Genomic DNA, 139958 nt, shown 5'->3' with positions numbered 1-139958 from the left:
CGGCCGAGATCTGAGGATCCTGGTCCAAAGACAAGCCAAGGCAGGAAGGTGTAAAGATTTGTATCTCTAACTATTAAAGAGCCAGAAGTGGAGCTGTGACACAAGTGGTAGAGCACCAGCATTGAGCTAATAAGCTAAGGGATAATACCCAGGCTGAGTTCAAGCCCCAGTTCTGGCAAAAACAAAACAAAACACCACACTATAGGCCTGTGAAAGTTCGATTCATTTTGTGTGAGGAAGAGCTGAAAAAATCTTTGAGTCCCAAAGGGCCAAGTTTAAAGTACCTTCCTGAGGCCAGTCCTTCCCACACTCCTACTAATGGACACATGACCTGTGACGCAAGTCCTGCTCTTCAGATCAGGAGAGTCCTGGACCTCCCCTCCCCCAGGCCTCAGAACCTGCTGTGCTTGGCACATTTCTGGGCTTTATCTGCCTGGTGAGTTGCCATTGCCATTTACCTCACAGCCTTGCCTTTTTATCTGTTCTAATAGAAGTCTTCTTTTTCTTTTCCCAAGCAGATTGAGACAATTTTCACTTCTCTTGCTCCTTCTTCATACCTTCAGTAGATCCCTTACCCTATTACAGAAAACATTTTATCTGCTCCTTGCATGGTAAGACAAGGCTTATCATATATATATATATATATATATACATATATATATATACATATCTATATATACATAAATATACATAATTATACTGCTATTATTAAGGTGTTATGTGAAGGGGTCGCTATTTCATAAATCAGACAATGAGGCAAGGCTTATGCTACTCACATTCACATACATCTATTCCCTGAGGCTCAGCGGTTTCTAGACCCAGAGCCTGTACTCAGCACATGGGCTGAAAGGATGAATAACGTGGATACATCAGACAATAAGAGCTGGGCTATAATCCCAGCAGTCAGGAGGAGGAGGCAGGAGGATCTAGAGTTCCAGGTCAGAGTGGGGGAGGGAGAGAAGAAGAAAGAAAAGAGGAAGAAAATGGGGACAAGCTGAAGCCTTGCATAGGAGTTGGCAGCCACACACACACAAAAAAGTCCTTTGTCCATTTCTGGCTAACAAATCTAGTTTTCTAGCTCTCTAGTGCATGCATCTCCTGTGACTTCTGCTGGCCAATGAGAATAATCAGTTTAGAATAATGCATAATTCCTATCCATATTGAGGTGGTTTAGTAAAGAGATTTAAGGATTTTGTCCATTTACTGAGATCCTGGGCACATTACTCTCCCTGCACCTTAGCCACCTTCTCTGTAAGGTGGAGACAAAGTATCTCATAGTTTGTGTTACCATTGCTTAAGATAAAGTATGTAGGAAGTAGCGCTGTAGCTCAAGTGGTAGAGCGCTGGCCTTGAGCTGAAGAGCTGAGGGACAGCGCCCAGGACCAGAGTTCAAGCCCCACGACCGACAAAAAAAAAAAAAGTAGGAAAGATAAAGTATGTAAAACATTCTGGTTAGTACCTAACACATGAGCAAATGGGAAAGGGGTGTGTCTCAGTAGAAGAATGTGTACTCAGCATGCTCAAGACCCTAGAGAGGCCAGCACCAGAAAAACATGTTACACACTACTTTAAAAGTTTATATGTCTCAAGGCATATGCCTATACTAGGTTGTGTATGACTAATGCACTTTTTATTCTCAACAGAGGGTGCTTTGGGCTCCAAGAAATATTTGACAATATCTGCACACGGTTTGAGTAATTACCACTGGATGAAAGTGCCACTGGCATTTAACGTGTCACAGGGCACATCCTCAACCCTCAAAAAATTATCAGGGCTCAAAATGTCAATGGTACAAAGGTTGAGCCACTCAGATAGTAGCAAAGTATGCGGCATGTTTACATAGAATGCAGTCACAAGCTGTATTTATGCACATATTACGTGCTCACGATACACACATGTCCATGCTGTCCTCCGACACACCCCGTGTATCCTTACAGCATGTACCCAGAATAGCATTCTGTCTTGTACTTGCAATACCAGCTGTGGCTGTTACTGTTTTTCTGGTGCTGGAGACTGGATTCAGGGTCTTGTGCATGTTAGTGCTAAGGTACAGTCTGGGTGTTGATGCTCTGAGACAGGGCCTCTAGGTAGCGCAGAATCTTGAACCTGACTTCCTCCCCCCAGCCTCTAGAATGCTTATGGTCAGTATCTACGTGGTAACGGCCGTCTGGCAGAGTGGAAATAACGCCATCGCTTTCCAGACGCAGCCACTGCATCTCCACAACCACCAGATAACGATGCAGCGCCAGTTCACGACCGCGCAGGCGGAGATGAAGGTCGACTCCACAAGGGCAGACACCGTGTCTACTCGATTCGGCGCGGTACCCCAACAGTGTGCACCCCACGTCTAGGCGCTCAGTTGAACGTCGGTGGAACCGCGGGGACAGGGCGCCGACCTGTTCCGGGCACTGCGCTCTCGGCCAGGCCGTCGCCGTCCCTCAGCCGACTCCCCACGGGTGCTCCGAGGAGCACCTTGGCCCCGGCCTCGGCCTGGCCCCCCGGCCTCGGCCTGGCCCCCCGGCCTCGGCGTCCCGCTCGGGAAGCGGGCCGGGCACCACCACCACCCTCCCGTGTCGGAGCCGTAACTGCGGGAACAGCGCGGGACCCGCGAGCATTCCCGAGGCCTGGCGGGCTGAGGCCGCGGCCTCGCGGACAGGCGGAGGTTAATAATCCCAGCGCGGGCGCAAACCCACCGCTCGGCCCGCGGAGCCCCCGACTCGTCCTTTCCCGGCCGACCTCGCGGCGTCCCGGTCGGACGGCGCACGCGCGGCCCCGCCTGCTCCGCGCGCATGCGTGACCTCGCGGGTCAGCGACGGAGGCCGGGAGGCGGAAGTGGAGGTGGTTGTGGCTCCGCGAGCTGCGGGAAGGCTGCGGCTGCTGCTGCTGAGGCGGCGGCGGCGGCGGCGCTGAGGCGGTGGCGGCGCAGCCGGCCCCGGGCCGCTCGGCCTCTCGGCTCGCCTCCCAGCCTCACCTGAGCCCGCCGGGGCCCGCGCCGGCCAGCGCCCACCCTATGAGCGTGTCACTGGTAGTCATCCGCCTGGAGCTCGCGGAGCCCTCGCCCGTCCCTGCCGACTTCGGCTTCAGCGCCGCGGGTGAGTGCCGCTCCGCCGGCCCGCCCGGAGCCGCGGCCGGGGCCTCGCGGGCCGGGGCCTCGGGCCGGACCCGGACGGGCCTCGCGGGGGGGGGGTCGGGGGGGGCTGTGGCCTCAGACCGAGGTGGGAACGGGGTGGGGGCCAGGAGGCCCCGTCCGCGCCTCCGCGGCCTGGAGGACGTCCCGTCCGCCCAGCCCAGCCCACCGCCGGCCGTTGGCGCCCCGCGTGAGGGTCGGGCTGTGGGGCGGACCGCGCCGCCGGCGTCGCCCCCGTCCCTGTCCCCCCCTCGCACCGGCGCACGTCGGGGCGTCCCAGAACAATAATCGTAGTAGCAGTCGCGGGCATCACGCGCTGCCTCTACCCCGCGCCGACCTCCGTGGGGCAGTAGCTTTTTTCTTTCTTTTGTGTGTGTGTGTGTGCCAGGCTGGGGTTTGAACTCAGGGCCTAGGCGCCGTCCTTGAGCTTTTCCACTCAAGGCTGGCGTTCTACCTACCACTTGAGCCACAGCTCTGTTTCCGGCCTTCTGGGTGGTTAATTGAAGATGAGTCTTTGTAATCCTAGTTACTCAGGAGGCTGAGATCCAGGGATCGCGAGTCCATGCCTGCTCTGGTAGTTAAGTTCCTGCGACTCTTGTCTCTGAGCTTTGTCTGCCCAGCAAGGCTGGCTTGGAACCGCTGTCTTCCGACCCTGCCTCCTGAGTAGCTAAGATTACAAGGCATGAGCAACTGCTCTCCACCCCCGACAGTCCATTATCTTTAAAGATCGCTGCAGCATCTTGGGTGGGAGATGGATAGGGGAGTGTCTTGTATACTTCGGGAAACCCAGGCCTAGGCAAGAAGCTATTTGCCCAAGAGAGCTGGTAGGTTTGCTGAAACGGATTCTGATTCAGCTGGCTTGGGTCTGAGTAACACCAGCCAGGCAACTTCTCAGCAAGGAAAAGGGCTCATTTTCTTTTCCTTGGTCCTTCTGAAATTACCAAGAAATAACTAATTCAAGAGATATTTATGGGATGCACCACACCTGCTGGAGCTTTCCTTGTGTATAGAATTTGACATGGTCTCTGCTTTGCTGGACCAGCAGTTCAATGGGGAGGCAGGTGAATTAAGTACAGAGTAAGGGTAAGGTTGCACTATGCTGAAGTGTTGTGAAAGAAGGAGAAAGCGTCGAGGAAACTTAACGAGATCAGAGTGACTGGGGTGGGAATGGGTGCTGTTATGGACGCTTCTTTAAGTATGTGCACTTTGGAGCTGCAAATTAAGGCTAAACATGATTTTCTTTTTGTTTTTTCCTTTTTTGTGTGTGTCAGTCGTGAGGCTTGAACTCTGGGCTTGAGCGCTGTGCTGTCCCTATGCTCTTAAGCTCAAGATGAGCACTCTACCACTTGAGCTATAGCACCACTTCCAGTTTTCTAGTGGTTTATTGGAGATAAGAGTCTCACAGACTCTGCTGCCCCAGCTGGCTTTGAACCATGATCCTCAGATCTCAGCCTCCTGAGTAGCTAGGATGACAGGCGTGAGCCACTAGCGCCCAGCTAAACGTGATTTTCTTATGTGTTTGGCACTATGTTGCCTAGGCTGGTCACCACTGAGTATGAGTTCAGTGAGGTTTATGAGCATCTTTCAAGGGTTCCAAGGTTCCCCTCAGTTTTGAAAGTAAACTAAATTGACATCTACATGGGTCAGTTATAGAGTCATTCAACAAATTCTAGTGGTATCTGGAAGACACAAGCTAGTCTGTATTCTGACAGCTGTTATGATATGAAGGGTATTTTAGTCACGTCTGGATTCCTTTTTCGTTTTATGTGTTCCATTAATTTTAAACAAAGCCTGGCTGGCTTTGAACTGTGCTCAGATCTCAGACTAGCTTTACAGGTGTGAGCCACTAGTATCCAGGATGTTTAGGACTATGACTTGTAAAGGGTTTCTATTAACGAACAAACTACCTTAAGCTTAGATTTCACACCAGGGTCTCAGTTTCTCAGGTATTACCCATATGTTAGTTTACTCATAATCACTGTAGAAACTTTTTTTTTTTTTTGTCGGTCATGGGACTTGAACTCTGGGCCTGGGCACTATGCCTCAGCTCTTCAGCTCAAGACTAGCATTCTACCACTTAAGCCACAGCACCACTTCCAGTTCTCTGGTGGTAGAGTGGAGATAAGAATCTCATGGACTTTCCTGCCCAGGCTGGCTTTGAACTGTGATCCTCAGATCTCAGCCTTCCGAGTATCTGGGATTATAGGCGTGAGCCACTAGCTCCTGGCCACTGTAGAAAACTTTTAGATTCTTTTGGTCATATTGGAGTTTGAACTCAGGAATTTCATTTTTCAGGCAAGCTTCAGCCTGATTAATGTGAAAGCATATGATTTAACAGCCTGCATTTCTCAGTTTATTGTACTGACTGTTGATTGTTTGTTGAGAGTACTGTGTAAATCCCAGAGGTGTATCATTTATGAGGGTGAAGGGACCATCAGAGAGAAAAAGGAAACGCATCTATAGGTAAATTGAAAATGGAGAGGAACTTGTTTCATTATCGGTATTAATGATTCATGTGTTCTTTAGCTGGGGAAATGTCTGATGAAGAGATCAAAAAGAAGACATTGGCTTCAGCTGTAGCTTGTTTAGAAGGGAAGTCACCCGGGGAGAAAGCAGCTATCATTCATCAGCACCTTGGCCGTCGGGAAATGACAGATGTGATCATTGAAACCATGAAGGCAAACCCAGGTATGCCGTGGAAAACCCTGGATTCTTTGTTGTAATGTGACTTTATTTTGTTTTTGTTGTTGTTGTTGTTGTTGTTTGTTTTTTGTTTTTGTTGGTTGTGGGGTTTGAACTCTGGGTCTGGGCACTGTCCCTCCACTCTTCAGCTCAAGGCTAGTGCTCTACCACTTGAGCCATAGCACTACTTCTGGTTTTCTGGGGGTTTATTGGAGATAAGAATTTCACAGACTTTCCTGCCTGGGCTGGCTTTGAACTGCAATCCTCAGATCTCAGCCTCCTGAATAGCTAGGATTACAGGTGTGAGCCACCAGAGCCTGGCTTGTGAAATGGTTTTTTTTGTTTGTTTGTTTGTTTTTTGGCGGTCATGGGGCTTGAACTCTGAGCCTGGACCCTGTCCCCTCAGCTCTTCAGCTCAAGGCAAGTGCTCTACCACTTGAGCTACAGCGCCACTTCTGGTTTTCTGGTGGTTTATTGGAGATAGGACTCTCACAGTCTTTCCTGCCCATGCTGGCTTTGAACTGTGATCCTCAGATCTCAGCCTCCTGAGTAGCTAGGATTACAGGCGTGAGACACCAGCGCCCGGCTGTGAAATGTTTTATACATACTTGGTAAGGCCAAGATGTTGACCTCTAGCATACTTTTACCTTTCTCTACCTGTGTTCTTTATGTTAGGTTAATAAACCTAAAGCCAGGCATGGTGACTCAAGCCTGTAGACCCAATTACTTGGGAGGCTGAGCCTAGGAGTTCAAAGCCAGCCCTGGCAGCATAGCAAGACACTGTCTCAAAAATTAAGATGACCTGACCACTCATTGTCACGCCTGTAATCCTAACAGTTCAAGTGGCTGAAATCAAGTTTCTAAGCCAGCCTGCACAGAAAAGTCTGAGAGACTCTCTCAAGTTAGCAAGAAAGCTAGATTCGTGTTATAGTTCAAGTGGTAGAGTACCAGCCATGAGTGAAAAGGCCTTTTTACTAAAGTGAGAGTTCAAGCCCTTGAGTTAAACTCCTGGTACCAGCTCAATCACTCTATCAATAAAATGAAATAGAAATGGATCAGTAGGCCAGGTGCTGCTGGCTCATGCCTGTAATCCTAGCTTACTGAGGAAGCTAAGATTTGAGAATCATGGTTTAAAATCAGCTTGTGAGACTCTTATCTCCAATTAATCACAGTAAAATCCAAAAGTGGCACAGTGGCTTAAGTGGTAGAATGCTAGTCTTGGGAAAAATGAGCCCAGGGACAGCACCCAGGCCCAGAGTTCAAGCCCAAGCCCAGGAAAAAGAAAAATTGATTAGTCGTACCACACTGGATTTGCTGCTCTAGCTGGTGGTAGAGAACTTCTTTCCACTTAAGTCCAGCAGATCATGAAGTGCATCTTCTGCCAGCTCATTCCAGCTGAGGTGGAGGGAATGTGCTGCCTCTTGAGCAGTTGTGTGGGCAGAGCTTGTAGGTCTGGACTTTAATAGCCCTGTCCCACTTAGGAAATGTGATGGAAGATGCCTGCCTGTATTGTAGCACTGCTGGATGTAAGAGTTGACCTGGATATGGGATATGGGCTAAAGAAAACTTTAAAGTTGGGATACCATCAACATGGCTGTTCTTTGAATATTGTTTTTGATGTGGCATGTTACAGTTTTCCCATACTTTGTTCTGACTTGAACTCTTAACCTAATTAAAGTCCTTCAGCATGTTTCCAGCTATTTGTAATCTGTTGATTTTTGATTTGTGAAAGATGAGCTAAAAGATACAATGGAAGAAAAGTCTTCAGATGTATCTCCAACTGCACAGAGAAGCCGAGATCAAAGTAAAGAATGCTTAAATACAGCTCCTGATTCTCCATCCAAACAGCTTCCAGACCAGATTTCATTCTTCAGTGGAAATCCTTCCGTTGAAATAGTTCATGGTATTATGCACCTATACAAGACGAAGTAAGAAAAACTTTTTCTCCTTCTGGGTTGGTCTGTGTTGTTTGTGTTTTGCATTTGGGCAGAGAAACTCTCTTGGTCTTCTTGGTTGGGGGTGGGGTTGGGGGTGAGCAGGGAGCCGGGGATGGGTAGTTGGAGTTTCAGAGAGACAGTACTTTCATGGATTGTGTATTACAGAATTCTTAGATGTTTTACATTTCCTTGATCTTGTGAATGTGTCAAACCTTTCCCTTATAGAAGAAATGTGTAGATGTACTTAAGATAATGCCTAGGAAGTGTTCTCTAGGCAGGTAGGCATGGCAATGGTTAGTGAATTGAAGGGAAGAATGATAAAGCAAGGAAAGGAGATGATCCACAGCATCTTTGTAGCCTCAGGTTCCACCAAATCTTCACTAGAGTAAGGGAGGCCAGTTAACTAGTTGTATTTTGATTGTTTATTTTTATCCTTTTCTGGACACCCAAGGAAAGGAAGCATTTGGCTAGGTATTCTGCAAGCTAGGCTATCAGCTCCTTGGATAATTGGTAGCTGATGTTCAAAGGCTATCCTTGTCCTTGTCTGTTTGCCAGGTCCCTCCTGGGAAAACAGTGACTATTCAAGCAGCCATTTTGGCTCATAGCTCTCAAGTGAGCTTGCAGTATTTCAAAAGCAAGTTGCCTCGTGGAGGTGTGTCTAATCTGTTCTAACCCAGTAACAGTTGCTGTTACCTTTAGTCATATCCTCAAGGTTTAGAATTGTCTTACAGATTTAGATTTAGAGTCTCTTTGCTTCTAGACCTTTTAAGAGATGTCACTAGCTAGGGTTGTATTTCTAACTTACCCAACAAGAGATTATGATTCAAAAATTAAGAGAAGGGCTAGGAAGGTGGCTCAGTGGCAGAGCGCTTGCTTCGCATGCACGAGGCCCTGAGTTTGATTTCCTCAGCACCACATAAACAGACAAAGCCAGAAGTGGCGCTGTGGCCCAAGTGGTAGAGCGCTAGCCTTGAGCTGAAGAGCTGAGGGACAGCGCCCAGGCCCAGAGTTCAAGCCTCATGACCAACAAAAAAGAGGAAAAAAATTGTGAATTTGCTCGTGCAAATTCATTACCCCAACGAGCCTTTAACTAAAGACAGAAAATTCTTGTGGGGATGTATAATATGGAATATTTCAAAGCTTGCCTTAAAATCTAATGCAGGTATATGTAAGGGATTTTACATTCATTCATCTAGTTTAAGCTGTTCAAGTTGATTTGTGCGATATGACAAGTTTTTTTTTTCCTGTTATTGGGCATAAGAGTTGTCTGATTAGTGTTATCTGAACTAACCACGCCTCATCTATTGAAGACAGTCTAATTATTGTCTCATTAGTAAGATGACCTCCTTAAAAGAAGATGTGAGGCGCAGTGCCATGCTGTGTATTCTCACAGTCCCTGCTACAATGACCAGTCATGACCTTATGAAGTTTGTCGCCCCATTTAATGAAGTAATTGAACAAATGAAAATCATCAGAGACTCTACTCCAAATCAATATATGGTGCTGATAAAGTTTAGTGCACAGGTAAAAGTTAAGATCTTAAAAATCTCTTTGCCACAGAAACTGTTTATAAACTGTATGATATTAGCTATGTGTGATTGACATTTTGCACCTAAGGCTCTTGACATACAGATCTTCTAAGGGACTGTGCTGTAACTATATCTCCCAATTTGTGGAAGTACAGTTATAGGTCGTACCCGTGACTTTCCACGCAGCCGAGTAGGTATGGGTCCGGGGGCTAGTTTTCTCATCCAATGGTCTCTAGTGCAGTGAGGCAGTAGTTTCCAGACTTGGAGTTGATACCATCACATTATTTGCCATCACTCCTTCTTTCACAAGGTGCTCTTTGACACATTTAGAAAAATAAAATCCTTTCTGGGCAGGCACTGGTGGCTCGTGTCTGCAGTCTTAGCTATTCAAGAAGGCTAAGCTCTGAGGTTCACAGTTCCAGACCAGTCCTTGAGGGCAGACAAATCTGAGTTAACCAGCAGAAAGCTAGAAGTCAAATGTGGCTCAAGTGGTAGAACACCAGCCTTGAGCAAAAAAGCACCCAGGCCTTGAGCTGAGTTCAAGCCCCAGTACTGGCACAAAAATATCCTTAAAAAAAAAATTGTGATAGTAGAAGGAATTTTCTTTTTAACATTTCTTGGAGGGCTGGGAAGATGGCTCAGTGGTAGAGCGCTTGCCTTGCATGCATGAGGCCCTGGGTTCGATTCCTCAGCACCACATAAACAAAAGGAAAAAAGCCGGAAGTGGCGCTGTTGCTCAAGTGGTAGAACACTAGACTTGAGCTGAAGAGCTGAGGGACAGCGCCCAGGCCCAGAGTTCAGGCCCCACAACCGGACCAAAAAAAAAAAGATACATTTCTTGGAGTGTTAGGGATGCTTGACAGGTCAGATTGGAAATCAGTAGAATTAACAGCTAGAACCACTGGTAAATAGATGATGTTTTAGGTTTAGTTGTTTTGTTGTTATTTTTAAGTAATTGTTACTAAGGTGTTGTACCAGAGGGGTTACGATTGGATGTCAGGTAATGAATACATACATTTCTTTTTGTGGACAATGACACCCCTTCCTTTGCTTTCCCCTAGTTTCCCCCACCCATCCCTGCCTATAAGTTACATAGGTCATTTTCCACATAGTACATACTGAACAGTATGATTGTATTTACTCACCCTTCCTTCCTCGCTTTCTATATTCCCCCTAAAAAAAAAAAATCAAAAACACCATCACCACGACCAACAACAATAACAACAACAACAAAAAAAACATGTTGCACTGGTGGCTCATGCCTATAATCCTAGCTACACATAGGAGGCTGAGATCTGAGGATTGCCATTCAAAGCCAGCCTGGGCACAAATGTCCATGAGACTTATCTCTAATTAACCGCCAGAAAAACTAGAAGTTGCACTATGACTGAAAGTGGTTGTGTACTAACCTTGAGCAAAGAAGCTCAGGGACAGCACCCAGCTCCTGAGTTCAAGCCTCATGACCAATAAGGAAAAAGAACAATAACAAATAAAACATGTTGCCATGTTAATAAATATATATATATATATATATATATATATTTTTTTTTTTTTTTTTTTTGGTCGGTCGTGGGGCTTGAACTCTGGGCCTGGGCACTATCCCTCAGCTCTTCAGCTCAAGGCGAGCGCTCTACCACTTGAGCTACAGCGCCACTTCTGGTTTCCTGGTGGTTTATTGGAGATAGGAGTCTCACGGTCTCTCCTGCCTGGGCTGGCTTGGAACCGCGATCCTCAGATCTCAGCCTCCTGAGTAGCTAGGATTACAGGCGTGAGCCACCAGCGCCCGGCAATAAATATATTTTAAATGTTCAGAGAAGTTACACTTTTGCTTCTCTCCCCTAAGGATATCCTCCTTAAGTCTGTTTGTGTGTGAATGCCTAGAATCCTTGTTTTAGTTTTTGAAAGTGTCTGTGTGTTGTTGTAGACACTTTTTGATACTATCCATGCCATTTCATTTCCTAATTAGACTCCTCAGTCCTCCAGTGGGGTTTTACTTAACTCATTCTTATGAACATGTATGCTTATCGTATATAAGAATAAGATAAAGCCGGGCGCTGGTGGCTTTACCGTGAGACTCCTATCTCCAATAAACCACCAGAAAACCGGAAGTGGCGCTGTAGCTCAAGTGGTAGAGCGCTCGCCTTGAGCTGAAGAGCTGAGGGACAGCGCCCAGGCCCAGAGTTCAAGCCCCACGACTGACAAAAAAAAAGAAAAAAAAATAAGATAGTGGGATCAGGAGAAAATGAGGAAAGAGGTGACACTTTTCAAAAACAAATATACTCATTACCTGAATTAAACAACTGTAACCCCTCTGTACATCACCTTTACAGAAACAATTTTATTTTCATGTATTTATTTATTTATTTGTTGGGCACCAGTGGCTCATGCCTACAATCCTAGCTGCTTAGGAGGCTGAGATCTAAAGATCACGGTTCAAAGCCAGCCCAGGCAGGAAAAGTCTGTGAGACTCTTTATCTCCAATAAACCACCCAGAAAATCAGAAGTGCTGCTGTGGCTCAAGTGGTAAAGCACTAGTCTTAAGCTAAAGAGCTGAAGGATAGTGCCCAGGCCCAGAGTTCAAGCCCCATGACAAAAAAAAAAGTTTAAAAATAACAGTAATAATAAGCTTTGCCCGTGCTGGTGGCTCAAGCCTTTATTCCTAGCTACTCAGGAGGCTGAGATCTGAGAGTCACGGTTCAAAGCCAGGAAAGTCCACAAGACTCTTTATCTCCAATTAACCACCAGAAAACCAGAGTGGTAGAGTCTAGCTCAGGGACAGCACCTAGGCTCTGAAATAATAATAAGATAAACTTCAAGACTTGGAAGTTAACATTAGATACTATTCATATTATCCAAACAGCTGTCCTATCCTTAGGTTCATTTAGTGCTGGTCCTGGGGCTTGAATTCAGGGCCTATCCCTGAACTTCTTTTTTTTTCCCTGAAGCTGCTGCTCTACCTTTCTGGCTTTTTGCTGGTTAATTGAAGATAAAGAGTCTCACAGGACTGGAAATGTGGCTTAGTGGTGGAGTGCGTGCCTAGCATGCAGGAAGCCCTGGATTTGATTCCTTAGTACCACATACACAGAAAAAGGCAGCAGTGGCACCATGGCTCAAGTAGTAGAGTGCTAGCCTTGAGCAAAAAGAAGCTCAGGACAGTGCCTAGGCCAAGAGTTCAAGCCCCAGGACTGGCAAAAAGACAAAAAAGGTCTCACAGATGTTCCTGTCTGGGCTGGTTTCAAACCGGAATTCTTTAGATCTCAACTTCCTAAGTAGCTAGGATTATAGGCGTGAGCCACAGCCACCCATCCTATTGACTTTGAACACTGAATTTGTTCTTAAAATACAGCTTTGTCCAAAGTTATCTCTTCTCTCAACTCATTGGTGAACTGCCTTCCTGAGTTGGCCTTGGATAAGCAGTTCCATCTTGCCAGTCACTAAGTGGTTGTGTCTTTAGGGACATTGCTATTACCTTTCTAGCCAGCCACAGAACCTTCTGGGTGAAATGCAGTAGTGACTCAAAGCCTGCTTGCTCTCTTCTTCACTGATAGCTCCTGAGTTGATAGCATTGGCACCATCAGTGGACACATGGAGGAAATGAAAAGAAATTAGAATCAGATTGTATTTGTACCCTTTTTTTTCTATGCCCCAGATGTGCTCCTTTTTTGTACCCTTTTTTTTTTTTTTTTTTTGGTCGGTCATGGGGCTTGAACTTTGGGGCTGAGCACTGTCCCTCAGCTCTTCAGCTTAAAGCTAGTGCTCTACCACTTGAGCCACAGCGCTACCTCCTTTTTTTATTCTTTTTTTTTTTTGTACCCTTTTTTGAGAAGCTAAATATGTCTTTGACCCTGACATTAAAGGAGTCTAGATCGTAACTAATTTGTCTTTTTTTGAGTTCAGGCACAAGGAGAAAACAACTGTTCAGTTTAAGTTTTAGCTACATGTAATGTAAACATTAAAAGTTACTGACTTGTCCTGTACAGTTGGCTTCAAGCTTTTATTCTATTTTGACATGAGTTGAAGCCGGAACTATATGTGCTTTGTTCTCTTTCTAGAGTTGAGCATAGCGCCTAGCACATAGTAGGTGCTAAGAAAATATGCTGCAAGTGAGGCTACATTCTGATGCTGAGATTTTAAATTGGAAATCTCAGTTGTTTGTAGATGTTGTCTTTTTTTTTTAAGTACATTTGTGCTGAGTATGATGGTGCATGCCTATAATCCTAGAACTGGACTTAGAGGCAAGCCTCTAACTACATAGCAAGACCATGTCTTAAAACATAAATATAGGGGCTGGGAAGGTGGCTCAGTGGTAGAGTGCTTGCCTTGCATGCATGATGCTCTGGGTTCGATTCCTAAGCACCACATAAGCAGAAAAAGCCAGAAGTGGCACTGTGGCTCAAGTGGTAGAGCGCTAGCCTTGAGCTGAAGAGCTGAGGGACAGCGCCCAGGAACAGTGTTCAAGCTCCATGACCGACAAAATATATATATAGAGAGAGAAAGACAGCGAGACAGCGACAGTGCATGTGCACCCGGCACCAGTGACTCACACATGTATCCTAGATACTTAGTAGGCTGAGATCTGAGAATCACAGTTCAGAGTCAGCCCAGGCAGAAAAGTCCATGAGACTTTAATGACCAGAAAATGCGAAGTGGCATTATGGCTCAAGTGGTAGAGCACTAGCCTTGAGCCGAAGAGCTGAAGGACAGTGCCCAGGCCCAGAGTTCAAGCCCAATGACTGACCAAAAATAAAGACCAGGTGCCAGTGGCTCACATCTGTAATCCTAGCTACTCAGGAGGCTGTTACCTGAGGATTGTGGTTCAGAACAAGCCTAAGCAGAAAAGTCCATGAGACTCTATTTTTTGCTGGTCCTGGAGCTTGAACTCAGGGCCTGGGCACTGTCCTTGAGCCTCTCTGTGCTCAAGGCTAGCACTCTACTACTTGAACCACAGTGCCACTTCTGGCTTTTTCTGTGTACGTGGTATTGAAGAATTGAACCCAGAGCTTCATGCATGCTAGGCAAGCACTCTACCACTAAGCCACATTCCCAGCCCCTCCATGAGCTTCTTACCTCCAATTAACTACCAAAAAGCTCTAAAACTGTGACTCAAGTGGCAGAGTACTAGTGTTGAGCAAAGAAGTTCAAGGATAGCACACAGGCCCCAAGTTCAAGCTCCAGGACACACACACACACACACAAACACATACACACTACCTTTATTTACTGCAGATCAACAACTTCCAAGAAAATGATTTTTCAGGTGTTGAGTAGGTTTGGTCTCTTGCCTTTCTCTTCTCGTGATGATGCTTGGTCACTTGGTAAACATTTCCAGAGCTCTGCTCCAGAGGGGTTTTCCTTTCCTTGCATTGTAGCCAGCGCCTGCTGGTGCTGCAGGCCTGAAGTGCTGATCTGAGCCTGACTTGCAGGTTGGTTTCCTTGGCATGTCAATCCAGTGGCATCTCAGTGAAAAGCCATTGCTCTGTAGGTTGCTTCTTCTTATTATTTTAAAAAATGTGTATTCCAGCAACCTGCTTTACATAGCCCTGTACTATAACCGGTGCATGGGTTATTTCCTTCAGGCAACACCTCTCCACCCCTCACCTGCAGAACTGCTCATCCTTCCTCAGAGGTTTAACATAGCTCACTTGGTCATGTTAAGAGTATATAAATAACTAAATCCATGTGGAATTACCTCACTGGATACTCAAGAAGCTTACAGTGGCTGAGACTCAGAACCCTGTGAGAGTGGCCAATCAGGACTCCCTGCTTGGCTCAGCCTGGAATGTCTTGGTAGAGGATGGCAGTACAGTGGTCTCTTTGAAAATCCTCAGTCACCCCAAGCAGCTTGTTCCCATTGATAGGGCTTGTCCATGTGAGAGTGATGCAGACAAGCTGTGGCTTTGCTGCAGAAGCTGAGTTTAAAACTGAAACCATCTGTCTGTAGCTTTCTAAGTCCTTGCTTATAAATGGGCATTTGTCTTTGCAGGTGTACCTGCAGTGCTTCGTGTCTTAAAGGTTGGTTGTCTGGTTGTCTTAGATCTCTTGACCTTCACTGTGAGTTTTGCTTCTGATACTAGTCTCTCCTGAGGGGATCCTCACCCAGTTCCCCTATATTACTACTCCCACTTGGATTAGTGAAGAGGAGTTGGTTTTTCATCCCATACCAGTCCTTTGGTTTCTTTTTTTTTTTTTTTTTTAACACAAATGCTGACATTTTTATAAAATAAATTCTCTCCATACAAATCATTTGTGATTTGAGTCCAGGCTTTGCAGAAGTATTTTCTCATCTGTAAGTGATGACTGGATGGGAAAAAGGATCAAGATAAATGTACATGGCTGGTAGACTAGTAACATTGTGCTAGCTGCCTACGTGTGGCACTCCTGTACCTTCTGGCAGTTCGTGGCTCAGGAAACAGTCAGGACATAGAATATCGACCTTCAGAGTTCAGTCAGTTTACCAGCTTGCTGCAGGACATATTACTTCTAGTGATTGCTTTTTCTTCTAAGTATAGATTTCTTAAATGGATGAGAAGAATAGCAGAGGTCATGCATCTTAAATATAAAGCATATTTTCGGTATATCTGTCTTAATTTTTCCCTTTTCCCCATTTGTATATACAGGCTGATGCAGACAGTTTTTATATGGCATGTAATGGCCGCCAGTTCAACTCCATAGAAGATGACGTTTGCCAGCTGGTCTATGTGGAAAGAGCCGAAGTGCTGAAATCTGAAGACGTAAGTACAAGGATGCCTGTGATGGGTTATAAATGTAGACTATGGGTACAACATTGGATGCTGAGATAGCGTAAAAAGGTCCAGAAAGGAATACCATAGAGATAGAAAGTAGGTGTATAGTTGTTACCAGGGAGCTAGAAGAAAGCAAGAAGGGACAGTAATTTGCTAACAAGTAGAAGTTTTCTTTTTCCTTTTTTCTCAGTTCCAGGGCTTAAACTCAGGTCCTGGACACTGTCCTGAGCTTTTGTGCTAAAGGCTAACTCGCTACCACTTAAGCCAAGGCTCTACTTCTGGCTTTTTTGATGAATAATTGGATATAAGAGTCTTACAGAAGCCGGGCGCTGGTGGCTCACGCCTGTAATCCTAGCTACTCAGGAGGCTGAGATCTGAGGATCGTGGTTCAAAGCCAGCCCGGGCAGGAGAGACCGTGAGACTCCTATCTCCAATAAACCACCAGGAAACCAGAAGTGGCGCTGTAGCTCAAGTGGTAGAGCGCTCGCCTTGAGCTGAAGAGCTTAGGGACAGCGCCCAGGCACAGAGTTCAAGCCCCACGACCAACCAAAAAAAAAGTCTTACAGACTTTTCTCCCGGGTTGACTCCAAACTGTGATCCTCAGATCTCAGCCTCCTGAGTAGCTAGGTTTATAGGTGTGAGCTACCTGTTCTCGCCTACCTTTTTTTTTTTTTTTAAATTAGCTCACATGAGTTATACGTAGGGGGATATTGTTACATTTCCACATGCTTCCAATCAATCTTACTCTATTACTGTGTCACCCCTCCCTCACCCCGCACCAAATTTGGTTTTACTCACCATTGTTCCTCTCAGTTGCTGTGTGGCACACCCAGCAAGGATTCAATAAGAATGTGCTAAATGCACAAAGAAATAACATCAGCAGTCTGGGAAGGTGGCTTAGTGGTAGAATACTTGCCTTGCATGCATGAGGCCCTGGGTTTGATTCCTCAGCACCACATAAACAGAAAAAGCTGGAAGTGGCGCTGTGGCTCAAGTGGTAGAGCGCTAGCCTTGAGCTGAAGAGCTGAGGGACAGCGCCCAGACCCAGAGTTCAGGCCCCATGACTGGCCAAAAAAAAAAAAAGAAAGAAAAAGAAATGACGTCAGCATTGTCAGTCCTGGGACACTAAACAGACTGTGTTGAGATATTGTTTACTGTGGATAGCCATCCCCACTCCTTGCACTTCTCCTTTCATTCCTTTGGCTTCTGTCATCGTCATAGACATTGCAGGTCAGAGCTGGGGTCGGCCCCACTCTAGGTTGGTAAGTTAAGTCTGCTGTGGCCAAAGCGCCTTCCTAGGGTGAAGAAGCTGCCGTGCACAGCCGGCACATCCCCTGTGTTCCCAGGGCCCAGTATAGCGAGTGAGTGGAAATGGCACTCCGCATTGCCCATTCAGTCTGTCTGCCCAGAGTAGACAGTGTGAAAATGCCTTGTTGGGAGTCACAAGAGAGATGGCTAAGGGGCGAGGGGGAGTGGGGTTTATGTAAGATGTCTCCCTGCAGGGCGCCAGCCTCCCTGTGATGGACCTGACCGAGCTCCCCAAGTGCACGGTGTGTCTGGAGCGCATGGATGAGTCTGTGAACGGCATCCTCACCACGCTCTGTAACCACAGCTTTCACAGCCAGTGCCTGCAGCGCTGGGACGACACCACGTGAGTGCAGCGCTGCCCCCACATAGCCAGCCTCGTGCCCTTTTGAACAAGTGAACCACCTCACATGTTCCACTCCACAAACCTGGCCCCAGAAGAGCAGAGGCTCCTCCTTCTCTCCTGTCCTCCCTTCACAAGCAGGTCTGCGTTCTTACACTAGTGGAGGTGCTGACTGGATCCTTATGGACTTCTTAAGGCAGCATCACACTTGTTATTTCCTCCCAAGAGCAAAGCCTGGGCTTTGATGCCTTGGGTGGAGTGGCCAGGGACACTGGCAGTCAACAGGTATGAGGCACACAACTACATGTTCTTCTTATAGCATACAAGTGGCCTTTATTGTAGAAGTCAGTGCTGCAAAGAACTGCATTGGCACCTGTACTTTGTATTCTTCCTACTTCAAGTTAGATTATACCTTCATAACATGCACTGTGAGACATAGTTCAAAAGGTGTATTAGTAGCCGGGCACCGGTGGCTCACACCTGTAATCCTAGCTACTCAGGAGGAGGCTGACATGTGAGGATCACAGTTCAAAGCCAGCCCAGGCAGGAAATTCCATGAGACTCTTATCTCCAATAAACCACCAGAAAAACTGGAAGTGGCACTGTGGCTCAAGTGGTAGAGTGCTTGCCTTGAGCTGAAGAGCTGAGGGACAGAGCCCAGGCCCAGAGTTCAAGCCCCACAATCTACAAAAAAAAAGGAGTATAAGTGCTGGCCCTTGCGGCTTCCATGTACAGAGAGAAAAATAGATAGATGCCCAATTAAGTGTGACATCACACCCTTCATAGTGTGCAGCCTTATAATCTAAGATGTGGTACCTAAACCGCCAGTGCCACAGAGAAGTGGTATTGCAAGGATGGTGGGAGTTGGATGAGGAGCAAGGGAAGGCCATTGCGGGAGGGCATGCATGGGAAGGAAAAGGATTCTATTCTCAAGTCCAGAAGTGAGGAGGAGTGGAAGTCCACAGAAACCACAATACAGAGAAGACAGAATTGGAGTATTTTTGGCAAGGGAGGCAGGAGCCATTTCATAAACTGCTAACTATATTCTAATCAACCCATGAGATGGCCTATAATAAACTATTGTATGCTACAAATAAGTTTGTTTTGCCTTTTACATTCTCACCACCAGATTTAAATTCCAGAAAGATCATTCTGGCACGGATCTAATCTGAATTCAATTTCAAAATTAGTTTTGTTTTCTTATCTAGCCTTCCCAGGCACCACACACACAGAAGGAATGACACAGAGCTGGTTTCCACCTTTGACGCACAGAACTGCTCACCACTGACCAGCTGCCATTCCTGTTAACCCTTCCAGCTTGTCTTTGGTTTCTCCTGCCCACTAGTTTGGGTATTGAGAATGGAACCCAGGGCCTCACACATGCTAAGCAGTTATTCCACCACTGAGCCACACCCCCGGCCCTTCTGTCTTCGTTTTGATGCTTGAAGAGACAATCTGGATCCTCCAGCTTTGTCTCAGGAGAACGAAGTGAGAACTTAGTGTTCCTGCATGTTTCCTTTTCTCATCTTCTTGACTCAGCTGGGAAACAAGCCAATACTAGTTATACCTTGAGGGTTTTTTGTTTTTTTTTTTCTGTGTGTCAATTCAGTCAGCCTTTTTTCTTTTGGTCTGAGTCAGAAAGACTTTGTGTCATGTTGGTCTGTTGGCCAAAAAATATTCATGACCAGCCTTCAGTACTACTTTGTCTTAACTAAGAAAAGGATTATAAACCCAGCACCAGTGATTCATGCCTGTAATGCCAGTCCCAAGAGACTGAGATCTGAGGATTGCAGTTCAAAGCCTGCCCAGGCAGGAAAATCCATGAGACTTATGTCCAATTAACCACCCAAAAACCAAGATGGCTCAAAGGGTAGAATTTTGGCCTTGAGTGAAAAAGCTAAGAGTTAATGCCCAGGTTCTGTGTTCAAGCCCAATACTGGCACCAAAAGATTTCATTATCAAAACTTAAAAAACTCCAAGCTCTGGTGTCTTGTAGGCAATGTTCATGGCTAGGCAAGATGTTGTGAACATTTCACGAAGCTTTATTGTTGTCTTTGTTTTTTAATTGTTTATTTTATCAGTACTGGGGCTTGAACTCAGGGCCTGGGCACTGTCCCTCAGCTGTTTTTGCTTAAGACTAGTGCTCTGCCATATTCAACCACAGCTCCACTCCCAGTTTTCTGGTGGTTGATTGGAGATAAGAGTCTTAGGAGGGGAGGGGAGGATTGGCTGGGGGGGGGGGGCAGGGGGAGGATGGGAAGGGAGAACAAAGGAGGAGGCTACAATGCTTGATAAGAAATGTACTCATTATCTTGCCCATGGAATTGTAACCCCTCTGTTCAGTATTTCACAAAAAAAAAAAAGAGTCTTAGGGCTGGATGCTGGTGGCTCATACCTGTAATTCTAGCTACTCATGAGTCAGAGATCTGAGGATTATGGTTTGAAGACAGCTGGGCAAGAAAGTCTGAGTTTTTTGGGGTTTTTTTTGGGGGGTCCAGTCGTGGGGCCTGAATTCTAGGCCTGGGCGCTGTCCCTCAGCTCTTCAGCTCAAGGCTAGCGCTCTACCACTTGAGCCACAAAGCCACTTCTGGCTTTTTTCTTTTTTGTTTATGTGGTGCTGAGGAATCAAACCCAGGGCCTCATGCATGCAAGGCAAGCACTCTGCCACTGCGCCACCTTCCCAGCCCCCCGTAAGACTCTTATCTCCAATAAACCATCAGAAAAACCAGAAGTGGTGCTGTGGCTCAGTGGTAGAGTGCTTGCCTTGAGCTGAAAACCTGAGGGACAGCGCCCAGGCCCAGAGTTCAAACCCTAGGACTGGCATAAAAAAGAGTCTTACAGGACTGGGAATGTGGCTTAGTGGTAGAGTGCTTGTCTATCATATATGAAGCCTTGGGTTCGATTCCTCTGTCACATAAACATAAAAAGCCAGAAGTGGTGCTGTGGCTCAAATGTTAGAGTGCTATTCTTTAGCAAAAGAAGGTCAGGGACAGTACCCAGGCCCTGAGTTTAAGCCCTAGGACAGGCCAAAAAAAGTCTCACAGACTTTACTGCCTGGGCTGGCTTTAAACCGAGATTCTCAGATTTCAACATCCTGAGTAACTAGGATTACAGGCACAAGCCATCAGTGCCCAACTCATATCCATCTTTTTTTTTTGGTCCGTCGTGGGGCTTGAACTCTGGGCTTAGGTGCTGTCCCTGCGCTCTTCAGCTCACAGGGAGTGCTCTACCACTTGAGCCACAGCGCCACTTCCGGTTTTATTGTGGTTTATTGAAGATAAGAGTCTCACCACTTTGTTGCCTGGGCTGGCTTTGAACTCTGTGATCCTCAGATCTCAGCCTCCTGAGTAGCTAGGATTACGGGCTTGAGCCACTGTTGCCTGGCTTCATATCCATCTTTTAAGAGAAAAAAAAAGAAAGGTAACTTTACAGATTTTAGATCTCAGGAAATATAGAGAAAGGACAGGATACGTATTTAATCGTTTAAATGTTTTGGAAATGAGGACATAGGAGTCCTAGTGCTAGCTTGTAAACGTTCTGTTGTTTGTTCATTTAATGTCAGAATAGTAGGAAATGATGTGCGACAAATTAATTTTTTTCTTTTTCTCTGCCTTATCAGAATTTTGTGTTATTTCATTTGTTTGAAGTAGCTCACAAATGCATGTGATAACATGCCCTTAGCTATGATAAACATTAAGTAGGGCTGGGAAGGTGGCTCAGTGGTAGAATGCTTGCCTTGCATGCGTGAGGCCCTGGGTTCTATTCCTCAGCACCACGTAAGCAGAAAAGGCCGGAAGTGGAGCTGTGGCTCCAGTGGTAGAGCACTAGTCTTGAGCTGAAGAGCTGAGGGACAGCACACAGGCCCAGAGTTCAGGCCCATGACTGACCAAAAATACAAAAACAAAAACACACACAAAAAAAAGCATTAAGATAATAAAATAGGAAAAAAAATAAGAATAGTACATAAAAAAAAGAGACTTACCCATTTGTTAGGAAGTAGAAAGACTTGGAAAAAATTATATTAAGTAAGCCAGGCCCAAAGAAACATAGGTCCCATGGTTTCCCTTATTTGTAAAAACTAGTATATGTGTAGGACAAGTAAAATAGGTCACAAGCTATGTACATATGACCATATAAGATGATGTTAAGGAAAATGAACCCCAAGATAGGGACACGAATATTTTTTTTTCTTTCTTGCTATTGTGTTTCTAATGTATTTATAATGTACTATGTGATTTTTTTGTTTCTTTGTGTGTTCCTACCCCACAGCATAACCTCTGTTTTCACTGCATTTGATGTTGGTACCCTGCATCTTGTATATACACTTCTCTAATACAGGGAGGGGAAGGGAAAAAATAAAATGCTTAAATGGGAATACAGGTTGACCCATTGTAACTGAGATGTACAAGACACTATGTTGAAATCAAACTTTATGGGCTAGGAAGGTAGCTTGGTGGTAGAGTGCCTGCCTTGCATGCATGAGGCCTTGAGTTCAATTCCTCAGCACCACATAAGCAAAAAGAAAAAAGCTGGAAGTGGCACTGTGGCTCAAGTGGTAGAGCTCTAGCCTTGAGCTGAAGAACTGAGGGACAGCGCCCAGGCCCAGTGTTCTGGCCCCAGGACTGGACTCCAAAAAAAAAAAGAAAGAAAGAAAATGAACTTTACAGTAGGGGGAAGGGGGGAAGGTTTAGTTGTAGAGGTGGGAGAGAAGGGATGGGAGGGGAAAAACAAAGGAGGATGCAACAATGCTTGATAGGATATGTACTCATTACCTTGCTCATGTAACTGTAACCCCTCGGTACAGTATTTTTATAGTAAAAATCTTATAAAAAATTTTAAAAAAAAGGAGGCTTAAAGCCCTGTTTTGACTTTTGTACCATTATCTTTTGTTGTCCTGGTTAGGTGTCCTGTGTGCCGGTACTGTCAAACACCAGAACCTGTAGAAGAAAATAAGTGCTTTGAATGTGGTGTCCAGGAAGTAAGTAATGGGTGGCAGAGGGAATATGAACACAGCTGAGGATATTTTTCCTGGTTAATGTAGCTAAGATCTCTTTTGAGACTGGTTTATTTATTTATTTTTTGGTCTAGAGTAAGGCAAGGTACTGTGTATGCATACATAAATATATTACTCCACATAAACTCTGCCTTTATTTTCTTTTATCCTTTTAAAAGACTTGGGTGGGCTGGGAAAGTGGCTCAGTGGTAGAATGCTTGCACTGCATGCATGAGACCCTGGATTCAATTTCTCAGCACCTTCTAGAAAAGGCTAGAAGTGGTGCTGTGGCTGAAGAACTTAGGGACAGCGCCCAGACCCAGAGTTCAGGCCCCACGACTGACCCAAAAAAAAAAAAAAAAAGACGGGCTTTTATCAGTGATGTGTTTTTGGTTGGTTTTTTTTTTTTTTTTCTGTTTACTCAGAGCTCCTTAGAGACCAGACAGATTTCAGAGTTAAACATACGTTTTCAAAACTCCTATAGAAACAACTCTGAATTTCATTCCTAAGCCAAATGAGCAAGATCATATACTTCTATGTAACTAATTCAGATTTTACGTCCATGACAGAATCTTTGGATTTGCTTAATTTGTGGGCACATAGGATGTGGGCGATATGTGAGTCGACATGCATACAAGCACTTTGAGGAGACACAACACACATATGCCATGCAGCTCACCAACCACCGGGTATGGGACTATGCTGGCGGTAAGTGTTCTGTGGGAACTTTCCCTCTCAGTCTGACCTGTACCTCCCCAACAGTCCTTGCAAACTACAGTTCTCATGTTTCCCCTGGGGGTTCTACTTTCTAGGCATGGTCTGAATCATCTTTTAAGATGCTTTATACTTCTTTTCTTGCCTCTGCTCCTGAAAATTCATATGATTAGGGGTTGGAGGCATAGTTCAGCTCAGGTGGTAGAGTGTCAGTGAGCAAAAACATCAGATCAAGGGCTAGGAAGGTAGCTTAGCTGTAGAGTGTTTGCCTAGCATGAAGCCCTGGGTTCGATTCCTCACTACCACATACTCAGAAAAGCCAGAAGTGGAGCTGTGATTCAAGTGGTAGAGTGCTCACCTTGAGCAAAAGAAGGTCAGGGACAGTGCCCAGGCCCTGAGTTCAAGCCCCAAGACTGGCAAGAAATAAAACATCAGATTGAGTTGGAATCCTGGGGCTGGGAAGGTGGCTCAGTGGTAGAGTGCTTGTCTTGCATACAAGAGGCTCTGGGTTCCATTTCTTAGTACGACATAAGCAGAAAAAGCCAGAAGTGATGCTGTAACTCAAGTGATAGAGTGCTCACCTTGAACTCGAGCTGAGGGACAGTGTCTAGGCCCAGAGCTCAGGCCCCACAACCAAACCCAAAAAAAAAAAAAAATGTTGGAATCCTGGTCTCCAAGAACAACAAAAAAAAATAACTTCATATGAAGCTGGGCGCCGGTGGCTCACGCCTGTAATCCTAGCTATTCAGGAGGCTGAGATCTGAGGATCACGGTTCAAAGCCAGCCTGGGCAACAAAGTCCATGAGACTCTTATCTCCAATAAACCACTAGAAAACCGGAAGTGGCGCTGTGGCTGAAGCAGTAGAGCGCTCGCCTTGAGCTGAAGAGTGTAGGGACAGCACCCAAGCCCAGAGTTCAAGCCCCACAACCGACCAAAAACAGAACAAAAAAAATTTCATATGATTACCCCACTTTTAAAGAGCTATTACAAGGGGCTGGTAAAGTGGCTCAGTGGTAGAGCGCTTGCCTTCCATGTGTGAGGCTCTGGGTTCAATTCCTCAGCACCACATAAGCAAAAAGAAAAAAGCAGAAGTGGTGCTGTGGCTCAAGTGGTAGAGTGCTAGCCTTGAGCTGAAGAGCTGAGGGACAGCGCCCAGGTCCAGAGTTCAGGCCCACGACCAGACCCAAAAAAAAACCAAAAAGAACTATTTATTTAATTTAGATCTGTAAAAAGAGTTTCTCAGATTTCAGTGTTCTGGAGCCCTTTTTTTCCTTTGAAGAAGTCCAGTTTGGTTGACTTGTTCTTCTCCTTAGATAATTACGTCCACCGGCTTGTTGCAAGTAAAACAGATGGAAAGATAGTGCAGTATGAGTGTGAGGGCGACACCTGCCAGGAAGAGAAAATTGATGCCTTGCAGCTAGAGGTAAGATGACTCACAGCACTCCCTCAGTGCCTGTTGCTCCGCTTCTTACCTTCCAGACCAAAAGGTGGCTCCACTTCTGCTTTTCCATTGACCCTACGTGTCTGTCATTATTGGGAAAGATTAAAATATTTTTATTCCCGGGCTGGGAAGTTGGCTCAGTGGTAGAGCGCTTGCCTTGCATGCATGAGGCCCTGGGTTCGATTCCTCAGCACCACATAAGCAGAAAAAAAAAAAAAAAAGCTGGAAGTGGCGCTGTGGCTCAAGTGGTAGAGCGCTAGCCTTGAGCTGAAGAGCTGAGGGACAGCGCCCAGGCCTAGAGTTCAGGCCCCACGACCAGACCAAAATATTTTTATTCCCTTTTTCTTCTTTGAAGGTGTGTCTTATGTTCTCTGTGCCTTCTGTTTGATGTGAAGTTCCTAGGTGTCTCCAGTTCAGATTCCAAAGTTCCCATAAAGCGGAAAGTAGAATGCACTATTGGCAGCACCCTAGCAGCTGTGCAGGGCGGGTACACTCAGGGAACAGGAGGAGGACCTGGAAGTGTCTCTACTTCACCAGAAGCATTTTCATTCACATTGCTCTGGCATTTTCTAGATTTCTTGTGTGTGTGTGTGGGTGTGGGTGTGTGTGTGTGTGTGTGTGCGTGTGCGTGTCTGCATGTGTGTGTGTGTGTGTGCCCACATGTCAATCCTAGGGCTGCAACTCAAGAACTCAGAACCTGGGCATTGTCCCTAGCACTCACTTCTTGAGACACATTTGAGTCACACACTTTGAGACACAGCTCCACTTCTGGTTTTCTGGTGGTTCATTGGTGATGAGTCTCATAAACTTTCCTGCTCGGGCTGCCTGAGATCCTCAGATCTCAGCCTCCTGAGTAGCTAAGATTAGTTGTGAGCCACCAGTGCCCCAGCTGTCCCTGAGCATCAAGACTAAAACTCTACTTCTTGAGCCACAGATCTGCTTCTGACATTTTTGTAGTGTATTGGAGATAAGACTCTCCCAGAGTTCTCTGAGCTGTGGCTCAAGTAGTAGGGTGCTAACATTGAACAAAAATGATCAAAGACAGTGCCCAGAAACCCCAGGACTGGGGTTGACAGACAACCTTGAATGCAGCATATAGTCTAGTGGAATCTCCTAATTGTGCTTTCTCTGTAGCCTATCCACGCAACATGTTCAGGTTCCTTCTATCTTCTGGATGGCCTTTCCAAAATGGAGATATGATTTTACTGCTGCTTGGCCTTGGGTTCCCCTTGGACCACAGTCTCAGTGTACAGCCCACAGCTCTCCACAGGTCCCATCCCTGCCTAAATGCCCAGGCTATCAGTTACTTCTCCAGCACTGGAGACCCTAAATGTTCACAGCTCTGACTTGGTCCAAGTTCTCTGCAGTCAGATTGCTTTTCTCTCCTGTCAGAAGCCCTCTCAGCTCTCACCAGACCCTATGCTAGGTGCCACCTGTCCCCTCACCAGACAAATGTAGCAAGCATTTGTCAACATCCAGTGTGGGTCAGGCCTGAGAGACACAAAGTACAGCTAGTATCTGCACTTGAAGAAAGTTCCAGTGCCATCAGAGCCAAACCAACTCAGCCCATGACTGAGCCCCAGGGTCAGTGCTACTAACCTGAAGCATGGAGCAGCGGGAGCCAAATGGGCACTGGCCAGTTATATGTATGCTTAAAATGACGTAGTTTTTCTTGAAGTTAGCTGGGCCAGAATAAATTTGTTTTGTTTTGTTTTGTTTCATTTTTGCCAGTCCTGGGGCTTGAACTGAGGGCCTGGGCCCTGTCCCTGAACCTCTCTGTGCTGAGCCACAGCGCCACGTCCAGTTTTTCGTTTATGTGGTACTGAGGAATCAAACCCAGGGCTTCATGCATGTTAGATAAGCACTCTACTACTAAGCTACATTCCCAGCCCAAAAGCTGTTTTTGTTTTTTTGTTTGTCATTTGTGGGGCTTGAACTCAGGGCCTGGGCACTGTCCCAGAGGTCTTTTGCTCAAGACTAGCACTCTACCACTTTGAGCTACAGCCCCACTTTCTAGAATAAGTTTTTATACGATGAACAGTTCTTCCAACTAGATTGTCAACTCTTTGTCCCGGGCTGTGCCTGTTGATTGTCATGGTCACCAGGGGTAATATGCTGAGACACCCAGCCTGGTGGCCGTGGTCCGAGCAGAATAGGAAGATTGCCTGTGCTGTTAGACCAGTGTGAGCAATGTAGCAATACCCTGTCTTTAAGAAAATTCTGCTGTCACTTTTATTCTTCAGTAGATCATGAAAGGTCAGGTTTTAATTGGATTTCAGAGAGCGACAACATTGGCTGACATTTTGATGTTTATTCTGTGTTTCTTTCTAGTATTCATATTTATTAACAAGCCAGCTGGAATCTCAGCGAATCTACTGGGAAAACAAGATCGTTCGCATAGAGAAGGACACGGCCGAGGAAGTAAGTCTGGTTTGATGGCTACTGAGGCGCTGCATGGCCTGCCAGCCTGGTGACGGGTGGGGGAGCACAGGGAGAAAGGAATCTTTAGAATCTTCCCTTTATAGTCTTATCATTAGTAGAGAACTATTTCCCTCTAAAAAGAATTTAAAGGATTTAGTGTTTTGGGTGCCTTGGGACCTTAAGTGGTTCTGTAAGTTTCTGGCCTCAGTCAGATTTTCTAGTGCCTTGTGCTTTTCTGTTAAAAACATCCAAGTATGTAGATGAGGGTTTGTAATTTGAGTCGGCCAGTTGCTTTGCGGACTTGAGAACAGCTGCCTTGGGATCTAGAATGGGCTAGTGAGGCAGTCAGATGGTGCTGAGCCCTTCTGAGCTGAAGGCAATAAAATCAGACAGAGGCCGGGCGCTGGTGGCTCACACCTGTAATCCTAGCTACTCAGGCTAAGATCTGAGGATCACCGTTCAAAGCCAGCCTGGGCAGGAAAGCCCGTGAGACTCTTATCTCCAATAACTACCAGAAAACCGGAAGTGGCGCTGTGGCTCAAGCAGTAGAGTGCTCGCCTTGAGCTAAAGAGCTGAGGGATAGCACCCAAGCCCTGAGTTCAAGCCCCACAACCGACAAAAAAAAAAATCAGACAGAGATGTTGGCGTTTCACTGGTCTCAGGTGAATCGCTGGCCTGGGATAGTGGTTTTCACCAAAACATCTTGTAAGGAGATATGCTTACTTATGACCTGTAAAAAAGAAGAGTGGTTTTATGATTTTGGTGGAAACTCACATGGAGATCCCAGAGCTCTTCCTGCGTGATTTCCTCATCACCAGCAGATTCAAGGACCCTTGAAGGTTCCAGGAAAGTGCATTGAAAACTAGTGAGGTTCGTATAATTAGATTCCAGAGGGTCAGTCTGTGGACCTGCAGCTAATGTCTAGTTCAAAGACTCTCTTAGCTTTTTGTTGGTGGTGGTAGTGGTCGTGGGGCTTGAAAACCCTGGGCTTGGGCGCTATCCCTGTGCTCTTGAGCTCAAGGCGAGCACTCTACCTCTTGAGCCACAGCGCCACTTCCGGTTTTCTAGTGGTTTATTGGAGATCAGAGTCTCACAGACTTTTCTGCCCCAGCTGGCTTTGAACCTGATCCTCAGATCTCAGCCTCCTGAGTAGCTAAGATTACAGGCGTGAACCGCTGGCACCTGGCTCTCTTAGTGTTAAGTGAAGGCTTTAAATTTAACCAAATGATGACTTTAGTGACTTGGTGAGTTCCCACCATTACCTGGGCCCTATCCGTGAGAGAAGGAGGCTTACAAATAAATGAGTAAAATAATGTTTAACACCAGTAACAAAATGCTGTTTGGTTAGAACTTATGGAAGAGCCATCCAAGCAGGGGATGTGTCCTTGCAGAGGCACCTTGAGGACACTTGACTCTGCTCTGAAGCCAGCTTTGCTGGAGCGCACTCTGCTGGAGCGCACTCCGGAGGGACAGGACAGCCTGCGCTCAGCTGAGCTCCTTGGACTCGGGAGACAGAGCAGCTTTTGATAATAGTTTTACTTTGGGTATTGCTGTGACCACCTAAAGTGCTTCACACAGCCCCCTGAGGGTTCAGCCCAGGATTTTCTCCACCTATTAAGCTTCTTTAGGATTAATTCCATTCCCTAAGACATGCCAGCAAAAGTAAGTCAGGAATAGGGAATGGAAGCACTGTGGAAATCACTCATGGTTGCTTGTAGGAGGGACAAGTGGAGACCAGGGCAGCATCACAAGGAAGCTCACAGCACTTGAAAGGATGCTTTTGTTTTCTAGTAACAAATGTTATTTGTCCCCTAAGTTCATGGCTGCCTTTTGTCCTGAACCTTTTTTGTGTTGTTACTGACCATGGGGCTTGAACTTTCGGCCTGGGCACTATCCTGAGCTCTTTAGCTCAAGGCAAGAGCTCTACCACTTGAGCCACAGTGCCACTTCGGTTTTCAGGTGATTTGTTGGAAATAAGAGTCTCACAGACTTTCCTGCCCAGGCTGGCTTTGAACCTTGATCTTCAGATCTCAGCCTCCTGAGTAGCTAGGATTACAGGCGTGAGCCGCCAGCACCCATCTGTACTTTTGACCAGTGTCTATCCACAAGTTTCTCCAGCAGTGGATTCTGCAGGGGGACAATGACCTGGACCCTGGCTTTTATTAGCAGGTTCCTATTCATGGAGATTGACCAGGGTTCAAATTCTTGTGGACTTTACTTACAAACCAAACTGGAATTTGAGCAATTTTATGGTCCTTCCTTCTTTCCATCCCTTCCTTTATATTGGGGTTTGAAATCAAAGCTTTGTGCTAACTAGGCTGTCACCAAGAAGTCTCCCATGTTCTTCCAACTTAATGAAGTTGGCTATAAAAAACAATTACTTTTTTTTTAAGGCAGTGCTATTAGAAGCTGGGTAGGAAGGTTATATGAAAATGTTACAAAGGGGGCTGGGAAGGTGGCTCAGTGGTAGAGCGCTTGCCTTGCATGCCTGAGGCCCTGGGTTCGATTCCTCAGCACCACATAAGCAAAAAGAAAAAAGCCGGAAGTGGTGCTGTGGCTCAAGTGGTAGAGCGCTAGCCTTGAGCTGAAGAGCTGAGGGACAGCGCCCAGGCCCAGAGTTCAGGCCCCACGACCGGACCCAAAAAAAAAAAGAATAAGAAAATATTACAAAGAAGGATTAAAAGCATGTCCTTTTCTGACATGATGGATGTCACATGAACCACCGACAGGGTCTCTGTGGAGAGTTTCGATCTAGCCCAGAAGTCATGTCTTCTCTGTTATAGAGCTTTAGACTCCCACGTGCTGAGCAAGGTTTAGAACTTGGCTTTGACCCCAGACTTGATTTTGGGTGATCTTGACATGTGGTGTCACCTTTCTCTTAAGCCTAGTTTCTGTTCACAGTGGACGATAACATTGGCTTGTTAGGAGGGAGGAGCAAGACGCTGCCTATGACACACATAGTCAATAGCTGGGCCACAGGATTTTTATTTTTTTATTTTTTGTCATGGGGCTTGAACTCTGGGCCTGGGCGCTGTCCCTGAGCTCTTCAACTCAAGGTGATCTCTCTACCACTTGAGCCACAGCACCACTTCCAGCTTTCAAGTGGTTTATTGGAGATAAGAGTCTCACAGACTTTCCAGCCCAGGCTGGCTTTGAACAATGATCCTCAGATCTCAACCTCCTGAGTAGCTAGAATTACAGGCCTGAACCACCAGCATTGGGCCATAGGATTTAAGACATCAGTCAGTCACTTCCTGCTGTCATTACCTCCTGGTGACTCACCTGCCTGTTTCCCTCCCCACCTTGCCTCCCAGTGCCTAGACAGTGGATGTGAGGCAGTTCCTACAATTGCCAACCTTCACCCTGAGACAGTCCACAATCCCCTAGTTAGACTCCAGCATGCTCTTAGCTAGGATCACTGCTAACGCATCATTAATCCCAAATTTTGTCATTTTCCTAACTTTTTTTTTTTTTTTTTTTTTGATAGCTCATGGGGCTTGAACTCGGCTTGGGCGCTGTCCCTAAGCTCTTTAGCTCAAGGCAAACTCTACTGCTTGAGCTACAATGCCACTTTTCTGAGTGGTTTATTGGAGATAAGAGTCTCAGAGCTGGCGCTGGTGGCTCACACCTGTAATCCTAGCTAATCAGGAGGCTGAGATCTGAGGATTGAGACTCTTTTTTTGGGGGGAGGGGGAGGTCTGGTCGTGGGGCAAGCGCTCTACCACTTGAGCAACAGCGCCACTTCCGGCTTTTTTCTTTTTGCTTATGTGGTGCTGAGGAATCGAACCCAGGGCCTCATGCATGCAAGGCAAGCGCTCTACCACTGAGCCATCTTCCCAGCCCGGATTGAGACTCTTATTTCCAATAAACCACTAGAAAACCGGAAGTGGCGCTGTGGCTCAAGTGGTAGAGTGCTCGCCTTGATCTGAAGAGCGCAGGGACAGCACTCAAGCCCAGAGTTCAAGCCCCACAGCCGACCAAAAAAAAAAAAAGAGTCTCAAAGACTTTCCTGTCCGGGCTGGCTTTGAACCGTGATCCTCAGATCTCAGCCTCCTGAGTAGCTAGGATTAAAAGCATGAGCCACCGGCACCTGGCTTCATTTTCCTGAGCTTTATGCATTAGTTCCTTCGATACATTACCTTTATTTTTTTTTTTTTTTTTTTTTTTTTTTTTTATTGTAAAGCTACTATACAGAGGGTCACAGTTACATGAGTGAGGTTATGAGTACACTTCCTCTTGAACATTGTTACCCCCCTCCATTGTTTTCCCCCTACCATCCCCTCCCTCCCTCCCTTCCCCGAGGTTCTTTTTTTTTTTTTTTTTTTTGATTGTGATTAAATGATTACATAATTTCAAAGTCACAAGTTCATTCTAACTTCCCTGGAGCAAATTGTCTACCACAGTCTGTAATATATAACAGTGTTCACATGTTATATACCATATTTGTGATCAGCAGCATGAGGATATTTAGTAGTGGTTCAACCAGATGAGCGGGAGTTCTTTGTTTCTTAAGTCCTGTTAGTTTTGTCGTATCACTAACCTTTTGGATTTAGCATCCACTTATGAGGGAGACCATGTACCGTTTGTCTCTTCGTTCTTGGCTTACCTCGCTCAACATGATTCCTTCTAGCTCCATCCATTTCCCTGCAAATGCCATTATTTTGTCATTTCTAATGGCTGCATAATATTCCATTGTGTATAGATACCACAATTTTTGGATCCATTCATCTGTGGTGGGGCACCTAGGTTGTTTCCATATCCTAGCTATTGCGAACAGTGCTGCAATAAACATGGAGGTGCACGTGTCCTTGTATATTGGTTCCTGTTGTTCAGGGTAAATGCCTAGAAGTGGTATGACTGGGTCGTAAGGGAGGTCAATCTTTAGCTTTCTAAGGACCCTCCAGACTGCTTTCCAAAGTGGTTGTATAAGTGTACATTCCCACCAGCAGTGTAATAGGGTTCCTCTTTCTCCACATCCCCTCCAGCATTTGTCGTTGGCTGATTTGTGGATGTGGGACATTCTGACTGGGGTAAGGTGGTATCTCAGGGTTGTCTTTATTTGCATTTCCTTCACCACCAGGGATGATGAACATTTCCTCATGTGTTTCTTTGCCATTTTTATTTCTTCATTTGAGAAGTCCCTCTTTAGTTCCCTTGCCCATTTAGTAATTGGTTTGTTAGGTTTGGGAGGGATTAGTTTCTTGAGTTCCCTGTATATACAGGATGTTAACCCCTTGTCTGATATATTGCTGGTAAATATTTTTTCCCAATTAGTTGGTTGTCTTTCTAGCTTAGTTGCGATAGATTTAGCTGTGCAGAAGCTTTTTATTTTAAGGTAGTCCCATTTGTCGAGTCTCTCTCCAACTTGTTGTGACCCTGGGACTCTGTTCAGGAAGTTCCTTCCTGTGCCTATTAGTTCAAGTGTCTCTCCTACTCTGTCCTGCAGTAGTTTCAGAGATTCAGGTTTAATGTTAAGGTCTTTAATCCATTTTGAGTTGATGTTGGTGCATGGTGATAGGCTGGGGTCCACTTTTAGTTTTCTGCATGTGGCTGCCCAGTTTTCCCAGCACCAGCGGTTGAAGAGGCTGTGTTTCTTCCATTGTATGTCTTTGGCTCCTTTGTCGAATATCAGCTGGCTGTAGGCCTGTGGATTTATATCTGGATCTTCTATTCTGTTCCATTGGTCTTCGGGTCTGTTTTTGTGCCAGTACCATGCTGTCTTTGTGATTATAGCTCTGTAGTAGAGTTTGAAGTTCGGCATGGATAGCCCTCCCATATTGTCTTTATCCCCTAGAATTGTTTTGGCTATTCTAGGTCTTTTGTTGTTCCATATAAATTTTTGGACTGTTTTCTGTATTTCAGTGATGTACGTCATTGGGATTTTAATAGGAATTGCATTGAATTTGTATATTAATTTTGGAAGTATCACCATCTTTACTATATTAAGTCGGCCTATCCAGGAGCATGGGAGGTCTTTCCATTTCCTAGTGTCTTCTGCAATTTCTTTCTTTAACTTTTTATAGTTCTCATTAAATAGTTCTTTTACATCTTTGGTTAGGTTAATTCCTAAATATTTTATTTTTTGGGAGGTTATTGTGAATGGGGTTGCTCCCTTTATTTCCCTCTCTTCCTGTGCGTTATCAGTGTATAGGAAGGCAACTGATTTTTGTGGGTTTATTTTGTATCCTGCTATTTTGCCGAAGTGACTTATGATTTCTAAAAGTTTGGGGATGGAGTTTTTGGGATCGTGGAGGTATAGTATCATGTCGTCTGCAAAAAGGGATAGTTTCACTTCTTCTTTCCCTATGCGGATCCCTTTAATGTCTTTTTCTTGCCTTATTGCCCTGGCTAAGGGTTCTAGGACTATGTTGAAGAGGAGTGGAGACAGTGGACATCCTTGCCTTGTTCCTGTTTTTAGGAGGATTGGTTGTAGCTTTTCCCCATTAAGTATAATATTGGCTATTGGTCTGTCATAAATGGCTTTTATTGTTTTTAGAAATGTTCCTTCTATTCCTATTTTCTCCAGAGCTTTTAGCATGAATGAATGTTGAATTTTATCAAAGGCCTTTTCTGCATCTGTGGCGATAATCATGTGATTCTTGACCTTGGCTCTGTTGATATGCTGGATTACATTTATTGACTTACGTATGTTAAACCATCCCTGTGTCTCTGGGATGAAGCCTACCTGATCATAGTGTATTATTTTTTTTATGTGTTTCTGGATTCTGTTAGCTAGAATCTTGTTAAGGATCTTTGCATCTGTGTTCATCAAGGAGATTGGCCTGTAATTCTCCTTTTTGGTTGGGTCTTTGCCTGGTTTGGGGATGAGTGTGATATTGGCTTCGTAGAATGAGTTTGGGATAGCTCCCTCCTTCTCTGTTTCTCTGAAGAGCTTGAGGAGTATGGGTATTAGTTCTTCTTTAAAGGTCTTATAGAATTCTGCTGTGAATCCATCTGGTCCTGGGCTTTTTTTTTGTTGGAAGACTTTTGATAGCTTCCTGTATCTCATTATAGGATATTGGCTTATTTAATTGGTTAACTTCTTCTTTGCTCAGTTTGGGTAACTTGTATTTCTCTAAAAATGCATCCATTTCCGCCAGATTTTCTTCCTTTAGAGAGTATAGCTTTTGAAAGTAGTCTGTTAGAATTGTTTGGATATCTTGGGTACGTGTTGTGATGTTTCCCGTGGCATCCCTAATCCTATTAATATGGGTTTCCTCTCTTCTTTTTTTAATTAATCTTGCCAACGGGCCATCAATTTTGTTTATTTTTTCAAAGAACCAGCTTTTTGTTTGGTTTATTTTGGTTATGGTTTTCTGATTTTCTAATTGGTTAATCTCTGCTCTCAATTTGGTTATCTGGCTTCGTCTAGTAGCTTTAGGTCCCATTTTTTCTTGTTTTTCTAGCTGTTTTAGTTGCAACATGAGATTATTTACTTGGTCTGTCTCCATTCTCTTGATGTGGGCACTGAGGGCAATAAATTTGCCCCTCAGGACTGCTTTTGCTGTGTCCCACAAGTTTCTTTGTGAGGTGTTTTCATTTTCATTGAGTTCTAGGAAATGCTTTATTTCTTCTCTGATCTCTTCTGTTACCCAGGCCTTGTTAAGGAGTGTGCTGTTCAATTTCCATGTATTAGAGAAATTTCTGCGGTATGCTTTGTTATTGAGAGCTAGCTTGATTCCACTGTGGTCAGATAGGATACAGGGGATTATGTCGATCCCTTTGTATTTGCTTAAGTTCCTTGAATGAACTATGATATGGTCTATTTTGGAGAAAGTTCCATGAGCTGCTGAGAAGAATGTGTACTGTGTTGTTTTAGGGTGAAATACTCGGTAGATGTCAGTTAATTCCGCTTGAAGTATGGCCTCACTTAATTCGGTAGCTTCTTTGCCAATCCTCTGGTTGGTAGACCTGTCCTTTGGCGAGAGTGGCGTGTTAAAGTCTCCTAGTATTATCGTATTGGGATCTATTTTATTCTGTAAGTTTGAGAGCATTTGTTTAACATATCTGGGTGCACCGATATTTGGGGCATATAAGTTGATGATGGTTATATCCTCCTCTTGGATTGTTCCCTTTATTAATATGTAATGTCCGTCCTTGTCTTTCTGTACTGATTTTAATGAAAAGTTTATTTTGTCAGATATCAGGATAGCTACACCTGCTTTCTTATTGGGGGAATTTGATTGGTAGATCCTTTTCCACCCCTTCACTCTGAGTTTGTTTGTATGTTTGGCTGAGAGGTGGGTCTCCTGAAGGCAACAGATGGATGGGTCTTGTTTTCTGATCCAGTCCTCAGTTCGTTTTCTTTTAATTGGCGAATTCAGCCCATTTATATTAAGAGAAAGTATAGAGAGATGCATTGTTGTCCCTGCCATTCCGTTTTCCTAAGTTTTTCTTCTTTCCTTTCCTCCTGTGCTTGCTCAGTTAGACTTTGAGTAATGCCTGTTTGGGGCAGGTCCCAGTTCCTGGTTGCTTTCTTCAGGTTGTGTCCCCCCTCTTAGAATTCTTTGTAATGCTGGCTTAATGTTTATGTATTCATTTAGTTTTTCTTTGCTATTAAAAGTTTTCAGTTCTCCATCGAATGTGAATGCTAGCTTTGCCGGGTATATCAGTCTGGGTTGGCAGTTATTGGCTCTCAGGGCTCGTATGGTGCTTTCCCAGGCTTTTCTTGCATTCATTGTTTGTGTGGAGAGATCTGCAGTGATTCTAATTTTTTTCCCGTTGTAGTATAGCTCCTTCTTCATTTTTGCTGCATGCAGGATTGTTTCCTTATTATTCAGATCCATCATTGTTACTATTATGTGCCTAGAAGTGTTTCTCCTGGGATCTTGCTTGTTGGGTGTTCGATAAGCTTTTGTGATGTAGTTAAGATGGTCGTTTTTGAGGTGGGGAAAATTTTCATTGACTATCTTGTTAAATAGGTGTTGCATTCCCTTGCTCTGGAATTCCTCACCTTCGTCCACTCCGATTATGCGAAGGTTAAATTTTTTAGCATTATCTGCTTGCTCTTGAATTTCCCTTTGGTTTAATTTGAGTGATTTTTCCATATCTGTCACTTTTTGGTCCAGTTGGTGTATTCTGTCTTCTGTATCTGACACTCTACCTTCCATTTCATTCACTCTGTTGACCGTGGCTTCTATTGTGGTTTGCATGATGGAAATGGATCCCTTTATGGATTCAATGTTGGTTCTCAGAGTACTGATCTCACCTCTCAATGAGGTGATATCAGTATGCATTACCTCTAATTTGGCGTTTATCTCACTTCTTACTGAGGTTTGTGCAGCTTCTATTTTTGCATCCAATTTTTGTTTGATATCCTGTATATCTTTTGATAGTTCATCCTTGTGCTCTTTCAATTTCTGATCCATTTCTCGCTTTATTTCTTGAGTCATTGCCTCCAGCAACCCTTGGATGTAGTTTTTGTCTTCCATTCCTGCTTTGCTCCCACTGGGGCTCTCCCCTGCGTGGCTGCTGGCTTTTGAGGTGAGCTTGCTGTCCTGGGTAGTGGTAAACCTTGTGATTTTTCTCTGTGATTTTCGCATGGGGGTTCAGGAGACTGCTCTTCAATCTTGTTTTGGTGTGTCTGTCTTTGCTTGGTTGCTGATTCTCTATTGGTAGAGAGAGTCTGTGTCTGATCTGGATTCTGTTGGGAGCCTATTTCCAGCTGCTATTCACTTAGGATTCTCAGCTCTCTGCTGTAGCAATTCCCGCCTTTGGAAGGGTTGAGCAGCCTAGACTGCTTGTGTTTGCTCCTGCGGGTGCTCTTGGGAAGATCAGATGCTCTGGATGCACTCTCCCAAATACTGGAGTCTGCTATGGGCTCCTGATGTGTTTTTGTTTGTTTTGGGCTGGTTGTGGGCTTGAACTCTAGGTTTGGGTGCTGTCCCTCAGCTCTTCAGCTCAGGGCTGGCACCCTACCATTTGAGCCACAGCCCCACTTCTGACCCTTTTTGCTTTGTTCAGGCGCCGGTCCCCTGGCCTGGTTCCGGCCCCAGCCTGGAGCGCGCTCGTTAGGCCTGTGCTAATGTGTATACCACCTTGGTTATGCAGCCTGGAGGACACAGTTCAAATTTCTTCTACTGTTGGTAGTCTTGACCCAGGGGCACTGTTCCTGGCTTGAGCATTTAAGCTCCCTTCCCGGGGCGCTCTTGCTCTGGCCTGGCCAGCAGAGTGTGCTCCACCGGCTGGTGGGGCTCTCGAACAGTTCCCAGTTTTAGTGGGTCCTGTGGTCCGGGTGTTGGGGTAGGGAGTCTAGGTCAGGGTCTGGGGATTCCCTCCAGCTCTGGTCTCCCTTGATGGATTCCCTGTCCCCTGATGGGTACTCACCCTGTAGGTCGTCAGTTGTTGTTGCAGTCCGTCAGTTGTTGTTGCAGTCCGAGTTCAGTTGGGGTGGTTGCGGGTTGGGTTGGGCGGCCCCCCGCCGGGTCGTTGCGATCGCGACAGGTCCCTTTGTGGCGCTGCTGGTGCCGGGCGGCTTTGGCGGGATGGAGCCTCTCCGCTCCGGTGGAGAGTGATGGGTGGGGTGGGATCCTCCTGGAGACTCCCGGCTGGTAGGTTTCTCTGTTCCTGGCGATCTGCTGTTCTGCCGATACATTACCTTTATACTATATAAACCCAAGCAAACATGAACTGCTTACATTCCATATAGCCTCGTGGTGAGAAAATTTTTGGAACAAAACTATCAAACAAGTAGAAGCCACCCTCACAAGTTTGTCAGATGACCAGTAGATAATAACTTGTGGCGTGTAAGCTCGGGAGGGGCATTAGTACTCTGCTCTGGCCTCTAACATTCCAGAGCCTAAACAGCTGGCTCATTTCCAGCTTTCCCCTGCATATCCAGCAGCTTCTACACCTTGTTCCAGGCAGAGCGAAGTGGTAAAGAAGAAAAGGGGTCTCACTGTTAGTATTCCTACCACAGAAATTGTCAGATGTTCATCCTGTCTTTTCTAAGTTTGGATTGTCACAGTTATGTGCACATAATTAGGAAGGAAAAGTGTACATTAGTAACAAGGATCTCTCCATTTTGCTCTTTCAGATTTGTACATTAGTAACAAGGATCTCTCCATTTTGCTCTTTCAGATTAACAACATGAAGACCAAATTTAAAGAAACAATTGAGAAGTGTGACAGTTTGGAGCACAGGTTGAACGATCTCCTCAAGGAAAAACAATCTGTGGAAAGAAAGTAGGTGCCTTTCCTCCGTCCTTGAAATGTGTTGCTGTGTGACAGTAGACCCCGGGAAATGAAACAAAACCAGTCCCTTCATGTTGGGACGCCCTCAGTTTTGAGCATGTGTGTCAGCAGGCTCTGGGGGTTCCCTGATTGAGCAGCTTTTTAAAAAAAAAAGTGTAGTAAAGCAGATGCCTGTGGCTCATGCATGAAATCTCAGCTACTCGGTGGCTGAGATCTTAGGATCTCCGTTCAAAGCCAGCCCAGACAGGAGAGTCCATGAGACTAATTTCCAATTAAACCAAAAAAGGCTATAAGTGAGGTTTGGCTCAAGTAGTAGAGCACTAGCCTTGAGGGGAAAAAACAAAACTCAGGGATGATGCCCAGGCCCTGAGTTCAAGCCCCAGGATACACACACACACACACACACACACACACGCACACGCACACACACACGCACATGTACTTCAACTTGTCATTCCTTACTAATGAGTAAGATTGGGCGCTCCCAATTCCTGCTAGCACAGTGGTTAACCTTTTTCTTCCTCCAGCAAATGCAGTGAGGTCAGAGCACTTGACTCTCCAAGAATGTCACTTTTTCTCAGAACTTCCCAGTCACAGCATGTGGCTCTGGGGTCCCTGTGTGCTCACTGACTGCCACACCGAGGCGCAGCAGAACCTCTAAGTGTGGCCTGAATCACAGCTTTCTGTGATTGAAAGTTTTCTGATTCTTAAAACTCTCTTGAAGTTACATCAGGGATTGCTTTGCACGGTGATTTCAGTGGCAATGAACAGCCTCCCTTGCCATGGTAGGAGTGGCTTAGTCCCAGGCAGGAGGGGGACTGTGTCAGCAAATGCCAACGGGTTTCTATCTCCCTTTGTTTTGCCAAAGGTGCTCCCAGCTGAACACAAAAGTGGCCAGACTCACCACCGAGCTCCAGGAGGAGCAGGAAATGAACAAGTGTTTGCGCGCCAACCAGGCCCTCCTACAGAATAAGGTGAGGGATGGGGAGAGGTTGCTGAAGGAGACCTGTGACCAGAAGGACCTGCAGATCACGGAGATCCAGGAGCAGCTGCGCGACGTCATGTTCTACCTGGAGGCGCAGCAGCAGATCAGCCACCTGCCTGTGGAGACCAGGCAGGAAATCCAGGAGGGGCAGATCAACATTGCCGTGGCCTCGGCCCCCAGCCCCTCTGCTTCTGGGAGCAGTGGGAGGCTGCCCTCCAGGAAGGGCCGCAGCAAGCGGGGCAAGTGACCCTCGGAGAAGCGTCCCCATGACTGTGCCCTGCACTGCAGGAGGGTGAGCCTAAGAAGCAGGAGTGAGGATAAGCTGGTCTTTGCCCTTTCATTTGCGTGTGGTGTGCTGAGTGCAGGGCTGAAGGCCATTGCAGTGTGTTCAGCGTGGTGCTGGTCACAAACCTTACACACTCAATGCCCACTTTGCCTTCTGCCTGGTAGGTGCCCCCACCCCGCAGGGCATTTTTCAGTTGTATTTATTGAGTTGGAGTATTTATCGTTCTTTTGGGCATCAGTTTAAGACACGAAGTTTTACTGTGATCTAGAAGGTAACATTACCCAGCACCCAAGCTCTGACCTCCCAGGGCTCAGAGCAGCTGTTGTGAGAGGTCCCTTCACTACCGAAGAGCTGGGGAAAGTCCCACACTTGGCCCTCATCGCCTCCCACCCCTCTGCCTCATAGCTGGAGGATTGTTCCGATGTTATACGAAGAGAGGCTGGCTGGTCCCCAGCAGCCATCTCAACTTGCTCTCTAAGTCTAGCCAGGAAAAACAAACAGCCTGAGTTAGACCGAGTAGACCCAGGGTAAGGAAAATGGTGGCAGTTTATGTTGTTTATTTTTGGTGATTCCCTACAGCATTACTCACTGCACTTAAGAAAGAGGCTTGGTGGCCACTCCAAGACTCAAATCTCCAAGCACACGTCCCAGCATCCAGTGAAAAAAATTGCAGGGATAATCATCCATGTAAAAGTGGGGGAGGGGGTCCCTGTCTCACTCATGTGTTTTGCTAGAAGATGGGCCTACACGGCTGCAGCCAGAGGGAGACGGGGCAGGTTTTCAGTTATGTTGTCAAGGTACTGCCAAAGGCTGTTTCCACTTCCAGAACCTGGAATTTCCACAGAGCCCTTTGTAAGGCTGTGGTGGGCCAGCAGTGTCTGTGCACTTCCTCTAGAGCCGGAAGCATCAGTCCAGACCTACAGGAACTGAGCAAAACTGAAATGCAACCGTGTTAGAATTTAGCTTCTAGGAGAGGTAACTGGATTAGGTTAACAAGGCTTACTGTTCAACCATGGGTTTTGGTTTTTGCTTTCTAATTAGCCAAAGGATTTTACTTAGCACATTTCTGAATCGTTTCTTTAGTCCGTGATTCCCCCTCCCCCCCCCTTCCTTGTTGCCATCCGTGTGGAGCTGCCACTGACCTTCCCAGAATCCTTGAGAGTTTGCAGAATGAGTGTGCACAGCCATTCTGAATCTCATGCTTAGGACAGAACCAGACTGTAAGTCCTCTCTTTGGACTTGAATATACAGACATCTTACAACAAGAATGAGAATGGAAGGCATAATCAAATTCTCTTTCCTATAGAGTTTCTATTTTATTTAAAATCTATTTTTACACTAGCTAAGAGTCCTGCTGTTTTGGCCAAGTGCTTGTTGTGCTTGTCCTGCATGTACAACCCTGGGAAGCCAGGGTGGGTGGTGGCATACTAATGACCAGAATCAGATGTAGTTGCAAAGTATTCTCTGCGGTTCATTAACATCACCCCTGCAGGCGAGCAGGCAGCCCTGCCCGGCTGAGAGCCCAGCTTTGCACGGTGGGACAAATACTGAAGGCTGTGCCGGGGAACAAGCACACCGAGATGCACACCACGATACGTCAGAAGGTTAAAGAATTGTTTGATTTGGACGGAATTACTTAAGTGGGAGCTGTTAAGTGTTTTCCTTCAGGATGGAGATGAACCACTTGTCCATACTACCTGAACAATTAAATTGCATTGAAATAGCCAGCCTTTGGGATTATTAGCCCTGTGTGAATCTTTGTTTCTGAGTGCCTGGGAGCACCTGTCTGAGAATTCAAGAAATGGTCAGTGGCCTGGATTTCAGAAGCCACATAAAGGTCACCTTCCTCACAGCCCAGCAAGCCATCCATCCGTCTACCCTTCAGCCCTTTCCTTAAGCTTCCCAAACCCAAACCCTTTGCCAGTTTTCCCAGTTTTTTGGGAAGAAAATCGCGGAGGCAGGAAGATTTCTTGAGACCAGGAGGACAGCCTGGGCAGCACAGCAAGACCCTGTCTCAAAGGAAAAAAATTGAACTTTTGGTACTTTAGGAAATTACCTGAATTTGGTAGCTTGGGTGGAGGGAAGCCCAGACATACTACTCTTGCCAACTAAGTCAATCTTGTATAGACCGTACACCAAGCAGACGATTTTTATATTTGGAAAGTGTGGCATACATGACTCGCTGGGTCCCATTGGGTAATAAAGAGCATGGGAAGCAGCTCCCCTTCCTGCCTGCACAGCAAAGTCTTCATCCAAGGCTGTGAGCAGCCAGCCGGCAGGGTGTGAGAACTTGGCACATGGCATATGAACAGCCTTCTGTCGTGGCTGGAAAACCCTTTGGTGCAGCCAGAATATCCGCACCGCAAGTACCAGCCACCAGATCTGGCTGCCGCGCACCATGCCATGGTGCTGAGGGCATACTTTGGCTCAGTGATGGCATTTAGGCATATCTAAGAGACGCATTAACTTGGGCACAGTGTCCCATCCATGCACTGGGCACAGTTTATGCCTCGAGAGAGTCAGGAACCACCTCCTTGATTGTGCAGGGACATCTGGGTGCACAGACCCAGCCATCAACTTAGGACACACCAGGTGCTCTGTGACCAGGCTGCTGAACCTCTACCCCCATCCCGCCTCCCCCCACCCCCCAGTACTAAAGATTTAATTTAAAACATCCTGCTTGGTAGGCACTCCTGCTTGCTCTACAACTGGAGCCATACACTGCTCCCCCAACCCCACTGATTTCTTTTTCCTCCTTCTTGGTACTGGGGATAGAACCCAAGGATTTGTTTAAGCTAACTATATACTAGGCCACTGAGCTACACACCCAGACTCCATTCTTGCCTGTGAAAACTACTAAAATGGGAATCCTAGAATAGCTGCATTTAGACTCCGGATGTACCTAAGGTTTTGTGTGTGGGTTTTTTTTTGTTTGTTTGCTTGTCTTGTGTGTTTGGTTTTTTGGGGTTTTTTTGTTTTTTGTTTTGGTCGGTTGTGGGGCTTGAACTCTGGGCCTGGGCGCTGTCCCTCAGCTCTTCTGCTCAAGGCAAGCGCTCTACCACTTGAGCTATAGCGCCACTTCCGGTTTTCTAGTGGTTTATTGGAGATAGGAGTCTCATGGTCTCTCCTGCCCGGGCTGGCTTTGTTTTTTGTTTTTTGTTGTTTTTTTTTTGGGGGGGGGGGGGTCCAGTCCTGGGGCCTGAACTCTGGGTCTGGGCGCTGTCCCTCAGTTCTTCAGCTTAAGGCTAGTGCTCTACCACTTGAGCCACAGCACCACTTTTTCTTTTCTTGTTTTGCTTATGTGGTGTTGAGGAATCACCCAGGGCCTCGTGCATGCAAGGCAAGTGCTCTGCCACTGAGCCACCTTCCCACCCCCTTCACTTCTGTTTTTAATGCTCATCTTTCTTTATCTTGAATCCCAGCAACATGGGCTCTCCCTGGATCTCTCCCAGGAAGAAACAGGCAAGTTCTGTTGCAGATTAATTCTCAAGGTTGTTCCCACAGGGCAACACTTTGAGAATCATGGCAGCTAGCAAGCATGCTGCCGAGGAACCAAGCAGTCCTGCAAGTTTAGGGTGAATGGAAAAACACTTATGCAGCAGCTTCTCAATCTGTGCACTTGTTGCTGCATTGAAGGAAGATATGAACAATCATACAAGATGATCATTCACTTTGGGGCCTCGTGTTAAATTGTTCCGAGTCCAGAATCATCCAGAAAATGTAGTTTGGATACTTGTCACGGGTGTTGCACTGCTACAGATAATATTCATTACTCAAGACTAATTACCAAGTCCACTGAGTAAAGCAGCTTTGTTTCTTTTCAGACCTTGTTCTAAATCCCCTGACCTGAAACCTTCCTTTCAGAGCCTGAGATTGCCTCAGAATTAATGCAGGGCAATTGACCCAGCCTAGAATCACAGGCACAGTCCTCACCAAGAGGGCTAATGAGACCCACAATAAACCACCCTGCTGCCAGGCACCCATGACTCATGCCTGTAATCCTAGCTACTCAGGAGACTGAGATCTGAGGATCATGGTTTGAAGCCAGCCCGGGCAGGATAATCTGTAAGACTCTTATCTCCAGTGAACTACCAGAAAACCGAAAGAGGTGTTGTGGATCAAAGTGGTAGAGCACTAGCCTTGAGTGAAAAAGCTTAATGACAGCATCCAGGCCCTCAATGCAAACCCCACGAACAACAACAACAACAAGTTCAGGGGCTGGGAAGGTGGCTCAGTGGTAGAGTGCTTGCCTTGCATGCATGAGGTCCTGAGTTTGATTCCTCAGCACCACATAAGCAGAAAAAGCCAGAAGTGGTACTGTGGCTCAAGTGGTAGAGTGCTTGCCTTGAGCTGAAGAGCTGAGGGACAGCGCCCAGGCCCAGAGTTCAGGCCCCACAACCAAGAAAAAAAAAAAGTTCAGGGACAGAGGCCAACCCCTGAGTTCAAGCTCCAGTACCAACACATGAAAGAAAAAAAATCTCCGTTATAATGCATGCAGCTGGTATGGCCATTCTTCAAATCATCCAAGTCAATCTGGAGCCCTGAGCAGAGATGGGAAGTCAGACAGGACAGCCATTCCATCTCGCCTCCAGTGAGATGTTTTTGCCATCTTTTGCCCAAAAGCAGCGGATCCCAGATCAGATCATGTCTATTCTTTTCTCCTCTAAAAAGGAAGAGCCCTAAGGTTGGGCATGTCGTTAGGTATGAGTGTATCAATTCCCAAGAGCACACACACACACACACAAAGCAAATAAGGAGAGTCCAGCAGCCGCCCTCAGCTGTCTCGCTGCCTCCATGATGGCCCAACAAGCAAAAGGCTCCGAAGTTCCCCTGAACACCAGAGGAGTCTGGGCACCTGTTAAACACCACCTCAGAAATCTGCCCGTGTCACTTGACACCATTAACAGTGCTAAGCACCAAAGGCTTCCATGCTGAGAGGACTCATTTCGGGAGCAGAAGAAGCAAGATCCCAGAGAAAGACCTGGGAAGGAAGGAGAGTCAGTGGAAAATTTTAGGAAGCATCAGGAACTTTTTTTTTCTCTCGGAAACACTCCAGACGGTGACTTCTCACCCACGGCCCAAGGGGATTGGCAGCAGCATTTTGGGGACTTATCTTTGCTGACAGATGCAGCCTTAGCTGAAGCTGAACCGTCTTCGATTCCTTTGTTAGGGCAGAGGCCCTGCACTGGCTTGCAAAGGCAGAGCCCACACACACACACACACACACACACACACACACACACACACACAACTTGTCCTTAGGGAAAGAGCCCCCCCCCCCCCACACACACACACACACACAACTTGTCCTTAGGGAAACCAACTAAAACCCTCTTTTCCAAATGCAGGCCTCCAGAAAACAACTTCATTGCATTTGTTTCCAGGCTGCAGAAAATCAACACTAACTGGCTTTGATCCCAAACAAGGCCAACTGCAGGGCTCAGGACCGAAGAGGATTGCGTGCACGCGCGCGCGTGCACAACCAGCCAGGAAGGACCGCAGGCCGCCTCTGTCTCCCCTCCCCCAGCACATTTGACTTCAATTATGTAGGAACATGCTTGGGCCGGGGGCTGCTGCCAGAATTCTCCTGGCCCAGACAGAAGAGGCCCCACGCTGCGGCCCAGAATCTTTCCTGAAAGTCCGTGCAGGATTCTCAGTCGCTTCCAATCCTGCACTTTGGTGTTGGCGAGATTCCTGGTTCTGTTTGGCCCGAGTAATGCTAAAATCTAAGGCTTGCCTCTTGTCTTTCTTCCTCTCCGAGCTGCCTTCTATTTTCCCAGCTTCCCTCTGCCTCTCATGGTTGCAAATAAGTGCTATATGGCCTTCAGAAACAGAACAATCTAAAAAAGACCGTCCTCCCTAGATAGCTCGTGTTACCTCCAAGATAACATTCTTTCTATGGGGTGTGTGTGTGTGTGTGTGTGTGTACACTTGGCGTTCCTGCTTGAAGCTGGCACTCTACCACTTGAGCCACAGCTCCAAGTTTATCTTTTTAGTGGCTAACTGCAGAGAAGAAACTCCTGTATTGGCTGGCTTTGAATCTCCATTCTCAGATCACAACCTCCTGAGTAGCTAGGAATACAGGTGTGAACTACTAGGTGAGAACCACTAGCATCTGGTTTATCATGATGGCTTGAGGTTTACAAGAGACATCTTTCAGGCAGTGGTCACCCCAGTTAGGCAATGTTTTATTGGTAGGACACTAAAGCTAATAGAGTTTTCTTGCACTTGCTGAGAATTGGAAGTGGAGCCAGAAATCAGTGACTCGTGCCTGTAATCCTGGCCTCTCAGGAGGTTGAGATCTGAGGATCATTGTTCGAAGTCAGCCTGGGCAGGAAAGTTTGTGAGACTCATCTCCAATAAATTACCAAAAAAGCCAGAGGTGGAGCTGTATCCCAAATGGTACAGTACTAGCCTTGAGCAAAGTTCAGGTACTGCATCCAGGCCCTGAGTTCAAGCCCCATTACCAAATAAAAAAGAAAAGAGGGGGCAGGGGAGCATAAGCCAGATTCTCTGGGGTCAGAGAACTCTGCAGCTTTTAATTTATTATGGGATAAGTAGGCAAGAAAGAAGTGTTAAACCTGTCTTATAAACTACTGGGGGTATTATAAAGCATTAGTAGGCCTAGTGCTTCAGTGCCAGTGTTTGTGTGCAAATGTGTCACAAGGACCTTTTTTTTCTAACACAGCAGGACCAATTTAATTCATTGATTTACTTCCTTTGTTTCAGTACTGAGGCTTGACATCAGGGCAAAGGAACTCTCCCATAACTTTTTCACTCAAGGCTGGTGGTCTACCACCTGAGCCACAGCTCTACTTCAAGCTTTTTGCTGCTTAGTTGGAGATAAAGAATCTCACAGACCTTTCTGCCCATACAAGCTTCCATTTGAGATCCTCAGATCTCAGTCTCCTGAGGAGCTCGGATTACAGGCTTGAGCCACCGGTGCGTAGCTTGCTTTTTTTCTTTTTAAATCCAATCTGTGGACTGTCTTTTCATTCTCTTTCTATCTCTTTTATGCTGGTGGTGGGGCTTGAACTCAGGGCCTGGATGTTACTCAAGGCTGGCACCCTAGCACTTTAAACCATAGTGCCACTTCTGTTTTTCTGGTAGTTCATTAGAGATAAGAGTCTCACGGACTTTCCTGCCCAGTCTGGCTTTGAATCATGATCCTCAGAGCTCAGCCTCCTGAGTCGTTCCAATCACAGGCCTGCTGCTACCAGTGCTCACCTCCCTTTCTTTTTGAAGCACACAGGGTTTCATTTTGTCAGACATGATGACACACACCTATAATCTCAGTACTCAGGAGGAAGCTGAGGGAAGAGAATTCCAAGTTCAGGGCCAGTCTGGGTTACACAGTCTCCCATCTCAAAAACCCACCAAGGGCTGGGAAGGTGGCTCAGTGGTAGAGCGCTTGCCTTGCATGCATGAGGCCCTGGGTTCCATTCCTCAGCACCACATAAGCAGAAAAAGCCAGAAGTGGCGCTGTGGCTCAAGTGGTAGAGTGCTCGCCTTGAGCTGAAGAGCTGATGGACAGCGCCCAGGCCCAGAGTTCAGGCCCCACGACCAACAAAAAAGCAAAAAAAAAACAAAACAAAAAAAAAAAACCCACCAGAACCCAGATGTGCTACCACTCTGTTCTGGAAACAAGCCATGTGAGTCCAGGCCAGCAGGCTTGCCTCCTCCTCAGGCCTGAAGGGGAATGTGTTCCAGGCGTTTCCTCCCTTCCGCTGGGTTGCTGGCAGCCTTCACTGTTACTTTCCTTCCAGACGCATCACCCTGGCCTCTGCCTTGCCATTTTACATGGCCTTCCCAACTGTGTCCTCCTCCTGCTTCTCCTCCCTCTTTTTTTTTTGGTCGGTCGTGGGGCTTAAACTCTGGGTCTGGGCGCTGTCCCTCAGCTCTTCAGCTCAAGGCGAGCGCTCTACCACTTGAGCTACAGCGCCACTTCGAGTTTTCTGTGGCTTTATTGGAGATAAGAGTTTCATGGACTTTCCTGCCCAGGCTGGCTTTGAACCGAGATCCTCAGATCTCAGCCTCCTGAGTAGTTAGGATTACAGGCATGAGCCACCGACACCCAGCCTCCTCTTCCTCCTCCTCTTTTGCCAGTCCTGGGACTTGAACTCAGGACCTAGGCACTATCCCTGAGCCTCTTTATGCTCAAGACTAAGCAAGACTAGCACTCTACCACTCGAGCCACAGTGCCACTTCCAGCTTTTTCTGAGTAGTTTATTGGAGATTAGCGTCTCATGGGCTTTCCTGCTCAGGCTGGCTTCAAACCCTGATGCTCAGATCTCAGCCTCCTGAGTAGCTAGGATTATTGATGCAAGCCACTGGTGCCCAGCTATGTGTGCACATCTTTTTATAAGGACCCCAGTCCTTCTGGGTTAGAACCCATCCTGATGATCTCATTTTAACTGGTTACCTCTAAAAACCCATCTCTCACCAGAGTGACAAACTTGGGAGGGGCACAGTTCAACTCATACATAATTTGACTTTCTGAGTTCTTTTCTATCAGGACCTTTGCACGTGCTGGGCCATGGAGCAGTGGTCTCTCAGCTGCCAAGTTGTAGAACTGTCACCCAGTCCAGGAAGCCTCACGTGGGGACGTTGCTCTGGCCAGGTGTGTGTTGGGGTTGGGGGAGGCTCCCTTTGTGAACAGCAGGCTGAGGCAGGGGAAGGGGTCTGGAGCTCAGAACAGGGTGGATCTGAGTGTCCACCTTGTGGACCTGGGCCCAGCCAGCCACAGCTGTGAAGAGGAATGCCCAGGAAGAAAGCACTGTGGTGGAAAGGGAAGGCTGGAGGACCCTGCGGGGGGCCGAGGAAAGAGGTGAGAGGTGGGGAGGAGGGGCTTCGTGTGGCTGAGAGCCCAAGCAGGGCAGGCGGAGGACAGTGGCCCTGGCATCGGGCCTTGGGGCCCTGTGACCACTGCCACAGCACCTTCAGTGGACGCCTGACTCCTAGGACTAAAACAGGCAGAGGGGTAGCCCCTGAGGGGAACAAGCCTGGCAGCAAAAGGAATGAACATTTGATGGGCCGACACTTGGGACACGTTGCCAAGAAGCAGAGAAGGACACATCGGCCGTTCTGTGGACATCTGTCACTTTGTCCGTCTCCAAAATATAGGGCACTATCCTTCACCATTCCTTTGCCTACTCCTATCCTGGAAGTGTTCATGTGACTCAGGTCTGACCAGTGTATTCCAATTCTGAGTACAGTGATAAATTCATGAATGCAACATAGGTTCATGAAAGACCATGTGATTTAGGCCTGGCCAATCAGGCCTGACCTGTCCTAAGCCTAAGCACAGTGATAGGTTCATGAAGAGCCACCATAGGTTCAGGAAAGGCCACATGACCTGGGCCTAACTAGTCAGCATATTCTAATCCTGAACCAGTGGTAGGTTCATGAAAGACCATGTAACACATTCCTGACCAATAAGCATCCGCCCTAGAAATTTTATTATTGTTGGTTATGGGGTTTGAACTCAGGGCCTAGGCTCTGATCTTGAGCTCTTTTGTTCAAGGCTAGTGCTCTACACTTTGAGCCACAACTCCACTTCCAGTTTTCTGATGGTTTATTGGAGATAAGAGTCTCATGGACTTTCCTGCCTGGGCTGGCTTTGAACCACGACCCTCAGATCTCAGCCTCCTGAGAAGCGAGGATTACAGGCATGAGCCACTTGCACCTGGCTGGCCCGAGAACTTTTGTAGGATTGCAGAACTGGTAGGAATGGAAGCCCGGAGCTGCCGTGGGCCTTGTCTGTTACCACATAAGAAGCACCTGCGTAGGAACCAGGTCAGCTTGTGAATAGTGATGCAGGAGGAGAAGATTAAGTCCCAGTGTTGTGGGTTGAGCTAGGAGTCCAGCTCCACCTGCGCGGAATGGCTTGTTGGCCATGACAAGGACTGGTGCTCCTCCAGGCACGTTCCTGTAGTCCCTGGCAGATTCCATTTCCCCATGGCTTCCTGGCCACATGGGCATCTCTGCATCTACCTGAGGGGGTCATGACAATCAGGACCACCCCCACCCACCTCCGCCAGGGTGAGCGTCCAAAGGGGAGCAGGAGAGCCAGCACAAGGGGAGAGTCTTGGTAGGGACATACCATCCCTTCCACCATATGCAATTTGCTGTAGGCTAGTCACTGAAGCTATCCCCCCTCTTGGGGAGAGGAGGAGAGGCAGGAAGGAAATTGAGCCACAGCTCCACTTCCGATTTTTTGGTGATTCATTGGAGATAAGTTTCTCATGGACTTTACTGCCCTGGCTGGCTTTGAACTGTGATCTCCAGATTTCAGCTTCCTGAGTTGCTAGGATGACAGGCTTGAGCCACCGGCACTGGACTTGAAATTCCATTTCTTGCCCCTCCCTCCCCACCCCCGTTTTTGGGCAGAGCCTGGGCACTGTCCCAGTGTTTCTTTTGCTCATGGCTAGCGCTCTACCACTGGAGCCACAGTACCACTTCTGGCTTTTTCTGAGTAGTTTATTGGAAATAAGAGTCTCATGGAGGGCTGGGAAGGTGGCTCAGTGGTAGAGCGCTTGACTTGCATGCCTGAGGCCCTGGGTTCGATTCCTCAGCACCACATAAGCAAAAGGAAAAAAGCTGGAAGTGGCGCTGTGGCTCAAGTGGTAGAGCGCTAGCCTTGAGCTGAAGAGCTGAGGGACAGCGCCCAGGCCCAGAGTTCAGGCCCCACAACCAGACCAAAAAAAAAAAAAAAAGCAGAGCCGGGCACCCGTGGCTTACACCTATAATCCTAGCTACTCAGGAGTCTGAGATCTGAGGATTCCCATTTGAAGCCAGCTCGGGCAGGAAAGTCCTTGAGACTCTTATCTCCAATTAACCTGTAAAAAGCCAGAAGTGGAGCTGTGTGGCTCAAATAGTAGGGCATCAGTACTGAGTGGAAAAAGCTCAAGGACATTGCCCGGGCTCTGAGTTCAAGCCTCAGTTCCTGCGCAAACATGTGCGTGCATGTACGCACACGCACACATACACACCCCCACTTATTGTCTACTTACCGTTCTAGACTCTGCTCTCTGCTGTCTGTCTTGAACAGGAGCTCTTTTCTCATAGGTTTCGACCAATAGTCATGCTAGGCACCGAGTTCAAATCTCAGTACTGTTAAAAGAGTGTGTGGGGGGAAGACTGGGAATGTGCCTTAGTGGTAGTGTGCTAGCCTTCTCAGGACAGTGCCCAGGCCCAGAGTTTATTTGTTTTTTGTTTTTTTTTTGGTCCAGTTGTGGGGCCTGAACTCTGGACCTGGGCGCTGTCCCTCAGCTCTTCAGCTCAAGGCTAGCGCTCTACCACTTGAGCCACAGCGCCACTTCTGGCTTTTTTCTTTTTGCTTATGTGGTGCTGAGGAATCGAACCCAGGGCCTCATGCATGCAAGGCAAGCGCTCTACCACTGAGCCATACTTCCCAGCCCCAGGCCCAGAGTTTAAAGATGAGAGAGAGAGACCATTTCTGTGTACTCTTTGAAAGTATTTGAATTTATGAAATCTTGCTTTTATTGCCACTTTCTTGAGGTATGCTGAGTACATAACAGACTGCACATCCATACCATGTATTATGTGATGAATTCTGACACCTGCATGTCTGTAAGCCATTTCTTCAATCAGGTTATAAACACTGATCACTCTCTAAAAACATACAGAATGCGGGGGGGGGGGGGGGCCTAGCTCAGTGTGCAATGCCCGCTTAGCATAGGCCAGGTGTTGAGTTCTGTCTGAACACAACCATAAAGCAAAGAGGAGGCCAAGTGAGACCCGCTTAGCAAACCCCCTAAACTAGTAGATCTGTCTTCACGTAAGCCGTGACTACAAGACTTCCTCTCCCTCTTCAAGCCTGGTGTCGGGGGACATTCTACTAAAAGTGAATGTCCTTCAGGAAGTAGGGGAAAGGAAAGCCTGCTAGGTTGGTCTGGAATATGTGGCATATTTGTAGAGTGGTGCAATGGGCATTGCTCAATCAAATGAGATCAAAGGCCTTGGGGGAAGACAGGCTGGAAACCAGAGCTCACAGTCGAAGAACAACCTGGGTGAAAACCTAGGCACAATCCACGCCTATCTCAACACCTGCTGGGCTTGCTTAATGTTTTTCCTTCCTCCTCCTCCTTTCCTCCTCCTCCTCCTCCTTTTTGTTGGTCGTGGGTCTTGAACTCTGGGCCTGGGCGCTGTCCCTCAGCTCTTCAGCTCAAGGCGAGCGCTCTACCACTTGAGCCACAGCGCCACTTCTGCTTATGTGGTGCTGAGGAATCCAACCCAGGGCCTCACATATGCAAGGCAAGCGCTCTGACACCTTCCCATCCCGGTTTTTCCTTCTTTTGGTAGTACTGGGATTTGAACTTAGGGCCTGAATTCTCACTTATCTTTTTTCCCACTCATTGGCTGTTAAGTCACAGTTGTACTCTGGCTTTCTAGAGACACAAGTTTCACAGATTTGTCTGACACAAGTTCCACAGATTTGTCTGCTCGGGCTGCCACTGGACCAACATGATCCTCAGATCTCAGCCCCTGAGTCACTCGGATACAGACGTGAGCCACCAGTGCCTGGCTGAAATCTTTTTTTTTTTCCCCCTAGTCCTGGGGCCTGGGCACTGTCGCAGAGTTCTTCAGCTCAAGGCTAGCGCTCTACCACTTGAGCCACAGCACCACTTCTGGCTTTTTCTATTTATGTGGTACTGAGGAATCGAACCTAGGGTTTCATGCATGCTAGGCAAGCACTCTACCACTTAAGCCACCTTCCCAGCCCTGGCTGAAATCTTATTTGGAAACATCACAAAGCAGCAGCGTTGGCCACTGTACACAAGATACGCAGCAGCAGCCCCTACCAGCGTAACAAAGGGGAAAGTTGGCAGCAGTTGGTGAGGCTGACTGCCCAGTACAGAGTGAATGCTCTGCACAGCTCCGCAGTTGTACTTGGTTCTCTAACCCTACCCTGTTTTGCAAAACAGGTATTTGGTTTTTTTTTTTTTTTTGTTCGTCATGGGCCTTGAACTCTGGGCCTGAGCACTGTCCCACAGCTCTTCAGCTCAAGGCGAGCACTCTGCTACTTGAGCTACAGTGTCACTTCCATTTTTCTGGCTGTTTATTGGAGATAAGAGTCTCACGCACTTTCCTGCCCGGGCTGGCTTTGAACCAGGATCCTCAGATCTCAGCCTCCTGAGTAGCTAGGATGACAGGCGTGAGCCACCAGCGCCAGGCGCAAAACAGGTCTTTGGGCAAGAGGTCTTGCTGAAGCAAGAGAATGATGTGAATCCGCATGAACTCAAGTCCATTTAGACTCTTCTGCTTTCCATGTTCCAACCGTGTACCCCCAAACCGTCCACTTTCATAGCTCCCTGAGGAAAGCTGAGAAGGAGGAAGAGCAGAAGACTCAAGTTTCTTACATTTCGGGCTCTGCACAGCCCAAGCATTTCCAGTGAAAAATAAATGGTTCTTTCTTCTGTGCCTGTTTCCGCTGGCATCCAGCTTTGCCTTGAGAGTAATGTTACTGCATCTTTATTCGGTCCCACAATGTGAAACTAAATGAGCAATTTCACAACCAGAAGTTTGCGTGAGGTTTCAGATCATCTCAAAAGATTTTCAAATAATGTTGCTGTGTTCTTGAGGAATTTGCTACCCCCCCCAAAGTTAGGAGAAATTATATAGACATAATAAACATATTCCTGGAAGCCCCACCCCACATACTTTTTCTTTTTTCTCTTCTTGCTTCTGGTCTTTTGGGATTCCTGGGGTGTCTACAGATTAAGATTAGTCTCTAAGAATTCTGAATAACCATGGTTGGAAAAAGAAAACATTGGTGTAATAGCTATGGTTCTATTTTTGAAATTACATCTGCTCTTTTTTTTTTTTTTTTAAGATGATTGGTCCATACAAAAACTTGAAGAGGATGGACTTTTTTTTTTGGGGGGGAGGAGTGTGCAAGTTAGTTTTGATTTAATTTTCATGATTTTGAAAGTGAAATCAAGACCATTGAATAATGTATTATCATATATTAAACACAAAACAGAGTGAGCTGAAAAGAAATGATTGCAACGAAGTCACTGCTAGGGATTAAGTCATGTGATAGGGCCCATGGAGTTGAAATCACTCTTGGTATTTCTGCCTTGTTGTTTGTCATCTCCAGATGCTGAGCTCTGACTAATCATTGAAGTCCTGAAACTTCACAGGCTAATAACATGGTCATGTCCCTTGTTTTGCTCCACTGAAAATCAGATAGCAAGTAAAAAATCCTTAGGACTAAATTCCTAGATCTGAGAGTCTTTCTCCATGCTTTTTTTTTCCAGTCCTGGGGTTTGAACTCTGGGCCTAGATTTCTTTTTGGTCAAGGCTAGCACCCTACCACTTGAGCCACAGTGCCAGTTCTGGCTTTTTACATGTATTTGGTAGTGGGAAGAAAACCCAAGGCTTCTTGCATGCTAGGCAAGCACTCTTACCACTAAGCCACATTCCCAGGCCCTCCATGCTTTTTTGTTTTCTAAATTCTATGACATTGTCTATGTAGCCAGGCTGGCCTTGAACTCATAATCTTCCTCCCTCCGACTATGCTGGGATTACATTGTTGTTGGAAGTTATTCGATTTCCAATTTTTTCCCTGTAACAGGGATTTGAACTCTGGGTCTCTTATGCTTGCTAGGTAAGAAGTCTACCACTTGAAAAAGTCACTACCCTTTTTGCTTGTAGTTTATTTTTATCTGAAATACAGTCTCATGTTTTTGGTCTGGTGCTTTTGGCCTTGTACTGAGATCCTCCTATCTCAAGTTCTACCACAGATGAAGTGAAAGACATGAGTCACAATGCCCCACTTGTGTGTGTGTGTGTGATGGGGCCTGAACTCTGGGCCTGGGCGCTGTCCCTCAGCTCTTCAGCTCAAGGCTAGCACTCTACCACTTGAGCCACTTCCAGCCTTTTCTCTTATGTGGTGCCAAGGAATCGAACCTAGGGCCCCATGCATGCAAGGCAAGCACTCTACTACTGAGCCACCTTCCCAGCCCCTGCTTGTTTTTGCAGATATGGTTGCAGTAACTTTTTTTTTTCTTTTTGACTCTGCTGGCCTTCAATGTTTATCCTCCCATCTCTATACCTCCTTCCTGGCTGAAACTATCAGTATCCATTTTAATATAAAGAAGAAATCAATTTTTATGGTAAACGTGAAAATATTTGGTGTGAATAGAAAATGACACAGTAGCCGGGCGCTGGTGGCTCACGCCTGTAATCCTAGCTACTCAGGAGGCTGAGATCTGAGGATCGCGGTTCAAAGCCAGCCTGGGCAGGAAAGACCATGAGACTCCTATCTCCAATAAACCATCAGAAAAACCGGAAGTGGTGCTGTAGCTCAAGTGGTAGAGCGCTCGCCTTGAGCTGAAGAGCTGAGGGACAGCGCCCAGGCCCAGAGTTCAAGCCCCACGACCGACCAAAAAAAAAAAGAAAATGACACAGTAGCTGGGTACTTACATCTGTTATCTTACTCAGGAGGCTGAGATCTAAGGATCACTGTTCAAGGCCAGGCTGGGCAGAAGAGTCCCTATGAGACTCTTTTCTCCAATTAACCACCCAAGAACCGAAAGTGGTGCTTTGGCTCAAAGTGGTATAGTGCTAGCCTTGAGCATAAGAGCTCAAGGCCCTGAGTGCAAATACCATGACTGACCAAAAGAAAAAAAACAAAAGAAAAGAAACAAAATGACACGATATCCTTGGAAAGGATCTGACAAAAGTTCAAAAAAAAAAATAGCTTACTACCCAATAATTCCTTTCATTGGAGACTACTTGAGAGACATGGAAGCATTGAGTGCCAAAGGACCTACAACATGTGTTCACGTGGTTACGTGACATATGCTCACAAATATTCACAGCAGTGCTGTTCATAATAGCAAAAAGAAAAAAGTGGCACCATCAAAGTCTCATCAAGTACCAAAGAGGGACACAAAATACATGTTTACACAGTGAAGTACTATTCAGCAATGATAAGGAATGAAACACTGATACAGAACACAACAGAACCAATGTTAAGTGAAGGAAGACACACAAGAGGCCACCTATATAGCAAGATTCCACTTATATGAAATATGAAGAACAGAGAAGCCTGTATTCATACAGAAAGCAGGATAGTGATTGACTGAGTCTGAGAATGAGAACCAGGAGTAATTGTAAATGGTCACACAGGATTTCTGGCAATGACATTAGTAGGAGTGCTTTATGCCTCTTGAGACTCATTATGATACACAAAGTGGGTGAGTTTCAGACAGGAGCAGTGGCTCCAGCCTGCAATCTGAGCTATCATGGTTTGAGGTCAGTTTGCGTTTAGAAAAAAAAAAAAAGTTCTTAACATTCCATCTTAACCCAAGGGTTGGGTGGTGAAGGACAATTCTACCATCCCAGCTGGGATCACAAAATCACAACTAGGAGGATGGTGGTCCAAGCCCACTGAGGCATAAAATAAGACCCTAACTCAAAAAATAGCCAACACAAAAAGGGTTGGTGAAGTGGCTTCAGGTGTTGAGTGCCTGTATGGCAAGTGCAAGGCCTAGAGTTCAATTCTTAGTACTTGGTAAGTATGTGTGTTGATGTGTGAGCTTCATAGTAGGTAAATTATGCCTTAGTAAGATTAACTTTGTTTCCCAATAATAGTGGGTCAAAACTTGAGTTTTCTCAGCCTAAAAAATATTAAATTCAGGGCTGGGAAGGTGGCTCAGTGGTTGAGTGCTTACCTTGCATGCATGAGGCCTTGCTTCGATTTCTCAGCACCACAAAAGCAGAAAAAGCTGGAAGTGACACTGTGGCTCAAGTAGTGGAGTGCTAGCATTGAGCAGAAGAGCTGAGGGACAGCGCCCAGGCCCAGAGTTCAGGCCCCATGACTGACAAAAAAAAATTAAATTCAGTTCTATCACTTTTGGACTTTCCACAGGTCTTTCTTTTTTCTTTTTTTTGTCTCCTGTGCTTGGAACTTGGTCCTTCCATGGAATCATGGGAACTTGGGCTCAGAAATGTCGGTCAAATAATTAAATCGGAGGAAAGTCACTGTACAAATACAAATCTATTTTCTGTTTGTTTTTCTTATCTAGATTTTTCTTTCCAATTTCTTCTAAGCTGTATTTCTTTAAGTTTTAACAACTGGGTTTTTACAAGGAATACCATCTTTCTCTTCTCAGTCTTCCTTTTGCTGTAGCAGGGAAAGAAAGATGATTTCAGAGTTCCTGCTTTTCCAAAGCTTGTTATATGCAAGCATTTAACTTGGCCTGCAGCTTAGTTCCAATTTTAAATTTTAATTGCAGACTTCTGGTTTAATCACTTCCAAGTTTTTCTAGGTCTTTTATCTGGACAAATCTTACACACTGCGGGGGAATTTTGTCTCCCCTCCCCCCCCTTATTATTTCCTGAGGTAATTTCACTTTTGAAGAGGCTAAAGTTAAAAACACTACTGAGCTGGCTGGCTCCGTAAGTTAAAGTAAAACTTCTAAAGGGATTAAGAGTCTAAAGTTCACTTTTTTTGTGTGTGTGAGTTCTGTTTGACTGCACTGAGGGAGACCCCATTTATCCAAAGTGAGACCCCCCCCCCACACCATTTACCCACCGCTCTACCAATCACGTCATTTCCTTTTCAGTCTCATGAATGAGGAAAAAGAAGTTCAAGTGAGGGAAAATGGGTTCAAATGAAGGTCAGATGCCCCAAAGAGTTTTCTGGGTATTGTGTTGCTGGGGTGGAAAAAGTGGAGAAAAGTTACCCAGCTGGAGTTGGCCCCGGGTTGAGTGGGAGTGAGTGTGTGGCTCAGCTCGTCTCGGCCGGGCCACTCGCGGAGACACGGGGGACCTACTGTGCGCCGGGGACACAAAGGCAACTGGGGGGCGGGGGGGGCGACGTCGCGTCCTTTCGGTCCCGGCCCGGTGCGTCGCGAGCCTTCGTCCCCGCCCCGAAGGCGCCCGCGGGCCCGGCTCGGGGTTGCATCAGGTGGGGGCAAACGAGGTCCTCCGAGGAGGCGGAGGACGCTGAAGGAGACCGCGGGGAAGCGGGCCGCGCCGCGACCGCTCGGTCCGTGCCAGGCCGGCCCCGGGAGGCCGGGGGACCCGGGCGAGCCCGCCACGCCCTCCCCGAAGGGCAGGCCCGGCTCACGGAGGGCGGATCCCTGCAGGCCCGGCCGCTGGGCTCAGGCCCGACCCCCGCGAACGCGGCCCGGCGCGGCGCCCGCTCCTCACGTGTCCCTCCCGGGCCCTGGACCGCCTCACGTTCTACTTCCGCCTGACCCTTCCGACTTCCGGTAAAGAGTCCCCAAGCCCGCACCTCCGCGCCCAGCGCCTCGCCACGGCCGGCTCCGATGCGCTCGGAGGCCGCAGCTCCTCGGGGTCCAGAGGCGGCCCCCGAGCCTCGCCGCCGTGCCGCCGCCGTCGCCGCCGCCTGCGGCGGTCCCGGGCGGCGCTCGCTCCCGCGGACGGCGCGGCGCGGCGGGAGGGGCGGCGCGGCCGCGTATCCCTCCGCCGCCCCTCCCCCGCGCGGCCCCGGCCCCCCTCCCCGCGGGCCGCGCTCGCCTCCCTCCGCCTCAGACTGTTTTGGTAGCAACGGCCACGGCGGCGGCGGCGCGTCCCTGCCCGGCTCCCCGCGGCTCCTCGGCTTCGGCGGGCCTCCCCGCCCCTTGGTCGTCCTCCTCCTGCCCCTCGCCCCCCCGGCCGCGCCGCCCCGCGCCGCCCCGCTCGGCGCCCGCGCGTCCCCGCCGCGCTCCGGCGTCGTCTCGGCGCGCCCGGCCCCCGGCTTTCCCCGCCCGGCGTGCGAGCCGGTGCATGGGCCGCTCGCCATGTCGCTGAAGCCCCAGCAGCAGCAGCAGCAGCCGCAACAGCAGCAGCAGCCGCAGCAGCAGCAGCAGCCGCCGCCGCCACCGCCGCCGCCGCCGCCACCCGCGGCCGCCAGTGCCCGCAAGCCCGGCGGCGGCCCCGGCCTCCTCTCGTCGCCCGCCGCCGCGCCGGCCCCGACCTCGGTCTCGTCGTCCTCGGCCGCGGCCGCCTCCTCCTCTTCCTCCTCCTCCTCTTCCTCCTCCTCCGCGGCGGTCGGCGCAGGCGGAGGGCGGCCCGGCCTGGGCAGGTGGGTGTCGGTGCCCTAGCCCCCTCCCCGGCTCCGGGCCTGGCCGAGCCGGGGCCTCGCGGCCCTTCCCCCGCGCCGCCGGCCCTGCCCGTGAGCCGCCGGCCTGGGCGCGGGCCGGGGGGCCTGCGCGCGGCGGCTGGAGCGGTGCCCGGGGTGCGGGGCGCCTCCGCGGGTGTCAGGCGGGGTCCCCTCCCCCAGGCGGTCAAGATGGAGGGACCCTCGGTGCAGCCGGGCAGCGCGGAGCCCCGCGGCCGCCAGCCCCCCCCTCCTCCTTTTAGCCCCCCCCGTCCCCGGTGGCGCGGGGGGCGCGGGGTCCGCACCCCCTGCTGGAACGTGAACGCCCCGGCCTCGCCCCACGTTGGGGCTCCGGGGAGGGAGGAAGGGAGGGAGGGGAGGGCAGTGTCCCCCGTGCCCGGCCCCCGTCCGGGTCGTTACCCCGAGTCCTCCACCTCCCTCCCCCGTGCCCCGGGCCGGCGGGAGGACGGGCGAGGTGGGTGGGCGGCGGCCCCGGCTCCCCTCCCCCGTGGACGTGAGGCGGCGGCGGGGGCTCCCGAACTCGAGCCCGGTGGCGCCGGGTGGCGTCTCCGCAGCGAGCCGCCCTCCCCCGCCGAGGGCCGGGGCGGGCGCGCCGGGTCACCCCGCGGCCTCCCTCCCACCCCGCGGGGCCTCCGGGGCGCGGCGGCGGCGGCCGGGCCGCAGTGCCGCGCGGCGGCCGGGGCGCCGGTGCATTGTGGTGGGCGAGGGCGGCGGGGCGCCGGCGCGCTGCGCATTTTCTCCCCGCCCCCGCCCGGGTTTCCGAGCTCGCGGGCGGCGGGGCGCACGGCGGGCGTCCCCGAAGGTGAGTGGAGGCGCAGGTGCGGCCTCGCCGGGCCGCGGCGGGAGCGGGGCCGGCTCTGGAGGGCGTGTGCGGGAGGCCCGCGCGGGGCGGGGCGGTTGTCAGTTCGTGTTTCACGAGCTAAGAAAACGCGTAGTGTTCAAATGGAGAGGCCGATGCCAACCGGCCGACTGGGCTCCATTGTGGCCGTGCCCTTAACCTAGGGAGCGCCGGCGCCTTCCAAGGGCACGCCGGAGCGTCCCGGCGCCCCCGGGCCACCCGCGCCGCCGCGGCCCCCTCCGCGCGCTGACCTCCGGGGCTTCCCAAGGCGAGGCCCGGATTTTGGTGCCCATCCTCCGCAGGCCTCTCCGCGGGATTCTCGCTCACAAGCTCGCGAGCCGGGCGAGTCCGCGTTTGAAGGAATTGGGCGCGGGGAGCGCCGGGTCCGGCCCGAAGCCTCCCGCGCCCCCGCCCGGCCCGCGGGCCGCCGCCTCTTTGGGTGGCGTTTAGTGAAGTCCGAAACGAAATGCCACGCAACTTCTGCCCGCGTCCACGAGTTCCGGGCGTGAGCTGCCTTGCCCTCCTCGGCCTGCTCAGACCCTAAAGGTGGGGTGCCTCAGTCCCACAGGGTCGTTCTGAATCCTTTTCGTTGGAGCGTAACTTGCACCCCTTCTTGGTACTGGATAAGTGGAGCTCTGTCTTACGCTTTGGATTCGTTGGAATGTTTAATTGTCCATACCGAGCTTTAAGTATTTGTTTATTTTTGTCGGGAGTGAGTCTTGAACTCGGGGCCTGGGCGCTGTCCGGCCACGCAGCTCAAGGCGAGCGCTCTACCACTTGAGCCACAGCGCCGTTTCCGGTTTTCTGGTGGTTCATTAGAGAAGAGTCTCTCGGACTTGGCTGCCCGCGCTGGCTTTGAACCGCGAGCCTCCCGAGTGGCTGGGATGACAGGCGTGAGCACCGGCGCCCGGCCGGTCTGTAATGGTTTTGTAGAATTGTCTTCAGATCTTAATCACCTCACTGGATTCTTCATAAATCAATTACAGCTTTTAGGGTGTCCTCATTTGTGCCAGCAATTAAAACAAGATTCTGGGAGTAAGGCAAAGAAAGAAAATGTTCTTTAAGTCTATCATGTTTCATTCAAGGAACATCTGACACGTCAGGTTTTTTGTTTTTTTTTTTTATGACTTTCAGAAGTAACAGTGTATACACTTGACTATTGTACTCTAGGGAAAAAGGGTAATCTCAACCGTCAAGCTTGAAGGTAATTTTCGCCCTTGCTACTCTTTGTGAGACAAGGTCTTGATGTGCAGCTCAGCCTGGCTTGGACCCTGCCTCTGCCTCTCCAGTGCTGGGATTACAGTCAGGAGTCCCCATGCTCGACTCTAAAGCCAATTCTCTTCCCCTTCACCCCTTTCTTTTGCTGCCGTGGTTTGAATTCAGTGCTTCATGCTTGCTTGGGTTGGAGCTCCACTACTTGAGCCATGTCTTTTCCTGCCAGCTTTTTGCTGTTTTTTGTTGTTGTTGATGGTCGTGGGGCTTGAACTCTGGGCCTGGGCGCTGTCCATGAGCTCTTCAGCTCAAGGGGAGCGCTCTACCACTTGAACCACAGCGCCACTTCCAGTTTTCTGAGTGGTTTATTGGAGATAAGAGTCTTATGGATGTTCTTGGCCGGGTTGGCTGGCTTTGAACCTCAAACCTCAGCTCTCAGCCTCCTGAGTAGCTGGGATTACAGGTGTGAGCCACAGGCCCCCAGCTTGATTTTGTAATTTTCAATTTAAGCTGTCTCATCCTTTGTCAAGTCATTCTTTGTCAACTCATTTTTTTATGTGGGGAGTGATACTCAGTTTATCATCAATCTACTTAGACCAAAAAGTTAATGGACACTTAGGTCTATTAGAGATAAACTGTAGATGGCTATTAATAAGGGGCTTTGATTTTTTTTTTTTTTTTTTAGGAGAGGCAGTGTTAATTTAAGTTCCTGAAGAAAATATACTTTGTTTTAGTTTTGGTTCTGGTTCTGGGGCTTGAACTCAGGGCCTGGTTGCTCTCCCTGAACTTTTGTGTTCAGGGCTAGTGCTCTGCCACCTGAGCCACAACTCTGCTTCAGGCTTTTAGATGATCACAGGCTTAAGCCACTGCCTGCAAAAGTATGCCTTTTAAGATACAGCAAAACCCCCAAATTGTTTATCTGTGTTTGTCAAAGTAAAACTAATCCTCTAGTTAGAGTTTGTATTCTAAAGCAATGTAAACATTCATGATAAGTTTGTGGTGGTTGTGGTGTTTGTACTTTGGTTAAACATATTTTGTGTGTTTCTTTATTAGAAAGTTACAATGTAGCCGGGCGCTGGTGGCTCACGCCTGTAATCCTAGCTACTCAGGAGGCTGAGATCTGAGGATCGCAGTTCAAAGCCTGCCCGGGCAGAAGAGACCATGAAAAAAAAAAGAAAGTTACTATGAAGGATGTTAACTCAGATCATAGCTATTTAATAGCCATATGTTTTCACTTACAGGAGGATCTGAGTTTGTTTTTGTTTTTGTTTTTTGGTTGGTCTTGGGACTTGAACTTAGAGCTTAAGTGCTAACCCTGAGCTTTTTTACTCAAGGCTAGCTAGCCCTCAACTACAGCACCACTTCCAGTTTTCAGGTGGTTAATAAGAGTCTCATGGAGTTTCCTGCCCTGGCTGGCTTCAAACTGGGATTCTCAGGTTTTTTTTTTTTCCTGTCGGTCATGGGGCCTGAACGCTGTCCCTCAGCCCTTCACCTCAAGTCTGGCACTCTACCACTTGAGCCACAGCACCACATCCGACTTTTTCTGCTTATGTGGTGCTGAGGAATTGAACCCAGGGCCTCATGCATGCAAGGCAAGCGCTCTACCACTGAGCCACCTTCCCGGATCCTCAGATTTTTAGCCTCCTAGGAGTTATTACAGGCATAAGCCACCAGTGCCTGGCTAGAACAATTTTTTCATCATAATTTCAGCATAGTAGAGTGTTGTGTTTACCTTGAAAGGAATTTTAAGGTTTTAGAAGATTTTTTTTTTTCCTTAGGAGTGTAACTTTCTGTTTTGATATGGTGATGATAGTGTTTTGATACTGTATAGACAGATTGTTGTAAACAAAGTTCTCTTTGTTTAGCTCCTTGAGATGAACCTACAGCCTCGTGGAGTTGAGGACAGTTTTGCAGCAGCCTGTCCTGCTGGTCCCGGGGGCTTTGGAAAGCTTGTCTAGGTCACCTGTGCATCTCTCCTAGGGTTTAAGAGGTCACTGTAGTTGGCTATTGTGCAAGAATGCTATGATAATAGAAAGTGCAATATTACTTGTTTTTTAATGATGCTTTGCCTCCCGGATATCAGACTTCTAAAGTAGGACAGTTTTCCTAGAAAATGTACCCAGGGAGATTGAAGGCACACACAGTCCTTGCCCTTTTTTTGGTTGGTCGTTGGGCTTAAACTCTGGGCCTGGGCGCTGTCCCTCAGCTCTTCAGCTCAAGGCTAGCGCTCTACCACTTGAGCCACAGCGCCACTTCTGGTTTTTTCTGGTGATTAATTGGAGATAAGAGTTTTATAGGGACTTTTCTGCCCTGGCCTGCTTTGAACTTGGATCCTCAGATCTTAGCCTCCTGAGTAGCTAGGATTATAGGCGTGACCCATAGGCACCCCACCAAACATGATGACTTATTGTACTTTCGTAAATCTTTAAAAAGACCTGGATATAGTTAAGATTAATCATGGTTGTAGGTTTTTTTTTTTTTTTTTTTTTAAATTTTTTCTGTTGGTCATGAGGCGTGAACTTGGCCTGGGTGCTGTCCCTCAGCTCTTCAGCTCAAGGTGAGCGCTCTACCACTTGAGCCACAGCACCACTTCCAGCTTTTTCTGCTTATGTGGTGCTGAGGAATTGAACCCAGGGCCTCATGCATGCAAAGCAAGCACTCTACCACTGAGCCACTTTTTTGGCCCCTGTACTTTAATTTTTTAGCTGATTTTTTGAGCCAAGTAATACAGTTTTCTCGTGGGGCTCAAGGTCTTTATTGGAAATCAGGAACTTAAGATGTCAGGTTTTTGTGTGGAATCCAGAAAGAGAAGTTCTCTTGTGCCTCTTTCAGTGTTCATTGCTCTTACCTTACACATGACTCTACCAAGGATTTTTTTTTTTTAATTTTTCGGTTATGGGGCTTGAACTCTGGGCCTGGGTGCTGTCCCTCAGCTCTTCAGCTCAAGACGAGCGCTCTACCACTTGAGCCACAGCGCCACTTCTCTAGGATTTTTTTAAAGTGCCTTTTGATGGCTTATTAATAAATGGGTAGGTGAAACTTTGAGAAGCAGTGAGAAAGTGTGCGAGAAGTTATGAGGAGAACTTTGGAAAGCGCAAGGGCCTAAAAGCTGCCACCCTGAGCTGCTTGGAGCCCAGCGGGCTTTCTGTTTCATAGTACAGTGCCTCATTAATGGGCAAGACAAAGTTAAATTACTTTTCCTATCTAAAGTATTTTTCAAATTGCAGGTCATGACCCCTGAGTATATTGTGAAATCACTGTAATGGTTCATGACAAAGCATTTTAATTAATTAATTAATTAATTATTTTGCCGGTCATGGGGCCTGAACTCTGGGCCTGGGCGCTGTCCCTCAGCTCTTCAGCTCAAGGCTAGCGCTCTACCACTGGAGCCACAGTGCCACTTCCGGCTTTTTCTGCTGATGTGGTGCTGAGGAATCGAACCCAGGGCCTCATGCATGCGAGGCAAGCACTCTACCACTAAGCCACCTTCCCAGCCCGAAAGCATTTTTAGAAAAATGAAAATGAACAGAAAATACCAGAATATTGCATTAATGAAGGTAGGATTGTTTTAAGAAACTTCTGAGTTAATGTGTATATAAGGTATTGCAAAGTAAAATACAACTTTGTTGATGACATGGAGGTGGTTACTGCTGTAGAGATGCAAAGTGGAGTGAAGAAACATTTCTAGGTTAGGTTTTGGAGCCAGTTAAATTTGAATTTCTAGGGGCTGGTGGTCTGGCTGAGTGGTGGAATGCTTGCCTAACGTGTGTGAGGCCTTGGATTCATTCCCAGCACTTCAGAAAGTAATAATTACTTTATATAAATGTGTCTCCATTGTATGGGGCAGAGTTGTTATCTGAAATTGAAATTTTAGCTGGGTGCCAGCGGCTCACACTTGAAATCCTAGCTACTCAGGAGGATCACAGTTTGAAGCCAGCCTGGGCAGGAAAGTCTGTGAGACTCTTATCTCTGGTTAACCTCCAGAAAACTGGAAGTGATGCGGAGGCTAAAAGTGGTAGAGCTCAGGGGCAGCACCCAGGCCCTGAGTTCAAGCCCCATGACCAACAACAACAAAAAAAGAGAGAGAGAGAGAGAGAAAGAAATTTTCCTGGGTATTATGTATTTCTTCTGGGAACTATCAGGAGCTTTGACTCTATTGTGCTCTAGCTCTTGGATCTGCTTGCATGGAGTAGGTGGTTGGATGTTTGGGCAAGTTCCTCTTGGCTCTGTTTCTGCTAGGCCTGGTGTTCTTTTTGCATTTTTGGCCCATAGTGGCCTCTCCATTGAGAATTGTGTAGGTCTGAAGGTAGAAAGCTCTGCTGGCCAGCCTGGCTCCACCACTGCTGCAGGGCTGGCACCAGATCCAGGCCTGCTTGGGTTTTTTTTTGTTTGTTTTTTTTCTTTTATGCTTTCTTCTCCTCTGCCTCTATTTGCTCCCTTCTGTGCTGGGTATCAAATCAAGGGTCCTTTATGTTCAGCTCTACCATTGGGTTCTACCCCTGGGACTGTATCCCAGCCCCTGTTTGTTCCTAATACTGTGGGGAGGGGTTGGGAGGGGGTTGTGGGTACTGGGGCTTGAACTTAGGGTCTCTCCAACTCAGTTGGCTTTTTCACTTAAGGCTAGTGCTCTACCACTTGAGCCACAGCTGTACTTTTGACTTTTTGATAGTTAATTGGAGGTAAGAGTCTTCCAGAGTTTCTTTCCCAGTCTGGCTTCAAACCCTGATCCTCAGATCTCAACCTCCTGAGTATCTAAGATTGCAATCATGAGACCTAACCTGATTTCGATTTGTTTACTTCCCCCTTCCTCCCCCCCACTCCCCCCCAGTTGTAGAGATTAAACTCGGCCTGGGTGCTGTCCCTGTTTGTGCTCAAGGCTAGTGCTCTCTTGAGCCACAGTGCCACTGCTGGTTTTTGAGTGGGTTAATTGGAGATAAGAGTCTCATGAGGACTTTTCTGCCCCTTGCTTCTTAGCATGATCCTTAGATCTCAGTATCCTGAGTGGCTAGGATTACAGGCATGAGCTACCAGTGCCCTGCTTACGTGTGTGTGCGCACGTGTATGTGGGGGGGGTGTGGGTGGGGCTTGAACTCTGGCCTGGCTTACATGCGTGTGCGTGTGCGTGTGCGTGTGCGTGTGTGTGTGTGTGTGTGTGGTGGGGCTTGAACTCTGGGCCTGGCACTATCCCTGAGCTCTTTAGCTCAAGGGCAGCACCACAGAGTCACTAACAGTTTTCTTGGTTAAGTGGAGAGAAGAGTCTCAGACTGCTGTCCAGGTGGCTTTGAACCACGGTCCTCAGATCTCAGCCTCCTGAGTAGCTAGGATGACAGGCATGAGCCACTTGCACCCATCCCAGCTTACTTACTTACTTTATTTATTTTGCCAGTCCTGTGGCTTGATCTGGGCACTGTCCCTGAGCTGCTTTTTCTCAAGGCTGGCACTCTACTACTTGAGCCACAGTGCCACTTCTGGCTTTTTCTGTTTATGTGGTATTAAGGAATGGAACCCAGGGCTTCATGCATGCTAGACAAGCACTCTACCACTGCGCCATATTCCTAGCCCCCGGCTTACCTTTTAAATTTTATTTTTATTTTTTGGCCACTCCTGGGGCCTGATCATAGGGCCTGTGCATTATCCCTGAGCCTCTTTGTGTTCAAGGCTAGCACTCTACCATTGAAACACAACTCCACGTCCAGCCTTTTCAGAGCAGTTTATTGGTTTGTAATCATGATCCTCAGGTCTCACCCTCCTGAGTAGCAGTGATTATAGACTTGAGCTACCAGTACCACAAATGCCTGGCTTGATATGATTACTTTTGATTTGTAGATTGCTTCTGTGGTATGTATGTCTTTGAGACTTTTTTTTGGTGAGTTGTGGGGCCTGAACTCTGGGCCTGGGCACTGTCCCTGAGCTTCTTTTGCTCCGTATGAATGTGTGCATTCATTCATTCCTTCATGTGTTTTGAGTTGGGGTTTTGTTGTGTGTTTTAATGACCTCAGACTGCAGTCCTCAGGCCTCAGCCTCCTGAGGTCTGGGGTTACAGATGCCCACCACCATGCCTGACTTTATGTACCCAGGGCCTCATACATGCTAGCAAATGCTCTTCTACTTAACTATAACCCAGCCCTCTATCTTTACATTTGAATTAGTTAATTCACCCTCACACAGACTTTTTAGCCTACCATGTGTTGTTAAAGAAATTTAGTTGAAATTCACCATATTTTGGGTTTAACTAGTATTTGTGACCTTACAATATCTTAGTCTACTTTCCTCACGCTTCCTGCACATAGTTATGCCAGTGAGCTTGCTGAGATCTAGCCTTCAGGTATATCATATCTGGAGGAGCCCTTGGTTGTTGTTGTTAAAACATAGATTATACAAATGTGGATAGAATGGCATGATGAACCCTTGCATATCAGTTACTTAGATTCAACACTTACAAGTCATGCTTTTTTTTTTTTTTTTTAAATCCATCGTGGGGCTTCAACTCTGGGCCTGGGTGCTGTCCCTGAGCTCTTCAAATAAAGCCAAGCGCTCTACTACTTGAGCCACAGCACCACTTCTGGTTTTCTAGTGGTTTATTGGCTAGGATTATATGCAAGAGCCTCTGGTTCCCAGCTTTCTACCTGTGTTTTTTTTTTTTGGGTCCGGTCGTGGGCCTGAACTTTGATATGTTAGCATTCCTTTTGGGTATCTAGCCCTCTGGTAGATGAGAGAAGATGAGTAGTTTCTAAACCTTGTGCTACTTTGTATCACAATTGAGTCTTACTGTTTTCCTAGCTGAACTGTTTGTTCAACTGAGTAAACTGAATTGTCAAACAATGGTTCTTTACTAATCCAAGCTGTAGAATTCCTTTAAATACATAGTGTATGACTTTTATATAGTGCTGATTTTATGCTTTTTTTTTTTTTTTTGGTGCCATCTCTGGGGCTTGAACTCAAGGTTTAGGTGGTGTCTCTGAGTGCTCTTACTCATGGCTAGTACTCCATCACTTGAGTCACGCTTCACTTCTGGCTTTTTGGTGGTTAGAGATAAGTCTTTTCTGTGAAGGCTGACTTACAATCAGGATCCTGAGATCTCAGCTTCCTGAGTAGCTAGGATTATAAGTTCAAGTCACTGGCACCCATTTTAGTTTTACTCTTTGAAATAACTTTGTGGGAGTCCACAGTAGTTTAAGGACACCTAGTGACACAACAAACACCAGGGCAAGGTAATCAACCCTTGTGGGCAGTCCTCACAGCTTTGGGAATAGGTAACATGTATATTTTTGTTTGGTTGGTTTTGTCATAGGGCTTGAACTCTGAGTCTGTGTGCTGTCCCTGAGCTCTTCAGCTGAAAGCAAGCACTCTTACCACTTGAGTCACAGTGCCACTTCCAGTTTTCTGGTGGTTTATTGGAGATAAGAGTCTCATGGGGAATTTCCTGCCTGGGCTGGCTTTGAACTTTGATCCTCAGATCTCAGCCTCCTTAGTAGCTAGGATTATAGGCATGAGCCACCAGTACTTAGTTTACAAGTACATTTTTTAAAAGCTGGTTGAGGCTGGGAAGTGGCTCAGTGGTAGAGTGCTTTTCTAGCATGCATGAAGTCCTGGGTTTGATTCCTCAGTACCATATAAGCAGAAAAAGCCAGAAATGGTGCTGTTGCTCAAGTGGTAGAGTGCTATCCTTGAACGAAAGAAGCTCAGGACAGTGCTCAGGCTCTGAGTTAAGTCCCACACTGAAGGGGAAAAAAAAGCAGTAAAGTAAAATGATGTTTTTATTTATTTTTTTGCCCATCCTAGGGCTTGAACTCAGGGTCAGGACAGGTCCCTGAGCTGCTTTTGCTCAAGACTAGTACTCTACAGTAGTAGAATCACAGCACTTTTTTCTTTTTTTTGGTCCAGTCGTGGGGCCTGAACCCTGGGCCTGGGCACTGTCCCTCAGCTCTTCAGCTCAAGGCTAGCGCTCTACCACCTGAGCCACAGCGCCACTTCCGGCTTTTTTCTTTTTGCTTATGTGGTGCTGAGGAATCGAACCCAGGGCCTCATGCATACAAGGCAAGCGCTTTGCCATTGAACCACCGTCCCAGCCCGTACCTCACCTTTATAATAACAAAAATAATTGACTGGAAAAAGTACAGGAATTCAGTTCAGTCTAATTGTGAGGTTTGTGATCAGTCTCTGAGAGGCAGTGAAATTCAGAAATGAAGTTTAGTATGAGCTGTGCTACACCTGTGCTCAGTATCAGATCTGTGTATGAATTGAATTTTTTTTTTCCCCAGTGCTGGGACTTGAGCTCAGGGCCTTAGATGCTGTCACTGGGCTTCTTTTTGCTCAAAGCTAGTGCTCTACCACTTGGAGCTATAGCTCCACTTCTGGCTCCTAGGGTTATAAGGGTGAGCCACTGGCAGGCACCCAACTGAATAGTTTGGATTGAAACAACTGCTGAGCTTCAGTTTCTGTAACTAAAGCAGATCTGGTAGATGGCGTGTGATTATGTAGAGAAGTGCCAGTTCATAGTAGGTCTGTGAGTAAACAAATTATTGATGAGATTCTGTAGGTTTTAAGAATTTCTGGAGTGTTATGTGAAGGAAAGAATTTATAGTGAGAGTATAAAAGAGGAGCCTTGAGGTCTAAACTTATCTAGATGACAGGTGAGGGCAGTAAATAAGACCAGACCTCAGCCTCCAGACTGTGGTACTCGCTAGTGCTTTTCCCTAAATGTTTTTAAATTGGCTTTATTGGGCAATATGATTAGCTTATTAAAATGGCATTCCAATCTTACTGTTCCAAACTGATGAATAACATATCCTTTTACTACATTTCATGAATATTTTAATTATATTTGAGATGCCTCATCTTAGTAGAGAAAGTCTTAGGTTAGACAGAAATCCTTTTATATCTTCTATTTAACACTTAATAGATTACACTAGATTTTCTTTTCTTTTTTTTTTTTTTGGGGGGGGGGGGTCCGGTCGTGGGGCCTGAACTCTGGGCCTGGGCACTGTCCCTCAGCTCTTCAGCTCAAGGCTAGCACTCTACCACTTGAGCCACAGCGCCACTTCCGGCTTTTTTTTCCTTTTTGTTTATGTGGTGCTGAGGAATCAAACCCAGGGCCTCATGCATGCAAGGCAAGCGCTCTACCACTGAGCCACCTTCCCAGCCCTCCACTAGTTTTCATGATTCAGAAATATTTTGGGGTGGGTGCCAGTGGCTCACACTTAAAATCCTAGCTACTCAGGAGGCTGAGGTCTAAGGATCCTGGTTCAAAGCTACTCAGGCAGGAAAGTCCATGAGACTCTTATCTCCAATTAACACCCCTTCCCCTCTCAGAAAACCAGAAGTGGCACTGTGGCACAAAGTGGTAAAGTGCTAGCCTTGAGCAAAAGAATTCAGAGACGGTGCCTAAGTTCAGTGCCTGAGTTTAAGACCCAAGACTGACAGAAAAAAAGTGTTTTGGGAAAATGTATACCTGTGTTGTACATATGCATACATGTGCAGAATTTTAAAATTCTTCATTCTCTAAATGATATAATAATTATTTACATTGTACGAGGTATTTAAACAATCAGAAAGGACTTGGGTGCAGTGTAAATGCCACATTATTTTTAGCAACCTCAAATTTAGGAGTCCAACTTCAAGGGGTTCTGTGGGACAGGGATATTATTGTTTTATGAACAAGTTCATTGGAATACAGTCTCCCTTACTAGGAATCACTTGACAGCTGATTTTTTTTTCTTGTGCTAATAATATCAGGACTTGAACTCAGGGCCTCTGGCTCTTACCTGGTTTTTTCACTCAAGGCTGGTGATCTTATCGCTTGACACATACCCCAAATTCTAGCTTTTTGCTGGTTACTTAGAGCTAAGAATCTGTTGGATTTGTCTCCTGGGCTGGCCTCGAACCTTCATGCCCAGGTCTCTGCTTCCTGTAGGCATAAATTGCTGGGCCCAGCGGATTTTTTATATACTGCATCTTTTGCAAGGGAAAGTTGGCAAGGAAAGGCGCTGCTTTCACAGACTCTGAATTCCTCTTTGAGGCCAGACTGACCTAGAGCTTGATCTGCCTGCCTCTGCCTCCCAAGTGGTGAGACGAGCCACCACATCCAGCACGTTACACACAGCATGGCACACAGGCTCATGGTATGGAGGAATGAAAGTGCTTTGAGTGATTTAGCTTCTTGTCAGTTGTGTTTGGGCCCTTAATGCACATGAGGAGGGGAGGGGGAAAATCAGCCTTCACTTAATTGATGTCGACTAAATAGAATAGAGTAGGGAAGGGGTGGTGGGCCTGGTAGCTCATGCCTATAATCCTAGCTACTCAGTAGGCGAGCTGAGGATCTCGGTTCAAAGCCAGTGGGAGCAGGAAGTCCATGAGACTCCTATGTTCAGTTAACTACCAGACAATCACTATTGGAAGTGACACTGTAGCTCAAGAGGGTAGAGTGCTAGCCTTGAGCAAAAGAAGCTGAACTCTTTGAGCTCAAAAGAAGCTTTTCCTGTGTATGTGGTACTGAGGAATTGAACCCAGGACTTCATGCATGCTAGGCAAGCACTCTACCACTAAGCCATTTTCCCAGCCCCTAAGTAGTTCTTTATAACAGTGATGATTACTTTTAAAAATTATGATTCATTATTTAGAGAATATTAGTTTGTGTAATTAAACACATGTAGATAATACCTTACATATTTAATACAATGTGTTTGCTCCGTACAAATGGAAATTAAGTTTAATTTCTGTCAATGCCAACTTAACACAGTAGACTGGGATACTTTTTCCAATGTTGGCAGCACAGATAAAGTTTTTAAAAATTCAAATTACATGTGTATGTATATATGTATTAATGTTTATATAAAAAGACCAATAGTTGCAGTATGTTGTACAGCAACAGCTTTTCCTGGTCTGCAGTCATCGGAACAAAATTAGACATCCAGCATCCTCATTAATAAAAAGAAAAAAAGATTAAAAAAACCCCACAAAATACTAAGTTCTGTTGTGGAAGCTGGCACCATTTTTTTTTTTTTTTATTAGCTTCTCCATCATCTGGAAGGAAAACATTCTTGAGTAGCATCATTAAAAACAGCCCTGATAAATTAGTCACTACTAAGTATCATAAAGCAGATACAAGGTATTTTATATTCACAGAGGTATGATACAGTTTTGTCTCTACTACTGTATAATGCTAGAGGATACAATTAAAAGGCATTATTGAGACTTGACTACTTTTCCAGCAGAGGCCCGAAGGATGGTGTGACACAGCTCGGTAGAGAAATGTACTTTCTTAGATTGGATTTCCTTCCATGAGTGGCACAGTTCTAAGTACTCACTCTCTTAATGAACATCAGCTACAAACTCTTTGAAAATGGAGGAGAGGGAATAGGAACTTAAAAAACCCAATATAACAAAACAAAAACCTACAACCATTGGATTCATACAAAGACGACGGAATGAAGACTTGCCTGTTTTATCACAGCTGCATAGAGGGAGAAGCCAAAGCAGCCAGGCACTGCCTGTTTAGATATGTCCACGGACGCTGTCATTGATATTTAATCATCTGCTCACACACAGGAAGGGAGATCAGTTACTATGGTACTTTGATTGTGTTCAGCTCAATTGCCATGTTACAAAAACGGCAAGATGCCGTAATAAAAATAAGGCTCCTCGGGCTGGGAAGGTGGCTCAGTGGTAGAGCGCTTGCCTTGCATGCATGAGGCTCTGGGTTCGATTCCTCAGCACCACATAAGCAAAAAGAAAAAAGCTGGAAGTGGCGCTGTGGCTCAAGTGGTAGAGTGCTAGCCTTGAGCTGAAGAGCGCCCAGGCCCAGAGTTCAGGACCCACAACCGGACCCAAAAAAAATAAATGGCTCCTCTACCCAGCACTGGTTAATTCACTTTCAAGCCATGCACAGCATAACCATATCCAAAGATGGTGAAGAAGAAGCATTTTGATGCGTTAACTGGACCCACACATTGTTCAGGTTCAGCTATTTATTCCTCTGTGGCATTACATTTTTCCTATTTTTGGTGTTTCACCTAATCATAGAGGTTTTTAGATCTAAGTTGTGTGCCTTTAAGAACTATGGGCATATATCCGTATATACATTCTGACTGAAGAGACATATCCATCCACTGAGCGAATACTGTATAGGTGACAGCTTGCAAAGCCCCGTTTTAACTGGTGCAGCAGTTGTGTGTTAATAGCTCCTGTGTACAAAGTGCACCGCCAGACTCTAATACAAGATGTTGCAGAACACATTACCTTGAGGATTATTCATGGGGCTGGGAAGGTGGCTCAGGTGGAGGAGTGCTTGCCTGCATGCGTGAGGCCATGGGTTCAATTCCTCAGCACCACATAAGCAGAAAAAGCTGGAAGTGGTGCTGTGGTTCAAGTGGTAAAGCACTAGCCTTGAGCTGAAGAGCTGAGGGACAGCGCCCAGGCTCAGAATTCAGACTCCACGACCGACAAAAAAAAAAAAAGATTATTCACTAGCATTCAATGTAAGTTTTTTTTTTTCTTCTCCTCTAATAGCTATCTGTTCCTTTTTGTTTTTTTTTTTCTTTTTTTGTCATGAAGCTTGAACTTGGGGTCTGGGTGCTGTCTCAGAGCCTTTTGCTCGAGGCTAGTGCTCTACCACTTTGAGCCACAGTTCCACTTCTGGATTTCTGGTGGTTCATTGGAAATAGGAGTTATGGACTTTCCTGCCTGGGCTGGTTTTGAACCATGATCCTCAATCTCAGCCTCCTGAGTAGCTGGGATTACAGGTATGAGGTACCAGCACGGGGCATTTTTGGATCCTCTTGGGACAGAGTCTTTCTTCCCATTCTGTGATGATTGCTTCCTGTTTTGGGTCGAGGCCAGTAAGGCACAGATAAAAACATACTTGGGTATCTGTAGGCTCCATGTTAAATGTGCACTTTCCACAAGTAGCCTGTTTTTTATTTGAATGGGTTTATACAACATTTGAAATTGGAAGTTTTTAGTTTATCTTGTGAAATTTAATTAAAATATTTAATTTTTTTTTTTCAGAGGTCGAAATAGTAACAAAGGACTGCCTCAGTCTTCGGTGAGTAACATAAATTTCTTCAGAAAAATTGGTAGTTGAAACATTTCATAGACTAAATGTCAAGGCAATAGAAAAATTCTTTGAGTTTTGTTTATTTTTTGTTTTTTATTTTTTGTTGGTCATAGTTCTTGAACTCTGGGCCTGGGCGCTGTCCCTCAGCTCCTCAGCTCAGGGCTAGCACTCTACCACTTGAGCCACAGCACCACTTCTGGTTTTTCTAGTGGTTTATTTGAGATAAGAGTTTCACAGACTTTCCTGCCTGGGCTGTATTTGAACTGCAATCCTCAGATCTCAGCCTCCTGATTTGCTAGAATTATAGGTGTGAGCCATTGTTGCTCTGCTCTTTTTTTTTTTGTGACAGTCCTGGGGCTTGAACTCTGGGCCTGGGTGCTGTCCCTGAGCTCTTCAGCTCAAGGTGAACACTCTACCACTTAAACCACAGTGCCATTTCCATTTTTCTGGTGTTAATTGGAGATAAGAGTCGCACAAACTTTCCTGCCTGGTCTGGCTCTGAACCGTGATCCTCAGATCTCAGCTTCCTGAGTAGCTAGAATTATGTTCACCGGCATCCGGCTTCAAATCTTTCTTATAAAAAGATAAGTCTTAACTTTAATATTTATACAGCTATATATGTATATTCATCTCTAATAGTGCTTTTTTTAATATTACAGATTTCTTTTGACGGAATCTATGCAAATATGCGGATGGTTCATATACTTACATCAGTTGTTGTAAGTTATCAAATTATTGTCTGAAGTTAAGATGTGAATGATTTTCCAGTAGTATTTATTAGATCATTAGAGTTCTTTGTCCAATTAGTACATTATAAACATTGATGGTGTCCTATTATGGATAAAATACTGTTTATGGTTGCTTGTCTATTGTCTGCAGCTGTCAGCATGGTCAGAAGGGTCAGGCATTAGTATTTAAAGTCACACCATAAACTCTTTGAGTAAGGCCTCAGGAATCTTGACAGTTCAATACATTGTTACTGTTTTCAAAGTTTTTAATCATTCTATCAGTGAGTACCTAATAATGAATGAAATCTTACAAGCTATAAAAAATGAAATGAAAATACCACTGGTAGAGGCTAGCATACTATATATTAATTTAATTGTATATTTTTAGGGATCCAAATGTGAAGTACAAGTGAAGAATGGAGGTATATATGAAGGAGTTTTTAAAACATACAGTCCCAAGGTAATATTTAAGTCTTTAACTTTTTATTATATGTACTGCTGTATGTATATATGTCAGTTTCTGATGATCAGTTTCTGGCTTAGCTGTTTGTGGTGATGAGCTCATTGTATTTGTTCTTAGGTAGCTTTCTAACAGTAAAAGAAGAGTTTCCCTCTTTTTATGTGTCAGTCCTAGGGCTTGTTCTCAGGACCTGGGTGCTGTTGCATACGTTTGTTTTGTTGTTGTTGTTTGTTTCAGTTGTGGGTGCTCCCTGGGCCTCCCTGTGCTCAAGGCTAGTGCTGTTGAGCCAGAACACCACTTCTGGTTTTTGCATGGTTAACGAGATGAGTCTTATTAATTTGGGGACTTTTGAGGTGGCTGGTGGATCAAAGCTCTGGAAAAGGAGTGTGATTTTCTTGGGTCCGGTCATGGGGCCTGAACTCTGGGCCTGGGCACTGTTCCTCAGCTCTTCAGCTCAAGGCTAGCGCTCTACCACTTGAGCCACAGCGCCACTTCCGGCTTTGTTTTTTTTCTTCTGCGTATGTGGTGCTGAGGAATCGAACCCAGGGCCTCATGCATGCAAGGCCAGGGCTCTACCACTGAGCCACCTTCCCAGCCCAAGGAGTGTGATTTTTCAAGTTATCTTGATAAGTCTCTGGGAGTAGTGATTTTTGCCAAATGCATTTGAGAATAGCCCCTTGATCTAAGGGATAAGGAATCCCTACTCAAGTTTATTTATATTTTTTAATTATTTTATGGGGGGGGGTCATGGGCTTGACCTCGGGTATCATTACCTTTTTTTTGGGGGGGGGTTCCAGTTGTGTGGCCTGAACTCTAGGCCTGGGCGCTGTCCCTCAGCTCTTTAGCTCAAGGCTAGCGCTCTACCACTTGAGCCACAGCACCACTTCTGGTTTTCTGAGTGGTTTATTGGAGATAAGAATCCATTGGACTTTTGTGCCAGGGCTGGCTTTGAACTGCAGTCCTCAGATAGCAGCCTCCTGAGTAGCTAGGATTTCAGGCATGAGCCAGCGATGCCCGGCTATTAGTTTATTTTGTACGTTTTTTTTTGTTTTTTTTTTGTCAGTTGTGGGGCCTGTACTCTGGGCCTGGGCATTGTCCCTGAGCTCTTTAGCTCTTAGCTCAAGGCTTGTGCTCTACCACTTGAGCCACAGCGCCACTTCCGGCTTTTTCTGCTTATGAGGTGCATGCAAGGCAAGCACTCTACCCCTGAGCCAACTTCCCAGCCCCTATTTGTACATTTTTGTAACACTCATTTCTCATTTTAGTGTGATTTGGTACTTGATGCTGCACATGAGAAAAGTACAGAATCCAGTTCGGGGCCAAAACGTGAAGAAATAATGGAGAGTATTTTGTTCAAATGTTCAGACTTCGTTGTGGTACAGTTTAAAGATATGGACTCCAGTTATGCAAGAAGAGGTGAGCTTCCATTTCCTAAATCTGCCCTGAGGGTTATCTGATTTAATCAATCAGGGATTCTTCACTTTGGTCATACAGACCTTTTGTAACACAGAAGTAATACGCTTTTTAGAATGCTACAATTAAAAGACAGAAACATGATTAAAAGAAAAGAAAAAGGGCCAGGTGTGGCTCATGCCTGTAATCCTACTTATTCAGGAGGCAGAGATGAGATCAGGGTTTAAAGCCTGCCGGTGCAAGATAGTGGGAGAGCAGAAGCAGCACTGAGCCTTAAGTGACAGTGATGACAGTGACGGTGAGGCCCGAGCTCAGCCCCACCAGCAAAAAGAAAGGGATTTCAGCGCATTTTTATTGACAACAAATAGAAAACCTAAAACTAAATCACAAGTATTTTGTTAGAGTAGAACAAAAGTGTAGTATATAAAGAAGGTAATGATAAAGTAACGTTTTAAACTTGGGTTAAGAGATTTTTGTGTTTTTTTCGGTCGTTTTGGGGGCTTGAACTCAAGGTCCCTGAGCTTTTTTGCTAGCACTTTTATCACTTTGAGAATCTAAAGCAAACCCAGGCAGGAAAATCCTTCAGACTCATCTCCAATTAATCACCAAAAAGCCAGAATTGGAGCTCAAGTGGTAGAGCATTAGCCTTGTGCAAAAAAACTCATAGAAAAAAAAAAAAACTCATAGACAGCACTCAGTCCCTGAGTTCAAGCTCCAGGACTGGCACACACATATACACAAAAAAGTTTTATGGTAAAAGCAGTGGTTTCAACACAGTGACACAGACTCAGAGTCAAATTACTAGTTAAAGTTCTATAATCCTACCTGCTCTGGAGTAGTGATGGGAAGGATCACAGTCTGGTGGCAGCCTGGGCAAAACGTTTGTGATGACCCATCTCAGCCTATAAGAAATTGAGGGTTAGTTGGGCGCCGGTGGCTCACGCTTGTAATCCTAGCTACTCAGGAGGCTGAGATCTGAGGATCATGGTTCAGACCTAGCTGGGGCAGGAACATCCTTGAAATTTTTTTTTTGGGGGGGGCGGGGGGCTGGTCATGGGGCCTGAACTCTGGGCTGGGCGCTGTCCCTCAGCTCTTCAGCTCAAGGCTAGCGCTCTACCACTTGAGCCACAAGCGCCACTTCCAGCTTTTTTCTTTTTGCTTATGTGGTGCTGAGGTGCCAGGGCCTCAGGCATGCAAGGCAAGCGCTCTACCACTGAGCCACCTCCCCAGCTCCCTTGAAACTCTTATGTCCAATTAACCACCAGAAAACCGGAAGTGGTACTGAGGCTCAAGTGATAGAGCTGAAGAGCTGTGGGACAGCTCCTAGGCCCAGAGTTGAAGCCCCATGACCAATCATAAAAAGAAAGAAAGAAAGAAGGAAGGAAGGAGAGAGAGAAAGAAAAGAAAAAGAAAAAAGGAGGGAAGGGAGGAAGAAAGGAAAGAATCTGAGTGTTATATGGCATATATACCTATCATCTTAGCTATATCAGAAGTATAAATAGATAAATCAATAACTGAGTTGGCTTGGGCATTAAAGTGCAACCCTATTCAAAACAAAAAGAGGTTAGGACATGGCTCAAGTCATGCAGCCACTTATTTGGCAAGTAAAAGTTCTTGAGTACAAATCCTAATGCCTCCCCTCTCCCCTCTCCCTTCTTTCGTTTTCCCATGTGCCAGTCTAAGGGTTTGAACTCAGGGCCTGGGCACTAACCTTGAGCTTCTTTTTTTCAAGGCTAGTGCTTTACCAATTCAGTCACAGGTCTACCTCAGCTCTTTCTTTTTTTGGTTGGTCGTGGGGCTGAACTCTGGCCTGGGCACTGTCCCTCAGCTCTTCAGCTCAAGAAGCTCCCCTACCACTTGAGCCACAGCACCACTTTCTGCTTTTCTGCTTATGTGGTGCTGAGGGATCGAACTCAGGGCCTCATACATGGAAGGCAAGCACTCTACCACCTAGCCACCTTCCCAGCCCCCTTGAGTCTCTTATCTCCAATAAACCACCAGAAAACCAGTAGTGGTGCTCAACTGGTAGAGCACTAGCCTTGAGCTGATAGAGCTGAGGGACAGCACCCAGGTCTAGAGTTAGAGCCACCCAACCAACAAAAAAGAAAAGAAAAAGATTACAGCATTGTAAAACAAGCGTGTTGTTCCTAGTACTAGAGGATTGCAAGTATGAGACCAGCTTATACAGAGCAAACTCCTGTATCAAAAGAGCAAAAACACAACAAAAGAGAAAAGGAAATAAAAAACTTATACCAGAAGCACTGCAATTTTTTTTTTTTTTTCCAGTTGTGGGGCCTGAACTTTGGGCCTGGGTGCTATTCCTCAGCTCTTCAGCTCAAGGCAAGTGGTCAACCACTTGAGCCATAGCATCACTTTTGGTTTTCTGGTGGTTTATTGGAGATAAGTGTCTCATAGACTTTCCTGCCCGGGCTGGCTTTGAACCGTGATCCTCAGATCTCAGCCTCCTGAGTAGCTAAGATTTCAGGCATGAGCCATTGGTGCCTGGCTCCCTGAACTTTTTTTATTTTTATTTTTATATTTTGGTCTGATCGCGGGACCTGAACTCTGGGCCTGGGCACTGTCTCTCAGCTCTTCAGCTCAAGGCTAGTGCTCTACCACTTGAGCCACAGCGCCACTTCCGGCTTTTATCTTTTTGCTTATGTGGTGCTGAGGAATCGAACCCAGGGACTCATGCATGCAAGGCAGGCGCTCTACCACTGAGCCACCTTCCCAGCCCCTCCCTGAACTTTTATGCTCAAGGCTAGTGCTTAACCATTTAAGGCACAGCTCCACTTCTAGTTTTTTTGGTGCTTAATTGGAGATAAGAGTCTCAGGGACCTCCTTGTCCAGGTTGGTTTTGAATGTGATCCTTAGATCTCAACCTGCATATCTGGGATTACAGGTATGAGCTGTGAGCACCTGCTCATTTTATAATTTTGTTGTTGTTGTTGGTCTTGGGGCTTGATGTCGTCCTTCAGCTCAAAGCTAGTGCTCTACCACTTTGAGCCACAGTGCCATTTCCGGTTTTCTGGAGGTTAATTGGAGATCAGAGTCTCACGTGCTTTCCTGCCTGGGCTGGCTTAGAACGGCAATCATAAGATTTCAGCCTCTTGAGTAGCTTGGATTAGTTAGGATTACAGATGTGAGCCTCCAGCACCAGGCTTAGTTTATAATTTTTTTTTTTTTTTTTTTTTTTTTGGGGTCCGGTCGTGGGCCCTGAACTCTGAGCCTGGGCTCTGTCCCTGAACTCTTCAGCTCAAGGCTAGCACTCTACAACTTGAGCCACAGCACCACTTCCGGCTTTTTTCTTTTTGCTTATGTGGTACTGAGGAATCGAACCCAGAGCCTCAAGCATGCAAGGCAAGCGCTCTACCACTGAGCCACCTTCCCAGCCCCTAGTTTATAATTTTTATAAATTGAACTTGTATGTATTTGCACCCTAACTCTAGCATTTTACTTAATAGACTGTAATTCAAAAAAAAGTTCTCAGTGTGAGTGAGTTTCTTGAAGCATAATTGAGAAGCATAATGTTGAGGAACAAAATACCCTGTTTCCTGTGTAATCGGGGGATACCCTCAAAAGAGGAACCTTTCTGTTTAGGCTTTTCATCGTGACTGCCACCAGATGGCATCACTGGCCCTGGACTGCTGGGTTCTGCTTGAACGCAAGGAAGTGTCAAAGGTTTGGCTACTGGGTGGCCGCAGCAGATAGGGGAATAATCTTGAGCCTTTTTTCCCTTCTGTTATGGAAGAACTTGTGAATTGGATATTTGTAAGTCGGGGAGTAAAGCCAGAAAGAGCCAAATATTTCTTTCTCCCCCCCCCCCCCCCCCCGTCCTCCCTCCGCCGTCATGGGGCCAGCATGCTGTCCCTGCGCTCTTCACCTCAAGGTGAGCGCTCTACCTCTTGAGCCACAGCGCCACTTCCGGTTTTCTAGTGGTTTTATTGGAGATCTGAGTCTCACGGACTTTTCTGCCTGGTTTGGCTTTGAACCATGATCCTCAGATCTCAGCCTCCTGAGTAGCTAGGATTACAGGCGTGAGCCACCGGTGCCCGGCTTCACTCATCTTTAAAAGAAACAACTTTGGGAGAAAGGTCAGAATCACAGAAATTGCACTTATTTTCCCTCCCCCCACTTTTCCCTTGAAACCATACTGCTGGTTGCAGTAATATTTAATCCCATTATAGAATGTATCATAAATAGGACATTTAAGATATAGAACTCTTAACCTAATTTGGTCGGCAAGGAAAAGCTGTTTTAGTTCTTACCTGCTGGTCCACATTGGCTTCTATTTGGAGATCTTTAATTGAAGCTGTTAAGAATCATACTGTGGGCTGGGAATGTGGCTTAGTGGTAGAGTGTTTGCCTAGGATGCATGAAATCATGGATTCGATTCCTCAGTACCACATAAACAGAAAAGGCCAAACTTGGTGCTATAGGTCAAGTGGTAGAGTGCTAGCCTTGAGCAAAAGAAGCTTAGTGAGTTTCCCAAGGACTAAAATTCAAAGTCTGCCAAGACAGCAAAGTCCACAGGATTCTTTTTTTTTTTTGTCAGTTATGGGGCTTGAACTCTGGGCCTGAGTGCTGTCCCTCAGCTCTTCAGCTTAAGGGGAGCACTCTACCACTTGAGCTATAGCACTACTTCCAGTTTTCTAGTGGTTTATGGGGAGATAAGAGTTTCACAGACTTTCCTGCCCAGGCTGGCTTTGAACCACGATCATCAGATCTCAGCCTCCTAAGTAGCTAGGATTACAGGCATGAGCCACCTGCGCCCGGCTTTTTTTTTTTTTTTTGTCCGGTCGTGGGACCTGAACTCTGGGCCTGGGCATTGTCCCTCAGCTCTTCAGCTTAATTAAGGCTAGTACTCTACCACTTGAGCCACAGCGCCACTTTCAGCTTTTTCTGCTTATGTGGTGCTGAGGAATCGAACCCAGGGCCTCATGCATGCAAGGCAAGCGCTCTACCACTGAGCCACCTCCCAGCCCCCATAGGATTCTTTATGTCCTGTTAACTACCAAAAAGCTGGAAGTAGAGTTGTAGCTGAAGTGGTAGAATGCTAGATTTGAGCAAAAAAAATTTCAGGGAAGGTGCCCAGACCCTGAGTTCAGCCACAGGCACATACACACATGCACATGCACACATACACACAGATATCAACACTAATGTGAGTAAACATTTAACCGAATCTTACATTTAAATTCTATCATTTATACAGAAATTAGTGTGACTACTTTCATATTTTCTCTAGTTTTGTTTCTAGTGTTTTTTTGGTTTTGTTTTTGGTTGGTCATGGGGTTTGAACTCAGAGCCTGGGTGCTGTCCCTGAGCTCTTTTGCTCAATGGTAACAGTCTACCACTTCGAGCCACAGCTCCACTTCTACTTTTTGAGTGATTAACTGAAGATAAGAGTCCTATGGGGACTCTTCTGCCTGGCCTGGCTTCAGACTCTTGATCCTTGCCTAGCTAGGATTACAGGTATGAGCCACAAGTGCCCTGCTCTATTTTTTTTAAAGGAAATTTGGAATTCTAATATAAATTATTGTTTCTTGGAAACATTTGTTATTCTTAAAAATCCACATGAATATTTAGTGTTTTCCAAGAATTCACTGATGGTTAAGATGCCATAGATTGGTCCTATAGGGATTGATTTTGCCAGTGTCTAATAAGGGTTTGGAGCCATCTATGGCTTTCAGTGTGATGTTGGGTAGTGACAATCTCTTTTTTTTTTTTTTGGGTCCGGTTGTGGGGCCTGAACTCTGGACTGGGCGCTGTCCCGCAGCTCTTCAGCTCAAGGCTAGTGCTCTACCACTTGAGCCACAGCGCCACTTCTGGCTTTTGTCTTTTTTCTTATGTGGTGCTAAGGAATAGAACCCAGGGCCTCAGGCATGCAAGGCAAGCGCTCTACCACTGAGCCACCTTCCCAGCCCGTGACAATCTCTTATACAGAAGCACTTCATGAATTTTCCAAAGTGCAGCCCGGAATGTCACAATGAAATCCTCCCCTTGCCTAGCTAATATATGCTAAAACAAACATGCAAACAACAGAACAAGCATGTCCAGGGTCAGCCTTGTTGTAGTGAATGTGGCATCCCATTCTGTGTTCTTGGTCCAGGCTGTCTTAATGCCCTGTGCTGTGTTCTTGCTCTGGGCTCTCTTGAGCTGTCTTGAAGCTGCTTGCCATTGGGGGCTGGTGGAGCTGCTAGTGGAGTCCTTTGGTGCATCAGAAATCTATTCCCTTAACATGCATGCACATACTCTCACCCCACCCCAGTTTGGGGTATGAAGAGGTTACAGTTCACTCAGCTTTTAGTGTTCTACCCCCTTGAATATGGGAATATGGGAACATGGTAGAATGACAATCAGAGAAGGAGTACCATATTAAAACTCCTCTAATTGCCTCATGGAAGAAAAGTGGATGGCTTAGGTTAGCTATGTAATCTGAAGTACAGATTAGCCTAGCACAGTGCTGGAAGCCCATAGATGAGAAGCATTGTCCCTTAGCTGGTGGCAGGTGGCCCACTGAGTCTGCATATGGGAAAGCAAGTCTGTGTCTAGCCATTTCCTAGATATTAGCTGTCTCACGGAGCCTTAACTGCCAGTGGAGAACATTGGCTCTGTTTGACAGCATAGAGGTGCCTTGCTATTCTTACAAGCCAGTGCTCTCCCATACTGTGACGGGCCAAGAGGAGAGGACACAAATGCAAACTCCTTCACAGGAGTCCAGGTAGGTCTGCCACCTGTATCCTCTTGAGACAGGTAGTAGCACTGTGCCAACCAGGGCTGTGAAGGGTCACTTAGAATGCTTTCACTTACTGTTTTAAGTGTTTTGAATACTGATCACTGCAGTGAGCATGGATGTAAAGTTGAAAACCATATAATTGGCGACAATTACTCTGAAGGTAGATGTAACTAATGGATCCATTAATCAAAAGAGAATAGACTTTGTTTTGAGATAGATATAGAAAGTTTCTGGATCACTGTTGAAACATACATTATAATTAATGTAATTACAAATTGCCTGAGCATGTTACAATGTATAATGACTCAAAATTAAGACAAAAATACAGGCTGGGTGCTGGTGGCTCACGCTTGTAATCCTAGCTCCTCAGAAGGCTGAGATCTAAGGATCAGGGTTCAAAGTCAGCCCGGGCAGGAAAGGCTAAGATTCTTATCTCCAACAAACCACTCAGAAAACATAAGTCGCTCTGTGGCTCAAGTGGTAGAGCACTCGCCTTGAGCTAAAGAGTTGAAGGATAGAACCTAGGCCCAGAGTTCAAGCCCATGACCGACCAAAAAAAAAAAAAAAGGCAAAAATACAGTATTCATCCATGATATATTTGCTGAAATTGTTTGAAAGTATTTTGTTAATGAAGTTTCTATAGCAGAAACTTCCTCATTACCAATAATGAGGAAAAGTGATAATTGATTAGTGATAATTGATATATAGATTAGTGTAGCCTGCCGTCTGATTGATCTTTCCACCTAAATCATTCTTTGCAGATGCTTTCACTGACTCTGCTATCAGTGCTAAAGTGAATGGTGAGCACAAGGAGAAGGACCTGGAGCCCTGGGATGCCGGGGAACTCACAGCCAGTGAGGACCTCGAGGCTTTGGAAAATGATGTTGTAAGTGGGGTCTTTGAAGCTGGCTACTAGAAGGAGGTGGTTGCTTTGGTAGGCGTATGGCATCCTATCACTGGTTTTAATTTAAGTGGGTTTCTGTTATTGTAGAAACATTTACAGTTGCAGTTGTGGTGTAAATAGAGACTTTTCTCAGGCAGTTGAGGACTAAGCAGGAAGTGCCATCTGTTTTTATGCCTGTGAATTATTTCTTTATAATTAAGTGATATATATTAAGCAACTTAATAATTTAAACTGGACAGTCTGAGTGTTTTACTTTTGATACCTGTAGAGTAAGACATTCCAGGAACAATGATGTTTCTTCTTTGAGAAAGAGAGGTACTCATCATTTAGACAAAATCAGCACATTTCATGAAACCTTTTTTTGGTGGTACTATCTCAGGATCTGAGCTTGCTGAGCAGGTGCTCTGCTATTTGAGCCATGTCTCCAGCTCCTTTGATTCCCTGAGCTCTTGACTTCCCAAGTAGGATTACAGACTTGAGCCACCACACCAGACTGCATATCTATTTTTAAAATGCCAGTAGGGGGCTGGGAAGGTGGCTCAGTGGTAGAGTGCTTGCCTTGCATGCCTGAGGCCCTGGGTTCGATTCCTCAGCACCACATAAGCAAAAAGAACAAAGCTGGAAGTGGCACTGTGCTCAAGTGGTAGAGCGCTAGCCTTGAGCTGAAGAGCTGAGGGACAGCGCCCAGGCCCAGAGTTCAGGCCCCATGACCAGACCCAAAAAAAAAAAAATGCCAGTGGGCTGGGAATGTGGCTTAGTGGTAGGTGTTTGCCTCCCATGCACAAAGCCCTAGGTTTGATTCCTTAGTACCACATAAACAAAGCCGGAAGTGGCACTGTGGCTCAAGTGATGGAGTGCTGGCTTTGAGAAAAAGTAGGTCAAGGACAGTGCCCAGGCGCTAAGTTCAAGCCCCAGGATTGGCAAAAAAAGAAAAAAGAAAAATTAAAAAAAGAAAATGCAGGCCAGTGTTCATGCCTATAATCCTAGCTACTCAGGAGCTGCAATCCAAAGAGCTGCGCAAGGGAATGTGGGGCTGAAGGGTGGATTTTAAGGGAAGCTCAAAGGCTGACACTGCCCTCAGCAGCTCTTAGGTGGTGCTCGTTCTACTCTGCTGAGATGAATATTAGCTACATCTAGATCTCACCCCTTTGGCCACTCTGACTTTAAAAGAAGAGTTGATATGCCCATGCTTTTGAGGGTTCTTTGTTTCTCCTATGTCCTTTATGCAATAAGACTTAGCTAAAGAGAGATTATAAATTAGGGCATGGAGATCTACAATTGTTATTGCTGAGGTCTTTCAACTGCAGATGGCTAAAGTCCTAATATTGAGCTCTTGAGACATGGCTTACTAATTCTTTGCTTGCTGCCTCATGCTGTCTTTCCTCCAGTCATTTTTATGAGAGAAAGGAGCAACTGAGAAGGAGGGCGAGCACCTGTAGAAACACGCACTGGGGCAGACATTGGCTGTTCTTTTCCTTTAAGCACTGAGAATATTTTTGGCTCTCAGAGCACTTTTTGGTTGGGTTTGGTTGGGTTTGGCTGTGTGCTAGCCCTGGGGCTTGAACTCAGTGCCTGGGCATTATCTCTGACTTTTTCGTGCTCTACCAATTAAGCCACAGTTCTACTTCCAGCTTTTTGGTAGTTAACTGGAGATAATTAGACTTTCCTGCCTGGGCTGATCCTCAGATCTAAGCCCATTGAGTAGATTAGACAAGAATGAGCTACCTGCTCCTGGCTTCAAAGGCAATTCTGAAGTTGGATGTGGACCTGATGGTTGTCCACTCCTATGATCCTAGCACTTGGAAAAGTTAAAGGCTAGCAAGGAGTCGTTCTCAAAGAAACACAAATAGAAGTTACCTCTTGATGATTGTCCTCTGAAGAGTTTCAAGAAACTGGTGTCTGCTGATAAATAGGAAAGTGACTGTAGATAGAAAACATCCTGATAACTAATTGTCCTATGTGGTTACTTACCAATTTGAGTAGCTATAAATACAAGAAAAGTTTCTCCTTAAAACAGTTTTTTTAAACATTTTTAAAGGGAAAGTTTTGCTTGTCTTTTTTAACTTTGTAAATACAGCCAGTATAGTTTGCTAAATGTTGTTAACTGAAATAGTAACTGAATTAAAGAAAATAAATTCTTGGTTGTTTTGTAAAGTAAGCCTCATTTTCTTCTAGTCTAATGGGTGGGACCCCAATGATATGTTTCGATACAATGAAGAAAATTATGGTGTGGTGTCTACGTATGACAGCAGTTTATCTTCATACACGTGAGTTTGCTTTGGCACATTTTAAAAGTTTTCATCAGGCTGGGCACCAGTGGCTCAAGCTCTAATCCCAGCAACTCAGGAGGCTGAGATCTGAGGATTGTGGTTCAAAGCCAGCCCAGGGAGGAAAATCCACAAGACTTTTTTTTTTTTTTTTTTCTTTTCCAGAGCTAAGGACCGAACTCAGGGCCTTGCGTTTGCCAGGCAGGTGCTCTTCCGCTGAGCTAAACCCCCAGCCCCAAGTCCACGAGACTCTTTATCTCCAATAAACTACTCAGAAAAAGCCAGAACTGGCGCTGTGGCTCAAGTGGTAGAGCACTAGCCTTGAGCACAGAGAGGCTCAGGGACAGAGCCCAGGCTCTGAGTTCAAGCCTCAGGACTGCCCGCCCCCCCCCCCCCCCCCCCCAAAAAAATCATCAGCTCCAATTATGATGCTGAATAAACGTTTGTTAGATTATTTGTTTGTCGGTTGTGGGATTTGAACTCTGGATCTGGGCACTGTCCCTCAGCTCTTCAGCTGAAGGCGAGCATTCTACCACTTGAGCCACAGCGCCACTTCCAGTTTTCTGGTGGTTTATTGGAGATAAGAGACTCATGAACTTTTCTGCCTGGGCTGGCTTTGAACTGTGATCCTCAGATCTCAGCCTCCTGAGTAGTTAGGATTATAGACATGAGCCATTGGCGCCAGGCAATCTACCTAATTTTTGAAGTATTAAATGTTCTTCCATGTAAAAGATAACATAAAAATTAAAACTTACAGCTGAGCATGTGGCTTAGAGGTAGAGTGCTTGCCTAGCATGCATGAAGCCCTGGGTTTGATTCCTCAGTAACACATAAACAGAAAAGGCCAGCAGTGGTGTGGCTCAAGTGGTACAGTGCTAGCCTTGGGCACAGAAGCTCAGGGACAGCGCCTAGGCCTCAGGATTGGCAAAAACAAAAAGCCTCAAACTTAACGATTTATAAAATATAGTAGTAGTGTCTATAATTTTTCTAATATCCCAAACTAAAATTTCTTAATAATTGTTGGTGGCAGATGCAAACTATGACTTTAATTGCTTCTCTTTTCATCTTTTAGGGTACCGTTAGAAAGGGATAATTCAGAAGAATTTTTAAAACGGGAAGCAAGGGCAAACCAGTTAGCAGAAGAAATTGAGTCCAGTGCTCAGTACAAAGCTCGGGTGGCTCTGGAAAACGATGACAGGAGCGAGGAAGAAAAATACACGGCCGTTCAGAGAAACTCCAGTGACCGGGAGGGGCACAGTGTGAGCACCAGGTTTGTAAAGGAAAGCATAATGCAATACACAACTCAAGGTCTGCATGAGATGGCATATTATTACCTTCCTTCCTTCGTGAGGCTTAGGTAGAGAATGGGTAGAGAATTGGTTTAAGGTTGCGCTAGAAGAAAGGCACCGGGTGTCACACACATGATAAGGACAAACCTAGGTCTGGAAGCACTCATTCCAGAATAACAGTTAGAGGGAACATGTGCACTACTGCAGCAGCTGTGCACTGTGTTCTGGCCAAGTGGCCTGAGAGCCGAGAGAGCGTCCAGTGTGAAGAGCAGGGCGGCTGTCCTGTCAGAAACATCTCAGTGAGGAGGTGGCATTTCGTGCTAGGGTAAGAAGAGAGTAATGAGAGATTAACTTCTTGCACCCTGAGCATGATCTTGTGTGTGCTGGGTCTAGAGCACAGGGCTGTGTGATGAGTGCTGTGGTGGCAGGTGGTGAGAGGCTCTGCGATCATGGGAGGACTTGTTGGACATGGGGAGCGGTGCCCGGTAGGTGGGGTGAGGAGGGAACTCTCTGTTCTACAGCACCGAGGACTGTGGTGTGCTGCAGAAATTCAACCTAGAGAACTTGGTAAGCAACTTGATGGTGGCTAGTGGCCCAAAAGTTAGAAAAAGGTTAGTTACCAAATGACTGGCAGTATGATGTGTGTGTTTGATAGTAGAGATAGGAAACATGGAGTGAGTTTCAGGGGAGAAAATAGTGGTTTGGTTTGTGCCGTTTCTTGCATTTAAATGACTTAGGGGTATTTCATTTGTTCATAAATAAATATGGGGCAGCACCTACTATATGACTGATAGTCCCTGGGGCACCCACAGCTCACAGTGTGGCTGCCAGAGCTGGCAAATCCAACGGGACACACGGAGATTAGAGGCACATCATCAGTGCAGATCCAAAAAGCAAGCAGGAAATCCCAGAGAAAAATGAAGTGAAAGGGAACAAGGACTCCCCTCCCCTTACCCACTCTCCCATTAAAAAAAAGAAAAAGCCTTTTAAGAGCGACACCCTTGCAGATGGTGCCAGCCGTGGAGAGGAGGGAGCCCTGCAACAGCTAGGCACTTGGGTAATGGAAGAGCAGTGACGTTTGTGGGACTTCTGCCTAAGCTACTTTAAGATGTTTCGTTGGCCTACTATATTTTAGGAAAAACTGATGTCTGGGGGATCTCTCATTTTCAGGGAAAATAAATATATTCCTCCTGGACAAAGAAATAGAGAAGTCATGTCGTGGGGAAGTGGGAGACAGAATTCACCACGCATGGGCCAGCCGGGGTCAGGCTCCGTGCCTTCCAGATCTGCGTCTCACACTTCAGAGTTCAACCCGAGTTCTGGTGCAGACCAAAGAGTAGTTAATGGAGGCAAGTATCTTCACCAAATTTGTCAGTGTGACTGATCAAATATAGAGATTTCAGATATTTCAAGGAGTTTACATAATTGATAGACTTGCGCATACCATTAATGATTTTTGTGGAACTTTCACTTAAACGTTATTTAGTTTACTTTTGTGGATATCAAATTAGTGAACTGTTTATAAGTCACAGCCCAATCCCGCATGACAAAATGCTCACTAAGATGACATGTTAAATTAATTGTAGACATTTACTTAGCAAACATAGTCCACACAGAAGAAATTGGAAACTTTGAGCAAGTTCACAAAAAAACACTGAAAACTCAAAATATTTAGACAATAATACAGATTTACTTTCAGGGACTGTGTTTATAGTCTTGCTTACTTTGAGGTAATTTATAATATAGACATGACCAAGAGTCATGTGAAGAAAGTAATGACAGAATTGTGCTAAAAAGACACAAAAAATTTAGCCTTTGAGGGTGGGGTGCAGTTCAGCAGCTTAGGTTAAAGAAACTTGCATCTATAGTGGGAAGGTGTTTTCTCTTTTTTTTGGGGGGGGGGGGGTCTGGTTGTGGGGCCTGAACTCTGGGCCTGGGCGCTGTCCCTCAGCTCTTCAGCTCAAGGCTAGCGCTCTACCACTTGAGCCACAGCAACACTTCTGGCTTTTTTCTTTTTGCTTATGTGGTGCTGAGGAATCGAACCCAGGGCCTCGAGCATGCAAGGCAAGCGCTCTACCACTGAGCCGCCTTCCCAGCCCCAGGGAAGGTGTTTTCTGTAACACCTCTAAGGCAGGGTGAACATAGCTTACCAGTTACAGATAGATAATAGATAAAATTCTGTGATGCCGAATGGTATAGAAATAGGGCAATTAATAACAGCAATAGGGTGTTACTAACTCAAGGACGAGCCGTTTTTCATTTCTAGGCATGTACATTTGCAAAGTTAGATAAAAATAGAGAACACTGAAGTTTCCAATTTCATTTATTTTCATTGAATCTTTTCTCCAGAATTCCTCTCCAAATGAACACTCTTGAGTATTTTCTTACTTAGAAATGGGAATGAAATGTCTTTGGTCATGGAGTAAAGATTTGTAGTTGTTTATAAGCAGAATTTTCAAATAACCTGAAGGGGGCTGGGAAATGAATGATACTCAAGTGTGTGGAGTCGTCTGGAGAGGAGACCTGGACTGTTAGCACAGGCTGAGGTGAGTGATCTATAGCAGTGCTGTCAGCGGTGCTGGGTGCTGTGCACCCATCAGCCGCTTGATACACTGCTGTAGAGGTGCATGGTGTGTGGACTCAGTCTCTTAAATAAGTATTTACCTAACTGCATCAGTTATTTAGAAGGCTTTCATCCCATTTTGGTGAAATTAGTATATTTGCTTTAAAAGAGTATTGAGCATTAACTTTTGTTACTCCCGTGTCTCTAGTAAAAGTATTTTTCTTTGACTTAAATGGGAATTAATGAGATTTGATACTGATGATAAAGTCAGGTTCAGATGATAAAATCATAGATAACTATAAAATAGAGCCTTTAAAATTGGGTCTGATAATTTTCTTATTTTCATTGTTTCAGTGATAAACCTAAGATAGCAAATAAATAATCTTATTCCTAAGTAGGAATTGCTGTGTTTTACTGTGTGAAATTATTATATGTATATATCCCTTTTAGAAATTGATACTGTAGATGCAGGATTATTAGGTAGAGTCCTAGCTGTCTTCTTCAATAGTGTGTGTAGATCCTAATTAACCCTTTGGGAACGTGTGTTCATTCAAACAGACTTTATTTTAAGGAGGTTAAAGTAAAATGTGAATTTATGTCAGTTAAGTTATGCTAATAAAACTTAGCACAAATCAAAATGACTGTCCTCAAAGGGTTAAAATGTACAAGAAATCATTTTTGTCATTTTACTTTTTTTCTGTTTACTTTCTCCCTCATTTTTTCTTTAGTTTTTATACTTTCCTTCATATCATTTGTTCTGTCAGGTGTCCCCTGGCCATCGCCTTGCCCATCTCCTTCCTCTCGCCCACCTTCTCGCTACCAGTCAGGTCCCACCTCTCTTCCACCTCGGGCCGCCACCCCTACACGGCCGCCCTCCAGGCCCCCCTCGCGGCCATCCAGACCCCCGTCTCACCCCTCTGCTCATGGTTCTCCAGCTCCTGTCTCTACTATGCCTAAACGCATGTCTTCAGAAGGTACAATTCCACAATTTGTTCATGTTTTTGTTTGTCTTTGTTTAACTCCTGTGTGAGTTTATGATTACAAAATAGTTTCCTCTTCATTATTTAGTAACCTATAATTTCTTGAGTTTAAAGTTTATTGTATTATAACTATTAACGTTTTGTTCATTACAAAGAAATTTCATGAATTTGCTGTGTGAAGCTGTGAAGTGTCTTGAATTGTAGAGGGTTTAATCTTTACCTGGTCGTGCTTCTGCGCAACCCAGAAAGGCCTCCCTGCACGCTCCCTCCTCATGGACGCTGGATGCAGTGTTCATGAGATGGTTGATGGTTGATCTGTTGGCCACAGGCAGGAGTGGTGTGTTACAGACTCTGATAGGAGTGACATTCCATGTCACTGCCCTTGTATGTTTACCCTCCCATCACAGTTCAGTGTTTTTAGAGTACTGAAGGAATTCTAAATTAAGCTGTTTTTTTTTTTTTTTTTGTCGGTCATGGGGCTTGATCTCTGGGCCTGGGCACTGTCTCTGAGCTCTTTAGCTCAAGGCAAGCACTCTAGCACTTGAGCCACAGCACCACTTCAGTTTTTCTAAGTGGTTGATATGACAAGAGTCTCACGGACTTTCCTGCCCAGGCTGCCTTTGAAACTTGATCCTCAGATCTCAGCCTCCTGTAGCTAGGATGACAGGCGTGAGCCACTGGTGCCCAGCTGGGCTCACTAATTTTTTTTTTTGTGTGTGTGTCATGGGGCCTGAACTCTGATCAGTTCACTAAATAATTTTTAAGATGACATTTTTCCTCCTCTCCTAATGGCAATTAATTGCAAGGTTATTTTGTTGAAGTGCTTGCAGCTGTTGTTTGAGTAGCTGTTTATTTCAGAAGTGTAAGATAAGAACTGAGCTTTTTTTTTTTTTTTTCCCTGTTGTGAGGCTTGAACTCAGGTCCTGGGCACTGACCCTGAGCTCTTTGTGCTCAAGGCTACTGCTCAACCACTTGAGCCACAGCGCCACTTCCAGGTTTAGAGTGGTTTAATTGAAGATAAGAGTCTCAAGGGGAATTTTCTGCCCAGGTTGCCTTTGAACCACAATCCTCAGATCTCAGCCTCCTGAGTAGCTAGGATTGCAGGTGTAAGACACCAGCACCTGGGCAAACTGAGCATTCTTTACGTGAAACTGGAAAGACTACATGGGCTTCCAGAGGAAGCCTTCTGCTAAAGTTAGGGTGTATTCCTTTAAAGATCATGTCTATGATAAAATCCATGCTGTTCTAAAGAGTTTGGTGCCAGGATATGTACAGGGACCTTGGCTCTCACAATAAAAAATAAATTTTGTGAGTGTTAGCACCAGAGTTTGGTGTCCAGAGTTTGGCTTGGTGATCACTACTTAGAAAGAGAAATAGCATATGACAGAATGGATGATGTAGAAATTTGACAGTTCTTTTTTTTTGGCCAGTCCTGGGGCTTGAACTCAGGGCCTGGGCGCTGTCCCTGAGCTCCTTCTGCTCAAGTCTAGCACTCTACCATTTGAGCCACAGCGCCACTTCAGCCTTTTCTGTGTATGTGGTGCTGAGGAATCGAACTAAGGGTTTCATTCATGCTAGGCAAGCAATCTACCACTGAGCCACCTTCCAGACTTGACAATTCTTTTAGTACAGATTTTAACCCCAAGTGTCATATGGCTTGGTCTTAGAAGTTATACTTTAACAATAGGATTTCAGCTAAAAGTCTGAGAAACTATTTACAGGGGAACATTGTTTTAAGCCATGATTTATAATATTGATGGTCATACAGAAGACACAGTATGCTAGCAATTTAGAGAAGCTTAAAGATATGCACATACATTTTAGGATTGATGGTCCTTTTATTTTAAAAAAAAAATTTTTTTTAAAGCAGGGGGCCATAGCTCTCTGTGTGATCTTAGGAGGATGAGCTAACTAAACCAAAAGCATAGCTCAGGTGGTTGAGTGCCAACTTAGCAAGCAAGCCTAGCAAAAGTGAGGGCCTGAGTTCAAGCCCTGGGACTGGCACCCAAAAATATCCTGGAGACCTACATAGCTCAGCAGTAGAGCTTATGCCTAAAATGTATGAGACTAGGGTTCTATATCCAGCATTGCAAAAATAAATGTACAAAATGGCCCCCCTAATTTTTTTAAATTTGAGGTGTAAATTAGAAGTATATGGGAAAGTAAAAATCATTCTATTTTATAACTATACAATTCAATTGTATTTTTGTATGCCTGCAAATAATGAGTACAAATAAATTACTAAAATTCTAAGACTTGTGACATATTATTGTTTTGGGGTTTCTTTTAGCACCAACCTCATCTTTCCCTTTCTTTAAGAAAAAAGGGAAATAAAAAGTATTTGTAACTTGTTGTATTCCAAAAAATAATTGTGAATTAGTATGGCTAAAAGTTTGTATGGTATGGTTTATCTTTTCATTTTTTACCAAGGAGAAACTTGAATAAGGGTGTGAGCGCGTTCAGCAGAAGAGTGCAGTGTGTGAGCGCGTTCAGCAGAAGAGCACAGTGTGTGAGCGCGTTCAGCAGAAGAGTGCAGTGTGTGAGCGCGTTCAGCAGAAGAGTGCAGTGTGTGAGTGCGTTCAGCAGAAGAGCGCAGTGTGTGAGTGCATTCAGCAGAAGAGTGCAGTGTATGAGCGCGTTTAGCAGAAGAGTGCAGTGTGTGAGCGCGTTCAGCAGAAGAGTGCAGTGTGTGAGCGTGTTCAGCAGAAGAGTAGAGTACAGTGTGTGAGCGCGTTTAGCAGAAGAGTGCAGTGTGTGAGCGCGTTCAGCAGAAGAGTGCAGTGTGTGAGCGCGTTCAGCAGAAGAGTGCAGTGTGTGAGCGCGTTCAGCAGAAGAGTGCAGTGTGTGAGCGCGTTCAGCAGAAGAGTGCAGTGTGTGAGTGCGTTCAGCAGAAGAGCGCAGTGTGTGAGTGCGTTCAGCAGAAGAGTGCAGTGTATGAGCGCGTTTAGCAGAAGAGTGCAGTGTGTGAGCGCGTTCAGCAGAAGAGTGCAGTGTGTGAGCGTGTTCAGCAGAAGAGTAGAGTACAGTGTGTGAGCGCGTTTAGCAGAAGAGTGCAGTGTGTGAGCGCGTTCAGCAGAAGAGTGCAGTGTGTGAGCGCGTTCAGCAGAAGAGTGCAGTGTGTGAGCGCGTTCAGCAGAAGAGTGCAGTGTGTGAGCGTGTTCAGCAGAAGAGTGCAGTGTGTGAGCGCGTTTAGCAGAAGAGTGCAGTGTGTGAGCGCGTTCAGCAGAAGAGTGCAGTGTGTGAGCGCGTTCAGCAGAAGAGTACAGTGTGTGAGCGCGTTCAGCAGAAGAGTAGAGTGCAGTGTGTGAGCGCGTTCAGCAGAAGAGTGCAGTGTGTGAGCGCTTTCAGCAGAAGAGTGCAGTGTGTGAGCGCGTTTAGCAGAAGAGTGCAGTGTGTGAGCGCGTTCAGCAGAAGAGTACAGTGGACATTGCAGCACTTGTGACATTCGTGACCCCTCTCTTAGGGCCTCCCAGGATGTCTCCGAAGGCCCAGCGGCACCCTCGCAACCACAGAGTTTCTGCTGGGCGGGCCTCCATAGCCAGCGGCTTAGAATTTGTATCCCACAACCCACCAAGTGAAGTAGCAGCTCCTCCGGTGGCCAGGACCAGTCCAGCCGGGGGAACGTGGTCATCAGTGGTCAGTGGTGGTAGGTATCCCTTGGCCTGGGGCCTCGTGGCAGTGTATATTTTGTCTTTTTGCTAAGTGAGAAAAAGCGCAGCTCTGAGGAAACACAAGACATCTATGAAACCCCAGGAGAACCAGGAAGTAGCTCTATTGCTGTGTTAGATAGAGCAGGTCGTGCAAGGAGCTGATCTTCAGTTTTTTTCAATGAGTGAAGTCATTATTGTCTAGTATACTTGATGGGCTTTGTGTCAGTTCCTATGAGGTTTGTAAGTACATAGTTGAGACTTACAGATTATTACTGTATAAGGCAAAAATACTTCATAATATGACTTGACTCTACCTGTTTTTCACCTTTCAGCAATTTTGTTCATTGATTCATTCCACCCAACACTTAATTTGAGCTTACAGTACAGTGAGTTACCATAACATCTGTATATGACACTATTGCCTTTGAAGGGATATGAAACACAAAACGAGAGGGTCAGCTTTAATCTGATTAGCTTGAGGAATATGCTGATAGCAGCTACAACAACAGAAAGATTATATTGTGATAAGATTTTAGAATTAGGCTTATGTTGCTTTGAAAACTTTGCCAATCCTTACGGCTTTGCTCTTACAATAACTGGGGAGCTAGAGGTTGCAGTGAGTACTTTTCTTGTTTGTTCTTTGAACTACCGGGAGAAAAATCTTGGTATAGCTACTTTAGCCAGGCACTGGTGGCTCACACCTAATCCTACCTACTCAGGAGGCTGAGATCTGAGGATCACAGTTCAAAGCCAGCCCGGGCAGGAAAGTCCTTGAGACTCTTATCTCCAAAAAACTACCAGAAAACTGGAAGTTGCATTATGAGTCAAGTGGTAGATTGTTCACCTTGAGCTGAAGAACTGAGGGACAGTGCCAAGGCCCAGAGTTCAAGCCCCACAACCGACCAAAAAAAAAAAAATTGATTAAGAGGGAACCCACAGCTGAACTTGGGTATTAGTGGTTACTATCTTTGTTCAGATACTTTTTGTAATTACTACTATCATTCCTAAGACTTTATTTTTTGTTGTTGTTTATTTTATTTTTTTCTTTGTCGGTCGTAGGGCCTGAACTCTGGGCCTGGGCGCTGTCCCTCAGCTCTTCAGCTCAAGGCTAGCGCTCTACCACTTGAGCCACAGCGCCACTTCCGGCTTTTTCTGGCTTATGTGGTGCTGAGGAATCGAACCCAGGGCCTCATGTATGCAAGGCAAGCACTCTACCACTGAGCCACCTTCCCAGCCCCTCCTAAGACTTTATAAAACAGAGTACTGGGATAAAGTGTGGGGACCGGTGAGGACAACTACTTAATTCTTCAGAAAAACCTCTTTGAGCCAAAGATGTTGTAAATAACTTTTCCCTTGCTTCTGTCTAGTTCCGAGATTATCTCCAAAAACTCACAGACCCAGGTCTCCCCGACAGAACAGTGTTGGAAACCCTCCCAGCGGGCCTGTGCTCACTTCTCCCCCAGCTGGTACCGCCCCGGCCGAAGCAATTGCCATGCCCGTTCCTGCTGCGTCTCCTACGCCTGCCAGCCCCGCCATCAATAGAGCCGGGACCCCATCTGCTGAGGGTATGAGGCCCAGGCCTTCCAGACCCTATTGCCAGCTGACAGGTTGTGTTCTTTTAGCTGTAGGTTTTCTATTTTAAATACACATTGAACTTTTTATGTAAATTGTGTTGTTTATACAATACCCACTAATCTCATAGATACTATTCTTTAATGTCTGGTATCTGGAAAATTAGCTTTTCCTGGGTACTAAGGGCCTGTATGAAAACTTAATGGTAGCTCATAGGATGGTAACAAAAAAGAAAAGCTTCCATATAATTTGATTTTCCAAAAACAGGAAATCAAAAGTTGAGCTCTGTTTCACCTCATTTTTATGACTCTGACACTGAACTTTTTTTTCTAAATTGCTTTCTAGCTAAAGATTCCAGACTCCAAGATCAGAGGCAGAATTCTCCAGCAGGAAATAAAGAATGCCTGAAAGCCATTGAAGCATCGCCTAGCTTCTCAAAAACTGAAAATAAAGGTGAGAGTTTTGTTTTTTTAAAGTTTTTAGGCATAAATGTTAAAACAGGGAAGCGATTATGTGTCATTTCATCTTTCTTTTTTTTTTTTGTCCGTCATGGGGCTTGAACTCTGGGCCTGGGCGCTGTCCCTCAGCTCTTCAGCTCAAGGCGAGCGCTCTACCACTTGAGCTACAGCGCCACTTCCGGTTTTCTGGTGGTTCATTGGAGATAGGAGTCTCACGGTCTTTCCTGCCCGGGCTGACTTTGAACCGCGATCCTCAGATCTCAGCCTCCTGAGTAGCTAGGATTACAGGCGTGAGCCACCAGCGCCCGGCTCATTTCATCTTTCAAGCAGTGTATTTTTTAAAAAAAAATTTACTGAGATTAGATGATTACATAAATTTCACATATTTCACAGTATTGTGGAATAGTGACACTTATTTAAAGGCACAAACACATTTTAACCTTCACAAGGCAAGTTGTCATTATCATGGTCTATAAAGTTTGTGAATTCTGTGAGCTTTGATGATAAAACTAGTTCTTCTACATGCGGTGGTATTTACATTTCTTTCCTTTTGTTTAGTGTATTTTTGTAGTTCTAATTTCTCTTGTATATCTATTAAATACCAAATTCCAAAATTAACATGTAAAATTGTTATTCTTTTGAAGATAGGTTTTGTTGGCATTTCTAATATTCAATACTAAAACAGTTTTCAAGTAAAAGAGTAGAAATAAATTGACATGAAAAATTTTTTGATGTTACAGGTGTATCACCAGTTGTTTCTGAACACAGGAAACAAATAGATGATTTAAAGAAGTTCAAGAATGATTTTAGGGTAAGTGTCATATTGAATCATGTGTGAGGATTTATTTTGGTTTTTTGTTTTTGTTTATGTGGTACTAAGGAATCAAACGCAGGGTATCATGCACACTAGGCAAGCACTCTTACCACTAAGTCACATTCCCAGCCCAATGCGAGAGGATTTAAAAGATAAATAACAAAAGTACAGGATGTACACATTCAGAAACATGAAGAATGGGAGGCAAACAATTTGAGGCAGCCTGGGCAGAGAAGTCTGTGAATCTTCACCTCATTAAAGATATCTATTGCCCCAGAAACTGGGAAACCTGGAACAGAAAGATGGTGGCTTTAGGTGTGCTCCTAGGTAGAGCAGTGTATCGGAAGGTGGACCCTGACCTAACAGTGGTGTGTACAAAGTGGGGCTAGAGCTGTAGCTCAGCAGTACAGCATCTGCCTGGCAAACTAGATCCTGGAGGTCAAGACCTAGTACTAGCCCGGTGCTGGTGGCTCACACCTGTCATCCTAGCTACTCGGGAGGCTGAGATCTGAGGATTGCGGTTCAAAGCCAGCCCGGGCAGGAAACTCGAAAACAGCTGCAAGTGCAGCTGTGGCTCAAGTGGTAGAGTGCTAGTCTTGAGCAAAAAAATTTCAAAGACAGTGCCTAGGTCCTGAGTGCCCCAGAACCGGCACCAAAGAGAAAAAAAAAAAAAGGCTCATGTAAAACATTTCATGCCACAGAAAATTCTTACTGTTCATGTACTCATCGAGAAAATTGACTGCTTCTTTTATTTAGTTACAGCCAAGTTCCACAACGGAGTCAATGGATCAACTACTAAATAAAAATAGAGAGGGAGAAAAGCCAAGGGATTTGCTCAAAGACAAAATTGAACCCATTTGTAAGGACTCTTTCATTGAAAATAGCAGCAGCAACTGTGCCAGCGGCAGCAGCCCGAGCGCCTCCCCGTCCGTCCTCAGCAGTGTAGAGCCCAGGAGGGGACCCGAGGTCACCTCCCAAGGCGTGCAGACTTCCAGTCCAGCGTGCAAGCAAGAGAAAGATGATAAGGACGAGAAGAAAGATGCAGCTGAGTAAGTAAATCATTCCTACTGGTGGACTTAACGTAGATAGCTTTTAAAAAAATTGTTATTGTAAAGCAGACGTGCAGAGCGATTACAGTTACATGAGTCAAGTGAGGAGTACATTTCTTTTTTAGCCATGGATTAGACAGCTGTTAAGTAGCTCCTTTCAATAGTTGGCATGAACTAGTGGCTTGGTGACCAGTTAGGCCATTTCCCCTCACTATCCTGCCTTGACTGCAGCAGGCTTTTTCCAAAATGTTCAAGAGTGGAAAAGTTAGGTTTGGGGACCTGCCGCCTCTGAACTCTTGTCAACTTTCATCCTAGTATTCTCCAAAGAGTATGCCCTTGCTCAGGTGGAAAATGACATTTTTCAGCAGAAGAGGTGTTTCAGTGAATATCTGAATGTGTTTGTCCTAATTGTGCGGATTATCCATTAAAGGGACTGTTAAGAGCTACCTCAGAACCTAACCACTGGTTTATTATAGCCATGAGTTCGCGGCTTGTGTGGACTACATATGTAGATTGACCGCTGGGGGAGAAACCTACAAGCTTTGAATTGGCATTCGTATTTAATTGAAATGGTTAAGGGTTGCTTGTTTCATAGGCAACTATGGTCTTTCCAACTGAAGGATTGGTTGATTGCATTTGAAGAAAGCAGTTTTTGGTTTCTGTGGCCATTTTTTAAAATTAGGTTAAATAGTGGGTAATGAGGTACCTGTTCCCTTTAATAAGGAAGGTTAATAATCTAATGAGAATTGTTTACATATAGCCAGGTGTCAGTAGCTTACACCTGTAATCCTAACTACTCTGGAGGCTGAGATCTGAGGAGGGCAGTTCAAAGCCAGCCAGGGCAGGAAAGTCCAGAAGACTTTTTTTGGGGGGGGGCGGGGGGGGGCTTGAACTCTGTGCTTGGGTGCTGTCCCTGTGCTCTTCAGCTCAAGGCGAGTGCTCTACCATTTGAGCCACAGCACCACTTCCAGTTTTCTAGTGGTTTATTGGAGATAAGAGTCTCATGGACTTTCCTGCCCGGGCTGGCTTTGGACCATGATCCTCAGATCTCATCCTCCTGAGTAGCTAGGATTACAGGCATGAGCTACCGGCACTCGGCTCAGGAGATTTTATCTCCAGTAAACCATCAAAAAACCAGAAGTAGCACTGTGGCTCAAGTAGTAGACCCCTCACCTTGAGCTGAAGAGCTGAGGGACAACGCCCAGGCCCAGAGTTCAAACCCCACGACTGACCAAAAAAAAAAAAAAAAAGAAATGTTTAAATATGATAGACGTTGGCAAACAAAAAAAAAAAAAGAAAGAAAGAAAGAAATGTTTAAATATGATAGACGTTGGCAAAATTTATCAGGCATGGAACAGCTTAGAGAAATATAAATTCCATGCAGTGTTCACTGGCCTGTACTTTTTCCTTTTTTTTTCCTGATTTAGGCAAGTTAGGAAATCTACATTGAATCCCAATGCAAAGGAGTTCAACCCTCGATCCTTCTCTCAGGTAAGTTTGTTACCTGTTTTGAGGTTATTCTAATCTCTGAAAAGAATTAATTCCACCTGAAATCCTAGCTACTCAGGAGGCTGAGATCTGAGGATCATGGTTCAAAGCCAGCCTGAGCAAGAAAGTCTGTGAAACTCTTATCTCCAATAAAAACCACCAGAAAACTGGAAGTGCCACTGTGGCTTAAATGGTAGAGCACTAGCCTTGAAATGAAGAGCTGAGGGACAGCACTCAGGCCCAGATTCAAGCCCCACAACCAATCAAAAAAAGAAAAAAGGTTCTTATATTCTCAGGATGATACTGTTAGAGACAAAAATCTGAACCTAGGGGCTGGGAAGGTGGCTCAGTGGTAGAGCGCTTGCCTTGCATGCTCGAGGCCCTGGGTTCGATTCCTCAGCACCACATAAGCAAAAAGAAAAAAGCCGGAAGTGGCACTGTGGCTCAAGTGGTAGAGCGCTAGCCTTGAGCTGAAGGGCTGAGGGACAGTGCCCAGGCCCAGAGTTCAGGCCCCATGACCGGACCCAAAAAAAAAAACAAACCTAATTTCTCATTCAGAATTTGAAGCTGATTGACTAGGCCATTGAGCTTACAGACATGCTATTGTTATTCTACTAAATTAAAAAAAAGATAAACATTTTAGAATATTTTGCTTGGTTTCTTAAAAATTGACTGTCAGGCACTATTTATAGCTACAATTTATTTTGATGGTACTAGGACTTTAGGATCTTACCCTTGCTAGATAGGTGTTCTACCACTTAAGCCTGATAATACATACATATACATATATATATACATATATATATATATATATTTTTTTTTTTTTTTTTTGGGTCCTGTCGTGGGGCCTGAACTCTGGGCCTGAGCGCTTCCTTCAGCTCTTCAGCTCAAGGCTAACGCTCTACCACTTGAGCCACAGTGCCACTTCTGGCTTTTTTCTTTTAGCTTATGTGGTGCTGAGGAATCGAACCCAGGGCCTCATGCATGCAAGGCAAGCACTCTACCACTGAGCCACCTTCCCAGCCCCAAGCCTGATAATATTTTTAATTTCCAAACTCTTGCCATATAAACCAGGGGCTGGTGGCTTACACGTGTAAGCGATCTGAGGATCACAGTATAAAGCGAAATCAGGTAAACAAATAAGTGAGACTTTTATCTGCAGTTACCCAGCAAAAAGCTGGAAGTAAACTGGATTCAGATGTTAGCTCACTAGCCTTGAGTGAAAAAGCTAAGGACAGCACCCAGACCCTGACCAAGTCTCAGTACAGCTACCAAAAATTTATTTTGCACTATGTATAGCTATCTACCTGAGCACTTTTTACTTTTCATTAAAACATTTATTTTCTGGGCTGGGAAGGTGGCTCAGTGGTAGAGCGCTTGCCTTGCATGCATGAGGCCCTGGGTTCGATTCCTCAGCACCACATAAGCAAAAAAGAAAAAAAACGGAAGTGGTGCTGTGGCTCAAGCGGTAGAGCGCTAGCCTTAAGCTGAAGAGCTGAGGGACAGCGCCCAGGCTCAGATTTCAGGCCCCACAACCGAACCCAAAAAAACCCAACAAAACACATTTATTTTCTGAGAGTTTGTTTTGTTGAGAGCAGTAGTGGGAATTGAACCCTGGGTTATTTATATGTTGCCACTTCATCCCAGTCTAGGTTTTGCTTTGAAGTAGTAGGGATCAAACCTAAGCTCATATGTGCTAGGCTCTGGGTTTTGTATTAGTTGAAAGCAAGTAAAAACTTAGCATTAATAGTTAAAAAAAATTTTTTTTTTTTTTTGGTTGTTCATGGGGCTTGAACTCTGGGCCTAGGCGCTGCCCCTCAGCTCTTCAGCTCAAGGCGAGCGCTCTACCACTTGAGCTACAGCGCCACTTCCGGTTTTCTGGTGGTTTATTGGAGATAGGAGTCTCACGGTCTCTCCTGCCTGGGCTGGCTTTGAACCGCGATCCTCAGATCTCAGCCTCCTGAGTAGCTAGGATTACAGGCGTGAGCCACCAGCGCCCAGCTAATAGTTACAATTTTTAAATTTTGTTTCTGTAGCCAAAGCCTTCCACCACCCCAACTTCACCTCGGCCTCAAGCACAACCGAGCCCCTCGATGGTGGGTCCTCAGCAGCCCACACCAGTCTATACGCAGCCTGTTTGTTTTGCACCAAACATGATGTATCCAGTCCCTGTGAGTCCCGGTGTGCAAGTAAGTCGATGGAGTTTGTGTTCACTTTGCCTCCCCCTTGTTTGTATTTGGCACGAGTATTGTTTAGATTTGAAGTAACTTGAGTTAAGATGGCATGTAAAAACATTTTCTAAAGATAATGGTTTGTTTATATTGTTAGAATATGTACCTGAATCTGGCAATATTTACTGGTGAAAAAAAATGTTTAAGATTTAGTGTTTGGAGTTTTTCCTCTTAGCTGTGGATATGGTATTGATGGTCAATGATTTGTCAAAGATAGAGCTTTATAATTGGTTGTTTCTGTGTGGTGTGGAGCTAAGAGTTGAACCCAGGACCTTTTGTGTGATAGGCAAGCACTGTACCACTGAGCTGTATCTGCCATCCTTTGAATGATTCGCAGAGTATCTTAGAGCTAGCTCTGGCAAGATAAAGCTGAGAGGGAAAGAATACTTTCTTATCAGAAGATCTTAATGTTATTTTTTTTTTTCATTCCCTCAAGCCTTTATACCCAATACCCATGACGCCCATGCCAGTGAATCAAGCCAAGACCTATAGAGCAGGTAAAGGTGAGAGTATTCCTGCCTGTGTTTGCCTGTATTCTTGCATGCTGCATGAGTGAAGATGCTGTGTACAGTGGCTGTGCTTGGGGCTTTCCCTGGGCCAACATTAAGGTGTTTCGATCAGTTTTTCTGGACTGTTCACTTTCTTCTTCGAAAAGAACAATGATCATCTTACTATGAGAGCAGGGAAAGGGTTTTTTTTTTTTTAATGGCGGGGGGTGGGTCTGGTTGTGGGGCCTGAACTCTGGGCCTGGGCGCTGTCCCTCAGCTCTTAAGCTCAAGGCTAGCGCTCTACCACTTGAGCCACAGCGCCACTTCCGGCTTTTTTCTTTTTGCTTATGTGGTGCTGAGGAATTGAACCCAGGGCCTCAGGCATGCAAGGCAAGCGCTCTACCACTGAGCCACCTTCCCAGCCCGGGAAAGGGTTTCATAGTGCCATTGTAATACACTATTAACTTGTTCTTCATTTCTACCTGGTGTTATAGTTTTACTGACATAGAAGGATCTGTGTTAAAAAAACAAAAGATGAGCTAGGTGCTGATGACTCACGCCTGTAATCATAGCTACTCTGGAGGCTGAGATCTGAGGATCGAAGTTCAAAGCCATCTGGGGCAGGAAAGTCTGTGAGACTCATCTCCAGTTAGCCACCCCAACACCAGAAGTAGAGCTGTGGCTCAAAGTCATAGAGCACTAGCCTTGAGCACAAAAGCTCAGGGACCGTGCCCAGACCCAGAGTTTAAGCCCCATGACCGACAAATAAAAAATATAAAATACAAAGAATGATTGCCATAAGAACAAGCATGTCATATATCTTGACTGTAGGAAAATTTTCTATTTCTGTAGGCAGAAATCAATATAGCCTTTTAAGCTAGTACAGCCATGTTACAGAGCGTTCCTGCTAAACTATACCCACAAGAATCTCAGCTGGGTATAGTAACTGTGCTAATAGAGAAGTGAGTAGGTATTTACTGTTATCTATTATTTCCATTCTGTGATTGACCAGATTTTTGTCTTTTTTTTTTCATATGTAAGTTTTTTGATGAACTTTTTTTGTGGTTCTGGGTTTTAGACTAGGATTTTGTGCTTGTTGGACAGGCACTCTACCACTTGTGCTAAATTCCCTAGCCATTTTTGCGTTTAGTTATAATTCTGATAGGGTCTCATGCTTTTGCCTGTTTTGATACTCCTTCCTCTGCGTCTCCAGAGCTGGCTGACAGGTCTCTGCCATTAGACTGGGCTTATTGGTTGAGATTTGACCTCAATTAACTGTAATTAGCTATTGAATAATAATTAGCTGATGAGCTAATAAACCACCAGAAAACCAGAAGTGGCTCAAGTGGTAGAGCGCTGTGGCTCAAGTGGTAGAGCGCTCGTCTTGAGCTGACTAGCTGAGGGACAGCACCCAGGCCCAGAGTTCAAGCCTCACAACTGACCAAAAAAAAGAACAAAAGAAATTCTGGCATTTTGTTTGCCTTTATTAACAGGCATCATTCTGTAAACAATTCTGCAACTAGAAAGGGCTCTTTGGTCATCCTGACCTCGTTTGTACAGCAAACACAGGACAAAATAATTCTTTCTGGTTCTTACGGACATCAGTAACCTGTTACTACTTCTATCATGGATGTGTGTTTATATGTATATGTACAAATTCATTCTTTTGCGTGTACTTATGTGTATACATATCTGCATGTATATGACTTACATATGTATGTTGTGTAATGTATTTATTGGACCTATTTGTCTTCTTCGTTGTTCACACTGTCTCTTCCTTAATAATGTGGACCCCTTCAAATGTCCTTCCTGTTCAATACAGTAGATGGCTCTACCAAACCTATTTCTAAGCTAGGTCTGGATCAGGTATTTCTTCCAGAAACTGGTTTCTTTTGCTGAGAAATAGTATTTAGCCATTATTCTCTGATCGTTGGGTATATTTCATATTTCTTCAGAGTTACTTCTTCTAGAGCTTTTCAGTGGACAAAACTAAAATCATCAGTAAAGACGAAATCCAGTACGTCATATTGATAATGCACATTTGGTTTAACATTGTAGGATTTTAACTATGACCTTTTGCCTACTTCTTGTATTTTCTCACCTTAAAAATAGTAACTATTGGGCTGGAAATGTGGCTTAGTGATACAGTGCTTGCCTAGCCCTGGGTTTGGTTCCTCGGTGCCACATACACAGGAAATGCTGGAAGTGGCACCGTGGCTCAGCGGTAGAGTGCTCGCCTTGAGCAAAAGAAGCTCAGGGACAGTGCCCAGGCCCCAAAGTTCAAGCCCCAGGACTAGCAAAAAAACAAACCAACAACAAAATAAACCCTTAGTGGCCAGGAACAAAAGAAAAAAAAAGTTAAAAATAGTAACTATTATTTTGTTGCAGAGCAAATTACCCTGTTGCTGGCTGGCTGTGCCCCAGTCCCAGGAGCAGGGCTCCATTGTCAGCATGGCGGTCTGTCTCTGCTCGGGCCTCATGGCAGGCAGGACACTAGGGCTGCCGGAGCCTGGAGCCCACACTCATCGCTTCTGGCAGCAAGTTCCCGTACCATAACGTTCTTTCTACTTTGTCAGATTGTTACGATACAGAAGTATCTTTTTTTTCTATGTACTGTTATTTTTTCTTAGCTTCTACTTTACTACTAAATTTCTAAAGTGTCATTTTCAGAGTGGGGAACTGTTAACCTTGTTGCTTCCAAAATACCATCTTTGAATGCTTGATCAGTAGGTGAGTTAACCTGGTTGAATTTTTTTCCCCTCTGGTGCTACTGGGATTTGAACTCAGGGCCTCATACTTGCTAAAGAGGTGTCCTACCCCTTAATCACTCTGCCAACCCTTTTAGGTATTTATTTTGGTCATGAGGCTTAAACTCAAGACTTGGGCAATATCTCTGAGCTTCTTTTGCTTTTAAGGCTAGCACTGTACCACTTGAGCCACAGCTACACTTCTGGCTTTTTGGTGATTAATTGGAGATTGAGAGTCTCATGGACTTTCTTGCCTGGGCTGGCTTTGAGCTGCAGTCCTCAGATCTCAGCCTCCTGGGTAGCTAGGATTACAAGCATGAGCCACTTACACCCAGCATGCATTTATTATTATTTTTTTTTTCTTGTTGTGAGGCTTGAACTCAGGGCCTGGTGCTGTCTCTGACCTAGTGCTCTACCACGTTGAACCACAGTACCACCTTTGGTTTTCTGGTGGTTAATTGGAGATCATCTAAATTATCTTAGAAGGAAATTTGTATCTTCACATTGAAAATCCAAGAAGGGATAGTCAATCTGCAGGAGCAGTTTAAAGTTTTGTATGTCTTTCAGTGTGTGCCTAAGGTTTAATCTTTTTTTTGGGGGGGTCCGGTCGTGGGGCCTGAACTCTGGGCCTGGGCACTGTCCCTCAGCTCTTCAGCTCAAGACTAGCACTCTATCACTTGAGCCACAGCACCACTTCCGGCTTTTTTTTTTCTGCTTATGTGATGCTGAGGAATCGAACCCAGGGCCTCATGCATGCAAGGCAAGCACTCTAACACTAAGCCACCTTCCCAGCCCGGTTTAATCTTTTTTGTTGTTAATGTAAACTGATTTTTCTCTTCTAAGTAGTTACTTATGAAGAGCTATATATAAAGGCTTTTGTCATGGGTTGATTTTATGTCCTTGTACTAATACTTGACTAAATTCTAAATCTTTGAGGTGTTGGATGAAAATATTTTTAATGTTTTCAGCAATGGGTTCTGAAATTGTCTTACAATACAAATACTCTCTCGTCTTCTCTGCTGCATCTACATAGCCTACAGGCTGTCACACGGGAAAGTCAACGCTGTAATTTATACACAGTAGCTTTCCTTAGCCACAGCAGCATTGGTATTTGGGACTTGTATTCTTTTTTCTGAGGTGAATACATGGATTGTCAGTGCATAGCAGCAGCCTTTGCTCGTACCCATTACATCCCAGGGCTCACGCCACATGCACGCGCGCATGCGCACGCTCCCACACGCAAGTAAGCCTATCAGTGATGCCTCAGGTGCTGAGCAGAGGGAAAAGACACACAACAATCTTAGGAGATGGCTGAGGAGAGGCCAGTTCTGAGTTGAGCCAGGGCTTTTTTAGGGCAAGGCAGTCCATGTGGAATGATGCAGGATAGTCAAGTTTCCAGAGCAGGCGGAGGTGAGGGATTGTGCCTGGAAATTGGCTTTTGTTGCACAGTGTGCTGTGAGATTCTGTTTTTTTTTGGTCCGGTCATGGGGCCTGAACTCTGGGCCTGGGCGCTGTCCCTCAGCTCTTTAGCTCAAGGCTAGCGCTCTACCACTTGAGCCACAGTGCCACTTCGGCTTTTTTCTTATGTGGTGCTGAGGAATCGATCCCAGGGCCTCAGGCATGCAAGGCAAGCGCTCTACCACTGAGCCACCTTCCCAGCCCCTGTGCTGTGAGATTCTGCATTCAACACAAAGGAAAGATCTGCCGAGGCAGTGGTGGGTGTCGATGCTTACGAGGCTCTTCCGTCATGCTTTTTTTATTTTTTTCATTTTTTGGAGCCACATCCCCTTCCCCTAGCAAGTGGCAAACAGTTTAGCTATTCCCCCCACCCCTGTGTCTTCTGGTAGAAATAAACTGAGAAGCAGGTGGAAGAAGTCATTGAACAGTGCGGGGGTGTGTCATGGGTTATGACCCTCCATGCCCAAGGGTCATCCCATGAGGATCCCTGAGCTGACACTTGAAAGTGTCATCTGGGACGAGACTGGTATTTGAGGCTGATGAATAGCAGGCGAGGGAGGACAATCACCAGAACGGTAGGAGTGGCGGAGGGACGGGAGGCTCACGGGAAGCCTTGTGAGGAGTCAGGTCCCGTAGAGCCTTGTAAACTGTGGGAGTGCGTGTTTTGGTTACCTGTTTCATGTGCCATGAATTCTTTTCCTTCTCCTCCTCCCTGCAGTACCAAACATGCCCCAACAACGACAGGACCAGCATCATCAGAGCACCATGATGCACCCGGCCTCGGCGGCAGGCCCGCCCATCGTGGCCACCCCCCCGGCCTACTCCACTCAGTACGTGGCCTACAGCCCACAGCAGTTTCCAAATCAGCCCCTCGTTCAGCACGTGCCACACTACCAGTCTCAGGTAAGGTACCTTCATGTGGTCAAGGCATGTTCATTTATAGTTCTATGCTTTATACTACAGTGAGGTAGAGAGCTAAGGACTTGGGCCTTTTTAATAGGAGAAAGTGTCAGAATTTTAGAGAAACGCTTTTTTTTTTTTTTTTTGTCAGTCTGGGCCTGAGCTCTGTCCCTCAGCTCTTTAGCTCAAGGTGAGTGCTCTACCACTTGAGCCACAGCGCCACTTCTGGTTTTCTAGTGGTTTATTGGATATAAGAGTTTCATGGATTTTCCTGCCCGGGCTGTCTTTGAACCGTGATCCTCAGATCTCAGCCTCCTGAGTAGCTAGGATGACAGGCATGAGCCACCGGCGCCCGGCTAGAAAGGCTTTCTTGTGTTTAGTTGTTTCTAGAAAGTGTAGAGATGAGAATGTAAAGTCTGCGTGGCTCTTCTTGGTCTGTTAATGGTTTCCTTTATTTTCTGTTTGACCCTAGCACCCTCATGTCTACAGTCCTGTACTACAGGGTAACGCTAGGATGATGGCACCGCCAGCACACGCGCAGCCTGGTTTAGTGTCGTCTTCAGCAACTCAGTACGGGGCTCATGAGCAGACGCATGCTATGTATGGTAGGAAGAACTTTGTCTTTCTCACTGTGTGCGATTTTGCTTAACTGGTTTCAAACTCTGTAAATGTGCCCTGTTTAAAAATAACCCAAGTCAAGCCAGGCATCAGTGGCTTACGCCTGTCATCCTAGCTACGCAGGAGGCTGAGATCTGAGGATCACGGTTCAAAGCCAGCTTGGGCAAGAAAGTTCGTGATACTTTTATCTCCAATAAACCACTCCGAAAACTGGAAATGACGCTGTGGCTCAAGTGGTAGAGCACTGGTCCTGAGCTGAAGAGCTGAGGGGTAGCTCCTAGATCCAGAGTTCAAACCCTATGACTAACATAATAAATAAATAACCCAAATTAGGTGTGGTGGCTTAAGCTTTTGATATAATCCTAGCTCCTCAGGAAGCTGGGGCCAAAGGATCTCTTAAATCCAGGAGCTGGAGGCCAGTTTGCCACATAGAGACCTTGCCTCAAAAACCTGCTAATCAAAGTCGGACATGGTAGCTCATGCCTCTAAACCTAGCTACTCAGGAGGTTGAGATCTGAAGATCACGGTTCAAAGCCAGCCTGAGCAGCAAAGTCTGCGAGACTCCTTATCTCCAATTAACCACTAGAAAATTGGAAGTGGCGCTGTTGTTCAAGTGGTAGAGCACTAGCCTTGAGCTGAAGAGCTGAGGGACAGCGCCCAGGCCCAGAGTTCAAGCCCCATGACCAACAAAAAAAAAAGAGTGAAAAAAAACCCCAGCCAATCAGCCGAGCACTAGTGACTCGTGTGTAATCCTAGCTACTCAGGAAGCTGAGAACTATATTTCAAAGCCAGCCCAGACAGGAAAATTGCTCCATGCTAACACGTCTCTACTGCACCAACTACAGTATGATGCGGAATAGAGAGAGCACGGCATGTAGGAGTGGATCCCTTCTTCCTCCCTGGTTAACTCGTCTGGTTTAGCGTGCCTAAGGCATCAGGACATGTTTACGATAGGAAGATGCCAGAGACGTTCTTTGAGCAGGAAAACTACTCCTTCACAACTTTCTGGGGTACTAGCATTCCATTACACTTTTTAAAATTTTTTATTTTATTTTTGTCAGTCATGGGGCATGAACTCTGGACCTGGGCTCTGTCCCTGAGCTTGTCAACTCAAGACTAGCACTCTATGACTTTGAACCATAGCTCTACTTCTGGTTTTCTGGCGGTTGATTGGAGATAAGAGACTCGTAGACTTTCCTGCCTGGCTTGGCTTTGAACTGCCATGCTTAGATATCAGTCTCTTGAGTAGCTAGGATTATCGGCGTGAGCCACTGGCTCTAAATTTGCACTTTTTTTTCTTTGTAAACCAGTATTTGTTATAATGATATTGTTTCTATAGCATGCTTTATTGTAAGTGGATGGAATTGGTTAATATTACATACATCTTTATTTTTGGTGATGCTGGGGATTGAACTCAGTGCCTCATGCATGCTAGGCAAGCACTGTACCACTCAGCCTCTTTCATGACTCACACATTAAATATATACTCAACACAAACAATTGTACAGTTAAATGAGTATCTTGTATAATGTTAAACAATACTGTGCCAGGAACCAGAGGCTCATTCTTTTTCTTTTCTTTTTTTTTTTTTTTCCCCTTTTAATTAAAAAATGTTTTTTGGCAGTCCTGGGACTTGAACTCAGGGCCTGGGCACTGTCCCTGAGCATCTTTTTCCTCAAGACTAGCACTCTCCCACTTGAGCCACAGTACCACTTCCCTGTTTTTCTTTGTATGTGGTAATGAGGAATCAAACCCAGGGCTTCATGCATGCTAGGCAAGCGCTCTACCACTGAGCCACATTCCCAGCACAGCAGCTCATTCTTGTGATCCTAGCTACCCAGTGGGCTGAGATTTGAGGATTGTCATTCAAAGCCAATCTGGGTAAGAAAGTCCAGACTTATCTCTAATTAATCACCAAAGATCTGCAAGTGGAGCTGTGGCTCAAGTGGTAGATGCTAGCTAGCCTTGTGCCAAAAGTTCAGGAACAATGCCCAGGCCTTGAGTTCAAGCTCCAGGACTGGTCCCCCCCCCCCCCCCCCCAAAAAAAAAAAAACACAACAAAACAAAACAAGAACAAAAACATTGTACCCACTGTTGGTGCTGGAGCTGGGATTGTAGCCATCCAGAAGGCATTGATCAGGAGGGAGGATTGTGGGTATAATTCATATTGTCCATCTTAGTTTTATGGCCAGGGAACTTTGAAGTAGGTCAACTCAGCTGTTTAAGGCACTAAAGTAACAGCATGTTCTGTGCTAAAAATTTAAGTAAGCTGGGCACTGGTAATCCTAGCTACTCAGGAGTCTGAGATCTGAGGGTTGTGATTCAAAGCTAGCCTGGGCAGTAAAGTCCGTGAGACTCTCATCTCCAATAAACCACCAGAAAACTGGAAGTAGGGCTGTGGCTTAAGTGATAGAGCGCTAACCTTGAGCACAGAGAGGCTCATGGTCCTGAGTTCAAGCCCCAGGACCAAAACCAAATCTGATCTTCCCGCATAATCAATTAAAGCTTATTATTAATAATTAACCAACTTGCCCAGCACTGGTGATTCACGCCTGTAATCCTAGCTACCCAAGAGGCTGATGTGTAAGGGTCATGGTTCAAAAGCAGCCTTGGCAGAAAAGTCCTACCAAAAAACTAGAAGTGGAGATGTGGGCCAAAGCTGTGCCAGCCCTGAGGAGAAAAAGCTTAGGGATAGCGCCCACGCCCTGAGTTCAAGCCCCATGACCAACCAATAATAATACTACTAATAATAAGCCAACTAATTTTGTTTTGGGAATCTCATTTTGTTGTTTTGGCATGGTGGTACATGTCTGTAATCCCAGTACTTGGGAGACTGAGAGAGGAGGATCCGTTTGAGACCAGCTTAGACTTATACAGTATACCTTGTCTTAGAAAATCAAAAGGGCTGGAAGTATCAGCTGGACCTGTGGAGCACTTGCCTAGCAAGCATGAGCCCCTGAGTTAAAACTTCAGTACCACCCCAAAGAAGAAAGTAAAAAAGTTCAGAAGAAATAAAGAACAGTGTAACTGAAAATTAGTGACTGGGTGGTTTGTCTTGTGTTGTCACATCTCTCCTGCTTGTTGTAACCAGGCTAGGAACGTGTGAAGGTGCTGTGGGTTCTTTTTTTCTTTTTTTCTTTTTATTTTTTGGTGTTTCTGTGGCTTGAACTCAGAGCCTGGGCTCTGTCCCTAAGCCTCTTTATGCTCAAGGTTAGCACTTGAGCCACAGCACCATTTCTGGCCTTTTTAATTTATTTTATTTTATTTGTGAACATACTGTACAGAGGGGTTACAATTACATGGGCAGGATAATACGTACATTTCTTACCAAGCATTGCAGCCTCCTCCTTTGTTTACCCTTCACATCCCTTCCCAGCCTTCCCCCCCCCCCCCCCCCCTTTTCTGAGTAGTTTATTGGAGATAAGAGTCTCACAGCCTTTCCTGCCCAGGCTGGCTTTGAACCACAGTCCTCGGATCTCAGCCTCCTAAGCTGGTGTTGACAGGCGGGAGCCGTGGTTCTTTGTGCTGGCTTCCATGTAACTGCGCTCATTTGCAGCTTTCCATTCTGTTAAAGTCTCCTCTGAATTCTGCTTGTTTCTTTTTTAAAATGTATTTATTTTGTCGAAGGGCTTGAACTCTGGGCCTGGGCACTGTCCCTGAGCTCTTCAGCTCAAGGCTAGTGCTCTACTACTTGAGCCACAGCACCACTTCCATTTTTCTGGCGGTTCATTGGAGATGGGAGTCTCAGAGACTTTTTCCTGCCAGGCTGGCTTTAAACTGTGATCCTTAAATCTCAGTTCCTGAATAGCTAGGGTTACAGGCGTGAGCCACAAGCGCCCAGGTAATTTTTTTAGATTATGGTAAAGGTGATGAACAGAGGTGTTAGAGTTACATAAGTCAGGTAATGAGTATATATGTCACCCTCTTCCCTCATTTTCTCAAAGATTGCCCCAGCCCTCTCTGCTTGTTCCTGTGTAGATTCAAAGCTAGATCATTTCCATCTGGGATGTGTATGACTTTGTAGTGTTCTGGCTATCTTGGGATGGACTTCAGCTACGAACCTCATCCCTGACTGGAGGCTGTCATTCATCATTGCCACTCTCTGCCTAAGAAGTTATGTCATTTTTGTCTCCCACCCCAGTCCTGGTTTATGGTGATGCTCTTGCTACTCTGTACTGAGGACAGAGACACCAAAAGAGTCAGAGCTGGGCTCTTCTTTGATCTGCTTTTTAGTAGCTTGCTGATGATCCCCTAAAACCATACACACACCCAACCTCCATGTGTAGACACAGTTTATTAAGAAATGGTAACAAACTCATGCTTTTATTAATCCTAAGCTTTTGGATCTACTACCAGATTCCTGTAATAACATTTCTATTATTTGTGCATCTTGAACACTAAAATGCTATTTGATTTGGGTACAATTATGTAAACATTGTTCAATGAAATGTTGATCTTTTTAATCAGACAATTATTTCATTGCTTTTGTTTAAGCTATCAGCATGTGGAACTTGCTAGCTCAGTACAGAGGGAAAAAAAATGTCTTCCTGGTCAGTCTGTCTGCAAATTTTGTTTAAAATGCCCAGCTTCTCTTGTAAAGTCAAAATGAATTATGCATGAATACAAAAATATTACTAAATATGTCAACCTTTCCAGAAAATTAGGAGAATGCACACCTCAAAAGGCTAATTTACCTTTCTATTTCCAAATTTAGCATGTCCCAAATTACCGTACAACAAGGAGACAAGCCCTTCTTTCTACTTTGCCAGTGAGTTGGGTTTTTTATACTAATTTTAATTGCACAGTAAAACACTTTTTAAAGAATACATGTTAAAGGGAGCAGACCTATTGGACAGTATTTTCCTTGTGCCAGACCAAAATCATTAAAAATATGTATATTTGTAAATCATTCAGACTTTTGAAAAAGGAAATATAACCCAGCTTAAGAAAGCTGGAGTTAATAAAAAAATTATATTGTTTCGGACATTAATTTTTGCATACCAAGCTAACACAAAACTGTTTGAGAAATGCCTGATGCTTTTCTTGGTCAGGAAAACCTTTCTGAACAGCTATTTTATACCAAGCTAGAGTTTCAAATTAAGGCAGTAGTGGTTTGAGTATCCTGACAGAAAAAAAATTCACTCCTCCCAGCATGCTTCATTGACCAGGGTTGCCGAGCTAGATAGCTGGGGAGGACCGCCTGTGTGTGGCTGCCGTTTTAAACCCTGGACCAGACACGTTCAGGAAGTGCCGAGCCAGTGGAGGCTGCCTGTGGCTGCATGCGGCCTCTCCCTCTGGGATGGTCCTTCAGACATGTTTTCCCACCTGATGCGGGGCAAGCTGCTGCATGTCGGCAGGGGGCTAGCAGGCCCACTGGGCACCATGTTGTTCCCTGGGTCACTCTGGAATTCTTGTTACTAGGATTTTTCGAGTCACTTGGTATCTGACTACTGCATGCCAGATTCAACTGTGTAAAAACATTTTGATCTTAAATTTTTGTTAATTGTGCCATGACTTGGTATCCAAAAATAAACTTATAAAATTAGTATTTATTTACTTATTTGGTGCTAAGAAGTGTTCATGAATTTAATCCTTTAATAGATTCTCTTTAAAAAGGAGTCTTGCTGTATATGTATACTATTAAAAGGAAACTGTGTCTGTGATTACAGTGTGTAAAAGATAGTGTCAGTGGTTAACTTTATTACATAGCAATTTGAGCTCTGATGGACTTATTCTCACTATCTTACTGTCTTAGTACTTAGTCATTTCCCGGGTAAGTTGACAAAAGGTCTGTAAATGGAACTCTGTTGGGCAGCTGTAATTAAGTGGAGCTTATTTTCCACTTTTGAGCCATCTTTGATGGATTGTTGTGGTTTTGGTCAGGTTGCCCCTTACTCCCTTACTAGAATTTGCCAGTTTGATTCACTTCCCCTTCTTCCCCTTTTTTGAATCCAACATAGGGTTTAGTTGAAAAATTCTGGGGCTGGGAAGGTGGCTCAGTGGTAAAGTGCTTGCCTTGCATACATGAGGCCCTGGGTTCAATTCCTCAGCACCACATAAGCAGAAAAAGCTGAGGGGTTGGGAGTTTAGCCTAGCGGAAGGCTGCCCACCCGGCGCACGCAAGGCCCTGGCCTGGGTTCAGTCCTCAGCCCTGGAAACAAAAAAAAGAAAAGAAAAAGCTGAAATGGCACTGTGGCCCAAGTGGTAGAGCGCTAGCCTTGAGCTGAAGAGATGAGGGACAGCGCCCAAGCTCAGAGTTCAGGCCTCATGACCGATTAAAAAAAAGCAAAGAGGGAGGGAGAGCTGAAAGATTGTTTTGTTTCACGTTTAATGTTTGCGCTGTTGGTGACAGCTCATGACTTGTGTCTCCAGGGTAAACGTGAGACAATCTAGTCAGAACAGGTGTGCTACTGCCTGGGTTTGCTTCCCTTAGGATCATGACTTAGGAGAATAGGTAGCTATTTTCAGAATGTGGTTTTCGTTATGATGAATTTGAATTTCAAATATTGATGCCAAGGGTCATGTGGGGTAGGAGAATTTGACCCACCTTGGTCGAATTCAGACTGCATGAAGGCCACATGAGTTCAACTGATGCATGAACAGGTCTGGTGGGAGAATCCCGGATTTGAGCTCACAAGGACTGCTCCTCCTGCTGCTAGTTCACCCCCTCCCTTCCTGCGCTTACTTATTCTTATGTGCGCGCGCTCTTTCTCTCCCTCTCTCCCTCCCCCCTCCTTCTCTCTCCTTTCCTCCCTCCCTCCCCCCTTTGCCCTCTCTCCCTCTCTCCTCTCCCTCTCTCCCCCTCTCCCCACCCTTCCTCTTTCTCTCCCTCTCTTTAGCAGTTCTGGGGTTTGAACTCAGCCTCCTGCTTGATGGGCCAAGTTGTTCTGCTACTTGAGCCACACCCCAGCTTTTCCCCATTAATTTCTCTCCTCTCCCTTTGTGTCACTTTTAAATGGGCTTTCTAGGAACTGTGTTAGTGTCAAATTACAATTTTCTCAATTAACATTTACATCTTATGAACTAAATGGGAAAAAAAACAAAAACTAATTCCATGTCACATCGCCTTGCTTTTTTTTTCTTTGCTAGTAGTTCTTTCAGGTAATGCGATGGATTTGTTTGTGAGTTGTGATAGAGTTCATGTAGAATCAACACAGCTTGGTTCCTTGCAGTGTTTGTGCTATACATGCAATCAGCTCTAGATTCTAGTACTCCATTTTATGTTCATCTTATATTGGCAAATTTACACTACCCAAGTTATTTTTTTAAACTGCCCGGTGAGGACTTGGCACTGTGGCTCACAGTGGTAGAGCGCTTGCCTTGAGCAAAAGAGCTCAGGGACAGTGCCCAGGCCACGAGTTCAAGACCCATGATCAACAAAAGGAGAAAGAAATACACTGTGAAAGTATGCCCCACTCACTTGGAAAACTGAATCGAGGAAGATGACTTGTTCCCAGGATTCCAAGGCCAGCCTGGACCACATCACAGAGACTTCATCTCCAAAAAAGAGGAAACTAATCAATCATGGAGACATGACTGAGCTGGGGTTGTATAGCTCAGTGAGTGACAGACAGAATAGGCTTAACATGCTTGGCACTGAGAACCCAATGCTGCTGGCCACAGAGCGGGACCCTGTCCTAAAACACTACTCTCAAAAAAGCTTTCACCTTTAATTGTAATTTCAAGATTTTCACATTGTCCCAGTTGATAAAAATGTAATTATGATAATTAGCAATAGCCATGTTGTAGCTGCCAGGCACCGTGGCTCCTGCCTCTGATGCTAGCTACTCAGAAGGCTCAGATCTCCGAATCAAAGCTAGCTCGTGAAGAAAACTGAGAGGTACTGTCGCCAATGAACAGTGATGCTGTCCCAAGTTGTGGCTCAAGTGGTACAGTACCAGCCATGAACGAAAACGCCAAGCAAGAACACCAGGCTTTGGTACAAGCCTTGGCACTGGCACAACATTTAACCAGTTGATTAATTAACAATCCACCACTCCACTAGAAGCCTTTTGCAAAATCTTAATACTTTGCTTAGAAGTAATTAAAAATGGAATCTGAGCCCAGTGTTGGCGGCTTATGACTGTAAAACTAGCTACTTAGGAGACTGAAATCTGAGGATCAGCCCAGGCAGGAAAGTCTGTGAGACTTTTATCTCGAATAAACTACCAAAAAGCTGGAAATGGAACTATGGTTCAAGTGGTGGAGTTTTGCCTTGAGCAAAAGAAGGTCGGGGACAACAAGAAATTTGAAAAAGTTTAGCTGGGCACTGGTGGCTCACGCCGATAATCCTAGCTCCTCAGGAGGCTGAGATCTGAGGATCATGGCTCAGAGCCAGCCCTGGCAGGAAAGTCTGTGAGACTCGATCTCAGAAGTATCAGAGCTGTGGCTCAAATGATAGAGCACCATCCTTGAGCAACAAAGATCTTTACAAGAACCACCAAGAATCAAATTTTAGTTGTTCTCAATGTCTTTTGTTTTGAGATGAGATCTTGCGTTGTCCAGGCTGGTCTCAAACCGTTATCCTGCTTGAGCCTTTTGAGCAATGGGGACTGCAGTCGTGCATCACTGAACCCAGCCTTGTGTCAGATATTGAGACCAGTGCAAGTGACAGCTTGTCTTAAAACCCATAAACTGGTGAAGGACGGTCTGAGAAAAAAAATCCCTTTTCCAAGAAGTCCCACTGGTTGGCACTGTGGTTCCCATGAAGGCTATTTGTCACCTCTCCAAAAGTTGCTGGTCCCAGAGGTGATTACAGTAAAGTGTCTGTGCGCACGGGCGCCTTGAGTTTAGAGCACTCTGCTCCCTCTGAACTAGGAATCAAGGAACACTGGTGCTGGCTGTGCACACTCTGCCTTGCCTTTCCCCTTCCTCCCCCTCCAGAAAGGCACATTCATGGCTGGACAAGGCCCCGCCGGAGCTAGAGTCCTCTATCCTGCTTCCCTCCATCTAGGATGGGCCGCAGGCTGACCCCGCCTGACCCCAAAGCGTGCTGGCTCCTGTCCTCGCTCTGCTGTGGGCTCAGCTCAAAGCAGTCACGGTGCCCATCTCTGAGAAGTCTGGCAGCAGGCATTGCCTGAACCGCTCTGCGCTCCGTGCACCGCGGGCTCCTTCGTCCCCAAGCCGTGCGGCCTCTTCCTAGCCTTTCAGTTCTTCGAGTTGCTGTTTTGGGAAGCCAGGGACAAATGACTTCGTTCCTCATATCCCTGTTTTGTACCAAGTTATGACTCAAGACTGACATGCATGAAATTTTATCTTAGTGACCACATTTCTACTAAATGGCCATCATACTTCCTTTGAACTTACTCTAGGAAAATTCTGAGGGGTTTGAGCTATTTCGAAGGGGTCCCGATTTCATATACTTTAGGCAGTTTCGTAGATGTTGTAATCTAGGAAACCTATGAGGAGTCTCGTCAGGGCTGCAGGGAACAAGCTGGAGTGTGGATGCTCCCAATGGGCTTAGAAGGGGCTCATTGGACCCTACGGCAAACAGCCCGTCTCTCCAGTGTGGCCGTGTGCGCACGTGTGTGCCTGTCACTGCAGCTCCAGGCGGCAACACGGTGGGGTTAGCCGGGTGGTCCCTTGTGACTGGCAGGCATTGTGTCCTCGTGGTTGCCAGCACAGTTGGAGTTGGTTTTGCCCACATTTCAAAGTTGCCTTTGAAGGATGCAGTTAACATTTCAGAGTAGTCAAGTCACATGCTAGTCTGATGGTCAGGAAGAGACTGCTGTCCTCATTTTCCGAGCTGGATGGAGGAGGTGGCTGTGGAGGAGCGGCAGCGCCGGGCGGCGCGGCGCAGCTGTCCGGCAGCTCGGGAGGAGGCAGGCTCTGTGCGATGGGTTCGGCCGCCGTGCGGCCATTGTGCATGCTCTTTTCCTCTCTCTAGTTTCCACAGGCTCCCTCGCTCAGCAGTACGCGCACCCCAGCGCTACCCTGCACCCCCATCCTCCACACCCTCAGCCCTCAGCCACCCCCACGGGACAGCAACAGAGCCAGCACGGCGGAAGTCACCCCGCACCCAGTCCTGTTCAGGTGAGCAGAGTCCGGGCCTTTTGGCTTCTCCACACAGAGGTGACAGAACCCAGCAGCGCAGCTACACCCCGCCCCTTGCTTGGACCCCGCACGCCCCCACTTGAGCCTGCGTCCTCTCTACACGCCCCTGGGAGGAGGGCAGAGCTCAGAAGCAGCGCCTTAGGGACCGAGGCAGACCAGCGTGATTGGACCAAATGGAACTTACTGATGTTGGAAATCGAATGCAAAGCTCCTAGTTTGTTTTTGGTTTTGTTTTTGTTTTTTTTTTGGGGGGGGGGGGTCCGGTCATGGGGCCTGAACTCTGGGTCTGGGCGCTGTCCCTCAGCTCTTCAGCTCAAGGCTAGCGCTCTACCACTTGAGCCATAGCGCCACTTCTGGCTTTTTTCTTTTTGCTTATGTGGTGCTGAGGAATTGAACCCAGGGCCTCATGCATGCAAGGCAAGCGCTCTACCACTGAGCCACCTTCCCAGCCCTCCTAGTTTAATATAAAGCAAATTCTTACTTGCTTGGGACTTTGTTTCATTCTTAAAGCTTATATGCTAAGCTTTTTCGTATTTGGGAACTAGTCCTGGGGCTTGGGCTCAGGGTCGGGGCATTGTTCCTGAGCACATGTTTGCTCAAGGCTAGCACCACAGCTCCACTGACTTTTTTTTTTGAGTAGTTATTTTAGATAAGTCTCATGAACTTTCTTGCCTGGGCTGCCTTTGAACCTTGGTCTTCAGATCTCAGCCTCCTGTGTAGCTAGCATTACAGATGTGAGCCACCAGCGCCCAGCTGGTGCTATGGCTCAAGTTGTAGAGTGCTAGTGGTGAGCAGAAAAAAGCTCCGGGACAGCGCCTAGGCCCTGAGCTCAAGCCCCGGGACAAGTCCAGAAAATAGTTTCGCAGACGTTTCTGTCCACGTTGGCTTTGAGGAGGAGATGACAGCTGGGCAGTTGGGCTTCTAGGTGTGAGCCATGGACCCCCATTCCCCCATCCCGTCCCACCCCTCCCCGCCCGCCCCCGCGCCCCCCGTGGTGTGTGCTAATGAAAGAAATAGGGAGTGTGTCTGTGGGCGGTGCATCGCTTCCCTCAGCTCAGCTCTTCCCTCTTCCTATCCAGCATCATCAGCACCAGGCCGCCCAGGCTCTCCACCTGGCCAGCCCACAGCAACAACCAGCTATTTACCACGCGGGGCTGGCGCCCACCCCACCCGCCATGACGCCAGCCTCCAACACACAGTCGCCACAGAACAGTTTCCCCACAGCACAACAGACGGTGTTCACCATCCATCCTTCTCACGTCCAGCCGGCATACACCAACCCACCACACATGGCCCACGTACCTCAGGTAAACCGGCGCGCGCCGCCGCCCTGTGCACACCGAGTGGGAGCTGGTGGTGATGAGATGCGCGGCCTGGAGCCAGTGATCTCCCAGCCAGGAGTCCTGTGTGTGGTGCCACCCGCCCGTCTCCCTCCCCGCTCGGCGCAGTGGCCTGGCCCTCAGTGATCGTGTCGTGGCTTTGTGCTGAGATCAGTGGAGTTGTGATTGGCCAGTCCTGTGACGTTCCCCAGCTCAGTGGAGTTGTGATTGGCCAGTCCTGTGACATTCCCCAGCTCAGAATGCACCCAGTCCTTCCTTCCTTCCTGTGTCTGCTTTGCTCCGTGTAAGCTTCACTACTGTGTATGTATGTGCACACACACACACGCGAGCGTGCATGCGCACGCACACACAAGGCAGAGTGGGTAGGCTTTTGCAGAGGGAGTCTCAGCAATAAGGTAGCTACACTAGGCTTGTCAGCTCGAGTCCATCACAGAGTTTCAGAGAAGTGTGTCTAGTTGTGTGCCCGGTGCCCTCCCTCCTCTGACCATGTCCGGTAGGGCGAAGGCGTGGCTTGGTAGCTCGGTGCAGCGTTGGCCGGAGGCTCACAGATGTCCGTCTCCCTGCAGAGCAGCCCTGCAGTGCCCAGGGCTCAGCTGGCAGTGGAGAGGTGTGGTTGCTGTGTGGTCAGCTGTGCGGGGCAAGGGTGGACTGAGCATGAGGATCAGGTGCTGGCGCTGGGCTGTCCTGGAGGCCCAGGTGCTGTGAGGTGAACTGGCGTTGGCAGAGGTCCCCGCTGCTCCCGTGCTCGCCTCTTGGAGTTACCCAACTCCAGCTCCTGGCAAGAGTGCATAGGGAGGCTTTGGCCTGGCGTGGCCTAGAGGTGTGGCGCACCTGCAGATCCCAGGTTCCGCGGTGGATGCTGAGGAGGCCCGGCCTCTCCTGGGGCGCGTGGCCAGCCAGCTGGCATGCTCGGCGTAGCCGCTTGCTTGGTGCCATCAGCTTCCTGGCGCTGCGTCCCGTGGAGGCCACGCAGCCTGGTCGGCGTGGGGCCTTCCGTGCAGGCTGGGGTCCCAACAAGCAAGCAGCTTACCCCAGGGCGGTGCGCACATGGCCGGGGCCCATTCGGATGTGTGGACTGGAGGCTTGTGTGTGGAGCGTGGCGCAGCCTGGGAGGCAGGCAGGACCCCGCGGCCTGGGCTCGCTGAGGCCGCCTGCCAGCCTGAGATGATGAGGACCCTTTCTATCCCCCCAGAGTGTTCCCCAGCTTCCTCCTCCTGCCCCGCAGGGAGGGCGCCGAGGAGAGGCCTCGGCCCTGTCGGCCGCGCAGGCCGGCCTCTGCCTTCCTGCTCGTGGCAGTGTTCTTGGAAAGCACATCCGGCCTGCTGGCGGCGTGGGCTGACCTCTTGCCCTGGTATAGGGAGACACCAGGCCTGCACTTGGTCGCGTCCGTGTCCTTGTCCCAGGTGGAGAGGACGTGGTCAGACTGGCTGCGGGCAGCTAGGACCGACAGCCTGCTGCGTCCTGGGCTCCTTTGGTGCCCGCTCCTCCTCCACCCCGCAGGACCCACCCAGGGGGAAACAGGGCCTGGCCCCAAGCAAACAAGGGCCCTGAGGCCAGCTCCCGCCCTTCCCTGCCAGCCCGGCCCGGCCCCGGCTCCCCTGCACCCCACCCCACCCCCGCCCCGCCCAGCGAAAGGAACACAGTGACATGTTGTTGAAGCCGGAGATGTTGCCTGTATGCGTAAAAGAGCTCTCTGTTTCAGGCCCATGTACAGTCAGGAATGGTTCCTTCTCATCCAACTGCCCATGCGCCAATGATGCTAATGACGACACCGCCACCTGGCGGCCCCCAGGCCGCCCTCGCTCAAAGTGCACTACAGCCCATTCCAGTCTCGACAACAGCGCATTTCCCCTATATGACGCACCCTTCAGGTGAGGCCTGTGTGTGCAGGGGCCGCCGGGGCACCCCAGCATTCCGCTCGCACAGCTCCATCGCAGGCAGGGCCGGCGCTTCACGCCCCACACCCCAGAGTAGCGAGACCCGTCCGAGCGCGCGCCCAGGTCAGCGCAGGGCCCCGGCCAGGAGCCGAGTGTGTGTGTTCTGATGGTACAGGGTGTGCTGGAGCGGCACCAGCGGTAGCTGGCGCAGGCCGAGGACTCAGTTGGCCTTCGTGTTACGGCAGGCTGGACAGGGCGGTGTGTCCCCCGAGTCCCGGCAGGCTGACAACGCAGGGGGTTATGAGCAGATGGCTTGGCGGAGAGCACGTGCGCCCGTGCTGTGTGTGGACTGGTGGAGTGCAGGGTCGGCCCCAGCCCGCGCCCGACAGGAGGACGCCCGCGGTGTCTCGTATGGCTGGCTGCGTGGCAGTCACAGCAACACTGGTGCTTGGCTAGCATTCGGGGTGGGGGCGTTAAGGCCCCCTCTCCTGCCCCATGAGCAGCAAGTCTTCTGGGAGATTTATCTGCAGTGGTTTCATGTCTGACTGGTTCGTTTCTCCCCCACCCCACGCCACGCCACCCCACCCCACCCCACCGCGGTGCAGATGGGAGGGGGCGCGCTGAACCTCGGTCTTGCGCAGCTAGCTCCAGGATAGTTGGCAGTTGGCTGCAGAGACACTAGGCTGGTGTGCAAAGGCGCCAGTGGTGTTTAAATGTGCACTTTTCTTTCTTACAGTGCAAGCCCACCACCAGCAGCTGTAAGGCTGCCCTGGAGGACCCGAAAAGCCAAATCCCCTCCTCCCTTCTACTGCTTCTTCCGACTGGAAGCACGGAAAACTAGTTTCACTTATTTCGGTTTTTAAACAATATACGTTGATTTCTTGTAACATCCAATAGGAATGCTAACAGTTCACTTGCAGTGGGACGTATGTGGACGAGTTTAGGAACTTGTGGGCTGCTCCATAATCCCATGCTGTTCCAAAGCCCCCAAGTGCCCAGCTCTGCTTGCCGAAACTGGAAGTTATTTATTTTATAACGGTCCTTGAAAGTCATGAACACATCAGCTAGCAAAACAAGTAACGAGTGGTTCTTGCTGCTATTACCGCTTTTAAAAGAAAATAAATCAAGACTCGGAACGCCCTTTTACTAAACTTGACAGAGGCTCAGTCAATTCTTACCATCAAACTGATGGCTTATTATTTATAAATCAAGTTTGATGAGGCGATCACTGTCCACAGTGGTTCAACTTTTAAGTTAAGGGAAATCTTTTACTTTGTAGATAATATAAAATAAAAACTAAAAAAAAAAATTAAAAAATAAAAAAAGTTTTAAAAACTGCTACCAAATCGGTGTGTGTGTATGTGTGTGTGTGTGTGGGTGTGTGGGTGTGTGTGTGGAGGAGGGCAGGCCAGGACTGCCCAGCGAGGCGGTTGAAATGCCTTCTCTTCTTCCCCTTCAGTGCCAGCTCGCGTGTCTAGGGAAAGGCGAGGCTGAGGTCCCTGTCCCCTGGGTGGACCAGCAGTCACAGCGGCAGGAGAAGGCTGGCCAGAGCTGGGCAGCACTGAGGCTGCACCTCGAGCGAGCGCCGCTGCTGTAAGCTCCCTTGCTTTCCTCCCTCTGGCCCCTGTGCATGTGCGTGCGGCTCGTGTCCAGGCGTGCCTGTCACCCTTTGGTGCCAGGGAACACTTTAGACATAGAGTGTGGCCTCCTCTGAGAATTTGCTGCTACCTGATTTGTGGGAAGGCGATGGGGCCCGGGAGTCTGGAGCCAGGGCAAGGATGGATCGAGATCAGTCAAACAATAACAGATGGAGATTCTGAAAACCTTTTTTAATTCACATAGAACAATTTGTACATTATAGCAAAATGTGCATTTCAAGAATAAGTTACTGGTACAGTACATAAACAATACATAAGAATTGACCAAATGCCTTCTGCCCTGTCGTAAGAGGAGCCCAGCCACACCGCACGGCTCTCGCGGCCTTGTCAGGAGGTGGTGGATAAATACGGTGGAAATGTTAGTGCTAACTTGATGCTTCGTTAAGGCCGCCTGAGTGAAGGGACGGCCCAGGCCGCCCTCAGAACCGCAAGGCCTGCACGGAGGTTGTGTGAAAATAGTGTTCTCTGGCCCCCAAGATTTTAACAATTGTTATTCCTCTCTCCTGCACGGTCCAGACATGATCAAAGGCAGAAGATTTATCCCATAGAAAGCCGTATGGATTGCTGGTCTAAAATTCAAGGCAGGTTAGTTGACTTAATTCTTTGGTGCTGGTGACTGAAGTCCAGTGGGCAGGTGGCGTGGAGGTGCTTGCGGCCGCTGACTCCTGCCAACTGGTGGGCGGCCCTGCGCACACTGCCCAGTTTGGCACAGAGCTGAGCTCCTAGTGCGGGAAGCTGCCAGTCTGGCCCCAGGGGCCAGGGGAGGACACATGAGGACGGGCAGGAGGCAGGGCTTGGGCACTGTCCCTGAGCTTTTTTGCTCAAAGCTAGTGCTCTGCCACTTGAACCCCATTTCCACCTCCAGATTTTTGCTGGCTAACTGAAGGCTTTGCTTTCCTGCCTGCCTGTGAGCTGAGAACCTGAGCAGCTAGGGTTACAGGAATGAGCCACGGGTGCTCAGCTATAGTAGTAATTTTAGAGAAACCTGCTTAGAGAAGATGGTGGCGTCTTTAAGGACTGGAGCGCAGGGCTGATCTGCTTCTTGATTCAAGGGAGCGGTGAGTTGAGCAGCCGGCTGCTGGGGGGGGGGGGGGGGGTCGCGGTGGCCCTGTCTGACTGTGGCCACACCTTGAACTGTGGGGCTGTCTTGTGCCTGGCCTCTCTGCTGGGGCCTGACCCCTGCCAACAACGCCACTTGCGGCGATGGCTGTGGCTGCCGCTGCCCCGCTGAAGCAGCTGCCTGTGGGCGGGCAGCCACTCTGTGGTGTGCTAGCTCTCTGGTTCTACTGTGGTTCAGAAAGGGACCTAGAGCCCATTTCTGAGATAAGTTTACAAGCCAGCAGTGCCCTGGAGCCCTCTTCCTTTGTGCTTGTCTCCCTCCAAAAAGCCACTGTCCACTAGAACACAGTTCTTTATTCATAAGGCACCAGGTAGGCCTGTTCCTCGCCGCCCGCAAGGGTGCCGCTCACGGCTCTGCAGCGGGCTGCACAGCAGCCCTGTCCGAGTGCAGCAGCCCTGAAGTGAGCCATGGTTTTAGTTTGGAAACTGAATCCTTTAGAAAGCTAACCTGAGGTAAAATGTTTAAAGTTGTTTGGCCCTCGAACAGAGCTCCTGTCCTGAAGCTGGGGGGAGGGGGGGGGCAGGGGGGAAGCTGGGGGGAGGGGGGGGGGGAGGGAATCTCCCGTGTCAGGTGGGCCTGCCATAGACCTGCAGCTACACAGGGGAAGCCATGGGAGGATCCTGGCTTGTTAGTGTTTTGGGCTTCCTGGTGACCCCACCCCATCCCCAGTGGGAAGCCCATGGTGGGCTGTGAGGTCCGTGGCCAGGGGAGGAGCCTCATGGCGTCCCGCCCTCACCCCTCCACCTGTGAAGCTCCAGGACTGGTCCCTAGGACCAGGAGAGGAGCTAGCCGCAGCGTCGCCAGACAAGAACATCTGTAAACAAACTGAGACCGTGAGGCAGGCTGCTGGCAGAGGGTGGCCCCCAGTCACACTGGGCCGCTCACAGCGGTGTGTACTGGTTGTCCACCGCCCGCAGGTGGCCCTGGGAGGCAGAGTCCATCTCATAGTCCGAGCCCCGGGCGCCACCCCCAGCCACTGGCTCCAGGTGCCGCAGGCTGCGTGCCAGCTCCTCGGGCGAAGGCACAAGGTGGAAGATCTGCTCCGGTGGAGACACGCGACCGGACAAGGTCTCCGCACTGAGCCCACGCGGACAGTCCGTCGGGCCGAGGTGGGGAAGGCCCAGCTCCGAGTCCCAGCGGGGGAGGGGGAGGGGGAAGAAGACAGTGCTGCAGGAGCCTGGACGGGCGACAGGGCACACCATGAGTCCCCGCACCGCGCGTGCAAAGCACCCAGCCCTGCTCCCCGCCACGAGCGGGGACAGGCTTCGGGTCCCACCTGGCGGCTGGGAGACGACCACCACGTAGCTGGAGAGCCGGACGTCGCAGGTGGCCCCACACTCGAGCGGGATGGGCGAGCGCTGGAAGTGGTGGAGCATGGCGAGCACCGAGGGGAAGCGCAGGTGCTGCACGCGGCACTGGCCACGCTCCGACAGGGACAGGCGCAGGTGCTGCGGCGACAGCAGCGGGGCCGGTGGGCCGCCGCCCCCGCCGCGCCGCCAGGGCCTCGGGAGCCCAGCCGCCCCTCACCCCCCCTACCTTGGCTCGGCCCTGGAAGTTGAAGGTGAGCACGTACTCCCCGCGCCGGGACTCGCTCTGGCGCACCAGGAACACGCCATGCGCATCGGCGCCCTGCACCTGCACCAGCTGCGCCGCCCTCACCCTGGAGATGGCGCCGTGGAACCAGGGGTAGCAGGACAGAAAGCGGGTGGTCTTTTGGCAGGCCAGCTCGGGCAGTGTCCCAGGAAACGCGCCTGGCGGGGAAGATGGCCGTGAGCAGCTCCCCACCCCCTACCCCCGCCCCCGCCCGGCGCACGCAGAGGGGAGGCCGTGATCCCACCTGTGTCCAGGGAGTCCATGCTCCCCTGCGGGCAGCTGGGGGGGCCAAGCTCCTCTGGGGGAGGGCCCGCCTCCACGTCCACACCATCTAGTCTGTGGAGGAGAAGCTGGTGTGAGGGGCGGGGCGGGGCGCGAGGGCCGCAGCTAAAGCTGGGGTGCAGCTCACCCTGGGCAGTCCCGGAGCTCCGCCATCCAGGAGTTGAGCTGCTGCTCATCTGCCACCTCAAAGATGATGTCTGTCTGGTCTTCCACCTGGCAGGGCGGGAGGGGTGAGCAGATGGGCTTTCCACGGGGCACGCTCATGTTCGCCGTGAAGGTGTGCAAGTTGTCATGGCGGAGAGGAGGGGTGGACAGGTGAGGGGGGGCTCGGGCTCCCCTTGGGGCGGGGCGCACTCATTCACCTTCAGGACGAAGGTGTGCAGGTTGTCGGGCATCTCCAGCCGGGTGCAGCGCCGGACCTCACGGATGCTGGAGCAGGCCGCCTGCAGCTTGGGCTTGGAGCTCTAGAGGAGGAGGCGCACAAGGCTCGGCTCTGCTGCCGGGCAGGCGGGGCTGCCCACACCGCCACCCACCGCCAGACACGGGGCCACAGCACCCAGAGCATCGCGACTGCCGCGCGTGCACGGATCACCCGTGGCTGTGACAACCGAGCCAGGCTCCGGAGCACGCCCTCCTCCTGACACCGCAGCACGGCCCTGCGGACTCAGAAGTCAGGAGCCAATGAGGGCTTCCCTTGGAGCACCAGGGCCCCATTGGGGGGCGCGGCCCTCCAGGTCCGTCCCCGCTGCCGCCGGCTCTCTGCACTTTGCCGCGCCCTGAGGAACACAGCAGATGTCCTCCCTGTGTTCCACACGAGCCCAGTCCCCAGTGTGCGCCGCAGGCAGGCGACCCCTCCACACCCTGCCTGGTCAGTGGGGGGCGCTCGGTCTCCTCGTGAGGGCAGCACGCGTGGGACAGCGGGGAAGTGCATCTGCTCGGTGGACGCCACGGCTGTGCTGGACCCCACATGCTTGGGGTCCACATGGGCAGCTGAGCCTTGACACCGACACCGCGACTCCCCCTCCCCACCCCACCCCCACACACAGAGGAGGGGCCAAGCCACAGGGCCCGCCTCCTGATGTGCAAAGCTAGCATGGGCCCCGCCGCCTGGCAGCCCCAAACCAGGAAGACCCTTGTGTGGGCTCCAGTTCTGGGGCTTGAACTCGAGGCCTGAGTGCTGTCCCCCAGGCTGCTCTGCCAGTTAGCCCCAATAACAGCTTTTTTTTGGTGGTTAATAGGAGATAAGAGCTTCACAGACTCAGCTGAGATTCAGGCACGGAGCTCTGGGCATTAGAGCCCCACGTCACCCCTGGACTGTGTCAACCTGCAATGCCACCTAGGACCTGGACACCCCTATTGGCAGGACTCCCCACCACCCACTGTCCCCCTCCACCACAGATGCAGCATCCAACTCCAGACGCCCCCTCCCTCCAGCCAAGCAGTGCCCAGCGCACACGAGGAAACGGGTGGAGTGGGCGCTAGGGGGCAGCCCCGTGAGGACACGGAGCCCCTCTTAGCCGCCAGGGACAGAGTGGGTCCCCCCAAGCCTGCCAGGCTCCCGTGTTAAGCATCAGGGCCGCTGCCACTGCTGGCAGCTGTAGGGCGGCCTGAGCTCCCAGGCAGTGGCCCCACTGTCAGTTCGTGGGGACCCTGGAGGGGCACCCACAGGCAAGAGCCAAAACAATCTCCACTCACTTGTCCCGCTCCAGGACACCCCAGGCCGCGGCCAGCCCCTCACCCCCAGTGGAAGCAGGTGGAGCTGCTGGGCTGCCACCAACCTTAGTGCAGTGCCACGAGTTGCACGCTCGCCACACCCATGCCAGAGCCTGGGAGCCGGCTCCCGCCTGGCCACCGCGCACACGCGCACACATCTGCGGCCAACTAGGCTCAGGAAGAGGCACAGAATTGCGGGGCAGGTGCCCGCCCCTGGCAGCCCTGGGAAAGCAAGTCAGAGCAAGGGAGGGGTGGTTTCACCCTGTCGTGTGGAGACTGGCCCTGGACAACTGTGCTGTAGACTTCAGAAACCCACCTGGCAAGCTGGGATCCCAGCTACGCAGGAAGCTGAGATCTGAAGACCGTGGTTCAAAGCCAGGCTCAGTAAGAAAGGCCCTACGAGACTCATACCCCAAAAAAAAGGTAGAAGTAGTGTTGTGGCTCAAGTGGTAGAGTGAGTGCTAGCCTTGAGCACAGAGTTCAAGCGTCAGTACCAGCAAAACAAACCTGGCAGCTTCTCTACGCTGAGCCTGTCTCACTCCAGCACAGACAGCGAGCCCATGAAGGAAACGTGGCCCATTCATGCCGTGGAATATCTGACCCGAAGAAGGAACAAAATACATGACAGGCTGGACCCAGGCACCTGCAGCGCACGCCTGTCTTCCCAGCGACTCGGGAAGCTGAGATCTGAAGATCAGTTCAAAGCCAGCCCAGTTAGCAAAGCCTTGAGGCTCTGATTTCTAGTTCAGTACTATTAGAGAAAAAACAAAACACCACACCACACCACAGCTGAGAAACAGCACCCAGGCCCTGAATTCAAGCCCCAGAACCCACGCACACTCACAACGCACAAACCCTGGAAAACATGGAGCTAAGTGGAAGGCCAAACATGGCGTCCAGCACCACACCACGTGCCTGTGTGAACCGCGGGCACAGGCGGAGGAGCCTGGGGAAGCCGTGAGCCTGCGAGCTGCTCTGGGACGGGTAAGGCTGTGCACGCGCTGTCCAGGGCAGGGTGTCTGGCAGCACTAGCATTAGACCTCGGGGCTTTGTGAGAAAGGCACTGTCCGGGCTGGCCGGGGTAAGGTGCTTTCACGGTGGTGGTGGCACTGAACCGAACTTTGAACTTAAGAGCTTCATGCTGGCTAGGTGATCTGCTACTTGAGCCACACTGCCAGCCCCGGCCATTTCCGAGGTAGGTCTTGCTCCCGCGGAGGTCACGGAGGTCACCTTCGCTGTGTCCCTGGGTGTGGCAGGGTGTGCCACCGCACTTGGCCACTGGTAGAGTCCCTTCTGCCTGGACCAGCCTCAGACCTCCAGCCGATCCTCCAGTTCCTACTTCCAAGTGCAAGTGCTGGAGCATTGCATAGCGGAAAAAGATCCAAGACCAGCGAACGCCCCAAGCCACGTAATGCCGGCCACAGCTGGTGGGCGGGCGCCCTGGAGGATGAACGCAGATGCCGGCATGCGCAGGCCACCGATTCCTCGATTGCCCAGCGCAGGCCTTCCAGCTGGGGGCCTGGCTGTGCCAGGGTGGCGCCACCCACCACTTCCGCACCGGGGGAGGGGGAGGGACATGGAGAGTGCGCCCCAGAAAGGAAGCCAGGCAGAGGAAGCACCTCCCCCAGCCCAGTGGGGACAAGTGAGACCTTCCTGTCACCCCATTTCCTCCTCTTCCTCTGCGTTCAGAGCGCACGGGGGATTTCCACAGCCTGCCCGGCCCCTGGGGCAGCCAGCACCCCCGTGGGCTGTGCGGCAGCCTGCCCGACATCAGCTGGGCGGGGGGCGGGGGGGAGGCGCACCCCAGCCCAGGGCAGCACCCACTGCCAGACCCGAGGCCTAGCCCAGGTCCTGGCATCTAGCCAGCCACAGGGAAAACTGAGACTCAGAGAAGCAGATGTCTTGCCCCAAGTGCCACTGCGCAGATGAGCGCTCACGCTGCGCAGCCGCCTCTGCCATGCTGGCCTGATCTCACGCCAGCGATACCAGCAGCACCCCAACACAGCATTTGTTTGTTTTCGGTCATGGGGCTTGAACTCTGGGCCTGGGCGCTGTCCCTCAGCTCTTCAGCCTAAGGCTAGGGCTCTACCACTTGAGCCACAGCGCCACTTCCGGCTTTTTCTACTTATGTGGTGCTGAGGAATCGAGCCCAAGGCCTTGTGCACACAAGGCGAGCACTCTACCGCGGAGCCACCTGCCCAGCCCTGGTTTGTTGGTGTGTTTTTTAACTGTTTTGCCAGTCCTTGGCTGAGCTCAGGGCTGGGCACCGTCCCTCAGCATTTTTGCTCAAACCTGGTGCCCTACCACTTGAGCCACAGCTCCACTTCAGCTTTTTAGCAAACTGGAAGTAAGAGCCTCCCAGACTTTGCTGCCTGAGCTGCTTTGGGTGATCTCAGGACTCATCCTCCCGAGAGGCAGGGTTACAGGCGGAGCCGCCAGCGCCCCACTTTCCCAGACAGCCTCAAATGCACAAGGTGGCGGCAGCAGGTGCGAGGCAGGCGCGGGGCACAGGCGCGGGCTCCACCACGCCCTGCGGCCGGGCATTCTGCGCAGCGATGCACTTTTGAAGAGCAGCTTTGGAGAGAACCCCTAGAAAGGGCAGCACGGGGCACAGGAGTCCTGCTCACCCCCTTTCCTTCCTTCTACCAACCCCGCAGGCCCTGCGGGGCCGGGCAGCAGGGCAGCGCCTCACATCCACCCCCCACCCCTGCGGCATCCGTGCAGCAACTGCGGGATGGGCCCCGCCACGGAAAGCAGCAGGCCAGCGCGGGGACCACAGCTGCCCGAGCCCGGGGAGAGCGAGGGCTGCGGCCCTGTGGTCCAGTCCCCTGCCCTGGCTTCCTGCCGCCACGGGAGGAAGCGTGCCCGCTTCCTCTTTCCCAGTGGCCCAGCCGGCCTCCCTGCCTTTGTTTCCTGGGTTGCACAGCAACCACACGCACGCTCCGCGGGGCGGGACACGGCCGGGCGGGGCTCTGCAGCCCTGCCGCTGCGTGACGCGAGCAAAGGAAGAGGCCGAGAGCTTAGACCCCGTGCCTGGGCGCTCACTGGGGCCAGGAGCCCGGGAATGGGAGAGCAGCAGCCTTGGGCAGTTGAGAGGTGAACTTGAACTCTCAGCACCCCGGGCCCTGCTCAGCCCAGTCTGTGGAGCCAAGCTCTCTAGGAGTTGAGCCACTGCCAACTGTCCGCCTGATGCAGGAGGCCACAGGTGGCTCCAGAACTTTCCTCTGATCTACTGCCTCCATTTGTGATGTGACACGCCCCCTCCGCCCAGCCCGCACCAACCCCACTGCAGGGCCTTTGCACCTGCCAGTCCTCCACTCAGAAACCTCAGGACTGACGCTTCCTGACCACGCCCCCGGGGGGAGCCGTCGCCCCACTCTTCCCAAGGCCCGGGCTGGGGAAGGGGCCGAGCCAGCTCCCACCCGCCTGCAGAGGTGCCGCTGAAACCCAAAGCCCACAGCTTCTCCACCTGGGCAGGCAGCAGCGCCTCCCACCACGGCCTCGTGGGGGTCGGGGGCGGCAGCGGGCAGCGGCTGCTCTCCCCCGCCAAGCCAGCCCGCTGCAGCCCCACGCCACGCAGAGGCGCAGGCCGCTGCTGCTGAGGAAGCAGGGCGGACCCGACCCTGGCCCACGAGGTGGAGAGCCGCCCTCGCGTGCTGGGACTGCGCAGGGGCCAAGCCTCCCTCGGCCACCAGCGTCTCAGCGCATCCTCCAGCCCCACCAGCACACTGGGTTTGCCCATCCTGCCCTCAAACCAGGCGAGCATCAGAGCGGGGCTGCGCACCCCGACCCCACGCAGGGGGGTGCACCCCAGCAGGAGAAGACAGAGTTTGGGCTCCTGAAACCAAGTCCACACAGCTCTCAGGCCAACAAGAGCACTTAGGACCCTCCGAAAAGCCAGGCCCTCATATCCCACGCCTGTCATCCTAGCTACTCAGGAGGCTTGAGATCTGAGGATCACAGTTCAAAGCCAGCCCGGGCAGGAAATGCCATGAGACTCTGATCTCCAGTGAAACCACCAGAAAACCGGAAGTGGTCCTATGGCCCAAGTGGTAGAGCGCTCGCCTTGAGCTGAAGAGCTGAAGGACAGCGCCCAGGCCCAGAGTTCAAGCCCCACAACTGACCCAAGAAAAGGAAAAATGACAACAGCACAAAACAAAAAACCTCTATTGTGGAAAATGAAGTAAGAAATAACATAAAATGTACAGGAGAGGGCTGGGAAGGTGGCTCAGTGGTAGAGTGCTTGCCTAACACACATGAAGCCCTGGGTTCCATTCCTCAGCACCACATACACAGAAAAAACCTAAAGTGGTTCTCTGGCTCAAGTGATAAGAGTGCTAGCATGGAGCAAAAGCAGCTCAGGGACAGTGCCCAGGCCTTGAGTTCAAGCCCCAGGACTGGCAAAAAAAAGCCTGGACGAATGGCTCAAGTGGTAGAGAATCAGCTGTGAGCAGGAAAGCTAAGAAAGTGAAAGACCCTGAGCTCAAGCCCTTTTACTGCTGCAGAGAGAAAAGAGGTGAAGGCGGGGGAGGGTAGAGAAGACAAAACCCAGGCGCTTCACGAAACAATCAGCTGTAAACCGAGTGCAGGCGGCTCACGCCTGTCATCCTAGCTACTCAGAAGGCTGAGATCTGAGGATCGCAGTTCAAAGCCAGCCTCGGCAGGAAAGTCTGTGAAACTCATCGCCAATAAACCACCAGGAAAACCGGAAGTGGCGCTGTAGTGCAAGGAGTAGAGAGCTAGCCTTGAGATGAAGATATGAGGGACAGCGCCCAGGCCCAGAGTTCAAGGCCCACGACCAACAACAACAAAAAAGAATCAGCTGGCCAGGCAACGGCAGTGAGCAGAATCTGCTCTGTCGGGCTGCTGACTACAGAGCCAGAGTCTCTAGTCACTGCCGCAGACGACACAAAATGGTGCAACCGCTTGGGGAAATATTAAACAAGTGTTAGAGAACAGCAAAACTGAGGTCTGAACTCAGGGCCTCAAACTGAGCGGTGCTCCACCATCTCAGCCACAGCGCTTTTTGTCTGTTTTTAAGATGAGGTCTTGTTAGCCGGGCGCTGGTGGCTCACGCCTGTAATCCTAGCTACTCAGGAGGCTGAGATCTGAGGATCGCGGTTCAAAGCCAGCCCAGGCAGGAGAGACCGTGAGACTCCGATCTCCAATAAACCACCAGAAAACCGGAAGTGGCGCTGTGGCTCAGGTGGTAGAGCGCTCGCCTTGAGCTGAAGAGCTGAGGGACAGCGCCCAGGCCCAGAGTTCAAGACCCACGACCGACCAAAAAAAAGATGAGGTCTTGTGACCTTTGCCCGGCCAGCCGCAGACAGGGGTGCTCCGCTCACACGCCACAAGTAGCTCGCACTTCTGGTAGGAGCAATCCATCCGGCTGGCTTGTTCTCTAACTTTTTTTGCCTAACCTAGCTTTGAAGCAGGATCCTGACTCCAGCTACACTCGCAGCCAGACACTGGGAGGTGGAGGCAGGAGGCGGCTGGTGAGTTCTGGAACAGCCGGGGCGACACAGGAAGAGGGGGGAAAGAGTTCCAAAGGATAAGCAGCCCAAATACCCATCCGGGGTGCCAGCCCCCTCGTGGAACTCCTGGTTAAGGGGCGCCCTGTACTCAGCCTGTGCCCCGCGGACAGCTCGAAAGGGCCGCTTCGCCCCAGCCAAGCCCCGTTGGGGCCGGGGAGGCTCCACAGGCGGAGGCGGCCCAGGACCTCGGCCCGGGACGCGCACTCCTGCCCGGGCTGGGGACCGCGGTGCCCTGGCGTGACGGCCCTCGGGGACGGGGGTGGGGTGGGCAGAGGGGAGGCCCCGCGCCTACCTTGGGCGGGTCGAAGAGCTCGAGCACGCGGTCGCGGGGGTCTCCGGGCTCGGCGGCGCGGCGCAGCGCCAGGCGCCCCCGCTGCCAGCGCGCGCCGCTGTCCATGGCCGCCTCGTCCGCCAGGCTGTAGCGCAGCGCCGCCTCCTTGAGGGCCTCAGGCGGCGGCTCGCGGCCCAGGCCCCAGGGCAGCCGCTTCCGCGCGGGGCCGGGCCGCGCGGGGCCGCCGTCCGCGTCGGCGGGGTCGGGGGCCGGGTCGGGGCCGGCGGGCAGCTCCCCGGCCGAGCGGCGGCGGAAAAGCTGGCGCAGGCCGCGGCGCAGCTGGTGCAGGGAGCCGGCGGCGGGCGGCGCGGGCGCGGCCAGCTCCTCCGAGCTGCGCGCCTTGGGCAGGCCGGGCGCGCGCGGCGCGGCGCGGTAGTCGCGGCCCGGCGGGGCCCCGCGCACCTCGCGGCGGAAGTGGCGCTGGAAGAGGTCGGCGAAGTGCAGCGACACCAGCTCGGCGCGCGGCGCCTGCAGCGGGTGCTCGAGCGCCCACAGCCGGTACTGCCGGGCCAGCGCGCGCGCCGCCGCCGCCGCGTGCAGCTCGCAGAACGCGGCCCAGCCGCGCGCCGCGCCCGAGGGCGAGGCCGAGGCCGAGGCCGAGGCCGGCGCGGAGCTGGGGTCGGCCGCGGGCTGCAGGGAGGGCCCGCTCATGGCCGGGGGCGCGGGGCGGCCGCCAGGCTGGAAGACAGGAGGAGGGCAGGCGTGAGCGGGGCTGCGGGGCCGGCGGGACCCCCCCCCCCCCCGCACCCCTCTTCCCGGGCCCCGCCAGCCCCGTGCGGCAGGACGCCACGCACACGGCCGGATCAGATCCACGGGGGAGGCTGGGGCCGGTTCAAAGCAGCCTTACCGCCAAGGAACTGCCGAAAAAGCCGGAAGTGGAGCCCGGCCTTGAGTAAAATACCCGACCGCACCAAGCCCCGAGTTCAAGACTCAGGACTGGCAAAAAAAAACAAACAAAAAACCTGAGGGACGAAGCTTCGCGACTCAGGAAGCCAAGCTGAGGATCCCGGCCCCCAGCCCGGGCAGGGGGCCTCTGACTCCAGCACCACCAGAGAACCAGAGGCGGGAGAGCGCTAGCTGGCAGGGACCGCACCAGGCCCTGAGTTCAAGCCCCACGGCCGACAAAAAAAAAAGGCCGGACTGGAGGCATAACTAAAGTGGTCGAGTGCCAGAAGCAAGCACAGGCCCCGGGTGCCGTCTCGGCTGCCAGCACGCAGATCCCGGCCCCGGCTCCGATCCCAGAACCGCCTGTGAGTAGCGCAGTGACTTACTTCATCGCTCCCCGCCCGCGGTGGCCATGAGCGGGGAGGCGCCCCGCTGCGGCTTCGCTTCCCGGGAGGGTGGGAGGCCTGAGGGCCGCTGTCAGCCTTTGGTAATGAGGACGAGGGTAGCGGATCGAACACTAACTATGGGATAAAAAGAGGAAATGAACAAGGCTTGGGCGTGCAAAGGTCCCGTCCCGCTGAGGGGTCCCGCTGCGGAGCCCCTCCGGGCAGGGGGCTGCCTGCCTCTGCCGGGCGCGCCCTCCCTCCGCCGCCACGGCCGCCGCAGCTCTACCTGCGCCCTCTCCTCGCAGGCTGCGGAGCTCCGCCGTGCGCCGGGGCCTGCGGGCCTGCGGTGTGGCGGTCACACGCTGCGGGCTGCAGCACCAGCGCACAGCGGCTGCCGCCGCCCAGGCCACTCCCGTGAGCTTCCTCACTGACCAGGCACACCTCACATGGTGTTGGCCATGTGGCCCACCCCCCCCCCCCCCCCCCCCGGCCACCCCAAGCTGGCCCTGTCTCTGCTGTCCACTCCTGACAGATCACAGAAGCAGCAGGTCGTCCACGCCCTCCGCACAAGGGTCCCCCCCCCCCCCAGGAGTCGGCTTGCTTTTTTTTGTTTTTGTCAGTCATGCGCTTGAACTCTGGGTCTGGGCACTGTCCCTCCGCTCTGCAGCTCAAGGCCAGCACTCTACCATTTGGGCCACTTCTGGTTTTCTGGTGGTTTACTGGAGATCAGAGTCTCAGAGTCTCACGGACTTTTCTGCCCAGGCTGGCTTTGAACTGGGATCCTCAGATCTCAGCCTCCTGAGTCGCTAGGGTGACAGTTGTGAGCCACCAGTGCCCAGCTTTTTTTTGAGCCATGCTGGGGTTTGAACTCAAAGCTCTCATTCTTCGGCAGGCGCTCTACCATTTGAACCAGGCCTTTTACCCCCTTCACTTCAGTCCTTTTTGGAGGGTACAGCCTCATTTTATTCTGGGCCAGCCTGTTTGTATCTCCTCCAACGTGACTGGGGTCATCAGTGCCACACACTCAGCTACTAGTTGAGATGGGGTCTCAAGGGCTCAACCCCGACCCTCCTTATCCCCATCCTCCGGGGCTAAGGGGTCTGGCCTTCCTTAGTGGCCAGCTCCACACCAAGCCCTGGACGCCCTGAGGACGGCCATCACCCACTACCCGCAGGAGCTCACCGGACGTCCACATGTGCACAGAGGGGCTGCACACCCAGTGACGCTGCCTCCTGGGCTCGGCCCACCCCGTCCCCATCGGTGCCATCCGTCACCTTCAAAGCCCAGCTGTGGCCACCTAGAGGCACGGGCAGCACGGGCTGCAGGGCGCCGGACAGCAGGCAGCAGCCACGGCAGCAAGCAGCAGCTGGGGGGGGGGGGGCCGGTAATGAAGCCCAATGAAAGCCTCCTCAGGGGAGCACCTGGTGGCCCTGGCAGGTGGGAAATTGCCAATAGGGGTGTCAGTGGGGCCAGAGCCTGTGAGATGGGCTGGCAGAGGGGAGCTGGCTGCAGGAAGGTGTGGGTTTTGGGGGGGTCGGTTGTGGGTGTTGAACTCTGGGCTTGGGCGGTTCCTCAGCTCTTCAGCTCAAGGGGAGCGAGCGCTCTACCCCTTGAACCACAGCGCCACTTGCGGTTTTCTAGGGGTTCATGGCCTTTCCTGCCCGGGCAGGCTTTGAACCGTGATCCTTGGCATGGGGTTCTCAGCTTAAACCCGCTCTGCACCTGTTCCCTGCTGGGTCCCGGACTCAGCTCTGGGTAGGAAGCACTCACTCTCCATCCCCGGAGCCCTGGCGGCCGGACATGGACTACAGGAGGGCCTAGGGAGATGGCCCTGATGTCCCAGGCCACCAGAGCCACCTGACTCTGGTCTGCCTCACAAGGTGGGGTGCTCCCACGGGGAGGCCGCGAGGCTTCCTCTGAACCCCACAGCTGCAGGCAGTGTGGCAGCCAGCACCCAGCACAGCACCCCACGGCACAGCCACGGGACCTGCTGAGGCCAGCACCATGGGGAGGGGCCTGCTGTCCCCACCCAGGCTCCTCCCTCCTGAGCCCAGCCTCAGGCCTGTGCTGCAGGAGGCCTCCGACATGAGGCCCCAGCGCAGGCCTGAGCAGCCTCTCAACACCCCACGGACAGCACCGTGACTGGGCGGGCTGACGCTGTGACATTAACAAGCCGGTCAGCCGCCAATCAGTCTCACACCCTGTGAGGGGCGCCTCCTCCCAGGTGGCCCCCAGGATGGGTCCAGGACCAGGGACATGTCTTCCCCAAGGCAGCTCCGATTGCCCCTAGGAGGCTCAGGAAGGTGAGAGGACCCTCAGGGGCACCCACTTGCCTTTGTGGACAGACACCGTGAAGCCACCAGGGAACGGCGTGGAAGCTTTGGGTCCCTGGGGCCACCTATGCCTGGAGACAAGGTCAGCGTGGCGTGCCAGGACTGGAAATGTCCTCTGGCTTCCTCTGCCCCCAAGTCTAGCACCCCAACTACATTTGGGAGGGAAAATGCCTGGAACAATCTCCCCAAAAGTGCATTTCTTCCTCCCCTGCCCAGGGCCAAGGGGCGCACACCCTGTGCCCGCAGCCACCTCCCGCACCAGGGCCTTCAGGACAGAGGCCGGGCTAGTACCCAGCGCATCCTGGGCACCCCTCCCCCAACACCACCCTCTCTGGGCCTCTCCTTGAGGGGACACCGGAACACAGCCCCCCAAGCGCACACTTGGTATCAGAGGCCTTCTTCTGTGTCCGCAGTCCACAGGTCACATTCTGAACCCTGGCCCCAAGTCTGGGACTCCCCAAAGCTCACTGTGAGTCAGCCCTGCTAGCAGGCAGGGCACAGACTTCCTCCCCGGGCCTCCCTGGGGATACGGCAGGGGCGGGCAAGGGGGGCCACATCCGGACAGGCCTCCAGGGGCTCCAGGCCTGGCTCACGAGGCAGCCGCGGCCTCGCCCCCTGCCGACCCCTGACAGGGTGGCGTGGGAGGAAAAATCTTCCAGCCATCTGCTCAGCTGCTGGGTTTCCGGCTGGGCCGGCCTGGGCTGGGGCAGGGCAGGCAGCCAGGAGGACCTGCTCCCCTGGGGAAGTGTCCCTTGTCCCCACCGGTGGGAGGACTCGGAGCTGCTCAGCCGGTGCGGGCCAGAGACCCCAAGGGCTGGCTGCCCACACTGCGGGGCCAGTGAGCCCCAGGACCTCTGGCCAGGCCCGGGACCTCAAGTGGCCAGAAAGTGGGATACAAGGTTCCTGGATTCAATTAGGCCTGACGCAGCAAGTGGCCCCTACTGAGCAGCTTGCAGCCTGCTTCCCTACGGAGTGCGGGCGTCTGGGAAGCAGGTTGGGCTGGACCAAGCCGCTTCCACCACCCCACTCTCAGACGGCACACACTCACACGCTCAGCCACACTGCTTCCGGTCCCGCCCAGCCAGGGATGCTCACCACTCAGGGGCCCCAGGATCTTTTCCCTAGGAATCCCGGCTAGGAAGTGCCTGCCCCTCTTGGCCGTTAGTAACAGCAGCCTGCACTTGTTGAGCACTGACTGCATGCCTCCATGCCGAAACAAGTCCATCAGGTAAAATCACCAGTGCCCCACTCCACAGATGAGAAGACTTAAGCTCAGAGAGGCGAGGGACAGGCCCAAGGTCACACAGTTTGGGCAACCAACTCCAGGCAGTTACAGCTCCATGCTTCCCACAACCGCATGGAGGGGCGGAGACTCTTGGCCCCCACTGGCCAGGTCCTAAGAAAGGCCAGGGATCATGCCCAAGGCCTCCTGATGAAGCTGGCAGAGCCGGGACCTGGCACAACGCCTGCGCTGACCTGGGAGAGGTGGAAGCACATGTGAAAGTCCTGCGTGATTGCCCAGGGACCACCAAGGGCGCCAGCTTACACATCACGTGACCCCAGCAGGCACACAATAAACACTAGGATACCCTAGACTGGCATTCATGAGGCAAGAAGAACCCCTCCTTCACACAACCACAGAGGGTAAGTAAGCTACCAAGGATTCACAGAGATGGGCCTGTTCCCACCAGATCGCTGCCACTGAGGGAACCCCTTCTCCCTTCTCTGGGGACAGCCAGGGAAGAGGAAGGGTGGCACTCAGGAGGGAGAGGCCGGCGAGGTGGCCGGCTGGACTGGGCATTCTGGGCTCAAACGCTGGCCCTGGCAGGCCCAGACTGCCCCACAGTTGGGCAGCTTTGGAGGCTGTTGTGGGGCTGCAGGAGAAAGTTCTGTTCCCTTGCAGAAGAACCAAGGCCAAGGGTGGAAAACCAGCCACTGGCCTCAACAAGGGAGTAACAATGCCCACAACAGCCCCACAACCACCAATTTGCAACTTCTAGGGTCCTATGGAATGGCTTTGGCTGTCACATCATGTGACCCGCAGGAGAAACTGAGGCAGGGCTAGGCCTCCCAGCCGGGAAGATCCAGGGAGCTGAGGAAGCCAGTGCCAATACCACTGCAGAGAACAGAGGTCC

At 48.5% G+C, this 139958-nt stretch overlaps 4 protein-coding genes across 8 annotated transcripts in view; 2 read left to right on the top strand and 2 right to left on the bottom strand.

Annotated features, from left to right (window-relative positions):
* The window catches only part of Acad10 (acyl-CoA dehydrogenase family member 10), a 31898-nt gene extending 29126 nt beyond the window's left edge, over positions 1–2772 (bottom strand). For 2 of the 3 annotated variants that reach the window (XM_042669040.1, XM_042669042.1), the window contains exons 1-2: positions 2694–2772; positions 459–576 (exon numbers count right to left, since the gene is read on the bottom strand). The gene's annotated coding sequence lies outside the window, so the exon portion shown is untranslated. The remainder of the gene's footprint in view (positions 1–458; positions 577–2693) is intronic. The other variant, XM_042669041.1, reaches the window with a different exon arrangement.
* Positions 2773–2894: 122 nt separating this feature from the next.
* Positions 2895–41422, top strand: LOC122098554 (BRCA1 associated protein). The gene is made up of 12 exons (XM_042669031.1): positions 2895–3092; positions 5654–5815; positions 7542–7737; positions 9081–9270; positions 15893–16006; positions 17521–17669; positions 22569–22644; positions 23229–23367; positions 24688–24797; positions 27147–27236; positions 38316–38419; positions 39297–41422. The coding sequence occupies exons 1-12, from the start codon at positions 3011–3013 to the stop codon at positions 39658–39660; spliced, it is 1776 nt and encodes a 591-aa protein (XP_042524965.1). The 5' UTR covers positions 2895–3010; the 3' UTR covers positions 39661–41422.
* A 16582-nt stretch (positions 41423–58004) lies between these two features.
* On the top strand, positions 58005–122839 carry Atxn2 (ataxin 2). 3 transcript variants are annotated; one of them, XM_042668905.1, is made up of 25 exons: positions 58005–58762; positions 73854–73890; positions 74562–74621; positions 75019–75090; positions 76356–76506; positions 84004–84128; positions 86322–86413; positions 87486–87683; positions 88873–89051; positions 91030–91239; positions 94709–94891; positions 96263–96460; positions 96813–96920; positions 97666–97736; positions 98496–98788; positions 100216–100279; positions 102313–102465; positions 102944–103004; positions 107919–108103; positions 108573–108705; positions 113433–113486; positions 118605–118750; positions 119851–120078; positions 121814–121982; positions 122725–122839. In XM_042668905.1, exons 1-25 carry the CDS (start codon positions 58005–58007, stop codon positions 122748–122750), a joined length of 3954 nt encoding a protein of 1317 aa, XP_042524839.1. In that variant the 3' UTR covers positions 122751–122839. The 3 variants fall into 3 exon arrangements, with proteins under 3 accessions (XP_042524839.1, XP_042524841.1, XP_042524842.1); XM_042668907.1 differs by having other exon boundaries at positions 58595–58762; positions 102944–103010; XM_042668908.1 differs by lacking the exon at positions 113433–113486 and having other exon boundaries at positions 58717–58762.
* Positions 122840–125302: 2463 nt separating this feature from the next.
* The window catches only part of Sh2b3 (SH2B adaptor protein 3), a 15405-nt gene continuing 749 nt past the window's right edge, over positions 125303–139958 (bottom strand). The window contains exons 2-9 of the mRNA XM_042668909.1: positions 135491–135625; positions 134181–134897; positions 127004–127105; positions 126769–126854; positions 126604–126695; positions 126303–126517; positions 126043–126214; positions 125303–125943 (exon numbers count right to left, since the gene is read on the bottom strand). Of these exons, the coding sequence (XP_042524843.1) occupies positions 125648–125943; positions 126043–126214; positions 126303–126517; positions 126604–126695; positions 126769–126854; positions 127004–127105; positions 134181–134870 (1653 nt within the window). The 5' untranslated portion in view covers positions 134871–134897; positions 135491–135625 and the 3' untranslated portion in view covers positions 125303–125647. The remainder of the gene's footprint in view (positions 125944–126042; positions 126215–126302; positions 126518–126603; positions 126696–126768; positions 126855–127003; positions 127106–134180; positions 134898–135490; positions 135626–139958) is intronic.

This window comes from Dipodomys spectabilis, unplaced genomic scaffold (assembly GCF_019054845.1).
Source record: "Dipodomys spectabilis isolate Male_0828 unplaced genomic scaffold, ASM1905484v1 ptg000480l, whole genome shotgun sequence".
In the NCBI taxonomy this organism is placed as follows: domain Eukaryota; kingdom Metazoa; phylum Chordata; class Mammalia; order Rodentia; family Heteromyidae; genus Dipodomys; species Dipodomys spectabilis.
The sequence above is the reverse complement of the archived record's forward strand: the minus strand, read 5'-3'. Positions and strand labels throughout refer to the sequence as shown.

Excerpts from the sequence above, each read along its gene's own strand:
- LOC122098554 (XM_042669031.1), top strand. The coding sequence starts at position 3,011 with ATGAGCGTGTCACTGGTAGTCATCCGCCTGGAGCTCGCGGAGCCCTCG. Across the intron at positions 3,093-5,653 it reads CTTCGGCTTCAGCGCCGCGG|CTGGGGAAATGTCTGATGAA; the intron begins GTGAGTGCCGCT and ends TGTGTTCTTTAG. Across the intron at positions 9,271-15,892 it reads TGATAAAGTTTAGTGCACAG|GCTGATGCAGACAGTTTTTA; the intron begins GTAAAAGTTAAG and ends TTGTATATACAG.
- Atxn2 (XM_042668905.1), top strand. The coding sequence starts at position 58,005 with ATGCGCTCGGAGGCCGCAGCTCCTCGGGGTCCAGAGGCGGCCCCCGAG. Across the intron at positions 98,789-100,215 it reads GAGAAGAAAGATGCAGCTGA|GCAAGTTAGGAAATCTACAT; the intron begins GTAAGTAAATCA and ends TTCCTGATTTAG. Across the intron at positions 103,005-107,918 it reads AGCCAAGACCTATAGAGCAG|TACCAAACATGCCCCAACAA; the intron begins GTAAAGGTGAGA and ends TCCTCCCTGCAG.